This window comes from Lepus europaeus, chromosome Y (assembly GCF_033115175.1).
Source record: "Lepus europaeus isolate LE1 chromosome Y, mLepTim1.pri, whole genome shotgun sequence".
In the NCBI taxonomy this organism is placed as follows: Eukaryota; Metazoa; Chordata; class Mammalia; order Lagomorpha; family Leporidae; genus Lepus; species Lepus europaeus.
In genome coordinates, this window is record NC_084851.1 from 27,537,726 (window position 1) to 27,681,904 (window position 144,179).

At 46.8% G+C, this 144,179-nt stretch overlaps 1 pseudogene; it reads right to left on the reverse strand.

Annotated features, from left to right (window-relative positions):
* Positions 1-41,051: 41,051 nt before the first annotated feature.
* Positions 41,052-117,535, reverse strand: LOC133754181 (DNA-directed DNA/RNA polymerase mu-like; annotated as a pseudogene).
* Positions 117,536-144,179: the final 26,644 nt, after the last annotated feature.

Here is a 144,179-nt window from a genome sequence, read left to right on the forward strand (position 1 = left end):
TGGAAGCCAGGGAGCTGTTGACATAGGAGACTACCGCTTAGAGCGCCATCCGGCGAGACGCCGCGACCTGCAGGCCCCAGAGGGTGAGGAATTTTTCCAGGCCTCTGAGCTGTGGCGCAGGCTGGCTCAGGCCTCCCTTTCCCTCAGCCTGCAGAATCTCTGCCCCATAGCTGTGTAGATTTCCGGAAAGCGGGCGGGCAAACCAGGAATTCTGCAAAGCAGGCCCGGTAGTCTCGGGCAGCAGGAGACAGTGATTGTCAGAAGGTGACACCTGAGGTGGTCTTGCTTTTGGGTGGGCTCTGGGTGGGCATCTGTGCTCCTTGGCCTGTGGAACTGCTCCTGGCTTCCTAGTGGCCCAGGGAGCCCGGCAGGCATCCTGTTTGTAAGGGAGGGAGAGCGAGGCACAATGAGCTCATTGCTGGGATGTACTAGGGTCTTTGAGTCTGACAGTGAGAGGAGTCGGCTTTCTACTTGAGTCACTGCTGGTTAACTTAGAACTCACCAGAACCTTTAATTAGTGAACACAATGTATATAGGGGTGCGGTGGGGGTGGGAGCAACTTACTTGAATGAGGCACTGATTACTCTAGACACTCTCTTTCTTTGCATTAGACCTGTCAGAGGAAGACATGAACCCTGTGTCTGCAAACTGAATCCAGTCAGCATGTTCTCAGGGTGAGCTGCCAGTACTAGGAACTCCAGATCTGACTGGGAGAGCAAAATCTGCCTTGTTACTAGGGAGAACAGTTAGGGGGTAATGAAAATCATTCAGAAAGCAGCAAAAGACTTTAAAAAAGTTTTGTGGGGTTGGCACTGTTGCATAGAAAGTTAGAATTCCATCGGCATCCCATATGGGCACTGGTTTCAGTCCAGGTGGCTCCACTTCTGATCCAGGTCCCAGCTAAGCTAATGCACCTGGGGAATTGGCCTAAGATGGCCCAAGTGCTTTGGCTCCTGCATCCACATGGGAGACCCAGAGGAATCTCCTGACTCCTGGCTCCTGGCTTCGGTTTGCTCCTGAAATGGCTGTTGCATCCATCTGGGGAGTGAACCAGTGGATGGAAGACATCCCTGTCTCTCCCTATCTCTCTGTAACTCTGCCTTTCCAAAAAGAAAAGTTTTTTGTATTTGTTTTCAGTAATTTGAAATGCAGAGAGCTCTTACATTCGTTGTTCATTCTCCAAATGTCTGCAACAACCAGAGCTGGAGCAGACGGAAGCCAAGAACTCAATCTAGGGCTCCCATGTAGGTGGCAGGGACTCCAATACTTGAGCCATCACCTGCTGCCATCCCCCCAGGGTTCTATTAGCAGGAAGCTAGAATCAGAAGCAGAGCTGGGACTTGAACCCAAGCATTCTGAATAGGATGTGGAAGGTTTAATCACTGTGCCAAACAAGTACTCCAGTAACACATTTTAAAACTTGTTTACAGTGGGGAGCCAAGGTGGTGGAAGAGTGAGGGCTCACACAACAGTTTGGGAAAAGAAATTTAAACAAGGGTGGAGTTACTGTACCCTGAAGAAGAGTCTCAGAGGAAAAAACTGCAGAGGAAACACTTCAGGATTTAGTGGATGCAACATGGAGGACCTACTGGGAGAGTAAGGTGGCCCACTGCCACACCGACACTTGCCGAGCCACACCAAGCCCTGCCGAGCCGCACCAAGCCACACTGAGCCACACCTAGCAGCACCCAGCCGCACCATGCTGCACTGACCCGACCTGACCCGACCCGACCCACACGGAGGTGCGCCATGGACATGGTCCACCCACAGAATTTGAGCCCCGGCGCTGGAAGAAAAGGTAACTGGGAGACATTGGTCATGAAGGTTAGACCGTGGTCAGAGCTCATGCGGTGGGGAGGGGGAACTACACCAGGCTGACTGGAAGAAAAAAAAAAGGGGAACCAGCTGGGACACTAGCCTCTCTCTGCACTCTCCTTAAAAACAAAAGAAAGACAAAGAGCAAGGACCACTAACTTTACATAAGTAAAACAAACTCCTTAGCCTAGGCAACACTGAAGAATCAGAGCTCTTTGCCAACACCTCCAAGATGCCAAACAAATGTAGAAACCAAGGCAACAAGAGCAAGGAAGACACTATAATGCCTCCAAATGAACAAGACACCCCAATGCAATATTATGGAGATGATGAGATAGAAGAAATGCAAGAAACGGATCTCAAAAAATTGGTAAGATCATCAAGAAGTTCTCAAAAACAAATTCTTGAACTACAGAAATCCTTAATGGACAAGATAGAAAATCTCTCTCACGAAAATGAAATATTAAGGAGGAATCAAAATGAAATGAAACAACTAGTAGAACAAGAAACAGTGATAGTGACGAGAAACCATAATGAAATGAAGAATTCAATAGATCAAATAACAAACACATTAGAGAGCCTTAAAAACAAAATGGGTGAAGCAGAAGAGAGAATAATGGAATTAGAAGACAGAGAACAGGAAAGGAAATAGACAAACCAAAGCAAAGAAGAGGAAATTAGAAATCTAAAAAATATTGTTGGGAATCTACAGGATACTACTAAAAAACCCAACATTCGGGTTCTAGGAGTTCCTGAAGGCATGGAGAGGGAGAAAGGATTAGAAGGCCTTTTTAGTGAGATACTAGCAGAAAACTTCCCAGATTTGGAGAAGGACAGAGATATCTTAGTATAGGAAGCTCATAGAACCCCTAATAAACATGACCAAAAGAGATCCTCACCACGACATATTGTAATTAAACTTACCACAGTGAAACATAAAGAAAATATCTTAAAATGTGCAAGAGAGAAACATCAGACCACTCTCAGAGGATCCCCAATTAGACTCACAGTTGACTTCTCATCAGAAACCTTACAAGCGAGGAGGAAATGGTGAGATATAGCCTAGGTACTAAGAGAGAAAAACTGCCAGTCCAGAATATTATATCCTGCAAAGCTCTCATTTGTGAATGAAGGTGAAATAAAGACCTTGCACAGCAAACAGAAATTGAAAGAATTCGTTGCCAATCGTCCAGCCCTGCAAAAGATGCTTAAAGATGTGCTACACGCAGAAACACAGAAACGTGGTCACCAATATGAAAGAAGGTAAAGGAAGGAAACCTCACAGCAAAAGATCACAGGAAACCCAAAAATGATAGGGCAAAGTTACTACTTATCGATAGTCATTTTAAACGTTAAAGGCCTGAACAATCCAGTTAAAAGACACCGATTGTCTGATTGGGTTAAAGAAAAAAACCCATCTATCTGCTGCTTACAGGAAACACATCTTTCTAACAAAGATGCACACAGACTGAAAATGAAAGGCTGGAAAAATATATACCATGCCAACAGAAATGAAAAAAGAGTGGATGTAGCCATCTTAATATCAGATAACATAAATTTTACCACAAAAACTATTAGGAGAGGCAAAGATGGGCACTATATAATGATTAAGGGATCCATTCAACAGGAAGATATAATGATTATCAATGTATATGCACCTAATTACAGGGCACCAGTTTATTTAAAAGACTTGTTAAGGGAATTAAATGGAGAGCAAGACCCCAACACTATAGTACAGGGGACTTCAATACTCCACTCTCAGAGATAGACAGATCATCAGGACAGAAGATCAACAAGGAGACGGTAAATTTAAATGACACTATAGCTCAAATGGACCTAACAGATATCTACAGAACTTTTTATGCTACACAGAAAGACTTTACATTCTTCTCAGCAGTACATGGAACCTTCTCTAGGATTGACCACATACTAGGCCATAAAGCGAGTCTCATCAAATGCAAAAGAATTAGAATCATACCATTCAGCTTCTCAGACCATAAAGGAATGAAGTTGGAAATTATCAACTCGGGAATCCCCAGAGCATGTACAAACACATGGAGACTGAACAACATGCTCCTGAATGAACAATGGGTCATAGAAAAAATTAAAAGAGAAATAAAAAATTTCCTGGAAGTAAATGAGGATAACAGCACGACATACCAAAACCTATGGGATACAGCAAAAGCAGTGTTAAGAGGAAAATTTATATCACTAGGTGCCTACATCAAGAAATTGGAAAGGCACCAAATAGATGAGCTTTCAGTTCATCTCAAGGATCTAGAAAATCAGCAGCAAACCAGACCCAAAGCTAGTAGGAGAAGAGAAATAATTAAAATCAAAGAAGAAATCAACAGGATTGAATCCAAAAAAAACATTACAAAAAATCAGCCAAACGAGGAGCCGGTTTTTTGAAAAAATAAACAAAATTGACATCCCACTGACCCAACTAACTAAAAAAAGAAAAGACCCAAATCAATACAATTAGAGATGAAAAAGTAAACATAACAACAGACACCACAGAAATAAGATGAATCATTAGAAATTACTACAAGGACCTATATGCCAGCAAACAGGGAAATCTATCAGAAATGGATAGATTCCTGGACACATACAACCTACCTAAATTGAACCAGGAAGACATAGAAAACCTAAACAGACCCATGTAGTGGAATGAGAAGGCCATGCCAAGGTGGCCACTGGCAAGCGAGTGTCAGTTAGTCAGGAATGGCTTTGAAACCCACCTGGCTTTGGAAACTGCCTGGCGATAGGCTGTGATTGGATGGCTCTGGAAACTGCCTGGTGACAGGCTGTGATTGGATGGATTTGAAACTGCCTTGTGACAGGCTGTGATTGGATGGCTCTGGAAACTGCCTGGCAATAGGCTGTGATTGGTTGGGGTATAGACCGCCCCTTGAGCAGATTGGCTGGTCTTGGCTATATAAACTGTTGTACCAACTGTAATAAACGAGTCTGCCGGCTGCTCACCTCAAGCCTGCTCTCACCCAACTCCTGGGGTCTGTGTGTTGACTCCACGCCTCTTGCCCCCACCATGCTGCTCCTCTCAGAAACGAACCAACTGCAACATTGTTGAGAAATCAACGGCAACAGACCCATAACTGAGACAGAAATTGAAATAGTAATAAAGGCCCTCCCAAAAAAGAAAAGCCCAGGACCAGATGGATTCACGGCTGAATTCTACCAGACATTTAAAGAAGAACTAACCCCAATTCTCCTCAAACTATTCAGGGCAATTGAAAAAGAAGGAATCCTTCCAAACTCTTTCTATGAAGCCAGCATCACCTTAATTCCTAAGCCAGAAAAAGATACAGCATTGAAAGAGAATTACAGACCAATATCTCTGATGAACATATATGCAAAAATACTCAATAAAATTCTGGCCAATAGAATGAAGCAACACATCAGAAAGATCATGCACCCAGACCAAGTGGGATTTATTTCTGGTATTCAGGGATGGTTCAATGTTCGCAAAACAATCAACGTGATACACTACATTAACAGACTGCAGAAGAAAAACCATATGATTCTCTCAATAGATGCAGAGAAAGCATTTGATAAAATGCAACACCCTTTCATGATGAAAACCCTAAGCAAACTGGGTATAAAAGGAACATTCCTCAAAACAATCAAAGCAATTTATGAAAAACCTACGGCCAGTATCCTATTGAACGGGGAAAAGTTGGAAGCATTTCCACTGAGATCTGGTACCAGATAGGGATGCCCACTCTCACCACTGCTATTCAATATAGTTCTGGAAGTCTTAGCCAGAGCTATTAGGCAAGAAAAAGAAATTAAAGGGATACAAATTGGGAAGGAAGAACTCAAACTATCCCTCTTTGCAGACGATATGTTTCTTTATTTAGGGGACCCAAAGAACTCTACTAAGAGACTACTGGAACTCATCGAAGAGTTTGGCAAAGTAGCAGGATATAAAATCAATGCACAAAAATTAACAGCCTTTGTATACACAGACAATGCCATGGCTGAGAAAGAACTTCTAAGATCAATCCCATTCTCAATAGCTACAAAAACAATCAAATACCTTGGAATAAACTTAACCAAGGATGTCAAAGATGTCTACGATGAAAATTACAAAACCTTAAAGAAAGAAATAGAAGAGGATACCAAAAAATGGAGGAATATTCCATGCTCATGGATTGGAAGAATCAATATCATCAAAATGTCTATTCTCCCAAAAGCAATTTATACATTCAATGCAATACCAATCAAGATACCAAAGACATTCTTCTCAGATCTGGAAAAAATGATGCTGAAATTCATATGGAGACACAGGAGACCTCGAATAGCCAAAGCAATCTTATACAAAAAAAAAACAAAGCCAGAGGCATCACAATACCAGATTTCAGGACATACTACAGGGCAGTAGTTATCAAAACAGTATGGTACTGGTACAGAAACAGATGGATCGACCAATGGAACAGAATAGAAATGCCAGAAATAAACCCAAACATCTAGAGCCAACTCATATTTGATCAAGGATCCAAAACCAATCCCTGGAGTAAGGACAGTCTATCCAATAAACGGTGCTGGGAAAATTGGATTTCCACGTGCAGAAGCCCAAAGCAAGATCCCTACCTTTCACCTTACACAAAAATTCACTCAACGTGGATCAAAAACTTAAATCTACAACCAGACACCATCAAATTATTAGAGAGCATTGGAGAAACCTTGCAAGATATAGGCACAGGCAAAGACTTCTTGGAAAAGACCCCAGGAGCACAGGCAGTTAAAGCCAAAATTACCATTTGGGATTGCATCAAACTGAGAATTTCTGTACTGCAAAAGAAATAGTCAGGAAAGTGAATAGGAAACTGACAGAAGGGGAAAAATATTTGCAAACTATGCAACAGATAAAGGGTTGATAACCAGAATCTACAAAGAAATCAAGAAACTCCACAACATCAAAAAAAACAACCCACTTAAGAGATGGGCCAAGACCTCAACAGACATTTTTCAAAAGAGGAAATCCAAATGGCCAACAGACACATAAAAAATGTTCAGGATCACTAGCCATCAGGGAAATGCAAATCAAAACCACAATGAGATTTCACCTCACCCCAGTGAGAATGGCCCACATTCAGAAATCTACCAACAATAGATGCAGGAGAGGATGTGGGGAAAAATGGACATTAACCCACTGTTGGTGGGACTGCAAACTGGTTAAGCCACTGTGGAAGTCTGTCTGGAGATTCCTCAGAAACCTGAATATAACCCTACCATTCAACCCAGCCATCCCACTCCTTGGAATTTACCCAAAGGAAATTAATTTGGCAAATAGAAAGCCATCTGCACATTAATGTTTATTGCAGCTCAATTCATAATAGCTAAGACCTGGAACCAACCCAAATGCCCATCATCAGTATACTGGATAATGAAACTATGGGATATGTACTCTATGGAATACTATACAGCAGTCAAAAACAATGAAACCTAGTCATTTGCAACAAAATGGAGCAATCTGGAAAGCATCATGCTGAGTGAATTAAGCCAGTCCCAAAGAGACAAATATCATTTGTTTTCCCTGATCGGTGACAACTAACTGAGCACCAAAGGGTAACCTGTGGAAGTGTAATGGACACTATGAGAAATAGTGACTTGATCAGGTATGGTGCTGACTGTTGATGTACAATGTAACTCTTTATCTACTTTAGTATTTTTTTTGTAAACTTTGTAATTAATACACAGTTATTCTGAGGTGTCTAAATCTTAACTGAAAAGTGATCCTGGTTAAATATACGAATGAGAAAAGGAGAGGGAGGAGATGTATAATAGGGGACATGCTCAATTGGATTTGCCCCAAATGTTGAAGTTAGAAAAGTTCCAGGGGATTCTGACACCATCCCATCAAGGTGGCATGTACCAATGCCATCTCTCCAGCCCTGGTGATCAATTTCAGTTCACAACTGATCACACTGATAGGCCTAAGAGTCAAAGGAATCACACAAACAAGATTAATGTCTACTAATACTATCTGATAATTAAAAAAAAGGGGGATAGAAGGATCCAACATGGAAAGCAGGATACACAGCAGACTCATAGAATGACAGATGTCCTAAATAGAACTCTGGCCTCAGAATCAGCCCTTAAGGCATTAGGATCTGGCTGAAGAGCCTATGAGAGTATTTTAGGCATGGAAATCCAAGACACACTGGGAAAAAAAAAAGATGAAGAAGAAGAAGACCTAAATGAAGGATCCCATCGAGTATGATCCCAGTGGAAAGAACGGGGCCATCAAAGTAGGGGGTAACTTTCTCTGAAGGGAGGAGAGAACTTCCACTTTGACTATGGCCTTGTGGGAATGGGATCGAAGACGGCGAACCCTAAAGTCTTCCATTGCCTCGGCAACTCATGGGTAGAGCCTAGGGAGATTACTGATGCCATAAACAAGAGTGTTAAATTGTTAAATCAACATCAGGAGTCACTGTGTACTTGTGTCCCATGTGGGACCTGTCCTTAATAGGTTGTCAAAGGTGAAGTAATGATATAGCTAGTACTGAAACAGTATTTTTACACTTTGTGGTTATGTGTGGGTGCAAACTGATGAAAGCTTTGCTTAGTATATACTGAAGCGATCTTCTGTATATAAAGATAATTGAAAATGAAAAAAAAAAAACCTTGGTTTTAAATTGGAAATTACATAGAAAAATAATCAGTCTTTTTTAAAAAAAAATGTCTTGCAGAATCTCTGTCATTAATGTGATGTACACTGTTAATAACTAGTACTCCAACAGTATTTTTTCACTTTGTGTTGCTATGGGAGGACAAACTGTTGAAATCTATATATATACTAAACTGATTTTCTATATATAAAGAGAATTGAAAATGAATCTTGATGGGCATGGAGGGGGAGAGCAAGTGGGAGGGGGGAGGGTTGTGGGTGGGGGGAAAGTTGTCAGGGGGGAAGCCTTTGTAATCCATGAGCTGTACTTTGGAAATTTATATTCACTAAATAAAAAAATAAAATAAAAAACAAAACAAAAAACTTGTTTACAAACTGTAAGACCATAACTGTTTAAACATATGGTCTTCATCTCAAGTCTTTGCATGGTATTCTTATATCTAAGTTTACTTTCATATGATTCAATACTTATTTATTAAATGTGTGTAATATATAGGTACATGCTTCATCTCACCAATACAAACCTCAATAAATTTTTGACTGAGAACCTTGGATAGACTGTGAAAGTCACTCATAGGCTGGAATTCTGACACAGAGACCATAAGGAGAAAATCTAGATGTGTGTCTACCTGAGACCTAATTAGAGTCTATGCCTGATCAATAGAATCTAACTGTTGGAACAGTCTCTTCATACCTCTTTCTCATCTGTAATGAGAAAACCATGTCCTTTTTGGCAGCTTCACATGGCCAAGTAAGTTCAAGTACTAGAAGCTAAGTTTTTACATTTTCTGCAAATCTTATACAAAAGACCTTTTATAAATTCTAAAGTAGCATACAAGAGTTGATTTTGCATTTGCATTTATGTGAAAAAAGCACAATGTGAAAGGCATAGCTATTCAAGAGAGGGAAGTTATGAGGATTAGCTCAGGTTATAAATATGTAAGTACTATTAAATATCAAGACAGTTGATACAGATATTTAATAAATGCAGTCTGGATGATAAGCAAATAAAATGAAAGCACACAGATCAGCATTTAAACTCTTCAGAGAGCTCCGTGCCAGGGAAGCACATTAATCTCCATATGTTAGCAAAAGGCAATCTGCATATTTACATGCAAGCAACTGATTTAAATAAGGAGTATCATAGAGGGTTTTTTTTTCAAGATTTATTTATTTGAAAGTCAGTTATACAGAGATGGAAGGAGAGGAAGAGAGAAAGAGGGGTCTTTCACCCACTGGTTCACTCCTTAATCGGCTGAAATGGCCAGAGCTGCACAGATCCAAAGCCAGGTGCCAGGAGCTTCTTCCATGCAGATTCAGGGACCCAAGGACTTGGGCCTTCTTCTACTACTTTCCTAGGTCATAGCAGAGAGCTGGATTGAGAGTGAAGCAGCCAGGACTTGAATCTGTATCCATATAGGATATGGGCACTGTAGGATGTGGCTTTACCTATGATGTCACAGCACTGGCCCCATATAGAGGTTTTTTAATGAATAATTAAATAAATAGTATTTGCTTTTTATTCCAAGAACATTTTCAGACTGATAGCTGGTGATAAGTGACAACTTTTTTCTTTAAAATTATGTGGTTGATTGAGAAATCTAAGTATCCATCACTTTATAATTTCTGTGTCAATGCATACTGGTAAGAGTTAGGAGTTAACAGTTAATAACTGCTAGAGTCAGAAACCTTGTTCTCAAAAAGTTATCATGTCTTTTTTTTTTTTTTTGACAGGCAGAGTTAGGCAGTGAGATAGAGGGAGACAGAGAGAAAGGTCTTCCTTCCATTGGTTCACCTCCAAATGGCCGCTACAGCTGATGCACCATGCTGATCCGAAGCCAGGAGCCAGGTGCTTCCTCCTGGTCTCCCATGCGGATGCAGGGCCCAAGCACTTGGACCATCCTCCACTGCACTCCCAGGCCACAGCAGAAAGCTAGACTGGAAGAGGGGCAACCGGGACAGAATCCGGTGCCCCAACTGGACTAGAACCTGGAGTACTGGTGCCGCAGGTGGAGGATTAGCCTAGTGAGTCACGGCACTGGCCTAGAAGCTACTTTTCAATATTGTTATTAAGAAATCAATCTGGCCAGATTTGTTTTCATTTGTTTTCAAGGGTTCTTTGTATTTGTCACTTATTTTCTCCTACATTAATTCATTCAAGACTCCTCATATCTTCTGTGAGGTCAGCTGGACTATAATTAAAGAGATAAGGCAGAAAACTATCCTAAATTATTTCATATTTTCCTGGATTAAAGGTGAGTATGTAGGTAAAATCTTCAATGGGAAAATGCAAATAAACATTATAAAAATAACATTTCCAGTACCAAGATTACTTTTGAGGGACTTGAGGTAATATTTAGATTCAATAATTACTTTGTGGAGTAGAGTCTTGAAATACCATATACTTGCACCATTAGGAGAGTGCCTTCTCCCAGATGGCTCAGTATTCAGCAATGTCTGTGCAGAAAGAAGAAAACTTTCCTTCCACTTGCAAGTTTTCACCATCCAATCTCTTACAGTTTGCATAATATGGAAAAGTATGTAACACTCAGGTGACAGCAAGAGTAAGCCTTAGGCTGTGAAATTTGCACCTCAATCACTAATATTCTTGCAGAGCTCTCAGCCTGTATCAATATTTCAATGTTAGGCTGGTGTCGCGGCTCACTAGGCTAATCCTCCGCCTTGCGGCGCCTGCACACCGGGTTCTAGTCCCGGTCAGGGCACCAATTCTGTCCTGGTTGCCCCTCTTCCAGGCCAGCTCTCTGCTGTGGCCAGGGAGTGCAGTGGAGGATGGCCCAAGTGCTTGGGCCCTGCACCCCATGGGAGACCAGGAGAAGCACCTGGCTCCTGCCATTGGATCAGCACAGTGCGCTGGCCATTGGAGGGTGAACCAATGGCAAAAGGAAGACCTTTCTCTCTGTCTCTCTCTCACTGTCCACTCTGCCTGTCAAAAAAATTTTTAAAAAAATATTTCAATGTTATATCCAGTTGTCCACCTGCTACTTATGTCATACCTCAAAAATGTGATGACTCCTTAAATTCTATAATTTCTTTGTATTGAAATATTTTCAATATTTTAAAAATAGGAAATAATGAGTTACATAGATGTGCAGTAATATTTCTCTGGCTTGGAGCAAACTGGTGAATAAATATTCATCAGGGTGAGTTTGAAAAGGAATTACTCCTGTTTAAGTGGCAAGCCCACATTAACTTCCTTAATTTGGACTGAAGTCACTCATAGCTAAATTTTAGCTGCTATTAATAACTGGATTTAATTCACCCTTTCTGTACATGACACTTTGTTGTTTGTTTATTTGGAGTTTTAATGTTTTCAGGATTTTAAAAAAAATGTTTTCAAGGGTTCTTTGGGGAGGGGAATATTATATTTTCAATTTAAAATAATTAATTTTAAAAGACTCAATATCATTTTTAGATAAAATTCTGAGAATAAAATGATAGTCCCTCTTGTCTCCCTGTCCACCTCCCTCCCCCTCTCCACCCCACCATCCTTCTCTCTCCCTTTCTTGCTTGCTTTCTCATTTTACACTTGGAGATAACATATTTTAAATTTGCACAACAATAAAAGGCTGACTGCTTCACCAAATAAGAAGTTTAACAAGTAAATAGCGACCTAGTTTAGCAGGAATATAAACAATATAAACACTAATTGAATGGAAAGAAGTGACCATTTCACTCATGTATAGTGAACATTTTATAAAATCATATTTGCATCAATACTGATTCACACAGATATTTCTTGTTTTGTTTTTATTTTTCGATGGGCTGATTATTTTAGATAGAAACTTCTAGCAAATCCCTCCACCCCACTCCAATCAACCTTTTTGTTTCTGCTTTAAAACATAATGCAAAAAATCCTCAAACCCTGCTCTCTGTACCCAAGCCCTTCCACCAGGAAAGCTAGTCTACCTGTGAAGTCTCACACTGTCTTTGTAGTCAGATAACAGTAACAATGACAACAATAGTAAGCAGAACAAGACAACTGGAAAGTACTATTGGTGGTTTCCAACTGACGTTTTTGTTTTGTGCAAGCCCCATGGAAAGGACAGGAACCTGTGTTTTTCAAGGCAGCACTTGAACCCCAGAACCCACTGTGGTCATGGAACCAGAGACACCTGGCACCCCTCAGAATTCCACTCCAGCCAAGAGCTCCACTGCAGTCTGCTGGCAGCACTGTGTCCCCTGGATGCTGCTGCCACCTCTGTCACACCCAGACTTCCCTGCCTCTCCCACCTCTTCTCCCTCAGTGCTCTGGAGTAGAGTAGGAGAGGCACCCCAGGAAGGATGGCTAAGAGTTGGGATATGGAAACTGTGGCCTCATTCTGGCCCCAGGATCCTTGCTTCCTCATGATCCTGTATAGGGGCAGGGTGAGCTGACATTTGCCCTTCCTCTTTTCTTCATCTTTCTTTTGAAAGATGCGCTGTGGACCAGAATTGTTTGTCAATGCTTTCAATAGGATGGAGAAACTTGGACTAGCCATGGGGGTGAAGAGAGACTAGCAACCAAACAGATGTGGTTTCTGCTCATGGATTTTGTTTTTGAATATTCACAAACCCCATGGTGGAGGCTGATTCTTGCCAGAAAGTGCATGTTGGGGTTCCTCACCTGCCCTCACATTGGAGCCTTTGTGTTTCGGCATCAAGACCCCCAGATTCCTTGTGTATTCATACTCACTTCTCTACCCTGACTCTCTGCTCCTTATTTCATCACCCCTTTCTGATCCATGTTTACCATATTCTGTGAGCTGGCCGCTGCTGAGAAAACACCCTGTGCAGATTACTGAGGGGAAAACACAGGGAAGAAAAGAAAAACATGTGTTGCACTTCACTAAAATTAAAATTTTGTGTATTGAATGATTCTATAAACAACCCAAAAACACAGTTCACAGAACGGAAGAGTGCACAGGGAAACTTAAGTTCATGGAGAGGATGTTTATTATAAGAATACTGTATGTGGATTTCAAAAAAATGTTTTGCACCAAAATAAACCCACCTTTTAATTCCATCTTCCACACATTTTAAAGTGCTGTCTTATCTGGAAATTATATACTGATAAGGAATTAGTACCTAGTATATAAAAAGAACAATCACTACCCAACAACAAAATACCCAACAACAACAAAAACCCTGAATTTAAAATGGAGAAAGGTTCAGAATAAACTTTTCTCCAAAAAGCATTCACAGGTTGCAAACGAGTACTTGAAAAGAGGCTCAGAATCATTCATCACAAGTCTACTTTTGAATTCACATCCATATAAATTACTCTAATAAAAATTAAAAATCACTGGCAAAAATCATGGAGAAATCTGATGTTTGTATATTGTTGGTAGTAATGTAGAATACCACATCCACTGTGGAAAATATTTTTTCACATTGTTCTTCAAAATTCAAGCACAGAATTAGATTGTTCTTCAAAATCCAAACAGAATTATCATGCGATCATGTAATCCAACTCCTTAGTATATACTCAAAAGAATGGCAAACATTTTTATACATATATTCCTAGATGTGTGATTCTCAGCAGCTAAAAGTAGAAAGCAAGCCAAATGTGTATCAGCTGATGAGCTGATGCAGTGGAAATTGGCAACAAAGAGCAAGTTAGTGCTCATTCATCACAACCTGTTGAGTGATCTATCCACTGATGAAAGATCACATATTAGATGATTTAATTTATATACCATATCTAGGATAGACTAATACATTCAAACACATTCATGGTTTCCAAGAGTTACTGGGAGGGAGAAATAGAGAATGATGGATAGTTGGTACAGTTTTTTTCTGTGCTGATGCAAGATTGTAAAATGCAGTAAAATAATAGAATGTTGTTCCCTTATTGTATTAGAGTGGTCCATTTAAGAATTTTTTAAATGAGATTATCAAAATAATGCAAATTTAGGTCATATTTATGAATGGAAAATTTTCTGTCATTTGATTTCCAATTAGAAGTATTAACACTTGGCCAAGACCATAATTTCTTCTTTTGTAAACACACACAGATTCTACTTTCCTCAAGTCTCATTTTTAAAATATTGTTAAATGCTTTGAGAATGATTTATCACCAACAATCTTGGCTTTATTTCTTTGATGATAAGATGATTTCATGAGAAAGATGAGTTTTCTTGCATAAAATACAAAAGGCTTTCTTCATGTATGCTACAAACTTGGAGGTTCTTGGTTTACAGCCAGATGTTCACATTTACACCAGGTCTTCTTTATCTTTAAATACACGTGCAGATACTTCTTTTTTTTATTTTTTTACAGGCAGAGTTAGATAGAGAGACAGAGAAAAAGGTCTTCCTTCCATTGGTTCACCCCTCAAATGGCCACTATGGCCAGTGCGCTGCGCTGATCCAAAACCAGGAGCCAGGTGCTTCCTCCTGGTCTCCCATGCAGGTGCAGGGCCCAAGCACTTGGGCCATCCTCCACTGCCTTCCTGGGCCACAGCAGAGAGCTGGGCTGGAAGAGGAGCAACCGGGACAAACCAGCACCCCAACTGGGACTAGAATCCGGGTTGCTGGAGCCACAGGTGGAGGTTTAGCCTAGTGAGCCACAGCACCGGTCTCAAATACTTCAATAACTCATTCAGATACATATATACTGGAACTAATAATTCTGGACAAGGCATTTTTAAAATTTTATATTTTTTGAGAGACAGAGAGGACACATACACACAGAGATGAGAGGGAGGGAGGGAGGTGATGGGAGAGAGAGAGGGAGAAAGGGAGAGAGAGAAAAGAGGAAGAGGCAAAAGCGTGCAGATAGAGAGCACCCATCAACATGTTTACTACTCCAATGTCAACAGCAGCCAGGTTGGGCCAGGCTGAAGCTGGGAGCCATGAACAACTCCCAAATGAGTGGCAGGATCCACCTATATAAACCATCATCTCCTGAATCCCAAAGTGTGCATTAGCAGGATGTTGGAATTAAAAGTAGTGCTGTATATGGGTTATGCACATCTCAACAAACTTCTAAAAGTCTGCTTCCATGTAAATGGAATGACATTTTTAAAATTTTAAAATGTAAGACATTTTTAAAAACTTAAGACTCACAAAACATTGTTGAATTATTGATATTAATCCAAGAAGTTACTATGCTTTGACCTCATCATGTAACTTGCTTGTGGCCTAGTGATTTTTGCAAAAAAAAGAAAATATTTGTAGAACAATTTAAAAAATATTACTGTTACTCAAAATGTTACTGTTGAGAATGATATTGAAAAATCTTTTTATTTATTTGAAAGGCAGAGAGAGAAAGAGAGAGAGAGAGAGAGAGAGAGAGAGAGAGAGAGAGACTTCCATCTGCTCGTTCACTTACCAAATGGCCACAATGGCCAGGGCTGGGCTAGATCAAAGCCAGGATCCAGGAGCTGCTTCTGGGTCTCCCATGTGGTTGCAGAGGCCCAAGCACTTGGACCATCCTCCACTGTTCTCCTATGCCATTAGAAGGGAGATGGCTCCAAAGCAGAGCATCTAGGACTCAAAAAGGCACCTATTAAGGATGATGGTGCTGTAGGGAGAGACTTAATCTGCTATGCCACAGTACTGACCATGAGAAATGATATTGGAAAATAGAAGTTCTGGGGGCAGGCATTTTGGCATAGCAATTTAAACCACTGTTTGTGGTGTCTTCATCCAATATATGGAATGCCTGCAATTTAGTTTCACCTCTGCTTCCAGTCAAGGTTCCTCTAAATGCACCTTGGGAAGCATCCAGTGATAACTTAAGTACTTGAAACCCTGCCACCCATGTTGAGACCTGAATGGAGGTCCCAACTCCTGGCTTCAACCAGGGCCAGTCCTTGATGTTACAGACTGTTGGGGAGTGGACCAGGCGAACAAAGATCTCTCTGTCTTTCTCTCTACATTTTTTTCTTTTGAAATGCAGTTTTAAATTTATGTAATATTTAAGAGATTCAATATGACTTATACATGCAAATCTAAGAACACAATAATATAACCTTCTTCCCTCTTTGTCACCCTCCTTCCTTCTATCTTTTTTTTTTTAGTTTTTGAGACAACATATTTTAAATTTACCTTACAGTAAAAATGTAAGAAAGTTTAACTGAGTAAGTTTAACAAGTAAAAAGCTAAATGTCCCTAGATTAATGGGAACATAAATAATGGCTATGAGCAATAATTGAATGGAAAAAATGGGCATTTCACTCAAATACAGTAAATGTTTAACTAATCATACATCATTCAAACTACAGTAGCACAACATTCTTAACCACTGGTTTGATAAATGTATAAAACAGTTTTACAAAATTATATTTGCAGTGATACTTACACACAGACACTTCCTTCTTTTTCATTTGTTTTTAAAATTTTCACTCCCACATATAAGGGAGAACCTGCATATTTTTCTTTCTGGGTCCTGCTTATTTCCCTCAACATGATGTCTTCTAGTTGCATCCATTTTGTTGCAAATGGTAGAATTTCATTTTTTTTATAGCTGACTAATATTCTATTGTATATACATACCACATTTTCTTTATCCAACTTGGTTGGTTCCAATTTTTTTTTCCAATTTTTGGTTTCCAATTTTTGGTTACTGTGAACAGTCCTGCAGTTAACATGGTGGTTCAGGTATCTCTTTTATACATTTTGTTCAAGTCTTTTGGGTGGATACCCAGTAGTCGGATTGCTGGATCATTTGGCAAGTTTATTTCTAGTATTTCCACACTGTTTTCCTCAGTGGCTTTACTAATTTACATTCCCACCAACTGTGTATAATTGTTCCCTTTTGTCTGTATCCTAACCGGCATTTATTAGTCTCTGTTTTTAGCCATTCTAAGAAGAGTGAGGTGATATAGCATTGTGGTTTTGATTTGAAATTTCCTGATGGCTAGTGATGTTAAGCCTTTTTTATACATTTGTCAGCCATTGATATTTCTTATTTTGAGAGCTGTCTATTGATGTCCTTTAACTACTTCTCAGCTAAATTGGTTTTATTTTGTTATTAACTTGCTGATATATTTGGGTTATTAATTAATTTGGGTTGTAAGTGAAGGACATTTATACATAGACTATGTTCATTATTTTAGCATGTATTTATATATTTAGATGATAATTCTAATTGATTTATCTACTTAACTGACTTTCTAGCTTGCCCTTACAGACACTATCTTGTCTTTCTGTCTTAAATTATTTTCTCCTAGTGCTTTTTCATTCGTGTGTAACTTTCTATTATCTTTTACTGATTTTTAAAACTTTATTTACTGGTTTTCTTGTTATTTGTGTTCTACCATATTTTTTTCATTTCTTCCAGTTAATATTCCCCATTTTTCTATAGACGGAATAAGATCACACTGAATTTTAAGATTTTAAGCAATCTTGCAGTCTAGTGAAACAGCATTTATTGTTTCCATCTGCATTTAACATACGATTCCAGTGGTTGTTCAAATTAAACACCTGAAATTTAAAGCCCATAATGATTTATATGGATGCAATAAGTGGCAGAAATTAGGTATAATCCCAAGTTTCTTCTTTTTATGTCTGCTACTCCTCTTTGTCATTGTGCAGAAAAGAAATTTGCCTAGTGTTCTCACTAGATGAATAAACATTGAAGAAGCAGTTGAACCCAATGGATGGAAGTTTAAGAAGAAAAGGTCAGATTTGAAGAGGAACATTATTGGCATGGATAGGAAAAATGCTTTAAAATGTTCTTTCTCCTCTTTTATCTATTGTTATTCTTTTTTTTTCTTTTTTGTTGTTTTTCTTTACTTTCTGTGTTCCTTTCCCCTCTTTTCCTTTTATTTTTTTCTATTTTCTCATTCTTTCATATCCTCTAAACTTTGTTTTTTATTTTCTCTTCATCTTTACTTTATAAATATTTTCCTCTTCATTCTTATTTTCTTCCCTCCTTGTTTTCTTTCTCCTTCTCCTTCTCCATCTCTTTCTCTTTCTCTCTCTCTCTCTCTCTCTCTCTCACACACACACACACACACTTTTATTCACCTCTAGGTAATACAGTCTACTTCCTATGTATTGATCCTTAACTATATCAACCTCAGTAGACTTTCTGACTTTGATGCCAGAGGATGTGACAGAATATGAAAAGATCAGCACCGTCAAACCTGATTTTTCTCCTCTGACTTGAATGTGACTCAGGCTTACAATCCAAATGAAAGCTCACTAGGGTGGGAAAATGTGCTTTCCTTCTGGATGTCCCCATGACTAAACAAATGTCCCCAGCACCAAGTGCTGTCTGCCTTCCCTCTTGTACACATTGCAGGCAGGGCCCTGGTACAGGAATGACGCAGAACTACATGAGACTCAGCTACACTGCCTTAGTTCACAGTCATGCTCAAGTTTAAATCCAGACTTCTAGGAGTAGGACTTGAAGGAAAAATAATGTAGGCAGCCATCATGAGATGGTCTCAGGGCTCCCCTCCCCCCTGCCCTTTCAAAAGCTTTCTGGTGTGAATGTTCCCAACTTCAAAGGAAGATCCTGAATAAATACACAATTGCTTAGCCTGTGGTTCCTTTTCCAGCTCTCCCCTTGCAGCCCATGCCAGTAACTACCTTTGCAGGACCTGGATGTGTCTTCATGTTACACAGCACCAGGCAGTGGGATGGGTTTTTTCTTGGTCAGACACCCATGCCATAACATTTGGCTGGTCGATGTACCTGTGTACCATCTCAGTGGAAAATAGTACCTGAGACACAATATTATGATTCTATTTGGTTGCCATGTACACATCTATAAGCTGCAATTCAGGATGAGGAAAGGTAGCAACTCCTTAAGTCTAAGAAATCTGCTCTTCCATTTTTCTTTCCAAATGTGTAACTAACTATAAAGTAAATCATTAATTTATACATGTATTTATAAAAACATTGATACCACAAAGACAGTCATACTTTTTTTAAAAAAATCACTTCTGCTGATTAAAACACTATTAAATCAAACCTTTATTGCTAGTATCCCATATAATTATAATTTCCTATACTTTTCTTCATCCTGAATTATTTCCTATAGATGTATATTTGGGAACCCAAATGGAATCATATTATTATGTCTCAGTTCCAAGCTGTAAAAAATATAATTCAACCTATTTTTCTTTAATCCTCACCAAGACATTTACATATGTATATACATCCATTTATAATATAAAATAATATTTGGCCATAAGATGAATTGAAATAATCTTTGGATTTTTAATTAGATTTTCTTTGAAAGTCAGAGATACAGTGATGGAGGGAGCTTTAGAAAGAAAGATCTTTCACCAGCTGATTCACTCTCAGATGGTCACAATAGCCAGGGCAAGCCAGGCCTGATGCCAGGAGTCAGGAACTTCTTCCAGTTTCAAACATGGGTAGCAGGAGCTCAAACACTTAGGCCATTTTCTGTTGCTTTCCTGGGCCATAGGCAGGGACATGGATTGGAAGTGAAGTAGCTGGGACATGAAACAGTGCCCACATGGGCTGTTGGCTTTGGTGGTCACAGTGCCAGCCCCAATCTTTGGGTTTTAGATACACTTAGTTTTAGAACCCCAAATGATGATTTCACTCTAAGCCTTAGGAAATATTTTATGCTATACTACACTGACTTAAATAAATGAATCATGCATATTAGTAGAATTTTACTATGCAGAAGTAATACAGTTAGCACATAGTTACATTAGTAATCACAGGTTGATAATTATAAATTTTAAAAAAGTCCTATGGACATGTATGGAGATGAATAAGTCAAGTCTAAGAATCATATTTGTGGGCATCTGGCCAATAGTTAAGAAACCAGTTAGTATGGCTTCATCCCAAATCAGAAAACCTGGATTTGACTCCTGCAAGGGGCTCCTGATGGCAAATTCTTGTTATTGTGCTCTTTGGGGGTTAGCAGGTGATTGCTGAAGTGGCTGATTCCTTGCTGCACATATGGCAGACCAAGACTGGTCTCCTGGCTCCTGGCTGTATCCTGGGACAGCATTGGCCAATGAAGTCATTTTGGGAAATAACTGTTAGATGGGACATCTCTCTGCCTCTATCTCACCAATCTAAAATAATCTTTTAAAAAATGAAAGAAGTGTGTTTCATGTTTTAACACCAGTAAAAATTATGTTGAAAGATGTAAGTAGCAATGGACAGTTCTCAGAATTCCCAGGTGATCATCTCCCTCTTCTCCTAATCTCCTAATCCTAATGCAGATATCATGACTATACAATGTAGTTAATCATTCATGAAAAATGTGTACTGTTAATGTTAAATACATACACATTCATGAATTAAATGCATGCTCATGAATATTTAACAATTAAAAGTAATAGCAAGAAAGAGTTACAGATGTTTGAAGCAGTTAAAGAAGGACAAGTTGGGGTAGGCATTATGGTGCAGCAGGTTCATCCACCACTAGAGACAGCTACTTCCCATCTCAGAGTGCCATTTTGAGTCCTAGAAATTCTGTTTCCAAACCAGCTTCTTGATAATGTAACCGGGAATGAAGTAGATAATGATGTAAGTACTTGAGTTCCTGCCATCCATGCAGGAGACCTGGATAGAGTTTGAGGTTTTGACTTCAATGTGACTCAAACTCAGCTGTTGGAGGCATCTGGGGAGTCAACCAGCAGAGAGAAATGAGATCTCTCTCTATCTCTCAATTCAAATAAATAACTTTGAGAAAACAAGAAAAAGAATTATAAAATAAGTCTTTCTAGGAATAGTATCAGAAAGAAATGCATATATTTAGATCTACCCACTACAGTTTTTCTAATAGCATTTAAGCATAAGGAAATGTTTTGTATAAACTTTCATAAAGGCATAAGATACAAAATCAGCATCTGAAAGCAGAAGTATATTTATACACCAGTGATGATCTTAATGAAAGAAAAATCAAGAAAAAAATCGTATTCATAATAGCTACAAGAGTTATATACTCAGGAATAAACTTAACTAAATAATTGAAAGAGTTACACAATGGAAAATATGGAATATTGTTGAAATAAATCATCAAAATCACAAAATGAATTGGAAGAATTAATGTCATTAAAAGTCCATAGTCTCTAAAACAATTTACAGGTTCAATGCAATCCCTATCAAAATAGGGACATTTTTACTAATTAGAGGAAAAAATGCTAAAATTCATATACAACCATAGTCATAGGATAGCCAAAGTGATCCTGAGGAAAAATGTCAATTAGGTGCTGAGGAGCTGTAGAGGGTAAGAAGCCCAGCATCCCAGGTTACAACAGGTCCCTGCAGCTTGCGAGTCCCAGAAAGCAAGCACTCTGCCTGATCAGCCCCAGCCTTCACTGGCCCGCCCCTCACACTCAACGTGTAGTCCCTGTTACCTGTTCTTGTATCCACCAGCTACACCATTTTCGCTGAGCAAACAGGAGCGACTGCCCTCGGTCTGCTTCACCAGCCTCTGCAGCTTTGTGGTAACCATCCTATCTGTCATTTTCACACCTGATGGAGGAGCTGAAGAGAAACTCGCCCTTCTGAAATGGGAAGGTAAAACCTTCACTGCCCAGACTTCTGGCCACTCTCACCGCCTCTCAAGCCTAAAGATAACCCCGTAGATGAACGACTGGTTTCCAGTCAATCTCCCAACAGGGCGTTTCCAACCTCTGAGTGCCCAGTCTCTGTAACCAAGCAACGCTCCAGAACACAAGTGCTCATGCGCCCTCTAGCGGTCAATGGCTGAGCATGCACACAGAAGTAGGTAGGCTCTGGCTTCAGGAAAGCTATTTTGGAGGCGCTGTGGTTCATCAGGGCAGACAGCAGAAGAGCCACCACAGCTCTCCTAGTGAGAAATCCATTCGTCTTGGACCTGGCTCTTGGTACCCGAGGCCACTGGCCAGGAAAGCAGAGCACAGGGCAAGTGGCTCATGGACAGCCTGAGCACATGTTCAGGTGGTGCAGCCTGCTCAGCCTGCCCCAGGAAAGGTGACAGCCCAGATTGTCAGTGCACTTTAACTCACTTACCTCTGAAATATGCAGTATGTTGGTGTGAGTGTTTGGAACATTGGTTAGGATACCACATGGGATGTTCACATCCCACATAGGACTGCCTTGGTGCTTGGATCAAGTCTAGGCTCCTATTTTTCCTGGCCCATTCCCAGTTGTTGCTGCCACTTTGGGAATGGGCCTGTGATGAGGATGATATGTCTCTCTGTCTCTGTCACTCTCTGCCATTAAAATTAAATGAAAGGAAAGAAAATATTAAAATTTTTAAATGGACAGTATTTTAAAATCTGTTACAGTTAGAAAACTCCCACCTCATTTTTTTTTCCCTTTCAGGACTCTCTTGGCGATAATTATTATTATTTGAGGAGAATTTTTAAACCTGTGCAATTTTTAATCTGTATAAATTTAATTAGAATATGCTTTGGGATTCTTACTGTGATTAGGTTAAAAACAGTATTTTAACTGGATATCCAAATGTTGCCTTCCCCCTACTTTTTGTATTATTTGTTTCTTAAAAACTATTTGGGAGACAGAGATTTAGAGGGAGTGGGTGTTCCTGGGTTTTCAGGAAGAAAGCCAGGGAATCTTGTGCCTAAAAACAATTTCTCTAACTCCCTTCTCTGATCTATTTGTTGTCTAAATGTCCATAGTACATGATTTAGCACATTTAGCACATTCCTTTGTTATCTTCTGATGCAACATCCTTGGATAGAAGGGAGAACAATTTGAATTGGGCTTAGAAGAATGGTATTTGCATTATAACTCTCTAAGTGCTAGCAGTGAGCTGCTGAAGACTGTTTATTCATATGAGAAATGGCTGTAGCAACCCTAACTCATGTGATTAACAGTGATTGTGTTTGTCCAAGGGAAATTGGATAATACCATGATTATTCCGTTAGTTGATATGCAGATTTACCTTAATGGGGCCATCATTGTGGCTTAGTGGTTTTGTCACCAGCTATCATATGGGTGCTATTTTGAGTCCTGATTGTTCCACTTCTGATCCAGCTCCCTACTAGTAGCTTGGAACTGAATTCTGATATTTCACTAAAGCCTGTCAGTCTGGGTTTGGTTTTTCTAGGGAGGTATTTCATTGATCTGATCAGATTTGTTTGCTTCTTGGAGAAATGGATTTCTAACACTGTAACACACATTCCTAAGGTCTTTCTGCTCATTTAATGTTTTTATGTTTGTTTATAAGAGGAAAGATCTGTTGGGCTTGAATAGGAATTGGTTCAATAACCTTCTCCTTGAGCTACCTCCAGTGGATAGATAAGTTTATAAGGTCTCTTAAGACTGGTGTCCTGACTTCTGAATACTGTGTTTGTGTCCCTGAGACCTCTTTCTTTCACTTGATCTACCCAGACTCAGAGAGTTTTGGCTTACTCCTGGCCAGATGTTTGCCCTTTGGTCAAACTGTGCAGATAGAAAGTTCACCATCTTTACAGATTTTTGAGTTACCGTGGGGCTTTTTTAGGCTAAAAACACATGTTTTCCGCCCTAAACACCTGCTTCCTTCATGTTTCCCACCACTATGGTAATGTGTGCATTTATCCTCTGGCATAGTTTCACCAGGGACAACTTAAAATTTCAATAGCCATTTTGAGAGACATTTGGACATCTCCAAAAGAGGTACTTTAAATAAAAATCAGAAGGCAGGGCCAGCATTGTGGCCTGGTAGGTAAAGTTGCCACCTGCAGTGCCAACATCCCATATGGGTGCCGGTTCAAATCCCAGCTGCTCCACTTCTGATCCAGCTCTCTGCTTTGGCTGGGAAAGCAGTAGATGACCCAAGTTTTTGAGAGCCTGCAGTCATGTGGGAGAATTGAAAGAAGCCCTTGGCTCCTGGCTTAGGATTGGCACATCTCCATCCATTGTGGCCATCTGGGCAGTGAACCAGCAGATGGGAGACCTCTTTCTCTCTCTGCCTCTGCTTCTCTGTAACTCTTTCAAATAAATAAATACATCTTTTTTTCAAAAATTCAGAGGAAACTTCATGAGCAGACTGTCTTGTTTGTCTGAGAGATCATTTTGTTTAATGTGGAAGACATAACCTCCTCAGTTTACATATTTGGGGTTTAATAAATATTAGCTAGCTATTTAATTATATGACTTGATAATGTAATGTCAAAAGCAGCTATTAGCCACTCCCTTGTGGGTGCATATGTTTCAAAATCTGTATTTCTACATGTTAACATTCTTCTTCAAAAGAAACTTAAGTAGCCTTTTACGGTGATAACTGCAAATTTGATTGTAGATGACTCCCTTTTAATTTTTTTTTTCTGTCCATTTCCTTTTTCCCTCTCATGAATTTTTAAAGATCAATATGTGAAGAATTCATTTGTTGTCATGAATACACTCTGGGAATACAGTCCAGATAAATGTATCTAAAAGCAAAATTTAAGTTAGTACATTGAGGATATGCTATTTCATAGGTATCATTGTAGCCATGAAAGAAACAGAAGTTAAAAAAAGAAAAGAAGTTGGAGGCCCTTGGTAAAGTGGTTAAGATGTCACCTGTGATGTCTAAATCCCTTATCAGAATACCTGTGTTGGAGTATAACTCCTCTCCCAACTCCATCTTCTTGCTAATGCACACCTAGGGAGGGAGCCTGTGATGGCTGGAGCCCCTGAGTCCCTGCCACCTGGATTGAGTGTTAACCTCCTGACTTCAGCTTGGGTCTTGTGGAAATTTGGGAAGTGAACCAGCTGGCGGATGAGCCTTTGTCTCTCCAATAAACTAATTAAATACAAATTATTAAATAAAATTTAAAGGATATCTATACAATTGTATTCAACTAGTGGAATGATAATGATGGAGATCTTTCAAAGGCTATAATTTCATGAAATATAATGCTATAAATCATAATAACTCAGTGATAGCCAAGTTGGAATTTCCAAATTCTCAGCTAATTTTAAGAACTTAGTGCTAAGTTAATCAAAAATAATCTTCAGGTGTTTTTACTGTTCCAAAAGAAAAAGAAAGTAAATACATTGATTTATTCTGACTTTTTAAATGACAGTATGATAAGAAAGCATGCAATTTTTTTTTTTTTGGAAAATGTGATATACATGTATATAAATATATATCTTTTTGTTTTTGTTTTTGATTTTGTTTTTGTTTTTTGACAGGCAGAGTGGACATTGAGAGAGATAGAGACAGAGAGAAAGATCTTCCTTTTGCCATTGGTTCACTCTCTAATGGCTGCCATAGCCAGTGCACTATGGCCGGCGCATCGTGATGATCCAAAGCCAGGAGCCAGGTGCTTCTCCTGGTCTCCCATATGGGTGCAGAGCACAAGCACTCGGGCCATCCTCCACTGCACTCCTGGGCCATAGCAGAGAACTGGACTGGAAGAGGGGCAACTGGGACAGAATCTGGCACCCCGACCGGGACTAGAACATGATGTGCTGGCGCCGCAAGGTGGAGGATTAGCCTATTGAGCCACAGTGCTTACCAGTGTATAATATATTATAGATAGATATGTATACTTATATACATATTTATTTTCATATATACATAATTATTTTAAGTTTTAAGAGGAAATATGTATCTACTTCTTGCTTGTGAGATGACCGGAGCTTTGCTTAAAAACCCTCAGTTTCCTCAATTGTAAATGGAGATACATAGCATCTGACTCCTAAAGCTGTTTTAAAGAATAAATAAATAATTACCTTCAGAGCACCCAGCATACTGACACCAAAAAGGAGCTCAAAGAATATTTGCTATTATCATAAGGAGTAGCACTGTGTTTCTGCATTTTCTTGATGTTTTTCCAGTTATAATAGAAGATTGAATTTCAGTTCATCTGGTGTGGTTCATTTAAGCAGGATAGGAAGCCTCTGGGAATAAACAGGAAGAGATCAGTTCCCCTTGGGAAGTTGGAAAATAATCCTGGAACTTGGTAATTAAAATCTTGCTAATTAACCTGCTCATACATGGTCTATTAAATAATCAATGAAGTTTGCCGCACAAGTAAAGGCCTTGCCAAATGTCTCCTTTTTCCAATTATCCTGGCCCAGCTCTAATTGCTAATGGTCTCACCTAAGGGACACAACCTTCCAAATTCTTCCAAATCTGATACAGCCCCTTCATCTCATCATAGGGTTGAGCACAGAGTACAGCTATGTTCTCATCCTAGAAAAGATCTCTAGGGCAGAAGATGATCACATGTGTTGGTGTGATCAGCCTCTCACCCCCTTTCCTCCAAGCTGAGTAATGCCCAGGTGTTTGTCCCCAGTGTCTTCAACACTCATCTGCACTTCTGTATGAACCACACAAATGATCTGCATAGTCCTCTGTGAGCATGATTCTTGCTACAGGGATCTTCCCTGACAATAAAAGAGTTCTGAGCATGTGACTGCTTCCAGAGCTTGCCCAGACCCAGGCTACACCTTTCCTCCTCCCAGGCAGTCACAGTGTTTTCACATTCTCAGCACCCATGGTCAAGGACTGCATGAGGGTGCACTCTGCCCTGCTAGCCTGTTCTGTCCACACAGTGACTGGGGAGTTCCTGGAGCCACGTCCCATGTATTCTACTCTGGCAGATGGAGCCTCTCAGCCAGACTGAAAGTCAGTGGGGAATGGGAATTTTTCCTTCTAGCAAAATCCTTGGGTGACATGCATGTGCAATACCTGCTGGCCACAGCCCCACTCCTTTCACAGTTGTGCTGGGTGTGTACAAGCATCCCAACGGGCAGCATTTCCCTTTGGTTGCAATAGATTCTCCTCCAAGCCTATTGCATGTTGGGCATGGAGGAGCTGGTGTTTACCTGATGACAAGGTGGAGACAGTAACCACCAATTTACTTAAAGTGCAGTGGTTGTCCCTACCAACAGTTCTTACTAGTTGCTGCAAAACACACAGGAATAGAATTCACTAAACTCGGCCAGCGCTGTGGCTCAACAGGCTAATCCTCCACCTAGTGGTGCAGGCACACCGGGTTCTTGTCCCAGTTGGCGTGCCAGATTCTGTCCTGGCTGCCCCTCTTCCAGGCCAGCTCTTTGCTATGGCCCAGGAGTGTAGCGGAGGATGGCCCAAGTGCAGTGGAGGATGGCCCTGCACCCGCATGGGAGACCAGGAGAAGCACCTGGCTTCTGCCTTTGGATCAGCACAGTGTGCTGGCCGTAGGGCGTGGACCATGGCGGCCATTGGAGGGTGAATCAACAGCAAAAGGAAGACCTTTCTCTCTGTCTCTCTCTCTCACTGTCTACTCTGCCTGTCAAAAAAAAAGAATTCACTAAGCTGTACATTAAATTTCTATGAACCTGCAAATTTTTGAGAAATCCTAATATTGTAAGTTGAAAATGTTATTTAAATCTGAAAATCCTAATATTATTCAATACACTTTTGAAAAAGTTTCAAGATTTGGAAATACTTTGAGAGAAAAATTAAAACTTGAAAGTAACTTAAGTAAGCACTCTTTGTGATATTATTTTTAAAACTTATTTCATGTTTTGTTGAATTACAAAGCAAATATATAAACATCTTCTCATAGTTTACTTCTAAGGACACAAAAGTATCAAATTCCCTAAATGAGAAATTGAAGCAATTGGTTCCTAGTTAATTGTATAATACCTCAGTGTAACCTCAAAATGAACTTTCAGTTTTGCTCTAAGTGCCCCAAAATTTTTCAGTTCCACCTTAAATCATTCAATATAAATATATAGATAATGTAAATAATGTGTTTTCTGTTATTTGATGGCTTTTAATTTAAGTCTTTCAGGCAATGATTCTTTTATTTTTTTTTTTTTCTTGACAGGCTGAGTGGATAGTGAGAGAGAGAGACAGAGAGAAAGGTCTTCTTTTTTACCGTTGGTTCACCCTCCAATGGCTGCTGCGGCCAGCGTGTCTCACTGATCTGAAGCCAGGAGCCAGGTGCTTCTCCTGGTCTCCCATGCGGGTGCAGGGCCCAAGCACTTGGGCCATCTTCCACTGCCTTCCCGGGCCATAGCAGAGAGCTGGCCTGGAAGAGGGGCAACCGGGACAGAATCCGGCGCCACAACCGGGACTGGAACCCGGTGTGCCAGTGCCACAAGGTGGAGGATTAGCCTGTTAAGCCATGGCACCAGCCAGGCAATGATTCTTTTACCAAGTTCATTTCAACAGGGAGAGAAACATGAGAAATTCATAGAAGAATTTTTGTTGGTAAATGTCATGAGACACATATGATGAAAGGCATTTATTTTAAATTCTAATTTCTGATATTTCTAAGGAAGATTATAATAGAATATTACAAAAATTTTAGCTTTATAAAGCCCTATTTAAAGCATATCAGACATAGACAATTGTGATAAAGTAGATGTATTTATAGCAAGCCGGTGTATTTTATGTCATTTGACTTTATGTATATCAGAATATACATGAGAAGGGTGGCATTGTGACATTTTAAAAATACATTTCCAGGAGAAGTCTAATAGATTTATAATTATTTAAAATACAAAGTGTTGAAATGAAGGGCTGGCATTATCGTGTCATGAGTAAGGCTGCTGCCTGAGATGCCAGCATTCCATATGGGCACCAGTTCTTGAACCAGCTTACTCAACATCCAATCTAACTCCCCACTAATGGCCTGGGAAGATCAGCAGAAGGTCGTCCAAGTACTTTGCCCTGCTCTCCATGTGATAGAGCTGGAAGAAGTTCCTGGTCCTAGCTTTGGCCTGGACCATAGCTGGCAATAGCCATCTGGGGAGTGAGTCAATGCTTAGAAGATATCTTTCAATGTCTTGATCTGTCTTTCTGTCTCTCTCCCTCTCTCTCTCTTTAACTCCTTCAAATAAATAATTATTTTAAAAAATAAACACTAAAATGAAATATTCACCAGAACAAGTTCAAGAAATGTAAGAATGGCTTGGTTTCTTATCTCAGAATTCATTAATTCTATGCAGTCTCCAACTAAGCACAAAAATGAAAAACACAATAGAAATACAGAAGAAATCTAATCCATCTATATGACCCTAAATGATGCTTGAAGCACTACATGCACTCTTTAAATATGCAAAAACCCAGTGACAATTATTTTTTGTTCTATTTCCTATATTTGGTTCTGTATTCCACATGATTGCCACCAAAAACTTAGTGTAGACTGAAGGCATTAATAATTATCAATTATTCACCATTATTATTCATATTATTCATATGATGATATGCTTTTCACATACCCTTATATCTGAATAGTGAGCATTCAATGAATATTGATTAAAAATTGAATGGAAAACTGTTAATATTTCTAACTCTTTCAGAAGCTAACTAAAACCTTTCTTAAGGAATTTCTCTTGTCCTAGCAGATTCATATCAAAGATGTCAAAATCCTGCTTTGAATATTATAGGCTTTATTCACCATTGCTAAGTTAAGATGCAGCAAACTATAAATAAAAATTATATAATAAATTCAAAGTAATAATTCCTTTACAAGTTTTTTTTTTGCAAAGAAATAATTTCTTCAGTCTGTTGGGGGATGAGAGTATAGAGGAATCACTGAGCCATATATTTCAAATAATTATTTAATGTTAGTTTTATCATATGTGAGACAAATCCCCAATGCCATTGTGTGTTCTGAACACAATAATAAAATGAACCACATATGTTCTCCAAAACATTCTGGTTGTCATAACTGAGGAATATCATTGCATCATTACAGTGCAAGTACATGCTGCTTCCCTGAGCTTGCAGAGTGCATCTGTGAGTTACTGGCAGGGTGCCTTTCTCCCCATGGAGGCCCTATGCAGTGAGTTTGTGAGAGTCCAACAGGACACTGGAAGTTCAAGCTTGAACTGGTTGAAAAGTATACCTGTACTAGTGATTGAAGTGCATTTTTGCAGTAAACAAGAGAGCAGGGAGAGAGGGATTCACATTATATTTAAAACTAATCCTTAGAGCTTGACACATTACCTCATTTTTTTGACAGGCAGAGTTAGACAATGAGAGAGAGAGAGACAGAGAGAAGGGTCTTCCTTCCATTGGTTCACCCTACAAATGGCCTCTACGGCTGGTGCGCTGCACTGATCCGAAGCTAGGAGTCAGGTGCTTCCTTCTGGTTTCCCATGCTGGTGCAGGGTCCAAGGACTTGGACCATCCTCCACTGCCTCCCCAGGCCACAGTGGAGAGCTGGACTGGAAAAGCAGCAACCTTGACAGAATCCAGCACCCCAACTGGGACTAGAACCTGGAGTGCCGACACCACAGGTGGAAGATTAGCCTAGTGAGCCACGGCACTGGTCGACACATTATATTATAATATCAGCTTTCATTTGCTTAAAAAATCCTGGAAGTAAACCTCATCAATTTTCAGAATGTAAATAGAGAGTAATATAGTATGGTTGGTTGTATTTCAATGGTAGAAGCACTAGGAAATTCAGTAAGGAGGAGGTTCAATGTGTTTGAAGGCTGTTGGGAGGAGTAACGATCAAAGTAGGATGATAAAGGGAAATTTTGTTTATCACTTTCTATTTTTCCCATTGTTTTAATCCCCTAGACAAAGTTCTAGAAAAAAATATAAGTAGTAGCAGAGAGGTGGGAGCAGAGAATATTCAAGTTGTCCAATTCCTTAATTCTGATGGAGTCAGTTGCCAGGGACTTGTTTGGTTTTCAGCCAAGCTGCAAAGCAGCTGTGTTGGAAGACCTGGCATTAAATGCATCATGTCATCAGATTTCTAGGGCCTGCAGCATTAATCAGGCATTTCAGCCAATGGTAAGGGTTAGGGAGCAGCCAATTAGGACGTTCTCCACAAGTTATGGTCACAACTGATAAAAATAAGACAACAAATTTTATTTCAACTGTTGTTTCAAGCATTCAAGAAAATATACAATACAATTATTAAAAAGTATAAAATAGACATGATTGAAACGTGAATTACAAACAATAAACATGGTTGTTTATTTTATGAAATTTTTTCAGTTTATGAGTTTACTCAGTTGGGAGTGCATCACTTCTAGGTTATTATAGAATTCCTGGTGATAGGTTTACTCATGTGTGCCACTGCAAAGAAGGTAATAGTGAATGACTTTCATCTGGAAAATGCTCTCTGGCATTCTGTATCTTGACAGAGGGAACTTGAGTTGGTTGTCTTGCATTTACTGTCTAATACACATACATACAATGAAATGCACATCCTTTGGAAGTTTTCTGTAAGTCTTATATGGGTAAGGACCAATGTATCTGAGATCATGAAAAATTCCACTTCACCTCCATTTCTATTTCCCCAGACTTATCCTCTAGGGGAAAATAACCAAGGAGTAGAGGAGTGAATAGAGATGAAAAATTCAATGTCTACGACTTGAAAAATAAACTACAGATTAATTTTTCTTTAGAAATTCATATGTAATACTTGAAACAGTATTTTAAAAATCAGGTTCTGTTTCTGATAACAATTCCTTCTACAAACCACTTTGCAGACCTTTCATTAATTTATCTAGAAGAAAAAATACATATAAAGCATCCTATTATTATATAAGGCACCATATTTTGAACATCAAAGTTCACACACAGAAACATATGCATATAAAACACATATATGCTATGAAACTGTATAAGCACATGACACCAAATTAAGTAGCTATCTAAAATGCTGTATCATTGTTGCCTTATAATTAAAAAACCTGGAAGACATTTTTATACAGTTAAATGTAATCTGTCTAAATACCATGACTCACAAAGGAACAATATTGTATTTACATGGCTTAGTGTGACACAGACATTAATGACCTATTCATAATTTTATCATAAGCTTTAGTACAATTATGCAAAGAATGTAGAGAAGCAAATCCATTGTTCACACTACTACATAACAAATTCATCACATTAAAAATATATATATATATATATATATATATATATATATATATATATATATATTTTAAAGATTTTATTTGAAAGGCAAAGTTGTAGAGAGGTAGAGGCAGAGAGAGAGAGAGAAGGAGGGAGGGAGAGAGAGAGGGAGGGTGTTCCATCCAATGGTTTACTCCCCAGATGGCCACCATGCCCAAATCTGTGCTGATCCAAATCCAGGAATCAGGATTTTCTCCCAGATCTCTCATTGGTACAGGGGCCCAAGGACTGGGGCCATCTCCCACTGCTTTCCCAGGCCATAGCAGAGAGCTGGTTCAGAAACAGAACAATCAGGACTTGAACTAGTGCCCAATGGGATACCAGCACTGCAGGAGGCGGCTTTACCCTCCATGCCCCAGTGCTCTCCCACAGTACTAGAGTCTTTCAGTGGAGTCTTCCACTGAAAATATAACTGAGCAAATCACTGTTAAAATTGTTAAGCCATAATGGCCATATTAGCATATTTTAGAAATTATGTTTAATTAAGATGTCACAGTGATGTGTTGCCAATAGAACAATGTATTTTTTGCTTTCAGATCATTCAGTAGTTCTATTAGCAAAGGTGATAGCAATGCTGATACTTCTGGAATCTCAAGGAGAAACTTAAATGGGATTATGGAGGAGAGACCTTGCTTGTTAATGTAATATTATCAATATAAAGAGCCTTTCAAATGAAAGAGAAAAAAAGTGCATTGCTGGCAGGCTTTGTGGCTTACCAGATTTATCCCAGCTAAACATAATTTGGAAAATAGATGTTGAAAGGGTAAGAACTGATTCTCACTGTGGTAAGGCTGCCTGGCATGGCCACAGTGGCTGTTGCTCAGAAGAATGGCAGGAGACAGGGCCAGCACCATGGTGTGAGCATCCCTATGAATGGTGGTTTGAGTTTCAGCTGCTCTATGTCTGATCCAGCTTTCTGAGAATGTGCTTAGGAAAACAGCCAAATATGGCCCAATGTTAGGGGCCCTCCATCCATGTTGGAGACATGGATGGATTCTCAGGCTTCTGGCTTCATTTTGGTGCAACTCAGGCCATTGCAGCAACTTGGCCAGTAAACCAGTAGATGGAAGTTTGTGTTTGCTTGATATCTCTCTCTCTTTCTCTCTCTTCTGTCCTTCTCTCCATCTCCCTCTTCTTTCCACTCACTCTGTTTCTCTGATTTTCAAATAAATGAGATATTTGTAAAAACTGAAAAATATTTCTCTGAGTTCTCCAGTTTTGACTAAATTTAGTAAAGAAAATGAGAGTGGAGACAGGTTGTTCATAACAATGTTTGACAGAGAAGAGCCCTGTCATGAAATTGTAGGGAGTTCACCAGTGTGTGGCAGTACATCACAAATACCTCTGGATGATCAACAACAAGCACCACAAAGGGGCACTTTAGGTTTGGGCTATAGGCTCTCTGACCTGTCCCATGATATTCTCATTTGAATGATTAACCAGACATTGGCAGGGGCAGATTGCATTGTGACTTCATCCAAGGCTGCATTGTCCTGAGATGGTTGACGGATATATTCAGACACTGCTATATGGATCAGCATGGTAGGATTCAGGTGTATAATCAGCAGTACCTTCACATGGTCCTCAGAATTGTATAACATCACCCTTCTGTGATTAGCCACATAACTATGCAAGAAACACTGAAATGCCAAATATCTTACCTTTAATGAAACAGAACACAGTACTAGATTTTATATAGTTAATATCTGAGGACTGTTAAATATGTGTATAGTTGATTCATGTTTCTGTAGTTCAGCAGTATTATTATAATGAAAATATTGCAGTTGTGATGGTATCATGATGAACACATTGGGTTTGGTAACTCTTTAATTGTACCATTATACATATTTCATTGTCAAACTGAAAAAATGTGTCAGGAATTATGTTTAGGCAAAGAGATCATGTGATTTTCTAAATATCTCCTGTCCTGAAGTATAAATAAATTTTTCAACAAATAGGGACTTCAAAATAATACAGAACTTGCATGGAAGTATTTTCCTGTGTCTTATTTTAAAAGGGGCATATTCATTGAAAAATACAGCATAAGCAATAAAGCAATATTTACTTGCTGAAAAAAATTATTTCAATTCTTCCTAAGACTTACATGGTCATCTAGAGTCAGGTAGCTAAAAGACCCAATGTAGTCCATCCCACTGCAAAAAAAAAAACAAAAGTCCAGAACACACTTTAGTCAAACTATGAAACATAAAAGAAAAGGAGGGAATCCCAAATATAGTAATGGAAAGTGACATGCTTTTCATATTTAATATAAAGAAAAAGAAGCAAGTTTGTCAATAGAAACCATAGAGACCAGAAGAGATTGGGGTGATATATTCAATATTTGAAAAGAAAAAAAAAATGAACCATGAATATTATATCCAGCAAAGCTATCCTTTAGAAATGGAGGCAAAATAAACTATTTTATAGACATACAATAACAGAATTCTACACCACTAGATGAGGCTTATAAGAAATTCTGAAGGGGGTCCTATATTAGAAGTAAACGATAGAGACACATAACACTACCAAATTCACCAACAGTGCTGATACCATCAGCAACCAATCGACTTAATGGCAATTGGTAGTTCTTATCAAAACATACTAAATTTGAATGTAAATGGGTTCAATTCTCCAGTCAAATACATACTGGTTGGCTTAGTGGATTAAAATTAAAAATACCCAACTCTACACTGACTACATGAAACTAACTTCACAAGTAAAGAAACAGATAGACTAAAAGTGAAAGCCTCGAAGTCAATATACCAGGCAAATGGAAACCAAAAGTGAGTGAAAATAGCAATACCCATATTAAATCAAAATAGCATATTAAATCAAAATAACATATCAAACAAAAAACTTATATCATCACAAATTATAGAAAGAGACTAAGAAGCACATTTTATACTGATAAAAAGGTTTAAGTCCCAAGAGGTGATAGCAATCATTGACATCTATTCACCTAGCACAACACCATGAAGAGACATATAATAACTATCATTAGAACTAAAGGGAACAATGGACTCCAATACAGTAATAGTGGGCAACTTCAATGCCATACTGTTATCAATGGATACATAAACCAAACAGAAATTCAATAAAGATATTGAAAAAGATTAACCATACTGAGCAAATGGATCAGTTACAGATGTAGTTACAGAAGTAACTGGGTATGGTTTTATCTGACAGCTGCAGAATGCACATTCTTTTTATCAGTACAGGGAGGATTTTTTTTTTACTATCAATTCACATTTTAAGACTCAAATCAAGTCTTACTAAAATTTAAAAGAGTGAAATAATTCCATGTAGCTTCTCAGACCACAGAGGAATAAAACTAGAAATCAATAAGAACAATAGAATATTTACAAATTAAGCAGCATGCTACTGAATGTCCAGAGTCCCTGAATGAATTTAAAAAGATATAAAATGCTCTTGAAAAAAATTACAATGAAAACGCATCATATCAAATCCTGTGGGATACTGCCAAGGCAATACTAAGAGGAAAGTTTGTAACAATAAGTACTTATATTAAAGAGTTAGAAAGATTGCAAATAAATGACTGAAGCATGTATCCCTAGAACTTAGTAAAGCAAGAAAAAGCCTACACAGAAATGAGGTGAGATGTAATAAAAGTCAAAATATAAGTAAGATGGAAACTAGAAAAAAAACTATAAAAGAACAACAAAACCAAAAGCTGTTTTTAAAGAAGATAATATATAAGCTTTAGATAGATTAAAAAATAGAGAAAACCATAAAATTACAGGTATAGAAGGAGATATTATAGCTGATACCACAGAATTAGAAAGAATCATAAAATTACTATGAATAATTGCATTGTAACAAATTTTAAAATCTCAAATAAAGGGATAAATTCCTAGTTATATATATTATAGCAATGACAAGTTGGTTTTTTTAAAGCTTTTTTAAAATTTATTTATTTTTTTTTTATTTTTTGACAGGAAGAGTGGACAGTGAGAGAAAGAGAGAGAAAGGTTTTCCTTTTCCATTGGTTCACCCTCCAATGGCCGCTGTGGCCGGCGCACCACACTGATTCAAAGCCAGGAGCCAGGTTCCTCTCCTGGTCTCCCATGCAGGTGCAGGGCCCAAGCACTTGGGCCATCCTCCACTGCACTCCGGGGCCACAGCAGAGAGCTGGCCTGGAAGAGGGGCAACCAGAACAGAATCCGGTGCACCAACTGAGACTTAGAACCCGGTGTGCCGGGGCCGCAGGTGGAGGATTAGCCTAGTGAGCCACAGCACCGGCCTTTTTAAAGCTATTTAATTTTATTTTTTGGAAGGTAGAATGACAAAGTGAGGGAGAGACAACAAAGGGATCATTAATCTATTGGTTCATTCCCCAAAGGACCTCAATTGTCAGAGCTGAGATCAGCAAAAGACATTAGCCTGGGAATCCATCTGAGTCTCCTACATGGATGGCAGGGGCCCAGCTATTCGGTCCATCATTCTCTGCCTTTTCAAGTACATAAGCAGGGGGCTGTGTTGGAAGCAGAACAATGGTGACCTGAACAGGCACTCTAATATGAAGTGTCAGCATCACAAGCAGTAGATTAATCTGCTGTGCCACATGCTGGCCCTCATAGTTGGGTTTTAACCTGGGGGTAACATCATCATGTCTAAACTTTTGTAAATATAGAAGAATATCTGGCCGGCTCCGTGGCCCACTGGGCTAATCCTCCACCTTGCAGCGCCAGCATACCGGGTTCTAGTCCCGGTCGGGGCTCCGGATTCTGTTCCGGTTGCCCCTCTTCCAGTCCAGCTCTCTGCTGTGGCCCTGGAGTGCAATGGAGCATGGCCCAAGTGCTTGGGCCCTGCACCCCCATGGGGGACAAGGAGGAAGCACCTGGCTCCTGCCTTCAGAACAGCATGGTGCACTGGTCACAGCACACTGGCTGCGGTGGCCATTGGAGGGTGAACCAACAGCAAAGGCAGACCTTTCTCTCTGTCTTTCTCTCTCACTTTCCACTCTGCCTGTCAAAAAAAAAGAATATCTGAAAGTCTTAAAAGATTTCAGAAGGTAAGGTTGCAAGGAACATAGTTCAAAGATTACTACAATAATCTTGGGGTACATAGTATTAACCTGAACTTAGGTAAAGACATGGGAGAGAGTGGAATCAACAAAAAAAAAAAAAAAAAAGACTAGGAATGACACTCTCACTGAAGAAAGGTACCCTGGGAATTATATTAACTCCTTGGCTGAGCTTTATCTTATATGCATTTTTTATTCAATTTAAATATAAAGGCTATTTCTGAGAAAGCATTATGGCAGTGCTTGATGTGCACTGCTAAGCAGTATATGCAGATATTCTCAAATTATAGCATATGTAAAAATGTCTTATATTCTTGCACCAGTCTTATGTTTACAATGAATTCCAAGTTGTTCATTTAGCAATATTGAAGTTTTAGAATAAGGCCACTCAAAATCCTCTCAGGTTATTTCAGGTGACTGAGTGATTATTCTAGTTAATTATTATTGTAATTAAAATTATTCTAGTTGTAACTTTAAAAATACTTGTATTTTTTGTATTATATTCTTAAATGTACAGAAGTACTAATTATTTTTATGAGGAAAGCCACAAATACTTGTTAATAGAACCAATTTCTTGTGTTTTAATCACACTTTCACACTAAATCCCTTTGCAAGACAAAGTTTTTTTCATTTTCCTTTTATATTTAAACATGTATTTTTGATGTTTTGAAAAAGACTACCTGTTTATTTCCAACTACTTGAAAAGCAGAGAAAGACAAAGAAAAGAATTAGAGAGACAAATCTTCTTGCTACTGTTATACTCCCTAAATTTCAAGAACTGCCAGGGCTGGAAAAATCACAGCCAGGAGCAAGGACCCATGAGCTAGGGAGTCTATCTGTGACTCATGTGTCATGTGGGTAAGCAGAAACCCAAATGATCCATCATCTACTGCTTTTCAGGGTGTGCTGGCAGAAAGTCGGATTGGATGCCGGGTTGCCAGAACATACGTCAGCACTCAAATACTATTGTGGGTATCTCAAGTGATGGCTTAGTTCACTGTACCACACTCACCCCTACCTTACTCTCTTGTAATGTATCACTTTGACTTTATAATGTGTTTGTTTAGGGAAGTCAGTTGGCCATCCTTTATAAGCTCCATAATATGTTATGCAAGTCATAGAATTCTGTTGTTGGAATTAAAGTGAATTTAACAAAGCCATACTGCTTAATAATAATAATTTCATGGAATGTCCTGCAATGAACTTAAATATTTTACAAATAATAGTTTTCAGTACCAATAAATCTTGTTTTTATTGAAAATATCTTTAGGGGTGGGCATTTGGCTTAGTGACTAAGACTTGGTATAATTGTACCCCATATTAGAACACCTGGGTTCAAACCCTGGGTCCACTTCTGTTTTCTGTTTCCTGAATGACAGATTGTGGTCCAAGTACTGGAATCCCTGCCACTGCTGTGGGGGACTCAGATTGAGCTCTTGGCTTCTGGCTTTGGCCTAGTTCATAACTGGATGTTGCAGGCATTTGGGTAGTGCAACAGAAGGTGGGCGATATATCTTGGTCTCTCTATCTCTGCCTTGCAAATCGAAAATTAATTTAAAAAATATTAAACTTGGTTTATTTCTATAAAACACTATCAGTAACTTAGAAAGCTTATTGTAAATTTGATTATATGTTGAGTTAGTATGAGTGGCATTTTTTTTTGTTCCTTAATATTATTCACTCTCTTTCTAATTTAATCCCCATTGTATAATATCATTGCACTTTAAGTTACATAGAAACTATCACTAGGAAAAAATCACTTCACAAATTGCATTATAAACACATTCTATGTAAAGAGAGTATTTTACCCATTTTAATTTTTGACTTTACCCTACCCATTTTAAATTCTATTTTCACGTTTTTAATGTTTTGTTTTATTTAAACATTTTAATTTTTGTCTGTTCTTCACTGAATCCTTACTCAAAAACAAGTCCTGGATCCTAAGTTCTGGACACTGAAGTGAGAACCTTAAGTTATTTCTCTCCACATGAATTCCCCACAATGTATACAGTATATAAAATGAAACGCAGATATTAAAAATAAACTACGGGAAACAATCACTTTTTTTTTTTAAATATTTTATTTCCTTCCAATGGCTGCTGCGGCTGGCGCACCGCGCTGATCTGAAGCCAGGAGCAGGTGCTTCTCCTGGTCTCCCATGCGGGTGCAGGGCCCAAGCACTTGGGTCATCCTCCACTGCCTTCCCTGGCCATAGCAGAGAGCTGGCCTGGAAGAAGGGCAACCGGGATAGAATCTGGTGCCTCAACAGGGACTAGAACCCAGTGTGCCGGCGCCGCTAGGTGGAGAATTAGCCTGTTAAGTCACGGCACCGGCTCAACAATCAATTTTGTTCAATCACTTACATCTGTCAAAAACGTGTTCCATAGAGGGGATTATGATTAACTTGGACACCAACTGAGGTTTAGGCTTTGCTTCTGCTGCTCTGAAAGGCGGCCTGGGTGCTTCTCCCTCTCAGGGGAGGAGGGCCTGTGGGAGCTGGGCGCCCAGTGTTCCTGGTCACAGGAGGGCTGCCTCGGCCACTGTTCCTGAGCAGCAGGAGCTGCTGCCCTCAGACTTCCTCACTCTCGCTGGCAGCCTTGTGCTTGTCGGGAAGAGGTACCTGGGCTGTGGTTTTATCCCATTCCCCATCTCTCACCCAGGGGAGGAGCTCAAGAGACACTCGCCCCCTTCAATGGGGAGGTAAGACCTCCTTCATGGCTGATCCTTCTAGCAGCTTTTCCCAGCATAGGAAACTTGAGGCAAGCCCAGGAGAGGAGCAAGCCCTGGCCTCAACGTCCCAGCACACAGGCTTCCTGTTCCCACAGTCTTAACTCACAGTGACTGTAGCCAAGCAAGGAGGTTAAACGGAATTGCACGCGCACCTGTAGAGGGCAGTCACTGCGCATGTGCACGGAAGACCAGCAGCCACCAATAATCAGTGCCTCTGCTGGGTCTTCACTTCTGAGCAATGGCCTTCCCTGCTTTCAAAATGGGTGGGACCTGGTGACAGCTGGCAACATTTCAAGAAGCAAAGATTCAGATCTAGAAGTTCAGTAGGCTGAAGACCTTGTCCCCAGTAAGTTTCCCTAAATTCTCTGTGCCTCTCTTTATCCCTGAGGTACACGTCCCTGTGTTCTAGACAGTTTCTTTGGGAATTTAACAGCTGCAGCAAAACTATGCTTTTATGACTTTAGAAACCGGCCATACATGTTGCCAATTGTGATTTTAGAAACAGAAATCAGTGCATGTTTGTGTTATTTCAATTTTGATTATTTTTATAGGAACAACCAAGGAAAAACTACAGTTTTATGTTATAGATCATGTAAAACATAATAAACATAGATATTTAGGAATATAGAATAAATTTTAAAACTCTTCAAGGAACCTTCAAAACAGTATTTTAAATATGACTTATTTGTATTCAGCCACTTTTTCCAAAAATGTTTGTCTCTTTTTTGTATTTTGATGATACTCTGATTTATAAATAATTGTTAATATTTCTGACTAGTTTTTGTGCTCTGCAATTGTACAGACTGCATTTCTGAGAGAAGATCTGTCTTGTACAGTATCCTATGGAATAAAGGGAATGGGTTTTATTTAATTATCATTTTATTGAGCACAACTATTATGATTGCAATATTGATAATATATTATGGAGGAAAATAAAAGCAAAAACCTGCTAGCATATATATGTATTTTATATATGGAAAGGAAAATTTTTGTTTGGCTTTTATAGTACTTTCTGATTTTAAATCTATTTTCTTTTCTTTCTTCTTTTTTTTTTTTTTTTTAGCCCTCTTGGTACCAGCGGTCAGCAGTCCTCACCCCCACCCCAAAGATCTGGGTGAAGAGCTTCATGGTCCGGAACCTCTCTGAGCTCTGCACCAGCTCCACCTACTCACACACCCTGTGCTCCAGCAGCTCCTGGACCACCCTGGAAGAATATTCTTGGAAGTGGGGCAGCCCCTGCAGCTGGCTCGGCGCTGTGAAAGGGCAGGGCAGGGCAAGGCCTGGAGCACCGAGGCCGCTCTGCGGAAAGACAGGAGGCGGCCCTCGCTGCCTTCCAAGCCGGCTGCTTCCACCAGCATCTCCAGAGCCTCTGAGAGAGAGGTGTTGTGGTGAGGGAGGGGCGTGGGCCACTGGCAGGCATAGATGGGCACCCGCCCCAGCCTTGGGGGCTCTTCCTCGGGCTCAGCCACCTCCAGGAAGTGCCTGGGCTCCAAGGGGACGGGCTGCCCTGCGGCCATGCTCTCTGTGAACCAACCGATGTCCATCAGAGCCGGCCGGGGCAGCCTGGGGCCACAGCCGCTGCCCTGCACTCCCGCCAGCCCTTCGCCTCCTCGGCTGAAGCCTGTTCCATCACCATGTGGGTCACCTCCAAGCTGCAGGCATCCAGGACCCGGAAACCTTTCGACAGCTCCAGGCGTGTGAGGAAGGCTCAGCGACTGCGACCCATGCGCGGCTCGACCAGATAAATGAGGACATCGGGGAAACCCATGGAGGCCGGTGTGGAGGCAGCGGCCGTACTTCCGGGTTACGCGCCCCGCGCTTGGCGCCGCTTTGGGGAGCATCAAGGCCACGAGAGAAGCCTGGAGGAAGCCAGAAGGAAGCCGGGCGGAAGAAGGGGCACGCACCTCTATTTTCTTTGTGATCTAGAAAACAAAGTGCATGATCTAATTACTGAATAAAAAAGAAAAGGGATTTTTACCAAAGTCTCAATGCAGAAATGAATAAGCTGGCCAGCGCCGAGGCTCAACAGGCTAATCCTCCACCTAGCGGCGCCAGCACACCAGGTTCTAGTCCCAGTTGGGGAGCCAGATTCTATCCCTGTTGTTCCTCTTCCAGGCCAGCTCTCTGCTGTGGCCAGGGAGTGCAGTGGAGAATGGCCCAAGTCCTTGGGCCGTGCACCCCATGGGAGACCAGGAGAAGCACCTGGTTCATAGCTTCGGATCAGTGCGATGAGCAGGCTGTGGCGGCCATTGGAGGGTGAACCAACAGCAAAGGAAGACCTTTCTTTCTGTCTCTCTCTCTCACTGTCCACTCTGCCTGTCAAAATAAAAAAAAAAAAGAAAAGAAAAGAAAAGAAAGAAATGAATAAGCTTAGTATGGTAACAGAGGGTATAAATTATAGTAAGAATATATTGGCTTCTCAAATGTTGCAATTTCAGTCCGGAAAATAGTTTGATTCAAAATCTGAAGTACATTGAAGTACATTATAAAGCTGGAAACAGAATGTTTTGGCAGCTCCTCCGTTCTACTCTTTCACATGTCAGAAAAATAAGTTAAGTTTTGATCTGGAATACCATTAAATTTCGAGAAAATTTCTAATATGAGACATCAAGATAAGAAAAATCGGTTAGGGAAAATGTTTAAAAAATTGTCCAGCAAGAGAGGTAGGAGGTAGAAAAGAGACATTTCATTGCAAAATGTGATATTGAAGACCTACAAATTAGATAAATGTAGTTTGAAAATGCTTCCTGTCATCATTTAGAAAACAGCAAGCCTATTGAGAATAAACACAAATGACAGGAAATTTCTTGGAAAACATTAAAGATGAAATGAAGCAGATGAATTAAGATTTGTTTAAATATTTTCTCAAGTGCTTTATAGGTTTCCGTGAAGAAATGGAGTTTAAATGTTTTTTAGGGCAATTTTGGATGTTGCCATTCTGGGTAAAAAGATACTACATTTTCTTGCCCAAAATACACCTTTTTGAAAGACCAACCTGCTTTGATAATTCATTAGAAATTCATTAGAGTTCTCTCAAAGAATAGAAAATACACTAGAGTTTCATAATGCAATATTTAATCATAATGGTAGAAATAATTTTATAACTAACTTCTATTCAGATAAATGACTATCAAAATGTATGCTAGAATATCATTTTATATACTAAAATATGTACACATAAGGAGGTATTCACAAAAATTGCAATTCAAGGCCGGCGCCGCGGCTCAACAGGCTAATCCTCCGCCTTGCGGCGCCGGCACACCGGGTTCTAGTCCCGGTCAGGGCACCGATCCTGTCCCGGTTGCCCCTCTAACAGGCCAGCTCTCTGCTGTGGCCAGGGAGTGCAGTGGAGGATGGCCGAAGTCCTTGGGCCCTGCACCCCATGGGAGACCAGGAGAAGCACCTGGCTCCTGCCATCGGATCAGCGCGGTGCGCCGGCCGCAGCGCGCTACCGCGGCGGCCATTGGAGGGTGAACCAACGGCAAAAGGAAGACCTTTCTCTCTGTCTCTCTCTCTCTCACTGTCCACTCTGCCTGTCAAAAAAAAAAAAATTGCAATTCAAATATGAAATTAATAAATTAGTAATTTTTATACATTGTAATATAAATTCTTGTATTTTGAGTTATTCTTAAAGATTGATGTTTTATGACTATAAAGGCACACAGTATTTCTGCTTTATTTTTATTGAGACATTATATAAGACACTGACATTTCTTAAGTTTATTTGGGGAGAACATTAAATTCAGCTAAGATTTTCATTAAAAATTTTAATAATTTTTTTAAAAATGAGGTCACATTTAATAACCACATCAGACCTGCATATGAGCTTAACAAATGAATAATTACAAAGTAACAAAGAAGAGCATATCTTGTTTCCCATTATAATTCCCAGTATTTTCCCCTGTCATAACTATAATTCACTTCTTCAGTCCCCTCTGCTCACTCTGCTGTGGCATGACACGACTCTGTCTTCATGAGACTGAGCTGGCTCATTCTCATTTCTAGCATAGCTCATCCTGTCAGCTATGTCATCCCACTACAAGATGGAAACTGGCATGAGAGGGATGGTGGCCTAAACTAATATCTAAAGACAGATCAGAACCCATGGCCTCCTGAGCCCACAACCTCTGTAAGTACTGCTGAGCATGAGAATATCTTATTGTTAAAACTGTCTCTTGGCCGGCGCCGCGGCTCACTAGGCTAATCCTCCGCCTTGCGGCACTGGCACACCGGGTTCTAGTCCCGGTTGGGGTGCCGGATTCTATCCCAGTTGCCCCTCTTCCAGGCCAACTCTCTGCTATGGCCCGGGAAGGCAGTGGAGGATGGCCCAAGTGCTTGGGCCCTGCACCCGCATGGGAGACCAGGAGAAGCACCTGGCTCCTGGCTTCAGAACAGCGCGATGTGCTGGCCACAGTGGCCATTGGAGGGTGAACCAACGGCAAAAAGGAAGACCTTTCTCTCTCTCTCTCTCTCTCTCTCTCTCTCTCTCTCTCTCTCTCTCTCTCTCTCTCACTCTCCACTCTGCCTGTCAAAAAAAAAAAAAAAAAAAACTGTCTCTGACCAAGTTAGCTGAATGGGGACTTTCACTTGAAATATGGATGCCTGGACACCAGAGTTCTAAGTTATATTATGTTCTATCACTAAGGAAATGATGTCACCTTACTCTCTTACTTAAATCCTCTCCTCTAATAGGAAAACTCCAAATCATCCTCCTTTGATTTCCCAGGCACATTAGCAGGGAGGTGGATTGGAAATGGAGCGGCTAGGACTTGAATTGGTGCCCTTAATGGATGCTGGCACTGAAGATCAGGGCTTTAACCCACTGTGCAACAGCACTGGCCCCTAGTGGTTACTTTTGACTTTTCTATTTTTCATGTTTTCATCAAAATGGTTATGTTACTTTACACAAAAGCAAAATATTAAAAAAATAACATTCTAGCAGTATCTATATTATAGATAAGCATGCAGCTAAAATTTCTTTTTAAATTATGTATAAAATGCAAAGCCTAAACCACATCCACATGAATATTTCATTCATAAATTAATTTAATTTAAGATTGTAAACTATAGTCTGAATACCTCTGTTCTTTCTCATGCTAACAGTCCCTACTTAATAATTGACTCATATGGACTCACTTAATTTACTCTACAGTTGGATTTATTTTAATTGCAGTATTGTGGGGATGTAGCAAGTTAATATGCAGGTAGCAAGTAGGCAATCGCTTTGGAAATCTTCAAAGTGTACTCTGATAAAATGAAGGCCCATTAACCATATGAACAAAATATTATTGGCTAAGAATCTGGTCTTCAATATCAGATATACCTATATTCAAATTCTAGTTTTCTTAATAACATCTTGAGTGCTTCCAAGCAATATAATGACACTTTGTAATCTTTATCATCTTCAGCAGAAATTGCGATAATGGAAACATATAGTGCTAGTGAAAATTCAATGAGATAAGTAATATTTGCCAGTCACAGTGCCTGAAACAAATTCATAACTCATTCATTGAAGATTTTCATGTGCAATCCATTTGAGATTACTTCTGAACTTAATACAGCAGAATGGGAGGTCCAAGATGGCTAAATAGAGATAAGATGTGCTGATTTTGACCACAGCAAGATAACAGGAAGAAGGTGAAGTAACTGCATTTCCAGGAGAGAGTTTAACAGAAGTTTGCAGTGGAAATCCTGTGGAAAGTAGGAAGACTCTGTGGAGCAGGGGCAGTACGAATACATAGCAGTGGGTGGGGATACCATGTGGGACTCCCACAGCTGGATCTGGAGGAGACACCATCTTCTTGGAGCTAGGTGAGCTCTATCTGTGACATCCTGTGTCGCCTGTGATATTACCTGAGGGAGAACCATGTGGACAGCTTTGACTTTGAGTCAAGCCTGGTAGGACAGTAAGGGACAGTTTTCCCACCTTACCCTGTGACAGAAGAACACACTGATTTCTCTCTATTCCCCCACAAAGGTGCCTGGTGACTAGCAGGAAGAAAGTGCCATCTTAATAAGGCAAGTAAAGGCTTCTGCAGCTCACATGTGCATGACTAGGGTTATTTATCTATTTATTTATTTTTGTTTAAGGAATACAACTTCATGAATTTAATATATAAGGAGTTGGGAATATGATGCTTCTTATCCCCATCCCTCCCTCCCATCCAAACTCCTGCCTTTCTTCATACTCCCTTTTTTACCCATAATTATATATATATATATATTTATAATTATACATATATATAATTGTAATTATATATATATGTATATATATATATATATAACTTTTATTTAATGAATATAAATCTCCAAAGTACAGCTTATGGACTACAATGCCCCCCCATAACTTCCCTCCCACCCACAACCCTCCCCTTTCCCACTCCCTCTCCCCTTTCATTCACATCAAGATTCATTTTCAATTCTCTTTATATAAAGAAGATCAGTTTAGTGTATATTAAGTAAAGATTTCAACAGTTTGCACCCACATAGAAACACAACATGAAAAATACTGTTTAAGTACTAGTTATAGCATTAAATCACAATGTACAGCACATTAGGGCAGAGATCCTACATGAGAAGTAAGTGCACAGTGTTTATGGCATCAGTAATCCCCCTAGGCTGTGATCACAAGTTGCCAAGGCTATGGAAGCCTTTTGAGTTCACCAACTCTGATCATATTTAGACAAGGTCATAGTCAAAGTGGAAGTTCTCTCCTCCCTTCAGAGAAAGGTACCTCCTTCTTTGATGACCTGTTCTTCCCACTGGGATCTCACTCATAGAGATCTTTCATGTAGGTCATTTTTTTTGCCAGAGTGTCTTGGCTTTCCATGCCTGAAATACTCTCATGGGCTTTTCATCTGGATCCACATGCCTTAAGGGCTGATTCTGAGGCCAGAGTGCTGTTTAGGACATCTGCTATTCTATGAGCCTTCTGTGTATCTTGCTTCCCATGTTGGATAGTTCTCTCCCTTTTTTATTCTATCCATTAGTATTTGCAGCTACTAGTCTTGTTTATGTTATCCCTTTGTCCTATCAATAGTTCTATCATTATGATCAATTGTGAACAGAAATTGATCACTTGGACTAGTGAGATGGCATTGGTACATGCCACCTTGATGGCATTGAATTGGAATCCCCTGGTATGTTTCTAATTCTACCGTTTGTGGTAAGTCAGCTTGAGCATGTCCCAAATTGCACATCTCTTCCCTCTCTTATTCCCACTCTTATATTTAACAGCAATCACTTTTCAGTTAAGTTTCAACACTTAATAATAACTGTGTATTGATTACAGTATTCAACCAAAAGTATTAAGTAGAACAAACAAAAAAATACTAAGAGAGGATAACATATTAAGTTGTTCATCAACAGTCAGGGCAAGGGCTGATCAAGTCACCGTTTCTCATAGTGTTCATTTCACTTTAACAGGTTTCCTTTTGTGCTCGGTTAGTTGTTACTGATCAGGGAGAACAAATGATATTTGTCCCTTTGAGATGGGCTTATTTCACTCAGCATAATGTTTTCCAAATTCCTAACAGGGATCCATAATTCTTTTAATTATTTATTTATTTATTTGAAAGTCAGAGTTATACAGAGAGAGAAGGAAAGGTAGAGAGAGAGAGAGAGGTCTTCATCCTCAGGTTCACTCTCCAATTGACAACAACCTGAGCTGCACCAGTCATTTCACACTTAGCCCCTGGAAACCTGCAATATATTCTGGGCTTATGATTGACATTCTTAGATTCCACAAATAAGTGGCATTTATTTTTTCTGTGTTATGTTAAACAGCATAAGGTCCACATTCATACTTTGGAATTCATGTTGTGACACAACATCAGAATTTCTTTTTTAACATTGAATTTGATTCCACCTTGTGTACGTGTCTTATTCTCTTTTCATCTGTTGACACATGATGTGGTTATTTCTATATCTTGTACTTGTGAATAATGCTTACATGAACATGCATGTGCAGGTATATCCTAAAGATAGGGATTTTATTTCTTTTCTATACACATCCATTAGTGGGACAGCTTTGTCCTTCATTACATTTTTAGAGGCACCTCCGTCATGTTTTCCATAGTGGATGTATCAATTTACGTTCCTACAATTCATGTGTTCCCTTTTCTCTTGCTCAAAACTTATCTTTTTTTTTTTACTTTTTGATAATATCCATTTTTACATATGTGAGGTGATAACCACTGTAGTCTTGTTGAGCAATGCTGAGTGCTACCTTTTTCAAAGATGTATCTGTTTATTTGAAAACCAGAGTTATACAGAGAGAGAAGGAGAGGCAGAGAGAGAGAGAGAGAGAGAGAGAGAGACAGAGACAGAGACAGAGAGATACTTTCCATTTTTCCATCTGCTGGTTCACTCTCCAGATGGCCACAACAGCCAGAGCTGCGCTGATCTGAAGCAAGGAACAAGGAGCTTTTTCCAGGTCTCCCACATGGGTGCAGGAGACCAAGAACTTGGGCCACCCTTTACTGCTCTCCAAAGCCATAGTTGACAGCTGGATTGGAAAGTAGAGCAGCTAAGATTTGAACCAGCACCCATATGAGATGCTGCCACAAAAGTTGCAACTTTACTTGCTACAACAGATCACTGATCCTTCCATTCTTATTTTTTACAGAAATCAATTTTCAATTAATATTTATACTCATAAGATTCAACATACACCAAGTGGAGTGTTCACTGACTAGTATGAAGAAAGAAAGGAGTAAAGAACAAAAACAAACAAGAAAAGCAGTATTCCCCAATAATCAAGGCATGGGCTGTTCAACATCTCATGCCTCAAAGTGTCAATTTCACTCCTATAGATTACATTTTAAGTACTCTGTTAGTTACCATAGATCAGAAAGACCATATGGTATTTGTCGTTTTGTGACTGGCTTATTTCATTAATATAATGCTTTCCAGTTGAATCCATTGTTGCAAATGACAAGATTTTATTGTTTTTTTTTAACACTGTGTAGTATATGTGTATATACTACACATGTATATCTGTCATTATTTCTTTATCCATCCTTGAGGTGATGGAAATCTGAATTGATTCCATATATTAGATATTTTACATTTAGCTGAAGTGGACATAAGTGTACAGATAATTCTTTCATATGATGATTTCATTTCCTTTGGAGAAATTCCCAGGAGTGGGTTGGCTAGGTGATGTGGTAGGTCTATATTCAGCTTTCTGAGCTATCTCCATACTGTTTTCCAAAGTTGCTGTACAAGTTTGTATTCCCATCAACAATAGATTAAAGAACTCTTCTCCCCCCATTCTTACCAGCATTTGTTGTTCCTTAATTTCTATATGATAGTCATTCTTTTTTATTTTTATTTTTATTTATTTGACGGGTAGAGTTATAGACAGAGAGACAGAGATAAACATCTTCCTTCCATTGGTTCACTCACCAAATGGCTGCTATGCCCAGGAGCCAGGTGCTCCCTCATGGTCTCCCATGTGGGTGCAGAGCCCAAGCACTTGGGCCATCCTCCACTACCTTCCTGGGTACAGCAGAGAGCTGGACTGGAAGAGGAGCTAGTGGGACTAGAACCCGGTGCCCATATGGGATGCTGGCATCACAGGCGGAGGATTAGCCAAGTGAGCCACAGTACCGGCCCCTAAATGATAGTCATTCTAACAAGAGTGAGGTGAAACTATGTTTGGTTTTGATTTGCATTTCCCCAATGGCTAGCAATCCTGAACATTTTTTCATGTGTCTATCTGCCATTTGAATTTCCTCTCTTGAAACAAAAAAATTCTTTAGTTCCTTTACCCATTTCTTAATTGGATTGTTTGTTTCCTTGTTGAGTTTCTTGAGCTCTTTATAGATTCTGGAAGTTAATCCTTTGTCAGTTGTTTTGTTTGCAAATATTTCCTCCCATGCTGTTGGTCACCTCTTCTCTTTGTTGAGGGTTTCATTTGCAGTGCAGAAACTTCTCAGTTTGACGTAACTCAATTGTTAATCTTGGCTCTGATTGCCTGTGCTTCTGTGGGGCTTTTCGAAGAAGCATTTCCCTATGCCAACACCTTGTGGCATTACCCAATATTCCCTAGTTTTTTGATGGTATTACTTTGTAGATTTAGGTCTCTGATCCATTTTGAGTGGATTTTTGTGTAAGGTGTGAGGCAGTGGACTTGTTTCATACTTCTGCATATGGGAATCCAGGTTTCCCAGCACCATTTGTTGAAGAGACTGTCTTGGATCTGGGAGTTGTTTTTTGATTCTTTGTCAAGGATAAATTGGTTGTAGATATGTGGATTTATTTCGGGGGTTTCTGTTCTGCTCTGTTGTTCTACATGTCTGTTTGTGCCATTACCAGGCTGTTTTGATTATACCTGCCCTGTATTATGTCTTGAGGTCTGGTGTTGTGATATCTTCCACTTCATTTTTTGTTGTATAAAATTGATTTAGCTATTTGGGGTCTCTTGTATTACTATATCAATTTATGATCATTTTTTCTAGATCTGAGGAGAATGTTATTGGAAATTTTGTTGGGATCACATTGAATCTATAAACTTCTTTCAGTAGTTTGGACATCTTGAAGATGTTGATGCTTCCAATCTATGAACATGGAAGATATTTCCACTTTTTATGTCTTCTTCTTTTTTTTTTAGTTTTGTAATTTTTATCACAGAGGTCATTGGGATCCTTGGTTAAATTTATTCCAAGGTGCTTGATTGCTTTTTTAGCTATCATGAATGGGACTGATCTTAGAAGTTCTTTCTCATCTATGGCATTGTCTGTGTATACAAAGGCTCTTCATTTTTTTGGTCTGTTGATTTTATATCCTGCTACATTATCAAACTTGCTTATTCATGGGGTCTTTTGGGTTCATTATATATATATATACATATATACATATATATACATATACATATATACATTTATACACATATATATACATATATATACATATGTATATATATGTATATATGTATACATATGTATATATGTGTACACATATATATATACATATATATATACATATATATATACATATATATAATTATGCCATCAGCAAATAGAGATAGTTTTAATTCTTCCTTCCCGATTTGTATCCCTTTGACTTCTTTTACCTCCCTGATGGCTCTGGTTAAAACTTTCAGGACTATATTAAATAGAAAGGATGAGAATGGGCATCTTTGGTTGTGAATGTTAATGGGAATGCTTCCAATTATTTCCCATTCAGTAAAAAGTTGGCTGTTGGTTTGTCTTAGATTGCTTAGATTATATTGAGGAATACTCCTTTTATACCCAATGTGCTTAAAGTTTTCATCACAAAAGGGTGTTAGATTTTGTCACATGCTTTCTATGCATCTACTGAGATAATCATATGGTTTTTGGTCCTCTGCTTGTTAATGTGGTTAATCACATTTATTGATTTTCAGATGTTAATCATCTCTGCATAGAGTAAATCCCACTTGGTCTTGGTGAAGGATATTTCTGATGTGTTGTTGGATTTGATCAGGTAGTATTTTGCTGAGTATTTTTGTGTCTACATTCATCAAGGATATTAGTCTATAGTTCTCTTTCTCTGTCTTATCTTTTTCTGGCTTAGGAATTAAGTTGATGCAGGCTTCATAGAAGGATTTTGGGAGGATTACCTTCCTTTCAATTGCTTTGAATAGCTTGATAAGAATGGGAGTTGGTTCTCCTTTAAATGTTTGGTAGAATTCTGCCTTGAAGCCTTCAGGACCTGGGCTTCTCTTTGTTGGAATGGCCTTTATTACTGATTTGATCTCTGTTTTGATAAATAGTCTGTTCAGATGATTTATGTCTTCATGGCTCAATTTAGGTAGGTTGTATGTGCCAGGAATATATCCATTTCTCCTAGGTTTCCTATTCTATTAGCATACAGCTCTTTGTAGTATTTCCTGATGCATCTTTTTATTTGTATTGTTATTTATTTTTTCATCTCTGATTTTATTGATTTGCATCTTCTTCATTTTTATTTTTTGTTAGCTGTGCCAATGATGTGTCAACTTTATTTTTTCAAAAAAAATCTCTTCATTTCATTTATATTTTGTATGGTATTTTGGTTTCAATTTTATTTCTTCCTTCATTTTAATTATTTCCTTCCTCCTTCTAATTTGAGGTTTGGCTTGTTGTTTTTCTTTTTTCTAGGTCCTTGAGATGCATTGACATCTCGTCTATTTTGTTACTTTCCCATTTCTTGATGTAGGCACATATCACTCTAAAGCTCCCTCTCAACACTATTTCTGTTGTATTTCATACATTTTGACATGAGGTATTGTCATCTTGAATAATTGCAGAAATTTTTCTTAAATTTCTCTTTTTATTTCTTTTATAACCCACTGTTCATTTAGGAGCATTTTAATCATTTTTCATTTGTTTGCATATGTTCTTGACATTCTTGAGTTGTTTTTTTCAAGATCAATCCATTGTGATCAGTGAAGGTTCATGGTATGATTTTGATTTATTTGAATTTGCTGAGACTTGTTTTATGGCCTAGTATATGGTCTATCCTAAAGAAAGTTCTGTGCACTGCTGAGAAGACTGTATATTCTGCAACTCTAGGGTGAAAAGCTCTATAGTTATCAGTTAGGTTCATTTGATCTATGTTGTTAATTAGCTCTGTTGTTTCTTTGTTAATTTTTGTTCTAGTTGATCTACCTGTTGATGAAAGTGGGATGCTGAAGTGCCTGTTACAATTGTATTGCAGTCTATATTTTCCTTTAAATCAATTAGTAGATTTTTTTTTAAATAGCCAGGCACCCTGTAATAGGGTGTATATACATTAATTATAATCACATTTTCCTGTTGTATTGATGCCTTAATCATTGCATAGTACACTTCTTTGTCTCTTTTAATAGTTTTTGTGTTAAAGTCTATTTTGTCTGATATTAGGATGGCTTCACCTGCCTTTTTTTCTGTTCACATGGAATATCTTTTTTCCATCTATTCAATTTCAGTCTATGTGTATCTTTCTGAGTTGTGTTTCTTTTAAGCAGCAAATAGATGGGTCTTGTTTTTAATTTATTTAGTCAGTATCTTTTTTTTTTGGACAGGCAGAGTTGACAGAGAGAGAGAGAGAGAGGGAGAGAGAGAGAGAGAGAGACAGAGAGAAAGGTCTTCCTTTACCATTGGTTCACCCTCCAATGGCTGCTGCTGCCAGCGTGCTACAGCCAGCACATCATGCTGATCCAAAGGCAGGGAGCCAGGTGCTTCTCCCCGTCTCCCATGTGGGTATAGGGCCTAAGGACTTGGGCCATCCTCCACTGCACTCCTGTGCCACAGCAGAGAGCTGGGTCAGTCAGTATCTTTTAACTGAAGAGTTGAGATCATTTACATTCAATGTAACTATTTTTTAAAAGGTTCATTTTATTTATTTGGAAGACAGAGTTACAGAGAGAGGTAGATATATAGAAAAAGACAGAGAGAGGTCTTCCATCTGCTGGTTCACCCACTACATCTCTGAGCAATCTTTGTGTCTGGATTAAGAAACTGAGAACTCCCTGTGTGCTTGGGGTGTGTCATTGAAGATGGATCTCTGCTCACACTGAGGACTGCACACATCCTTTGTGTGGTTCATATACATGCATGGAAGAGGTTTGTAACAACTGTGGTTTCATCTTGGTCATCAATCACATAAGCAGAGTGAAGGTGAGGCTATCATACCAGCTGAGGAGATCATGCCACCTCCTGCTGATGGCAGAAGAATTCTATCAAACCCAACTTGCATTCTCACCCCATGTTCAAGCACTGATCACTGATCACCCAGCTCCCATGCAGCACATGCCTCTGTATATCCACTGAATAAGCAGATACTCTACAGACACAGATGCATATTTCAATTACAGATGCCACCAGAGGGAAAAAAAGTGCTCCCACAAATGCCTAAAAATAAACATAGAAATACAAGATATGTCAGCAAATAAAGCAATATGACCCTAAGATTCATTGCTAGAACCTGAAGATGAAGGAAATGATGAAATACATGAAAAGAAATAAAAAGAATGATTATAAGATTATTCAAAATCATAGAAAAGCAAATATATGACATAAAGACATCCATGCATGATATGGTGAAAATTTTTTCTGGGAGACAGAGATATAAAAGAGAAATCAAATTGAAATTTCAGAAATGAATAATTCAATAGATGCAATAAAAATGCATAGATATCATTAACAGTAGACTTGTTGAGACAGAACACGCAATAAGGAATATCTGAGCTAGAAGACAAATATTTGGAAGTATCTCAGACCAAGAGAAAAACGAAGAAAAAATAGAAAAACTGAAAATAGTGTTCACAATTTAGGTGATACTATCAATTGACCTAACGTATGCGCCTTAGGAGTTTCTGAAGATGTGGAAAGAGAATAGATTTCTAAGGTCTATTTAATTAATAACAGAAATCTTTCTTAATTTGCACAAAGCTAGGGACACAAAAATACGGAAAGCACATAGAAATCTGAATAGACAAAAATCAGAAAAGATTTTAACGATGACAAATCATAGTGAAATGTTTAAAAGTAAAATCTTGGGGCCAGCACTGGGGTCACTTGGTTAATCCTCTGCCTGTGTTGCCGGCATCCCATATGGGTGCTGGGTTCTAGTCCCAGTTGCTCCTCTTCCAGTCCAGCTCTCTGCTGTGGCCCAGGAAGGCAGTGGAGCATGGCCCAAGTGCTTGAGACTCTGTACTCACATGGGAGACCAGGTGGAAGCACCTGGTTCCTGGCTTCGGTTCAGCGCACTGCTGGCCTTGGCAGCCATTTGGGGGGTGAACCAACAGGAGGAAGACCTTTCTCTCTGTCTCTTTCTAACAGTCTTACTCTATCTGTCAAATAAATTAAGAAAAAAGAAAAAGAAAAAAATTAGTAAAACCTAAAGATTCTAAATTATGTGTGAGAAAAATGCCACATTACCTTCAATGTTATCCAATTCCACTGAGGCTAATTTCTCATCAAAAACTCTACAACCTATGACTGAATGGAAAGATATAGCCTAAGTCCTAAAAGAAAAAAAAACTGTCAGCCTAGCATAATATACTCAGAAAACCTCTAATTTATAAATGAAGATGAAATAGATGTCACAAAGTAAAATGAAATTGAAAGAATCTGCCACCACTCCTCCAGGATTACAAATGATATTTACAGGTATGCTACACACAGAAACAGAGAAAGATAATCATCATTATGAAATAACTCAGAATTGTCCTAGAAAAAGTAAAAAGTAATTCCAAAGCAAACAATAAGAAAATTTATGGAAAATGCCAGGTCAAGTCATTATGTATAAACAAAAGCCTAAATTTAAATGGTCTAAATATTCCAATTAAAAGATGCAGACTGGATGAGTGGACAAAAAAGCAAAACTCATCTATTTTCTGCATAAAAAAAAAACTTCATCAACAAAGATACAAACAAATTGAAGAACAAGGACTGAAAATATATTCCATTCTGATGGGAAGCAAAAACAAGCAAGAGTGACCATCCTAATATCAGACAAAATAGACATTCTATTCGAAAAGACAAATGAGAACATTATGTAATGATACCAGCATTCCATATGCACACCAGTTGAAGTCCCTCCGGCTCCACTTCTGATCCAGCTCCCTGCTAATGCACCTGGGAAGGCAGCAGAAGATGGCCCAAGTGCTTGGGCTCCTGCACCCCTATGAGAGATCCAGATGAAGCTTCTGGCTTCAGCTTGGCCCAGCCCCAGTTGTAGTGGCCATCTGGGGGAGTGAATCAGAGAATGAAAACTCTCTCTGTCTCTGTCACTCTGCCTTTAAAATAATGATAAAAAAGGAATTTAATTAACACATGGCCCTCAAGTTTTCCTTGGTCAGGGCCCTGCTGCTCACACTACCACAGTTGGGTCACTGGAGAACACAGACGAGTTTGGTTCAGGGTTCTGGGGTTGAGAGAGCCAAGATCTAGAGACTGCCCAGGTGGGGGTCTTCATGCTGCCCTGCAGTGTCCTGGGGCAGGAGAGCCAGCAAGACAGAGCAAACCCCCAGGCTCAGAGCCTGATGCCCTGCTGTCAGCAGCATCAATCCTGCAGTGATGGCTGCCACGAGTCCCACCTCTTCATTCTGCTGTCCTGGGGTTGGTGGTTCCTGTTGCAGGGGACAGTCCAGCCACAGCAGCCAGGCCTCCCTAAGATGCCCAGCTCCATGAGGACAGAGCTGGGGCTGTCTCCTCCACTGACTCACTTCCAGGCAGAGGAAACACTCCAGGAATCATTATGGGTGGGTGAATGGATGAGGGGATGTGCTGGTGAGTGTGTGGTTGATGGATGGATGAATGGATGAGTGGAAGGTCAGGTGGGTGGGTGGGTAGGTGGCTGGAATGGCAGGTAGGTGGGTGGATGGGGGTAGATGAGGGTAGATGGATGAGTGGAAGGTTGGGTGGATGGGTGGGTGGATGGGAGGAATGGTAGGTAGGTGGGTAGATTAGGGATAGATGAGGGGATGGGTTGGTGGGTGGATGCATTGGTAGTTGGATGGATGAGTGGGTGAGAGCATGGACAGATGGATGAGGGAGTGCATGGGTGGATGTGTAAAGCATGCTGCTGGCCGATGTGCAGGCCAGACCTTGAACCACAGCTCTGCCTGCAGAGCCTGTCTCCTCTCTGCTGCACCCTGTAGGGTTTCCATCTTGCCTCAGCTGGCACCCTCTGGATTCACAAATGAAAGAGGCTCTGGCTCACTGGAGGCTGCCAGAGCCTGGACCCTGGCCTAAGCACTCCTCATGTTATCGTTGGCACATTTCTTGGGGCGGTCAGCAGGGTGGTCTCTGTGGTGTGAGGGAGCTGAGTCATGGGAGAGGGGCAGCAGGGTTCCATCTGCAGGAGCTGCTTCTCACCTGGCATCAGCCTAGGCCTGGGAGATCAGAGCCGATGCCCAGAGAGCCTATGTCACGCTCAGAGCAGGGTACCCAGAGTGCTCACCAGAACAACAGGTGAGCCTCCTCGGATGGGGCAGAGGGAAACCTGTCCAGCTTGTCGCAGCCACTGGATGACAACATCATGAAACACGGCCTTGGAATCCATACCACTTGGGTGGCCCAAACACCTCCCAAGGAAAACTAAATCTTACACAGTCCGTGTTTGGAATCACTCCTTGCAGACTGCGGAAGCAAACTGAAAATTGCTCCAGAAGAACTGGATTTTCACCCAGACTTTGGGATACAGCAAAAATACAACTCTAAGGGAAATGAACATCTTGGAGTTAAAAGTCACAGAGTGTACCAGAGACAGAGCACTGTGAAGGAGAGACAGAAAATGCTACCCCTAATAGAAACAGGCAGGATGTGAGATTCCAGAATTATCAAGTACTCGGAGTACATGTTTAAAGACATAAATGACCATGGTGAGTGCATGCATGAAACAGCCAACCAGCACTTCTAGAAAAGAAAAATGTAACATGGATTTTCCCCCCACTTTTCATTTTAAATAATCATAGACTCATAGGAAGGTGCAAAGGTGATGGAGAGAGGGCCTGTGCACCTGCCACCTGGTTCCATCTAACAGTTAGAGGTACCTAACTAAAAAAAAATCACCCTCCTTGTAGCTGCTGCTACTGCAGCCATAGGAGAATAGGAGGAGAACCCACAGTTTGATTGGTGGAGAACCAGGACACTGCCAGATGCAAAGCACTAATGTGGACATTGATGAATGGAGAAGCAATGGGGTCAATGGCATGGATGAGAAAGACCCCTGGGTCCCCAGGTGCTCAGAATCTGAGTCCACAGTTTGGTGCTGCTGACATCCCTGGGTGGTTCTCCTTTCTTCACTTGTTCACTGACAGCACCAACTTTTCCCTCCCCAAGGCCAGGCCAGCTCACTGCCCTTCACTGCCCCTCCTGCCTCAAGCCCAGTCTGAGCCCAGCCCTCTGGCCTCCGCACCTCCAGGTCCTGGGATCACCTTGGAAGGGGAAGCATGGCCCCACATGCCCCTCAGACTCACTGCCACTGAGCAGGTTTTCCAAGGCAGAAAGCAGTGATTTCCGCCCCCACCCCAATGCTTCTGTAACAGAGCTCTGACAGTGCTTCTTTTGAGAGAGGGAGTTTGTGTTCTCCCCAGTTCCACAGAAATGCCCTAGGTGCCATGACAGCACTGTGCCCAGCTCTATGAGAGCCGGGGGCTGCCGTGTGGTGAGGGCACACAGAGGTGCCCTGAGACCACATGAGGCTGCACAGATGCCCCGCTGAGCCTGTCACTCAGGTCTCCTGGAATTCACTCCCATCTGGTGAAACACCGCGAGGCAGAACCACACAGCTGAGCCTCTCCTGACCCTCAGCAACTATGGCCAAGAAAATGGTAATCACTCATCCAAGCCACTAAACCTTACAGGTGACTGATGATGCACTAATGGACAACTGGGACTCCTGGAAGAGCCGCTGCCCACTCCACACATGTCCTCAGTCTCACTGCCTGCCTGACACCCTCTTCTTTTGATTTATTTTCCCTCGTTAGGTAATTATCTCTTCTTTACTGAACTCAGCCACTTGCCTCTGAAGCCCAGTTGAAGTTGCTCTTGCTCCATGCAGCCCCCCTGAAGTGCTAGCTGTTGACCTCATGCCCAACGTCATCTCTCACGGCACTCACCACCCTCCCTGCCCTGCTCGTCTGGCACACAGCAGCAGAAGTCACTTAAGTGATCATTGTGAAACTCCTCTTGGGGGCTGTGTCTTTTCTCACCATCCCCAGAGCCCAGTAATGAATGGGTTCAGTAACTCAGGGCTGCCACTTGTGCTGAGGAGGCTGGGGCACTGTGCACAGCCCTTCACAAGGGTCCCCAGTGTCCATGGCAGGGCCAGTGCCTGGAGGCCATGGAGAAAGCAGGCAGGATGCAGAGAAGGCCACCCAGGTGACTGGAGGGAAGAAACGAAGGTCGTATATCTCCAGGAAAAAGGCTAGAAAATACTCAGATGCTCCGAGAGAGACAAGGTCTAAAGACAAACTGTGCTATAGCACCAGCTTACCTAAATTTGCCCACATCAAAACAGCAGAGAGCTCCTGTTAAAATACACTTTCCCAGGTCTTACTGCAGGCCTGGGAGGGCGCACACAATTCTGGATTTTGAGGAAACATCCCAGCTGATTTTTATGATAGGGAAAGTTTGGGAACAATTGTCACATGTAAATAAGAAAATATATGGAATGTGGAACATGTGATGTCAAGCCTCCATGCATCCATCTACCCATCTGCCATCCATCCAGCAACCTATCCACCTCTCTACTAATCTATTCATGGATCTGTCAGTCCATCCATCCATCAATCTACCCATCCATCCATCAATCTACCCATCCATTCATCAAACATTTAATGAGCTGCAACTACATGTCAGGCTCTGTGTTTAGTGGAGAAGGAAGAACAAAGAAAATGTTTAGCCTTTCAGAGTCTAAAGTCCAGCAGACAAGTCTGTAATGACTTAGTAACTGATCATTAATTAGTAAGTGCCAGGAAGCAGTAAAGATCAAGGTTACCACAAGCATATACTTGGCCATACAGCACCTGGATCCCTCTCCTCCCTCACATGACCTAAATGCAGCCAGCCGAGCACTTCCACCAGGGTGTTCCACATCTGGAGAAGTGATAAAGGAGCAGGGACTATGAGAGGTAAGCACTCGCTGTCAGTCTAGCGACCAGGGCTCCCCGCAGTGGTCATCATCTGCATCCATTATCAGTTGCTACAGAGCAAATTGCCCCAGACCTTTGTGACCCTCCAGTGTCTGCAGGCACAGATTTGCTGCATCCTCTAGCTCAGGGTTTCTCACAAGGCTGCAACCAGGAGGCAGTAAGGGCTGCAGTCCCAGCTGAAGGCTCCAATGGGAAGAGATCAGCTTCCAAGCTCACTCATGTGCTTCTCAGCAGGATCTGGTCCCAACTGGGGTCTTGGGCACAGAGTTTTAATTTCTTGCTGGATCTTGGCTGGAACCTCTTTCTGTTCTTTGCCATAGGAAGCTGACAACATGGCAGTTGCCTTCCATCAGAATAAACAAGCAGGAGGGTACAAGAGGCAAGGGAGATGGAAGCCAGAGACTCATTGTTATGAAGCACCAGAATTGCTGTTATTCTGTGAAGTACTACAGTCATTATGAGTGGGCCACCAGGCCAAGTATACACTCAGGGAGAGAAGACCCTAGTAGGTGTGAGCACCAGGAACTGGGAAACCGTGGGAGCCATCTCATAATTGGTCCAGTGAGTCCCTGACAGGTCCTGGGCATGGGTTTGGGCTGTTTCTAGCATTTCCCACCATTGATCCCAGTGCACTCTCCGAGATCCTCTCTTTAGCCTTCCAGGGAATTCCATGTGTGGCATGGTGTCTTTCCTTCTGAGTCCTCCCTTGGATTCCATCACTGGGGACCAAGAATGTTGGCTGAGCAGAGGCTCTTCAGGCACAGCTGGGGATTCAGGGTCCCATCAGGCAAAAGGAGTGCAGGAGGTTGCAGTCAATTCAACCCATCATGGGTGCCAAGAGCCATACCCACAGCAGGTGCTCAGTAGATATGCACCTAACTGACAGGTCAATGTTGCTGGCCTAGGGGGCAGAGCTTGCTACAGTTTAGGACAGACATCCAGAATCCATCCATTTGATCAAGCAGTATTTATTGAGCACCTACTAGGTATTCTAGATGTTCTAGAATGGTTTTAGATGTTGGGGACACAGCCCTCATTGTAGTTAATGGTGATAAAGATTTACAAAGAATAAAGAAATATATAATTTCATGGTACATACTAAATATTGGAAAGAAAAATAAAGCAGAAAGGGAGGGGGTGGGTCCCACAATAAGCATGGGAGGGGTTCAGGCAGAGAAAGCCTCCCTGTGGGGCTGACTTTCCCGCCCTCTTGGAGACCAACACATGGGGGAAGATGAGTCCTGAGTCTCTGGGGTCGAGGGCTGTGCCACTGGAACTGTGTTGGGGAGAGGGGGTGATAGGTAGAGCACAGTGTGGCCCAAGAAGAAGGCTAAGCCCACCTCTCAGGAGAGTCCACAGGGTAAAGATATGTGATGGTCAGCTGAGGGGCTGTCCTCTGGCAGTAACAGGAACAAGATGATGATGGTGCTGATGGTGAATATGATGGTAATGAGTGGTGATGGTGATGATGATGGTGATGGCAATGATGGTGGTGGTAGTGATAATGGTGATGATGGTAGTGGTAATGTTGATGGTGGTGGTGATGATGGTGGTGATGGTATTGATGAGGATGATGATAGTGATGATAATGATGGTGATGATGAAGGTGTTGATGATGGTAGTGGTGATGATGGTGTTGATGATGGTAGTGGTGGTGATGATGATAGTGATGATGGTGATAATGATGGTAGTGGTGATGATGGTGCTGAAGGTGTTTATGATGGTAGTGGTTGTGATGATGATGATGGTGGTGATGAAGGTGATGATGGTAGTGGTGGTGATGATGATGGTGATGATGATAGTGGTGATGATGATAATGACAATGAACTCAATCAATTACTGCATGTGTTACACATGTTGCAAAGCCTCATTCAATGCTCACAGTAACCTTGCAGTTTAGGTGCTAAATCTAGAAAGAGGAGCAACTTGCTCAGCATCTTCCAGTAGGAGGCAAGGGGAGATCCTAACCTGGCCTCATCAGCATCCAATCTCAGCCCCAGAAACACATGGGCAGGGGAAGGGTAGGGGAACAGATTCCTGGCCTGAGCACTGGGAAGCTTCTGCAGCAGAGGACTCCAGGCCGGCCGTGCTCGGCAGCACCAGCTTTCAGGCCTGTGAGGAGGAGCAGCTGGCCTCACAGCCATGGAAGATGAATACACAGCTTCACGGGCATGAGAAAGGCAGGGCTGTGACCATGGGCAACAAGAGACCAAGGCTACAGCAAGCATCCCAGGAGCTCTGCCATCAACTGGCAGTGACTGATGTGGCATGGTTGTCTTGGTCTATCTGGCTTTGTCTGTAGCTCTAACAGACCTTTCATATTGGTAGTAATGAAACAAGTTGAAAATTTAAACCAATGAAAAAGGAATATCACCAAGTAAACTGACAATTAATGACAACAAACAAGGCCTTTTACTTCTGACCATAGTAGTGATAGGGACTCAATTTACACACACACACCTGACCTTCTACAACTAAAAAAAAAAAAAAACAGGCAATAATCATAGTAAATCATGGCTTTACTGGGCAGCAGTAGCATGGTGCAGTGATCTCTAAGAGGAAGGAGAGAAGTAAGGGGGCTCTGGGGTGCCAGCTTACTTCCAGATGAGAGTTTCCAGGTCACAGGACAGAGGCAGAAAGCAGGGCTCCCCTCAAGCTGCAGGCAGAGCTGAGAATACACAGACCTGGGAGAATCTAGCAGGAGCAAGACAGAGCAGCATGGTGACAGAGGCTGAAGGTCAGCCAGAGTGGGTGCTGCAGAGCTGTGCTCTCAGGGAGAGGCTGGACTCAGACCAGCCCAGGCATGGGAGGGAGCTCCTAAAGCTTTGGGGAGGAACTACTGGGAAGGGTTTCCAACTCTTAGAGGACCTGCTGTGGTTGACATTCACCCCAGCCAGGCAGGGGACCTCCCATAGCCCACAGTACTGAAGAGGCTACTTGAAGGGGGCTTTGTCAGTGGGCTTGACCAAAGGATGCTCTGTTCCCACTTGACAAAGCAGAATAGCCTCAAAACTACCAAACCGTGGGGCTGGTGTTGTGGTGCAGTGGTTGAAGCTGCTGCCCACAACTCCAGCATCTCATAGGGGCTCCAGGTCCTGTTCCTGCTGCTCCACTTCCATTCAAGATCACTGCTAATGGCCTGGGAAGGCAGGGAAAGATGGCCCAAGTATTTAGGCCACTGCCATCCACATGGAAAACCTGGATGAAGCCACTGGTTCCTGGCTTTGGTCTGGCCCATCCTTGGCCATTGCAGCCATCTAGAGAATGACTGATGGATGGAAGATTTCTGTCTCTAGGTCTGTCTGTACAACTCTTTCAAATAAATACAAATATTTACTTAAAAAATACATCAAAATCTGCCCTGGGAGCATGAATGCCTCTCACACAAAGTTCAAAAACAGCTATGGAACATGAAAGAAATCCATTACCCAACATGAGATGCACAATAATCTTTTTAATTATCAGCCATGCACAGAAACAAGAAAATGTAACCCAGAACGGATGGACTGGAACAGACCCAGACAGGATGCAGGTGCTGAAGTGAGTGGCAGGACACTAGTGCAGCCAGTGAGCAAGCCCTGTGTGTGCTGGGGAAGGCATGGGAAGAACAGGCACTCGGGGGGAGCTCCTCTGTTGCCACGCCCACAGCTGTGATACCCGCGTGGCAAGATGTTGCTGCGTCGGGGGTCTAAAGCTGCAGGGTTTTGGGGTGCGCGCTCTGTTGGAGTTTAGCCTCAGGCGATTCCTGTGCAGTCCGTGGTTGTAATGACCCCCGACTCACATTAAGGAAGCCAAGACTGTCCTTGCTAAATTTTGGGGGACACCGTGTCTCTGCTCTGCTGATGATCTCATTATACATTATCTACCAGCTGTGTTTACACTTTACTGCTTACCTTCATAATTCTCAAAAACTAAAAAATCAAGAAAAACAAAAAAAAAAGTTTCCCGTAAGCCAGGAATGCAAGTCAAAACATATCATTAGGTTCCCATTGTAGTAACAGAAAAATGTTAAGGTTACTCAGAGGTTATCTCCAGGTACCTAGAGGGCAAGCAAAACCTTGGACAGTTATTCCCCTAAACAGTTCAGTAAATAAAACTAAGTCAAAGGTCAATTCTCATCCTCAGTAAGTGAAACTAAGTCAAAGGTTAATTCTCATCCTCAGTAAATGAAACTAAGCCAAAGGTCAATTCTCATCCTCAGTAAACAAAACTAAGCCAAAGGTCAATTCTCATCCTCCGTAAATTGTCTAAAAACAATATCCCCACTATGATCCTCATAAAACCACTCATATGACATCATTGTTTTAACTCATTTTGTCAACCTTTGTGATAAAAGTTTTACATTTGCCTGCAGCATTGTTCTTTACTATATAAACCCAAGCCTTACTACAATAAATCGCAGCAGTAACATACGCATAACGTGTGTGTGTCTGTCTGTCATTTCCCCGCCGATTTCTGACTCTCCTGGCTCTTCGTTCCCTCGTTCTCCCTCGGTCTGTGACTCCGCGAGAGCCGGTCCGTGGCACTCTGTCAGGGATGACAGGGGCCAAATCAGACATCGAGATATGAAAAGTGCAATGCCTCGGATGTGGATGGGTCTAGCAGCCAATCAGGGAAGCAGAGCAGAATACGAACATTACAGAGCTCTGTGAACAGCAGAAAAGGTATAGAAACCCCAAAATGTGATTCAGTGGGGAGAGGGAAGGAGAGAAGGAGGAGGAGGAAGAAAGACAGCTAAAATTCATTCAAAGAAGTATTGTTCAAACATTTCTGAAAATGATAAAAACGAATAATGCACAGGCAAGAAACTTGATCAGTGCAAGTACAGGGAACATTATAAAACTAGGCTATGACCTTCAAGTCTCAGCCCTGTTCCTGGTTCCAGCTTCCTGCTAATGTCCACACAGGGAAGCAGCAGGTGATGGCTCAGAAAGCTGGGTCCCTGCCATGCATGAGAGAGACCTGGATGGAGGTCCTCGCTTCCAGCTTCTCCTTGTCTCAGTCCCAGCTACATGGGCATTTGAGCAGTGAACCAGTGGATGTGTCTCTGTCTCTGCTTTAAAAAAAGTAGCCAGAGAGAAAGCAGAGGTTATGAAAATGAGAGGAAGAACAGAAGACTTTTCACTGGGAACACTGAAAGCCAGAAGGAAGTGGAATCATATTTTTAAGGAACTGAAAGGAAAAAGCTGTCAACCCAGAATTCTGCACAACAGGGAAATGACTTTCAAAGGTGAAAGTGAGTGAACAGCAGGGGTTGGTGAAGACCAGAAGATGGCAGAGCCTCAAACACTGCTGGTAAGGCTGTACCAAGGGGCAGCTGCTTTGCACAGGAGACTGGCAGTCTCTCAGAGCTTCTGCTGGACCTGGCAACTCCACAGCAGGGCAGAAGACAGCCCAAGGTAACTGAGGAAACTTTTCCTTGGGAAACTTGCACATGAATTGTGTCCAGAACAGCTGAAGAATTGAAACCCTAATCCCCAGCAGCTGGGGAATGGACAGCACATCCAGTCATACGGTGGAATATGACTCAGCCCTCAGAAAGACCGAGTCACAGTCAGCTGCAACACGGCGGATGACAACAGCAAGGCAGTAGCTCCACACAGCATGAGTCCAATGACAGGAAGTGCCAAGAACAGGCAGGACCATAGACAGTGGGCAGAGCTGGGGCTGCCCAGGCTTGGGGAGTGAGTCGAGGCGGCCCAAGTGGCTGGAGAGCAGGCATGGCTGTGAGGTTTTCTTATGCAGGTCACAAAATAAAATCTCTTTAAGGCTATCTCTTTAAGGCTATCATCAGCTATTTATAGTAAAAATAACTGAATGTGAGGTTTATAATGTAAGTAGAAATATAGTGCATGGCAGTGTACTGGACAAAAGAGCACAGAGAGAAGCTGGAGTTCTTGTTTAGACTTCTTACACCCCCAGAGTAGCTGTAGTGTCCCACGTGAGACCCCAATGGCAGAGTGGTCACCTGCAGGTGTAGGATGCAAACCCTAAAGCAAAAGCTAAAAATTGTGATATGTAATGGGGCAGCAAAGGATAGGAAAGACAGTCATAGAAAACAATCAACAGCCCCCCCCCCAAAAAAAAACAGGAAGAAGAGATAAAATGAACAAAGACCAGCATGGACAAGGAGAAAGCACCAGGAAGTTGCTGGATTTAAATCAAATTGTATTAACAATCATGTTGCATTTGCACAGTGTTAATTCCCCAGTGAAAAGGCACACAGGAGAGAAAAGCAAGACCCAGATGTGTGCTATGTGCAATAAATCCACTTTGTGGTTTTTGTTATTGTTGCCTTTAAAGATTTAATTTATTTATTTGAAAGGCAGGAGAGAGAGAGAGACAGAGACAGAGAGACAGAGACAGAGATATAGAGACAAAGACAGAGAGAATTGATCTTCCATTCACTGGTTCACTTCCAATATGGCTGAAACAGGCCAGGAGCCAGGAACTCCATCAAGGTCTCCCACATTGATGCAGGGGTCCCAAGCACCTGGGCCATTCTTGACTGCTTTCCGAGGATGCTGGATCAGAGGTACAGCAGGGGCTGGCACTGTGGCGCAGTGGGTTAAAGCCCTGGCCTGAAGCGCTGACATCCCATATGTGTGCCGGGTTCTAGTCCCGGCTGCTCTTCTTCTGATCCAGCTCTCTGCTATGGCCTGGGAAAGCAGTAGAAGATGGTCCAAGTCCTTGGTCCCTTGCACCCATGTGGGAGATCTGGAAGAAGCTCCTGGCTCTTGGCTTCAGACCGGTGCAGTTCCGGCCATTGCAGCCATCTGGGGCATGAACCAGTGGATGGAAGACTTCTCTCTGTCTCTACCTCTCTCTGTAATTCTGTCTTTCAAATCAATAAAATAAATCTTAAAAAAAAGAGGTACAGCAGCTGGAACTCGAACCTGGGCTCTGATATGAATGTAGGCATCAGAGGTGGCAGCTTAATAAGCTGTACCACAGTGCTGACCCCTTAACCCACTTGGAATCTAGACACAAATTGGTTTTAAGGGAAGGGATGGGATTCTTCATCGTGTGATACCTGAACAAAGCTGGGGTGCCGCAACACTTCTGGGGGACAGGTCCTTGGGGCATTCACAGACTGTTGGTCTGTGGGCCCCAGCACGAGGCTGAGGAGCTGGCAGGGGGTGGGTCCCAGGAGGGTTTGGGGTACAGCCCGTGCATGCCCGGGGATGGTGCTGTGGGCTGGAGATGAGATTCTGGAGGAGGGCCACTGGGCATGGGTGGTCCCTGGGGGACTGGACAGCAAAGGGGAAACATGAGCCAGAGGCCCTGCTAAAGACAGAGCCATGCATGAAGCTGGGGGATGAGGATGGCATGAGGAGAGTCAGGTTGGGGAGGGGGGTGGCGCACTGACTCTAGGAACCTGTGCTATGCACCTGCTGGGTGAAGCCCTGAGTGGCTGACTCTGGGGCAATTCAGAGAAGAGGGCTCACAGCACGGCCTCCAGGACACTGGACCAGGTCTGTGCAGTCCCCACCTGCCGCGGGAGCCTCTTGAAAGCAGCGCTTCCCACACCCCCACCCCTGCCGCCTTGAGAGGCTTGCAGGGAGTATCTCAGTCTCTGCACACACCCCTCCCTGGATGCTGAGAAGCTGTGGGGATCCAGGGGAGATATGACCCATGGGCAGGTGTGGGGAGGAGACTCAGACAGGCAGAGCTGCAGCACCTGTGGGCCTGCCAGTGAGTCCCTGACTCAGCCTCTCCTTCTGTGGCTGATGTGGGGGTGCCCCTTGCCAGTTGCCAGTGCTCCGGGTGTTCAGTGCCACAGGGAGAACATTAAAATCAGCAGGGGCTGGTGCTGTGGCACAGTGGGTTAAAGCCCTGTCCTGAAGTGCTGGCATCCCATATAGGTGCCGGTTCTAGTCCTGGCTGCTCCTCTTCCAGTCCAGCTCTCTGCTATGGCCTGGGAAAGCAGTGAAAGATGGCCCAAGTGCCTGGGCCCCTGCACCCATGTGGGAGACCCAGAGGAAGTTCCTGGCTCCTGGCTTTGGATCGGTGCAGCTCTGGCCATTGCAGCTAGCTGTGGAGTGAACCAGCAGATGGAACACATCTCTCTCGCACCTCTCTCTCTCTCTCTCTCTCTCTCTCTCTAATAAATAAATATATCTTAAAAAAAAAAACATGGCAGCAGAAGAAGCTCCAGGAGAGCCTGCCTAGGAAATGCCTCCTCCTTCCCCAGTGAGGCAGCAGGGCTATTATGCCCAATGCACACATTAGGAAAATGGAGGCTGTTATCTGGCAGCGGGATCTGAACCCCTGCCCAGCCTGCACCTTCAGAACATCTGGTACCAGGAGGCGCTCTAAGCATCACTGGGACAATCAAGGTGACCAGTCAAACCTGAGGTAACTGCAGCATGTGGAATTTCAACATAAATTCTCACAGCACTGGGTCATAACCAACAGAAGCAAACTGGAACCCAGGAGTCCATGGAAGGAACGGATGCAGGGAAGGGGAGGGTCTCCTTGCGGGGTGGGGGGGTGGGATCTGCCCCTTGGTGACTTTCGAAGGGCAGGTGGGACCAGAACAGCATGGCTCGGCACAGCAGCCCCTGGTTTCTGCTGCTTCCTGCCTGGATATTTCCTAAAACGATGATGCGACAGCACACCCATGTAACCACCCTTCAGGAGCCGGCCCACACGTCGTCCTAAAGCAGGCGCTGTGCTGTGGGCAACCCCTCAGCCTGACTGCAGGCCCCCGGTGGGCGGGTCCGAACCCTCAGCAGGCAGCCGGGGGCGGGGCCAAGCCAGGAGAGGTAGGGGCGGTGGGCGGGGCCGGACCTCGGCTCCCCAGTGCCCGGCGCCCTGGAGGCACCTGCAACTTGCCGGTGCTCTGAGCTCACAGTGGGTTCGCTGGGACGGGCGCCCATCAAGGAGCGCCTGCACTTCATTCAGGCAAACGTCATCAAAACTCAAACTTCACGGGTGGGAGTCTGGCGTGGAAAGACGGGCCGGTAATCCCAGAGACTTCGCCCACGAGGGTGACCCAGTGGGGAAGCCACCGCCCCAAGTGAGCCAAGTGAACGCGAGCAGGGACCGGACAACCAGCAATCGCGTGAATCCGTTCCGTTTTGTCCCCACCCCAAGCAGCCAGCCTGGACCCCCGAATGCAGGGACAGCGTAGAGGGGTCGGGTGCCTGTGACCGCCATGCTGGGGGCGTGCAGCTCTGCGGAAGACTCAGTGGCTGTTCCAGAACACAGAGGGGCTCTGTGCAGCCGGGACAGGAGCCCAGGCTCTCAGAGGTGATGCTGCGGGTGCTGGGTGGAGCACGCGTGTGCTCTGAGGACCAGGGAGCTACAAGGAACTGGTGCGAACTGCAATGTGGGTGCCTGTGGCGGTGTGGCCTGTCCTTGTTCCTGGAAACACACAGAGACCTGGATCCCCTTCCTCAGGCAGGTGTGGGTGCAGCCCTGGCACAGCCCCCGCACCCCCCCCCCCACTCCCGGAGACAGCCCCAAAGTCAGCGGCCGTAGATACCTTGGGGAAGCCCTGGATGGGCTCCACAGACCGCGGCTGGAGCCGCTTCTGCTGGGCCACCAGCAAGGCCGAGCTCACCGCCCATGTTGGGTGGGGACGCCACTGCTGTGACCCACACTTGGTCCCAAGACAGGGCTGACCTGTGCCCTGACCCCAGGTTCTCAGGCTTCTGAGTCCTTGTCTCCCCAGGCCAGGCCTTGCAGTGACGGCGCCCCCTTGTGTCCAGAGAGAGAAGTGCAGCTCATCACCCCACCCCCACCCCAGAATTCCTCCTCGTTCCACCAGCCAGCCTATCACCCCTGTTCATTTCATCTTCATTTTATTCTCGCATTTTCTCACTTGTTCTTTCAGGCACTCACTGCATACCGGGTACCGACCTGACCCTTGGAAGCCCAAGGACGGGTTGCTCCCAAGCTTTAGCCTCCAGGACTGCTCAGTCCAGTGGAGGAACAAGGTAGGTCCTGTGCTTCCTGGAGGAAAGGCACCACAGATTATCAAGGAAGGCTTCCAGGAGGAGGCGACCCCTTTGGTCTCCTTTCGGCTTTCTGATGCTGCCAGCCTACAGTTCCCCAAAGCTCTTCCTGTCTGCCCTGTGGCTGGGGCACTGCCATCCTCTCCTTCATAACCAAGCCATGACTGTGGTGATGGCATTGGCCCATCAGTGGGGGCAGAGTCCTGACAGCCCAGTCACCTCTGAGGGTCTACCCCAAGCACAATCATGGCAAACTACAGTCTTGGAGGGATGTTCTATCTCCCCTCTGTGGGATGCTGCAGCACTCGAGGGCTGGGATGTCCCCTAACTGTGAAGTCCCATTGCTCTGCCCTTGGGGATGCTTTGTGGACATGTGCTGCCTGCAGGACACAGCCTCCCATGTCAGCTCCTCTGTGGGTCCAAAGGCACCATGACTCTCATCCCCCACACTCATCGACCTTTGGCTGGAATCTGCCCGTGCTACTTCCAGGGACACAGAGCTGGCCACTAGGGGCAGTGGTGAACCTCTTCCTGGAGCCATGATGGGCCAGATGTGGCTCCTCCCATGGCTCCTCAGGGGGGTCCACCTGGTGGCCAGTGCAGCTTCAGAAGGCTGAGCCCCTGAAGTGCCCCAGGTGCCCCAGACCCAATGCCCAGGCCCTGGCCTCCCTCCTGCTCCCCCACACCTCCAAGCTTACCCCTCCTCCTCTTCGTTCTTCCCCTGGAACTTCCTGGCTGGTTCCACTCCACCAGGAATCTTCAGCTGATCACCACTTCCTGGGTAGCCTTGCTCTGCCCCATCCCCCCCCCCCCCAGGGTTCTGAGTAGACCCTGCACCCTGGACCACTGCTGTGTTTGCTGCTGGAGACTGGATGTCCTGCAGAGACAGTAGGTCCCCACGTCCAGACACTGCCTGGTCCACGCAAGTGTCCCACGAATTCTGGGGCCTGAACACCCTAAGCACAGGAGCTCAGCAAACACTCGACCTTCACCACCTACCCCTCACCCTTCTCCCTGCTGCCACTCTCATGGCCAGGGACTCTTCTGGGGCTGGAATCCTGCAATGCAGTCATCTTTCCACCCACACTTCTGCTCAGGCCCCATCTCAGTTGTGTGGGCACCACCATTACCATGATGACCACTGTGTGATGGACATGATGAGCCTGTCCATCAGCAGTGTAATGCTATGAGTCCCCCAGTATCCCGAGGTCTTGCTCATGTCCAGGTTAGAGGTGGGGGATAGAAGCAGGGCCAGAGCAGTGCCTTGTCCAGGCTCCCTTGGCTCCAAAGCCCAGCCTTGGGGTGCACAGGCAGCATCAGCTGGTGAGCACACAGCTGGGACTCGGTGGGTCTGGTCGGGGCCTGGGAATCTGCATTTCTGACACGTTCCTGGGTGAGGCAGTTGCTGGCCCTGTACCACAAGAACCACAAATTGTGCCACATGCCTGTGAGCAGCCCAGACATCTGTCTGTGGTTCCTGGTGACCCCTGCTCTGCCACAGCCTCTGGGTCTGCAGTCCAGAACCTCACAGGGAGATTTTCCTGGCCCAGCAGTGTTGTGGTTCAGGCGGGGCTGGGCAGTCCACTCAGCAAACTCCCTTGAAGCCAGTTCCCAGTGCCCTGTGTGAATCTGACTCCACCCTCACCAAGTTAATTATCTGACCTTGAAGGCCCCACATGAGGTCTCAGCTCATGCAGCCAATGCAAGTGATAAATATAGGGCCTGGGCTGGTTCCCATGTGGTCTCCTGTCACTGTTGAATGAATACAAGAAGGTTAATCGATATCTTTAATAGGTAAACACAAATCAAAACCACAGCAAGATATAACTCCATACTGATTTGAATAGATATAATCAAGACTACAGATTGGTTTGAGTGAGAATTTAGGGAAAAATAGTAGCTTTATACAGTGATTCTGAGATTGTTAAATTATATATTTGCTTCAATAAACATTTTGTTGATTTCTGAAAAGACTAGCGTAGTGTTACTGTAGGGTCCATCAATTCCACTATTAAATATATATCCTACAGAAATGGAAAAACATACAAGACACAAATGCAAATGTTTAGAGAAGCATTAGTTGCAGCAAACAAAACTGGAAAGGGATCAAAATGTCCATTAATGGATGAGTAGACAAATTAATAAGTGCTTGTATCATCCATCAAAAGGAATGGAGTGGTATTTGCTAGAATATGAATAGATATTGAAAAAAATTATGCTTCAGAGGGAAATAGGAAGAGACGGCTCAAAGGTTGCAACATCACAGATAGGAGAGTTGATTTTGGTGTTTATTTGTACAGTAGGGTGACCATAGTTATCAATAGAGTCATTATATATTTCAAGGCTACTAGAATAGGGAACTTTTAATGTTATCACCACAAAGAAATGACAAATATTTAAGATGGCATGTATATGAATTGCCTAATTTCATAATTACACAACTCATACTTGAATCAAAATATCATATTTTGTTCTATAACTGTGTAAAATTATGTCAAAAATAAAAAGGAAATGCAAAAATAAAAATATACTTTTCAAAAATATAAAGATATGACAGTTGTAGGCCATAAGAACACATGGTTTTATGAATGACTCATCGAATATTACAGTCATAACAACAAAGAATCCAAAGAACACCTATAGAAATATTATTCAGGAATATTTAAATACATATATAAGTAGAGAAAAAGCTAATTTCACTACCATATGAAATACAAATTATCTAATAAATAAAACTCAAAGATTGCCCAGGCGAAAATCACATTACCTGGAAAGGTGTCATCTTTGTGAGAAAAGACTTTCCATCTAATCATTCAGGTTTTTTTTTTTTTCACATCTGTTAATCGATGAGTTCTATTTTTTCATCTAGAAAAATATTTAAAATATAAAAACACCATTCATTTCAAATTTAGAAACAGTAATTCTTACTATCCCCTAAACAGATCCACAAGCTAGATGGAGAGCGAATCAATAAAAACCCTCCCAAACAAAGAAATTCTAGGATTGGAAAGCTTCACTTCTGAATTGTAGCCAACATTTAAAGAACGAATTCCAATTCTTTTAAATACATCTTTTTATTTTATTTATTTATTTGAAAGTCAGAGTTACACACAAAGAGAAAGAGATACAGAGAGGAGAGGTGTCTTCCAACTGCTTGTTAACTCCCCAATTGGCCACAAAGGCTGGAGCTGAGCAGATCTGAAGCCAGGAGCCAGGAGATTCTTCTAGGTCTCCCATGTGGGTGCAGAATCCCAAGGCATTGGGCCATCTTCTACTGCTTTCCCATGCCATAGCAGGGAGCTGGATCAGAAGTGGAGCAGCTGGAATATGGATGAGTTCCCATATGGGATGCCACAACACTGGCCCCCCAATTCTTCTCAAGCTATTCAAAACAATTGAAAGGGAGGGAATTCTCCCGAATTCCTTCTATGAAGCCAGCATCACCTTAGTGTCTAAACCAGGAAAAAAATGCAATAGAGAAAGAGAATTATAGACCAATATCCCTGATTAATATTGATGAAAATATCCTCAATAAAATACTAACCAATTGAATCCAACAACACATTAGAAAGATCATTCATCCAGACTAAGTGGTTTCCATCCCTGATATGCAAGGATGGTTCAACATTCCTAAGTCAATAAATGTGATACATTACATTAACAAATTGAACCACAAAAACCATGTGATTATCAATAGATGCAGAGAAAGCATTTGACAACCCTAAACAAATTAGATATAGAAGGAATTACATTGTTTTACCTTGGTATGTGTGGAAAAAGTAACGTTTCTGAAAAATAGGGTTCATAGAGGTGAACCAGAAATTTTCTTGAGCATGTCTAGGCATAGGCATGGTCAGCAACAAGTGGACAACAATAACAAGTTAACCTATGTTATCAGAAAGTTTGCTTAAAACAGTGAAGGTCTAACTACAGAGACACAGTGTGCATCTGAGAAAGCTGTTATCTCCAGGGTTTCAGACCAGCTCATGAATCAAGTAAAGCTCACCAAGTCCAAGTAGAACAATGAGGCACTAATGTTCTTATAGGAAACATATTTGCTTTCTCACTTGGGCAGAATTTCTCTTCACTAAGAGCCACATGCCCCATGCCAACCAATCAGCACAGACCCTGGAGCTCCAGGCCTTCCTGGAGGACTGCACACTTTCGGCCGGTCCTGCCAAGGCAGCCACAGGTGGAACTCGAGATTCAACAAGTCTGCAACAGGCTGATTTTCAAATGCAACCTGCTAATGGCATTAGGAATGCCCACATGGCCCTCAGCAGGACAAGCTCCCCACCGCTGCTATACATGCTCTCGGATTTTAAGAGAAGAAAAATGGGGGAGAGGGGCAGAAAAACCCACCAGGAGCAGAGCAAGGCAACCTCTGCTCCCACCCCCACTGCCTCCCTCTCCCTCTCTCTGAAGCAGTTTCACTGTCACCACCATTCTCTCCTTCCCAGGGTCCTCATCCCTTCCTATCAACTGTTAAAACTCTCTGGGCTGTGGCTCAGCAGGTCAAGCCCACCCCTGCATCACAGATACAGTTCCAGTCCTGGCTGCTCTGCTTCAACCCAGCTCCCCCCTAATGCCCTGGGAAAGCAGTGGAAGTTAGTCCAGGTCCTTGAGCCCCTGCACCCACATGGGAGACCCAGATGAAGCCCTGGCTGTTGGCTTTGACCTGGCCCAGGCCTAGCTGTTGTGGCCATTTGGGTAATGAACCATCGGATGGAAAATCTCTGTCTCTGTCTCTGTCTCTGTCTCTGTCTCTGTCTCTCTCTCTCTCTCTGTAACTCTGACTTTCAAATAAATATAATAACTCTTAAACAAAAACATCCTAATCAATGGATTAAAAAAGCATTATGGAAGGATGGGAGAAGCCGCTGGACAGAGGCAGGGCCAGGTTCCCCAGGCTCCAAAAGGGACAGACAAGACTCCTTCTTGAGCCCCACTGCTATCCCTTGGAAAAGGTCTAATTTCCCCTGTGTGGAGGACCCTGTGTCTTAGAGGGACCTGTTCCCAAGGCCTCCAGCTTGGAGCAGAAGAAGCATGGCCTGTACTCCATCCCCACAACTCCCTGTGCAGAGTTCACCTGGTGCTTTCTGACCTCTGGGGGAGGCCTGCATGTGGGCAGCAGCAAGAGGGCAGGGGAGAGTGACCCAGCTCCAGGGGGCCACAGCTCAGGCCACACTGGACCATCCTGTCCAGACTCCTAGCTCAGGCAGGGCCAGTCCTGGCTGGGGGACTGCTGCACCATCACACTTCCTCCAGAAGGATCAGGAAAAGGGGGGACATGGGGTCTTCAGGGACACCACCCCCAAGCGACTGTGTGACTTCAAGCGACCCTGAGTGAAGTCCATCTCTCTGGATCTCCTTCCTCACCTGTAAAATGGGTCCATGCCTTGGCCCAGTTTATCCCAGGTGTGCACGCAACCTGTGAGCTGCAGAGGTGCTGTGTGTGGGGGATGCTGTGAGGGTCCCTCTCTGAATGGTTCCTGTAGGGCAAGCTGCTGGCCAAGGGCTCAGTCCCCAAAATGTGAGACTTTGCAAGCAGAGACAAGAAGGGGGGAGGGGGTGGGTTTATTCTCCCAACAGGAGACCCCAGTCCCTCACCAGTAAAATGGAGAATGCACCAGTATGCTCCCCCACATGGGAAGCAACGCCCCCACTTAACCAGGGGTGGGGAGGTGAAGTAAGGTCAGCTCACCTAGCACTCCACAGCTCCGGAGCCACAGAGCCTGGCTGCAGCAGGCCCTCAGCCTTCAGGGTCGGAGACAGGACTGGAAGCTCCAGGTAAGTTCAGTGCAGTGGCCCCAGGGCCCAGGCACTCAGGACCAGAGACCTCATTTGCAAAACTGAAGAGCTTCCTGAGGGGAGTGAACTGAAGAGAAGTCCTGGCTCAATTTGAGGACTGTTTTTGGCTGAACCCAGATGAAAAGACAAAAAGACAAGCACTGGGAACAGGAGAGAGAGACAAAACGGGGAGGCAGCTGCCCCGAGCGCCCAGCGCCCAGGAGACACAATTGTTCACTGAATAATTAGATGCTGTCCTGCGGGTAGTCGGGGCTAAAAGTGAAGGAGGCAGAAAGTGAAAGCCACCAAAGGTCGAAGGCTGCTCTCAATAATTTTTTCCTTGGCAGATTTGAAGATGCAGGGAATTAATTTGCAAAAGAACAATGAAGCAGCCAGCACCAGGGCTCACTAGGCTAATCCTCTGCCTGTGGTGCCGGCAACCTGGATTCTAGTCCCAACTGGGGCACAGGTTTTGTCCTGGTTGCTACTCTTCCAGTCCAGCTCTCTGCTGTGGCCTGGGAAGGCAGTGGAAGATGGCCCAAGTGCTTGGGCCCTGCACTGGCATGGGAGACCAGGAAGAAGCACCTGGCTCCTGGCTTCAGATCTGCACAGCGCGCTGGCCTTAGCAGCCATTTGGGGAGTGAACCAATGGAAGGAAGACTTTTCTCTCTGTCTCTTTCTCTCACTGGCTAACTCTGCCTGTAAAAAAAAAGAAGAAGAAAAAAAAAAGAACAATGAAGCAACAGGAGAGGATCCACACAACCTGAGCAGGAACACCCAAAATGAACACCAGCATAGCTCTCCTGCTAGGGGTCATGAGTTCTCTGGGGGTGGGGCCAGCTAGGAAACTTTCTCAGCTGTGAGGGCCACAGGGTTCCTGGGGCCTTTCTCCTGCTGCAGCCCCATGTGTCAGCAGATGAGTGTGGCCCTGTTCCAATAAAACTTTATTGACTCCAACAGGCACTGGGCTGGATTTGGCTTGAGAGCCACAGGTGATCACATCCACGTGGGTGATCACGGAAGTCCCCATCTGATCTGCCCATTTGTTCCCAGCCCTGCTGCTGGACAACACTGTCCAAAGCTGACCGGGCAGCAGCCACAATGCAAAGGTCGACAATCATCATCGTTGGCCTGTGGAGCAGCCGTGCATGTGGTTCCCACTCAGCATCAGCTGTCTTTGTGACCACCCCTGTGAGGGAGGGGCAGATTTACAGCCAGAGAGCCCATATCTAGAGCCCCAACATCCATGCTCCAATTGCACTGCCTCAAGTGAGTGGCTTCAAGCTCCCTTGGGCTCTGCTGCAGCCTCACAGGACCCAGTCTGCACTCCCCAGGCATCTCCCACCCCTCGGGCCTCATCCGGGATGGGTGAGAGTTGCTGCTGTCCCCCTGCCTTTCATCACTGGTTCAGACCCATGCTCCCTTCCAGACTTGGCCCAAGGGTCATCCTCTCTGCACAGCCCTCCATGACTGCTCCCCCAACACCAGGTGGGCAATCCTCTTCCCCTCTCTGGGCCTCTATTTCACAGGGTGCAGGGCATTGGGTGCAAGGAGGTGGGCTGGCAGGCTCCCAACCATAACACTTGAGTAGGAATCTGCCTCTTAGATTAGCCTTGTTGCCGAGGAATAGCCAAAAGGAGTGAGAGACACAGGAAACCAAGCTGGAGGCCAGTGTCTGGCACAGGGGGTGTCTTACACACATCTGCATTTCATCCCTGGCTCTGCCCCTACTACCCGCCTCCTACTAGTATACATCCGGGGGACTGCAGGGACCAGCTCAACCACTTAGTCCCCACCATCCACTTAGGATACCCAGATTGAGCTCTTTGGCTCCTAGCTTTGGCCTACCTCAAGCCTGGCTGATGCAGCCATCTGGGGAGTGGAGCAGTGGATGGGAGATCAATCTCTCTCTGTCTCTCTCTCTGTCTCTGTCTGTCTCTGTCTCTGGGGCCTGACAACCTGTGCCTCCAGCCCATGGGCCCCAGGACTGAGCCTGTCCTTGGTCCCTGAGCGAGGGGAACAAATCACTTGAACCCAGATTCCTCAGCTTTTGGAGCAGTGCCATTTGCCAGCACCACGGTGGGTGCAGTGCTGTAGCAGCCAGGCTGGGCAGAGTGACACCAATGGTGCTCCCCCTAAACCAGCTCCCCCTGACCTCACCCCTGACCCCGACACAGCTCCCCCTGACCTCACCCCTGACCCCAGAACCAGCTCCCCCTGACATCACCCCTGACCCCAGAGCCAGCTCCTCCTGACCTCACCCCTGATCCCAGAACCAGCTCCTCCTGACATCACCCCTGACCACAGAGCCAGCTCCTCCTGACCTCACCCCTGACCCCAGAACCAGCTCCTCCTGACATCACCCCTGACCACAGAGCCAGCTCCTCCTGACCTCACCCCTGACCCCAGAACCAGCTCCTCCTGACATCACCCCTGACCCCAGAACCAGCTCCTCCTGACATCACCCCTGACCACAGAGCCAGCTCCTCCTGACCTCACCCCTGACCGCAGAGCCAGCTCCTCCTGACCTCACCCCTGACCCCAGAACCAGCTCCTCCTGACATCACCCCTGACCACAGAGCCAGCTCCTCCTGACCTCACCCCTCACCCCAGAGCCAACTCCTCCTGACATCACCCCTGATCCCAGAGCCAGCTCCCCCTGACATCACCCCTGACCCCAGAGCCAGCTCCTCCTGACCTCACCCCTCACCCCAGAACCAGCTCCCCCTGACATCACCCCTGACCCCAGAACCAGCTCTCCCTGACCTCACCCCTGAGGCCTACAAACCTCTGTCCTACAAACCTGCCATTCATGGCTAAGGCTGATCTGCTGCCCCTGGGGCACCCTTCAAACCTTCTGTTGCTCTTCTATCCTGTCCCTCACTGAAACCTAGACTTGGCTCAGCTCCCTTGGCATGACAGGAAGCTTCACCCCTTGTCCTGATGCAGGGGCTGGGCAGCGGCTGCCCATTTCCCATGTCCCCCATTTCACAGCCTCACACCCACTCCTCCTTCAATCCAATACTTTTCTTTAAAACAACTCAGCTTGTTCATTCACATAAAGCAGCTCTTCAAGGAAACCTTATGGAAGCATCAGGAATGGGAATCCATGGGACCCCACTCCCCCCCCCCCCAGGTCAGAATGCAGCAGCATAAGTAAAATAAAAATGTAATTATAATGTAAGTAAAACAAAAAACAAGGCTGCCTGCTGGAGGCTCTGGGCCCCCACTGCCCCAGCCCCTGTCTCTCTGTGAAAAGCCAGCAGCAAGTGTCAGGGCCTCACTGTAGATCCAGGAGCTCCAAGCCACCCAGGCCTTCTCAGTGGGGGTCTTGGGTGCTGAAAGACCCCCAAAGCAGATGGCCACTCAGGGTTGCCTGGTGTCCTGCCTGCATCCCCAGAACTCAGACTGAGTGATGTGCGGGCTGCCATGGGAGATCCCGACTGAGAGAGAGGGGGCTGGAACTGAGGGCAGCTTGAGATCTGGGTCCACACAGCTCCTTTGTGCTATGGTGTCAGGAAGTCCTTTCTACTCCAGAAAGGCAGTTTCCTCATTTTGGTGAGCAGCGGGTGACTTGTGCCATGTTGGAGACATGGCACCCAGGCCCTGTGCTTGTCACCAGTGGTAAATCTAGTCTCCCACAAAACTGACCCCCCTGGCTTGTCTACAACACTCCCGGCCCCTCTGCCCTAAGATCCTGAAGCTGTCTCCCAGCATGAATGGCCGCAGCTGGCTCCTCGCAGGAAGCATGTACACTTCCCGTCTTCATGGGCCCAGGGTCGACCCCAAGGCTTTGCTATGTTTCCCAGCTGCATGCACAGAGCTGGGGAGGACACTCTGAGGATGGGCCATGGCCATCAGTGCCCACCTGGAATATCCAGGACCCTGTCAGACACAGGCCACAGTCTGGATCTCGGGGTGCAGGTGCGAATGGAAGGAGACAAGCCGGGTTCCCCAGACACAGTGATGACCTCAAACCCTCTCTCCCTTGGCCCAAATTTGTGTCCTTCTCTGTCTCATCTCTCGGACACCTGGAGCAGGCAAAGGACTTCAGAGAAAGATGCTTGGCCCCATGGGGCTTTATCAGCTTAGCTCTGCCGGGCACCCCACCCCCACCAGGAGGAGAACCTGAATCAGCACCCAGGGCTGGCATCCCATGAGACGGGTGTGGGCACATGGGACACCTTCCTCTCAAAGAGTGCGCAGCATGCAGCCATCAAACCAGCAGACTCAGAAGCAGGGCCCCCCAGGAGTGGTGTAGGAAACGGGGTCAGGGCCATTCTGGGTTGAGTCGAGGCTTCCCCAACAGCACAGCAGCTTATGGAGCAATCAGGGTTCCAGGCCAAAGTCTCAGGAGCATTCAAGTTCAAGTTCAAGTTCAAAATGTGTGAAGAATGAAGTCAACAAGAACCATTCATTCTGACAACCCAAGGGTGTTCCTTTTCCTCCTCGAGGAAGACGACATTTGGTCTCATGAGAGAGGAAAAGGAGGAGAGAGGGAACAGAGGCCAGACCTGGTGTGGGGAGGGGCAGAGCAAGGCAGAGGACAGAAGAGAACAAAGAAGTTCTGTCCAGGACTACATTCAGATGCATGAGGAGGTGTGTGTCTGGGGCAGGGATGTGTCTGTTTCTAGAGCCACCCACATGGATGCAGGTCTCTGAGTGCTGACCAGGGTGATGGGCCAAGCTCCCCCTGAGCCTGCAGACCCCACAGATAAGGCATCATCCTCAAGGACAGAAATCCTGAACCAGGGTCAGGCCAGCAGCCTGGACAGCTCCGAGCCAGCACCTCAGGGCCCCAGGAATCTCCTTCCTGCAACCTCCTTATTCTTTTTTTTCTCCCAAAGGTTCATTCATTTATTTTAAAGGCAGAATTACAGAGAGGCAGAGGAAGAGAGAAAGGTCTTCCATCTGCTGGTTCATTGCCCAGATGGTCACAACAGGTGCAGCTGGGCAAGGCTAGGAGCATCTTCCAGGTCTCCCACATGGGTGCAGGGCCCAAGGACTTGGGCCATGCTCTGCAGCTCTGCTAGGTGCATCAGCAGGGAGTTTGATAGGAAGTGGTGCAGCCAGGGCTCATACCGGGGCCCACATGGAATGCAGTGCTGCAGAGGGTTAACCCGCTGCACCACAGCGCCGGCCCCTCCAGCTCCCATCTGACCTTAAAGGGCTGGAGACTTCCACTCCTCGTGCTGACCAACGGTGCAGAGGATAATGAGCAGGGAAGCTCGTGGGGGCTGGAAGTGGCCGTCGCTGATCTCCCTCTGAGAGTCCAACCTTAGACCTGCCTCTCACCCGTCAGCAACCTCGTGGCCAACTTCTGTGTCCAGTGTGTGCAGTCTTCTAGAACACAGCATGCTGCCTCATGTTCCGAGGGGCAGCATTTGTGCAGGGGCCTTGGAGACCTCCTAGACTACAACTCCGCCTCAGAGGGCAGCACTGGGCCACAGAGATGTCAGGTTTTGCAGTATTTTTAGCTTTTCCACTTTCCCCAGCAGAAAACCTACAATGGAAGAATGACTTCTAAACCAGCAATGACTTACTTTCTAGAAGCTGTGCCTGTCATGTCTCCCTGGACAGAGGCTGGATCTTCCCCTGCCCCCTGCCTCAAAGAAGGTAAAACCCAGTGTGTGCTGTCCAGAACTCGCTTGGGTCCTGGTCTGGCTCAGATCTCTCTGGGCTGCCCCACCATGTGCTTTCTGTACCCCATGCTACTGTGAAGCAGAAATCATGACCCCTCTCCAAGGGAAGAAGCTCCTCAACCCAGGTCAATAGCAAACACATGGGACCCAGAGCTGTGATGGGGACGAGAGCCTCCAGTGTTCTGGATCCTGGTGCAGGCATCACTCAGCCTCATGACCCACCGTCCAGGGTCTGCAGGCCACTCCTATGGCAGAGTGCTTAAAAAAGTTTGTGAAAAATGCGTATTCTGCAAAAACCATGCACAAATTCTAGATTTTTTGTTCCAAAAAAACTCATCTTTTAATTCCATTTTTTCTTTAATTTATTTGAAAGGCTGGATTACAGAGAGAGAGAGACAGAGACAGATACAGAGACAGAAACAGAGATCTTCCATCCACTGATTCACTCCCTAAATGGCTGCAACAGCCAGTGCTGAACCAGGCTGAAACCAGGAGCCAGGAGCTTCTTCCCGGTCTCCACATGGGTACAGGGGCCCAAGGACTCGGACCATCTTCCACTGCTTTCCCAGGCCAACAGCAGGGAGCTGCATGGGAAGTGGAACAGCCATGACTTGAATTGGCACCCATATAGGATCCTGCTGTTGTAGGCAGTAGCTTAACCCATTACACCACAACGGCGGTCCCAGTTCCATTTTCCCATTAACCTTTGCAGGTATACCCTTGAGGGTACAGGTTACAAGGGGCATAAAAAGTTTCCTGTCCTCAGGTGGGACAAGGTCAGAAATCCCACCCTTGGAGATGACAGGTTTAGCTCTGGATGACAAGCCAGTCAGCACCCAAAAGACTGGCAGCTCCCATCCTGGCCCCACCCCCACCCCCACCAACCCCTCACTGTCATTAGTGCCCTGTGGGCAGCCACACCTTGGTTTAGGCTTAGGAGAATTCCCTGGAGATTTAAGAACCCCAGAACAGGCCTGCCCCAAACGCCAGCATTGGGGTCTCTGGGGACTGACCCAGGCCTCAGTAGCTTCCAGGGCTTCAACTGATGTCAGCACAGCAAAGGGCAGGAATCACAGCCTTCCTGGGACAGGAACTTGAAGTCCCCACACCTCTGCCCTGCTGACCATGAAGAGACAACAGGAAGACTAGAGAAAGGAACAGGGTTGCAGGCGGCTCTTCCCAGCCCGGCCCCATCAGAGAACCAGGAATCTCTGGAGTCCACCTGTGAGGCATCAGGACCAGGTGGCTGGTGCCCCGCAGGTGCTGCAGGCACTGCTTCCTGTGTACCCGCACCTTGGCCGGGGGCTCAGTGAGACAGGTGCTGTTCCTCGGCTTCTGTGCTGGCAAGGGGCAAACAGGTGCAAGCCAGAGGTACGGGCCTCATGCCACAGTCACCAGGGCAGGTCCAGCTTCTCCCTCGGCAAAGCAGCCTGGGCCAGATCCATCTCCCTGGTGAGGAGCCTCAAGGGACACCTGCTCAGGGAGTCCAACAGGCTTCCCTCCCTGATGTGCAGGGTGGCCAGGGGCTCCAGGGATGCAGAGCCTCGGCCTCAGCCCAGCACCAGAGGGTGGGGTTGGGGCTCTCACCTGCCATTTGCCTTGAAAGCCCCGTGGATCCCACCATGTGCAGCAGCCTCCACCTCCCACCCTGCAGGCTGCCACGTTTGGAAGAGGATGGCTCCCCAAGCTGAGGTCCAGCCACAGGTCCCCAACAGCGCTGGCAGCCCACGGTCCTTGGGCAGGGCCAGGGCAAGTCCACAGCCCCATCTCTTCCCTGTGCCCAGCACTGCTGGGGGCCATGTGACCTTGTGCTGCTGACCCAGGAGCCCAGGAGGACGCTCCCAACATGGGCATTCAGATGAAGCCTGCAAAGCAGACATGAGCAGGGACTCACTTCCTGGAACACAGCTGCCGGCTATGGCAGATGCAGCCTCTGAACCCTTCCTGTTCCCACCATGTGCTGGGCACTTTCTTTACACTGGCCCACACATCTGCTTGACCCCCAGAGCATGTGGTATCATGCCCATTGCATGGAGGAAGAGCCTGAGGTCTCATCCAACGTCACTCCGAAGGAGCTGGCAGCGCCAGGACTCGGATGACCCGGGCATCTGATTCCAGAGACACTGCCCTGACCCCACATGGTGCTGGTCTCTGAGAACTGAGCCACACAAACAGGCCAGGGCTACAGGAATGGACACAACACACACCGGTCCTCTCCCGGGCAGAGGCTGATGCCTTCACGTATACTCATGTGCATGGACAGGCCGAGGCAGGGCTCAGGGCTACACGGTGACCATGCACAGGGCCACACAGCTGGGTGGGGAGGGGGTTGAAGGAGTGGGTGCCACCCCCACACACAGGGCCTCTGTGCTGTCTGCAGGGCTTGGCTGGGTGATGCTCAGAACCCTGGAGTCCTCCTGCACCCAGGGATGCACATGTCCTCCAACCCCTGATTTGCCATGTGGCTCTGTCTCCAGGGCTCGGCTCCCTTGTTTGTGAAGGAGACCTTGTGTCTGCCTGTCCCAGCCACTGCCATTACCAAGTGACACCGCAGGGGGCAGGGGCAGCAGCAGAGGGCGCCTGACTGCAACCCCTCCCTCTCATCTCAGGACAGCCGTGACCACAGCCCCCTGGGAGGACACTGATGAACACGTGTGTGCACAGGAAGCTGAGGACCTCTGACACAGAGCAGACCAGCGCCTACAGCCCCATTTGAGCTGCAGGGGACCTGGAAAACTGTACCAAGGGGAGCTCCAGGGCAGAGGCCCCCTCCTATACCAGTGCAATATTCGTTGTGTCCACATGAGGGCACAAAGCTCAGCTTTGATTGCAGAGTCCCGAGGATGGGGCAGGTAGCTGAACCTGCATGTGGACCCTGCCCACCTGACCCACCTGCACACCTGCCCACATGACCCACCTGACAACCTGTCGCACCTGTCCACCTGATCCCCCATGCCCACTGATCCGCCATGCCCACCTGTCACACCTGCCCACCTGTCATACCTGCCCACACAACCCACCTGCCAACCTGTCACACCTGTGCACCTGACCCACCTGCCCACCTGTCATACCTGCCCACACAACCCACCTGCCAACCCGTTGCACCTGTGCACCTGACCCACCTGCCCACCTGTCATACCTGCCCACATGACCCACCTGCCAACCCGTCGCACCTGTGCACCTGACCCACCTGCCCACCTGTCATACCTGCCCACACAACCCACCTGCCAACCCGTTGCACCTGTGCACCTGACCCACCTGCCCACCTGTCATACCTGCCCACATGACCCACCTGCCGACCCATCACACCTGTGCACCTGACCCACCTGCCCACCTGTTGGCCTGATCCCCTGTGCCCATTGATCGACCATGCCCACCTGTCCCACATGACCCACCTGCCACACTACCCACCTGCCCACCTATCCCACCTGATCTCCTGCCTCCCTGTGACACCTGACCCACCTGCCCACCTGCCCATGTCTGTGTTACTCCTCCCGCTCCCTGCCCACAGCCCCTGTCAGAGGCTCTGTAACACAGATACTGAGTCCAGGGTCAAAGCCACAGGCTGGGTGCCTCCCCTCACTCTGAATTCAGCAGGTGTTTGCTGCCCTCCTGCCCCCACCTCAGCAGTCACACAACAGGCAAAGGTTGCTATACACATGGAGCCCATGGTCCAACATGTGACATGCAACATACATCATGTCATGAAGCCACATGCCAGAGCCTTCAGAGGGGCTGAGGGAAGGCCCGGTGCACCCCCCAGAGCCCACATCCATCTCGGGGCTGCCCCTTGACCCTCTGCCCAGCCTTCCTCATGGTCTAGGCATCCCCAGGTATTTCCAAATAACTGCAGACCTCACTGCACCTCTGCTCTAAATGACTACCCAAACCAGTGTTCATTTGTGCTCCTGCATTTTCAAAATTAATTTATTCAGAAGCAGTGAGATAAAGACACACACAGAGAGAGAGAGAGAGAGAGAGAGAGAGAGAGAGACAGGGTTCCCATACTCTGGTTCATTCCTCAGTTGTACCCAACAGCCAGGGCTGAGCCAGGATGAAGCTGGGCACCAGGTCTCCCATGTGAGTGGCTGAGACCCAGCTCCTGACCACTGCTGCCTCCCGGGGTGCACAGGAGCAGGGAGCTGGGATTGGGAGCAGATCTGGGGCCTGCACTCAGGTTCCCTGATGTGGGCCATGGGCGGCCCAGGCATCACCATAACTGTGGCCGGATGCCTGCGCAGTACCTGGTCTCTCAGAGCCAGCTGCTAAGGAGACCAGTGGATGGGCTTTGACAGATGCACCCAGGCCCATTCATGACAGCAGCCACTTGAGGCCGCCTTTGGAGAGCTCCACGACTCTGCTGGGTGCTTTTCCTCGGAGGTTTACACAGTATGGCCCCCAGCAGGTCTGGGGGCTCCACAGTCAGCCTGTGTACACCCCAGGTTGCCCCATTGTTTTCTGACCATGAGTTTTTGGGCAAAGCCACATGACCTCACCTGAGCCCCAGTCTGCTCCCCTGAAATAGGCCATGGAGCTCACTTCCCAGCAATGCTCCCAACCCAGGCCAGCCAGAGCTGCCTTGGAACTCAGAAACATGACACCGTCCCATGTACCCATGACCTGTGGGACGGGGGTGCCCGGGGCCAGGAGAGCAGGGCTCAGGGAAGACCTGGCACCATGTGTTCTCAGCCTTCTCCTGGGCTCACTGGGAGGCCCAAGCATTGCCAGGTGTGAGAGGAGATGGGGCATGGCCAACTCTGCCCTCACATTTGGGAAGGCTGTGGCCAGAGAGAATCTTCCAGATTTCAGTTTGTCAGAACGAACCCCTTTAAAGAAGAGGAACTAAGGCACAGGGCGGAATGAAACCGCCGAAAACCAAGCTTGGTTCCATGATGCCTCAGACCCCACACTGCCCCCCCCCATGCCTCCTTCCACACAGGCTCTTGTTACCACACCTGCAGTTGTCTCTGCTCTCTGGTCTGATTTTGAGGAGCTCAGCTGTGATGCACATGTCTTCCACCATGCAGAAATAAAACAATGAAGTTTAGGACCCATGGGCTTCCACCACCCACCCCTGTGCCATGAGCAGGCATTAGTAATGGATGGCTGAACGTTTTCCCCCTGACAAAGCTCACGGCTGCCCAATGCAATCCACAGAGAAGTTGGTCAAGCTGGTGCCACTCAACCATCAGTGCTGGCAGGAGAAATGGAACCTGCTTTGCCATTTTTCCCCAGACCACAAATTTGGACAGACCCCAGTGGGTGGCATGAGCTTCTCTGTTTCTCTCCTATGGTGTCATCTTTTTGAGGGCAGGGTCATGTTGCATGGTGGTCAGAGCATGGGCTGGGACTTCCATCATGCTCTACCACTCAGGGCTGGGTGACCCTGGGTGAAGGCCCTGCATCTCCTGAGCTCATGTGTCCCACCTGTAATGTAGGGAGCCCCGTGCCCCTGCCCAGGAATGCTGCCAAGGCCATGAGCCCACACAGGTGATCCCTGCATGGGGCCCAGCTTGGAGCATGTGCTCAGAATGAGGCAACCCACACTGGCACTGTGAGCACCACTGCCCTGAAGGTGGAGGATGGGTGTGAGCTGAGCCCATGGAACCTGACACAGAATTAAAGAAGCCAGCAGCCAGCACCTGAGACAGGTGCGGGCCCAAGGGTGTGTCACCTCACACAGCAGCTAATCCAGGTGTTGACCACTGCAAAGGTGCTGCTTTCTCAGACAGGGCTTTGAGCCTGGGAGAAGAGGGTGAGGGTCTGGCCATTCCAACCTGCTGGAGCAGGCCAGGTGTGTCTGAGAAGCCATGCCTGTGTGCAGGTGTTGGGGGACAGGGAGCCAGGCAGATGGGCCTGGGTGTTGGGACAAGGGGTCCAGTCGGCAAGTGGGAGAGCATAGCATCCTAGGAGCAAGCAATGGCAGGCCTTGGGCAAGCAGGTGGCAGGCAGTCAGCAACCCCACCCAACACACACACACACACACACACCTGGGCAGGTGCATAGGAGGCACTGGGCTGGGGCCAGGGACAGCACAGAACAAAGGAAAATTGAGGGCACAGCACAGGTCTGGGTCTTCAGAATGGGGCTCGGGTAAATTTAGCAGCCAAGGGCAAATGCAAGTTCAGAGAGCCAGGCCATCCATGCCCCAGAACTAGAGTCAGTGGAGGAGGGGGCAGGGGGCAATGAGCCCACTCTGGGTGAGCCTCGTGGCACTGGAGCTGCACTATCCACACATCACTGGCTACCCCTGGTCAGCAGCTGTCACAGCATGTTTGTGTCAGTGGTGTCCATCCGTGCCCTGGAAGTCAGCGAGGCCAGGCGCTGTGGGGGCAGCCGATCTAGTGATGCACAGTGTCCCTGGCTGACACCGGGCCCTTGCTGCCTGGCCAAGGGAGTGGAAAGTGGACCTGGAAGAAAAGAACAAGGAGGAGGAAGAGGAGGAGGAGGAGGAGGGCAGAGGAATTCAGGAATCTGTTCACTCTGACAGCTCTGGGACTCTGGACCTGGCCATGAGCAGCTCTGTCACTCAGCCGCTCTGGACCTCAGCAGGCTCACCTGTTAGTTACACCTGCCCTGATGCGTGGGTACAAAACAAGGTTCCGTAGTGAGCAGGCTCCATGCAGAGCCCAGGGAACAAGCCGGGGGTTACACATTGAGTTCCCTTGGACCTCAGCTCTGCTTGGTAGCAAACTGCCTGCCCACTGTTTTGAGAAGGATTCTGAAGCAGAGGCTATGCTGAGCCAGAAAGAGTTCTGTGATGGCCTGCCATCAGTGCAAGGTGGAGGCAGCCACACTTATGCTGTGCATGTTTGACATTTCTCTCTGAAATGGCTCTCTATTAAAATTCTTTTATTTGAAAGTCAGAGAGACAGAGCTGAGAAGGGAGAGACAGAAAGATTTTTGATGTGCTGGTTCACTCCCCAAATGGCTGCAACTCCCAGGGCTAGGCCAGGCCAAAGCCAGGAGCCAGGAACTTCTCCCATCACAAGCACCTGGGCCATATTCTGCTGTTTTCCTAGGAACATTAGCAGGGAGCTGGATCGGAAGTGGAGCAGTTGGGACTTGAACTGGTGCCCATATGGGAGGCTGGCACTGCAGACTGCCACAGCACCAGCCTCTGTATGGCTCCTGGACAGAATCACTGTCTTCTTTTCTTCTTGAGCTGAAGCCAAAACCACTCTCAGAAGAGTGATGGGCACAGAGCCAGGCTGTGGAGGAGGGGTAGCCCCTTCCTCTTGGTGAAAGTCTGGCCGATCCAGTACTGGGTCTGGGGCCAGAGACGGGGGCCCCAGGGCTTACACTCATGGCTTTCAGGGTGCCCCCTGCTGCGTGGCTCTGAGTCTTGGCTTCTCCACCTGGTGGCACCCATCTCCCTCCAGCTCCGGGGTCCCCAGGTCACCTGCACTCATTGTCTGACCATTGGCCACTGTGGGCCTCTCTTGTGCCCACTCCCATCCCCTCCCAGCACCCACACAGCTCTGCAGGGGCTGGGAAGGAGGAAACATGGTGCCTTCATCCCCGTAATTGTTCCAGAACTTCATGGGCACATTTGTCCCTCAGGGCACCAGTCCATGTCCAGCATCTCAGAGCCCATCTGAAGTGCACCAATGTCTCTGGGCTGCAGACACTGTGGGGGTGTGTGTGTGAGGGAACATGGCTGGGATATGGGTGGCTGACCCAGGCCCTGCCGGGCCTCAGTTTCCCCCTATGCAGGCCCTGGAAGCTGTGGGACTAAGGTAGTGTAAAATGCATGAGTGTGTTCTGCAAACATCGGAGCATGAAATGTCCCCTTGCCCACATCCTCCCAGACTCACGATGCACAACCAGAGCAGGGTTGGGGAGCAGGGGGCCAACCCACCCCCATCCCTGCCTCAGTGCAGCTGTGCTGCAGTGACCCGCCAATCACACCACATTCCTTCAGGCCCCAGGGCCTTTGCACAAGCAGCACCTTCTGCCTGGTAAACTCCCACACGTGCATCAGAGACCCTTCCTCTGGGAAGCCTGCCCGTCCAATCCTGTCACTGGGCTTCCATGGGCCTCTGTGTTAGAAAAACTCAACCAGAATGGGTGCAGAGTCATGAAAGTGACTTTGTGTGTGCGTTCGCCTGCCCAGCGCACAGTAGTTGCTTTGCTGGCACTGAGCTTGGGCCTCTGCCTTCCTCTCATTGCCCTGGCACTAGCTATGTCTCAGACATTCCCAGAGTGAGCCAGGCTGCCCCCAGCTGCCCTCATGATGCTGTGTGTCAGGGGTGTAGCCGCAGAGGGGCAGTGGTCAGGCACCAACGCAGAGCCCTGAGGGCTGCCTGTCACCATGGAGATAGGGCCCCTGGGCCAGCCAGGCCTGTCCAGTCAGTGAATGAATAAATGTGACCCATTTTCCTGCCTTTGTTCCGAGCCTCCCTGTGGCTTCCTGCTGTCGGCCCCAGCTGTGGGGAAGGCAGAATTTGCCTGATACCATGGAGCCACCACCTGGCAGCACCGAGCCTGTGGCCGAACAAGCTGTACTTTGTTCCTGTGAGAAAGCCCAGCTTCTCAATGAGAGCCATCTCCCTGGCTGCATGGCCTGCAGCTCAGCCAGGCAGACAAAGCCTCTGTCTGCTGGCGATGGCTCATGGCCCCCATATCTACCCCTGTGTCTGCTAGGAGACCCCACAATCTGGGGGCCACATCCTGGCCATCCCTTGGTCCTCTGCCCTGGAGGACCAGGTGGGCACCACCTGGCAAGAGGTCTCCCCCACCTAGGGAGTGGTGTGCACAGAGCCTAGCAGGTGAGCCCTGGAGGTCTGAAAGCAGCCTCACCCACCCCTGCACGGTGGCCTGGGGCTCCCCAGACCCTGGCCCTGCCAGGCCCTGCTTGGCCCAGCACTGTCCCAGTGCAGGGTGGGCTCCTGATGGCACAAAGATCAAACGGGCAACCTTGGCCTCATCAGACTGCAGGCCAGGGCTGAGCCCAGCTGCCTCTCATCTCCTGAGGAGCCTCAGTTTATCCAGCACTGCTCATGAGCTGCCCCTTGTCAAGCACATCCTGAGCCCCCCCTGCTGAGGGGGTCCTCTTGCCAAATGTGCACACCAGGGGTCCTTGGTGGAATGTGTGACACAGATTCCAGATAACTACTTTAAAACCAGCTGGGGTCCAGGTAAAACCTCCTCTGGGCCACATCTGACCCATCTCCTGTGCTGTCAGAGGTAACAACACTGCCATTCCTCAGAGGATGCTGGCTATTTGGGGTCAAGTCTTTAAGGTGCATGGCTCACCCTGCCAGCTGCCTGCAGCAGAGCCTGCAACCAGGATGTGAGGGTGCAGGATCCCAGAGAAATCTGCCAGGGTGGGAGGGGACCAGGGAAGGGGTGGCCGATGACAGGTGTGATGTCCAGCCAGTGGCCTCTGTGGGCAACTGGAGCTCCACCCTGCCAGCCACATCCCATGGTTCAGCAGGGGTCAGAGAAAAGGTCATTCATCCCAGGGAGGCACAGCCAACAAATGTCTCCCTGTTCCTGGGATGGGGGAGACCCCAGGGAAGTGATGGAGAGGCAGAGAGTATCCCATAGGGGATGCTGACTCTCACGCATGATGGGCGACACGTGGCCCACTGGGTGAGGTGCCTGCAGAGCTGCAGCCCTGCACAGGTGTCTGCTGAATCCCTGGTGAGTTCTGTGGACACACACACTGTGCCCACCCCCACCCCAGGGTGCAGCTCGGCAACACACAGTTCCTCCAGGTCCCCAGGGGTGTCTGGCATGGAGCTGCAACTTGAGACGCTGACCAGGAAGGCCCTGGTAGTGACCCTGCTGACCATGTCCTCCCTCAAGGCTGATGCTGATGCTGCAGGTTCAGAGGGGCCCCTGGAGAAGACACCTGTTTATTCGAGTGCTTCCCAAACCCTCCTCACCAGGGCACCCCATCATCTGCAGGCCTCTGGACCTTGAGGAAAATGGATGCCTGTGGGGCACCCACCAGGCCAGGCACCTCCAGAATCTACAGGGGGAAGGGCTCCCAGGCAGTGGGATTGGCCCTTTCCAGGCAGGATGGCCACAGAAGAGGACAGCGCCGACCAAGACATTCACTTCCCATGCTGGCCTCTGGCTTGCCCACGTGACTTGCTCTGGCCAATGAGATGTGAGAGGAAATGGCCATGTGACTAGCTCTGGCCAATGACATGTGAGAAGAAAGAGCCTATGACCCTCTGGGTAAAAGCTTCGAGAGCCACCACGTGGCCACCAAGTCCTCTGTTTTCCTTTCATCATGGGGCAGCAGCGCCTCAGACAGGAGCTGCTCCACTGAGCTGGGCCCAGAGTGAAGGGGCCGTGGGCCCAGGAACAGCCAAAACCCAGTGGCCAAGGGATGTGAACCTGCAGGTCGTGCCCACCTGGGACCACTTGGGGCATGACGCAACCTCTGCCAAGGGACACAGCCTCAGATGCAGCCGGCCTGAATGTGCAGGCCGCTGGTGATCTCTGCCCATCCCCTCCAGAGCACGCGTCTCATTGAAACACACAAACGCGTTCAAGGAGCCTTTGAGTTTCACCCTCATGGTGACCTTCCAAGATGGGGTCTCCCTGCTCAGGCTGCCATGGCCCATTAGAAGCTCAGACGGACAACAGGACACCTTTCCCGGAGGATTCACCTAACCTTTAAAAGCTGCCTCTCAGAACTCGGATGTGTGGAAACAAATGCTCAGGGGACAAGACATAGAAATCAGTGAGTGCTATTTTCTGTCCCCGCCCACTCACACAAGGCCACGGGTGACCGACCTGCAGGGCACAGCTCAGTGGAAATGTCTGGGCAGTCACTTGCACAGGACCGCTTAGGGCCTGTTCTGGGCATGATGGGGCAGCAGAGAGGAAGGCGTGTCCTGCTCCCAGAAGCCCCCTGAACCACCCTGCCCCCATGGCTGCACCTCCACCATTAAAGCTGTGTCCCCGCGCCTCTGTGCCTCCCCCAGGCATGAGGGTGAGGCCTCACTAAGTGGCCAGCATGGCTGGTATCAAGTTGGAGGATTGAAAGGGGGTTCTCAAAGGCTAGAAGTGGACTGGATGTCCACTCCAGGCCCAAGCCAGAGAGCGGCAGTGACAAGAATAAACCAAGCACTGCAGACCTGCTTAGGGCTCCGGAGGAACACAGCGGGGATTTCACTGGCAAAGGCTGTAGGTCAAATACTGAAACCACTTCCTCCTTGAACAAAGAGCTTCTGTGGTTGAGGGCTGAAGCTTTAACCAGGCAGCAGTGGTCAGTGAGCCAGCCTGAGCCACCTTCTGAGACGCAGCCACCATCCCACCCTCACAGGAATCCCCTCCACATGGCGGCCAAAGGCATAGTGCCATCTGGTCAATAGACGCTTGAAAAGTGATTTTTCCAAGCCAGCTCTCTGCTGTGGCCTGGGCAAGCAGTAGAAGATGGTCCAAGTACTTGGGCCCCAGCACCTGCGTGGGAGACCTGTAGGAAGCTCTTGGCTCCTGGCTTGGGATTGGCTGAGCTCCAGGCATTGCAGCCATTTGGGGAGTGAGCCAGCAGATGGAAGACCTCTGTCTCTCCCTCTCTCTATCTCTAACTCTGCCTCTTAAATAAATAAATAAATCTTTAAAAAGAAAGACACGTGATTTGTTTTCTTGCCAGCAGGGAGCAAGACCTGTGGGGTCATGAGCAAATAAAAAAGAGGCAACAGGGGAAGTGGATTGGGGTGTGGGTGGCAAAGACAAAGCCCTCCAGCTTCTCTGTGCGCTGAGGAGGAAGAAGAGGCATTAAGGTGCTGCTGACAGCCAGGCAGAGCAAGTGTCTCCACAGCCCACACTCAGTGGACTCCCAGAGGGGCACAGCTTCCAAAGGACTCAGGGTGAGATGTCCAAACCAGAGGGAGGGAGCCTTCAAACAGGCCCTGGATTGATGGAGTGTCCATTATCTACAAAGAGCTCCCACAAATCAATAAGAAGACAGGAAGTCCAATAGATACCTGGGCAAGACTTTTTTTTTTTTTTAAGATTTACTTATTTATTTGAAAGTCAGAGTTACACAGAGAGAAGAGAGGCAGAGAGAGGGAGAGAGGTCTTCCATCCAATGGTTCACTTGCCAGATGGCTGCAATGGCTGGAGCTATGCCAATCCGAAGCCAGGAGCCAGGAGCTTCCCCAGGGTCTCCCATGTGGGCACAGGGGCCCAATGTCTAGGGCCCCCTTCCACTGCTTTCCAAGGCCATAGCAGAGAGCTGGATCAAAAGAGGAGCAGCTGGGATTAGAACTGGTGCTCATATGGGATGCTGGCACTGCAGGCCAGGGCGTTAACCTGCTGTGCCACAGCACCAGCCCCTGGGCAATACTCTTTGAACAGATTCTTCACAAAGAGAACTCTGAATGAGAGGAGGCTCAACCTCACGACTGGTCAGGCTAGGGCCGATTAAGACAATGAACACCACACCAATGGACAGAGGCCAGGACTCAGACACCAGACACTGCTGTGCTCGTTCACAGCAAGCTAAAAAGCAGCTGGGTAGAACCAAGGTTCTGCTGATGCTCGCTGGGGGAGTGGGGCTGGACCATGAATGGGGGGGAGGGCTCTGGGATGTTGGTGCCAGAAGCTTCATGATCTGGGTGCAGGCATTAAGGGTGGCAGATAATGGGGCAGTGAGACCTGCTGAGCACCAGGGCTGTGCGTTCCCTTTTCAGTGAATACCAGGGGAAACGCCCAAGAAGCTCCCTCTGTGTCCATCCGCTCCACTTTCACACATCTGAGGGCAGACAACGCTCTGCAAGAAACCTCTTTCCCCAGAAACAAGTGCCTGACCACCTTCCCACCCCTTCTCGCCACCTGCAGACTCACACTCACACCCTGAGAAAGTCATACAGCGGGCAGAGTTGCAGGAAGGGGGCTGGCCCCAGGCAGCACCTGTGCCTCCCCCTCAGGCTCAGCACAAGGGCTGCCTGCTTTGGGCCCCACCTGCAGTCTCTCCCATCCGTGTCCATGGCAATGGGGAGAGGATGCCCCCCGGCCCCTACACAGAGGAGGAAGTCCAGGCTCCAAGAGCAGGCAGAATGTCCACGAATCCCATGGCAGGGATGGCTGGATGTGATGCCTCACTGCCCACTCTGAGCCCAGGTGCCTCTGTCAGGTCAGAGCCCATGTCCCAGTCTCCGCAGCACATCACAGCCCTGAAACTAGGGAGGAATGACGACCGAAGCCCAGTGCCCTCTCTCATTGACCGCACGTTCTCACCCTTCCATCTGTCACTGCTCTGCTCACCCAAACCCGCATCCTACCTCTGCTGAAGCTGCCTGCAGCCTGCCACAGGTGCCTGGGAGACTCCTGGCCTCCTGACCATGGGCCTGGAGCAGCCCTTCAGACATGCATGGACCCAAGTCCTGGCACGCAACTCAGCAGGGACGCCACACACACATCACAGCGAGACTGTGTGCACTGAGGATGCCCTTGGGAAGGGTTCCTGGCTCTGAGTGTGGGGACAGAAGCAGGCATCAGCCTTGGCCTCCCTGAGACTGGGGACAGTCATGTGGGGCTCCTCCTTGGCCCTTTCCCCTCCTCCAGGGGCCCAGGAGCCCTGCCCCATTTCCTTTCGGCCTCAGGGAACAGCTCGACACCCTAAGGCGGGACAGTGGCCAGGAATCCACCTCCCTCCCAGCCTCAATCTTCACACAGAGATCACAGCCCATCTGGGACCCATGGATCTCATGGCCACCCTCAGTGACCACATTTGCGAGGCTCTCAAACCTGGCAGAGTAAACCTCCCAGGCCCCACCCTGCAGACTGAGGATGGTGTTCAGGCTTGGGTCGTGGCTGGGGCTTCCGTGTGTCTCCATGCAATCCGGGTGCCATCCCTCCTGGCCCTCTCCATGGCCTCTTGGGTTCTCAGGTGGGAAGGTAGCAGGTTTTTTCCATTTGAGGTTTTCCTAACCTGATACAGCATAACATTTTGCTACATGAGGGTACTTCAAAATGTTAGAGGACATGGAACTAACAGGTTTATTATGGTGCAAAAAAATTACATCTAAGCATGCGAGGTGTCTTTCAAAACTTCATGCAAAAGTCACGCTATAAAAAAAGTATTCATGGATGGAAGAATTCTCTCTCTCTGCCTCTCCTCTGTGTAACTCTGACTTTCAAATAAAATAAATGAATCTGCACTTAAACAAACATCATTTTTATTATGTGAGACAGAGATAGTGAGCTCCTAGCTACTAGTCCATCCCACAGACGCTCAAAAGGGCTGGGGCTGGACCAGGCTGAAACTGGGAGCCAGGAACTCAACCCAGGTCTCCCACGTGGGTGGTAGGAATGCGGTTTTATTTATTTATTTATTTATTTATTTTTATTTTTTTATTATTTTTTATTTTTTTATTTTTGACAGGCAGAGTGGACAGTGAGAGAGAGAGAGACAGAGAGAAAGGTCTTCCTTTGCCATTGGTTCACCCTCTAATGGCCGCTGCGGTAGCGCGCTGCGGCCGGCGCACCGCGCTGTTCCGATGGCAAGAGCCAGGTGCTTCTCCTGGTCTCCCATGGGGTAGAGCCCAAACACTTGGGCCATCCTCCACTGCACTCCCAGGCCACAGCAGAGAGCTGGCCTGGAAGAGGGGCAACCGGGACAGGATCGGTGCCCCGACCGGGACTAGAACCTGGTGTGCCGGCGCCGCAAGGTGGAGGATTAGCCTGTTGAGCCATGGCGCCGGCCAGGAATGCGGTTTTATGAGTTATTCCCATGGCCTGCCAGGGAGGCAGGAAGTTGGAGTCAGGAGCTAAAGCTAGGAATCAAACCCTGGATGCTTGACATGGATGCAGGCACACAGCCCAGTGCCCACCCTCAACCTCACTTTCCACTCCAGTTCTCCATGGCCTTTTGTATGTGCACTACCAAAGCGTGCACTGTGCAGCCATCAGCCAAGGGAACCCTTGTGTCCATCAGTCAAGGGAGCCCTCACATCCATCAGTCCACTTGTTCCTCACTTTCTCGCGGGTGTAGTTAACAGCATTGCACTATGTATTTCAGAGTCACTGGAAGAGAGGATTCTGGGTGGAAATCAGCATTGTGCACTCCTCCCAGGGGAGTGGGATAGGGAGGGAGAAACCCCGCCCCACAAGTTCCCCGGCCAAACCCCAAAACCAGTTCCCAACTCTGCCTGAAGCAGAAACACTGGTGTTGCTGCATCTGTGACAGGTGGGCAGACCCACGGAGGCCTGGATTTTGTGGCGGGGCTCCCAACTGCTGACTCCCAATTGGTGAGAGGGCTAGGCCCTGGAGAGAAGCATGCTCAGCCCCAGCCTGCAAATCATAGGTCGGGAAATGCCAGGCAGGGGCTGTGCCCTGTATGTGTCCAGGCCCCAAACACATGCTGCACTGCCCCCCACCCCATGCAGCTCGGTGAAGGGGGCTCAGGGAAGATGGTGGACAACTGCCGTCAAGCCCAGCTCAATATCAGCTGGTCCAGGGGTCTGGCAGCTCCCTGCTGCACAGCCCATTCTCCTCTGCAGAGGAGCGGCTCTTGGCTCTGGGTTGGGGGGCATACAAAGGCCCTCCCACAGGGACAGTAATCTATTACCTCCAGGCCAGCAATGGCCCTGGGGAGGCGGGGCTTTAGCCCAGGGCTGAGCAATCCCAGGGGGCACTGGGGAGGCCCCTGGAGCTGCTGGTTGTAGGGAAGACTGCCAAGGGGCCTTTCAGCTCCAGGAAACCTTGGGACAGCGAGCTTCATCCCAGGCTCCCTGTGTCCAGCAAGGGCTCAGCCAGGGGTGTCTGGGAGGCAGGGATCAGTCACCCACAGGTGCCCAGGCCACGTCCCAAATAACAGCAACAAGTAGAAGGTTCAGGTGAGGCTGCACCCACAAGAGTGGGTGCCCTGGTCTCATTTGCCTGTGCAGTCCTGGGGTGGGGCAGGGGCTGAACTCTGGAATGTGCAGGGCTGTGCCTCGTGGCTGAGATGGGGCCTGGAGACCTGTCAGAAGAATCTATCAGAAGACAGAGGGATTGGGTGGCGGTCAGAGGCACCTGCCCGCTGGGTCTTCTTGTGGGGCTCAGCTTGCAGGGAGAGATTGGATGGTGGTACCTAGGCTGCCTGTATGTTTCCTGCAGGGGTCCAGAGATTGGTGAGAACCTGGGGCTTTATGGCCAACACCATGAGACAGGAGGGGTTGCAAGGTGAGAGTATTCTACAGAGATGGAGATGAAGGCACAGGAGGGCCCTGTGCTGCTTCTGGGGCCTCCCCAGGGGTGGAGCCCATCTGTCCTCTCTTTTCTTTTTTTTTTTTTTTTGACAGGCAGAGTGGATAGTGAGAGAGAGAGACAGAGAGAAAGGTCTTCCTTTTGCCGTTGGTTCACCCTCCAATGGCCGCCGCGGTAGGCGCGCTGCGACCTGCGCATCGCGCTGATCCGATGGCAGGAGCCAGGTGCATATCCTGGTCTCCCATGGGGTGCAGGGCCCGAGGACTTGGGCCATCCTCCACTGCACTCCCTGGCCACGCAGAGAGCTGGCCTGGAAGAGGGGCAACCGGGACAGGATCGGTGCCCTGACCGGGAATAGAACCCGGTGTGCCGGCGCCGCAAGGCGGAGGATTAGCCTAGTGAGCCGCGGCGCCGGCCTGTCCTCTCTTTTCACCCCTTCTTCAGTCCTTTCTAAGTTTGTGTGCAGACTGCCTTGCTCCGACCCAGCAAAGAAGGCCAAGAACTCACAGTAGGTCACTGCTGCCCATCAGGATGTGAGAGCAGGTACCTGTGCGAGCTCAGTGGCTGGGGGCCAGGGCACTTCTTACAGGGAATGGGGTCTCCTTTGAGGCTGGCCTTGCCAGGGAGGAAAGGCCTTTCTCCCCTTGTACAGTTCCTGGAAGACCCAGCTAGGATGGACACTCCACCAAGTGTGGGCAAATGTCACTAAGTGTCTTCTCCATGCAGGGGAAGCAAAGGTGGCTGCAGACTGCCTGGAACAGCAGCACCTTCCAGCTGCTGCTTGGGATCCCTCTCTCATGGCCAGAGAGGGGAGTATGGAGTGGGAAGGGTGCTGGGCAGGGCCAGTGGCCGATGGACCAGAGCAGCATAGTGATGCCGCACAGTGGAGTGTGGGGTACGGGGCATGCTCTGGGGACAGAAAGTGCAGCTGACGCCAGGAGGGCAGTGGAAAAGCCCTCACCTGGCTACAGAGGGCTGGGGGAGGACGCTCGGCTCAGGGACTGTGGGCTCGGGGGACAGTGGGGAGAGCCTGTAGCACCAGAGCTGAAAAGACGCTGAGCTTTGCACCAGGCATGACCATGTTCAAAGTCCTGGTTCATGCTTCATAAGCTGTCTGACTTAGACCAGCAGATTTCACGTGGGCAGCCACGGTTTTCTCACCTGTGAAATGGGGACAGTGCTGGTGGCACAGGCTGACTATCCCTCTGTGAAAGGCTTGGGCTAGACGTGCTTCTGACTGCAGAGATGTTTGGGTGTGGAGAGATGTGTGTGGACTTTTCTGGCTGGGCCTCCCTAGACCAAGAAGCCCATGTCAGAAATGCTATGAAACCTGGAGATTTTGGAACCTCTTGTTGGTACTCAAAAAACGTTTCAGATTTGGAGCATTTGGGATTTCAGAGTTTTGGATTAGGGAGGCTGCACCTGTGCCTACTATTGAGGGTGGTCAGGAGGACTGAAAAGGAGAAGCTGTCCTGCTGGTACAGGGGCCGGTGCTGTGGTGCAGTGGGTAAAGCTTCCACCTGTGATGCTGGCGTTGAGTCCCGGCTGCTCCACTTCTGATCCAGCTCCCCGCTAGTGCTCCTGGAAGAGCAGCAACAGATGGCCCAAGTCCACCCACGTGGGACACCTGGAGGGAGCTCCAGACCTCCTGGTTTGGGGGTGCAGTCTTTGACCAAGGACAGCCCCACCTGCCAGCCGGGTTCCCATACCCTCACCCCCTAAACAACATACACACTTGTGGGAGCAAAGGAAAACATGGGGGCTGGAGCACGCTCCCCTTTAGTCTCTGCTCTCCTGCAGCCACGCCAGCCATCTCTGCGGCAGGGAGGACTCCAGAGACTGTACCCATGGCCAGGAGTGCAGACTTGAGCCTGGCCCAGATTGGAGCCAAGAACAGCAGGAGCTCAGCTCCCAGAGCCTCCTATGGGCTCCATCCTCCTCCAGGTGTGAACAGCTCACCTCCTGTTTTCCCTGATCCAGTCATGCATTCAGCCAGGCTGTGTGCTGCCTCCTCCAGACCACTTACATGTGCTTTGGTTTTGGGTGTGTTTCAACTGATGATGGCGTATACTGATGCCTTCTCCCAGATGGACCAGCATATAGGACCGAGGGTGTGCACAGACCGTGACACAGGCTGAAAGCGTGGTGCAGGACAAATGCTGCAGTCATGGCTGAGACTTCCACGTGGGGAGTCTTTTCACTTGATGATTAGTAAAGGCTGCATTTTTAGCCTCTGGCTTTTGCTTGGTTCCCCAAGGAGGCTCCTTACCCTTGCACTTGACCTTCAGATGCCCAGAATGACCTGTGTCTCTTCCCACTACCTGGTAGCACATCCAGGAACCTATGAGCAAGCTGGGCTGTGGTTAGAGGCAGCAGAGCCAGCCAGGGTGAGGGCAGGAGCCTGCAGGTTGCAACCGGGACACACAGGGAGCCTGGAGGCCAGGGCCAAGGGATGCAGGGGGCAGCACCGGTCAGTCAGGTACTAGCGCAAAACCCAGCTGGGTACCAAGAACAAAGAAAACTACATCACCTCGGGCTGATTTCCAAAAGCAAGGACCACAGAGCCAGAAGCTTCACCGTGAACCTCTCCATGCAGTCCAGGTTCACCAGGTGCTTCTGAAAGCAAAACCCACTCCCTCCAACAAGGAGCTGTGCACCTTGCCTCCCTCAGCACTTTTCCACACACGAACATCTCAACCTGTGATGTCAGCCGTCACACTGAGGGTGGGGACACAGGATCCCTGTCCCCTATCAGTGCCCTGGGGGCTGGCTACAGAGCTGTGTGACATAAGCAGGAGGACAGGGTAGGTTGGCCATGGTCAGAACCAGCTCCAGTGCTTAGGGCTGTGATTCAGGACAAGTGAGTAAACTCCTCAGGGACCCACGTAGCTGCAGGCTCGGCACCTGGTACCTGCTCGTGTTCCTCTCCCTGGGTGCCTTATCCCTTTTTCCAGTTCCCTGCTGGCCACAGCCCTGCTCCCTGCTCCTGCAGTGTGATGACTGGGGCTCTGGGCTCAGACTCAGTCCCAACCCCAGGGCCGTCACTGAGCTTGGTGGTCTCAGCCACATTATCAAAACCTACTTAGGTCAGACTGCAGTGAACTTGCTCCTGCACCAGCAGAAGAAAGAACCTGGGATCAGGCACTCCTGGACCATCAAAGACAGTCTTAGGGACACTGCCCAGGCTCAGGGGTGGTGGGAAGCCCAAGCCACAGTCCTAGGTGGGCTGGAATGAGGCTACAGTATTGAGTGGGAGCTGTGGCCCTCGGGTTGTTACTGCTGCTCCAGGCAGATGGCACTTACGGGGCCCTCTCCCAGGCACTCTGCCATGCTCAGCCAACCATGCACCTCTGCTCGCTTCTCTCAGCCACTTCCTTAGCCCCACACCCACCTAGAGCCCAGTGATACCTGGATACATTTCTTGCACTGAATTTTCCTGCAAACTCAGGCCCACACATCCAGGAGCCTCCTGGACACAGCCCCTGGCAACCCCACAGGTGACACACACGTGATGTGTTCAGCGCCAAAGCCGCCATTCCCTCTCCTCACCATCAGCCCTTTCTCCTGGGGCCGAGTGCAGGAAGGGAGCACCCTCCCCTAACAGGACCCAACTTCCAACCAGGCCATTGTTCTGCATTTGTTTTGTGTGGCCACACGGGCAGCGACGTGCACCTGCTTCCCAGACAACAGCAATGGCCCCTTCCTCATTACCTGGCCCCTCCACCGAAATCTTGCACTTCACTTCCACCAAAGGTGGTGTTTTCAGAACAGAGCGCCGCTTGCCATGAACCCAGATGTGCCCCTGAGAGATGGGGTCTCATTAGCCCCTTGGATGAGGTATGGTCTCAGGAGGAGATGGGTGCTCCACACTTGAGGCTGCATCACAAGACCCCTCATGAAGGAGTGGGCAGAGCTGAAAGCAGGCAGCAGTGTGGCAAGGCAGCACGGAGCACTTGGGAGCCAGTGGCAGCCCTGGCTCACAGGGTCAGCAGAGGGTGACCTCCTGTACCCAGAGACAGCAGACTGCTGTGGCCTAGGGAGTGGAGATTCAGGCACTGCTGGGTAATCAATACCCAACTCTCTGCCTTCACGTGCAGGTCTATGTCACCTCTCTCTAACCAGTAGCAGCAGAGGCACAGACACCAGCTGGTGCAGCCATCTGCACAGTCAGCTTCTCAGGACACAGAGCAGCAGGGGGAAGGGAATCCAGTGGACCTGAAGGTCTGTGGGAGATGCCCAGATACCACCACATCCCTGGCACCAGGGCCCAGACAGCCAGACACTGGAAAGAGAACAATGGATCCACGGCAGTTTCCCAATGATGTGCAGAGGATGGAGGCCAGATGCCTTGGCCTGGCATTGAAGATCCTCATGAACCTAACCCCACCCCTCTTCCACCTGCCCTTATTCAACTTGCTGTTAGGATAGTGCCACTTACTAAATGCAAGGCTCAGATGTCACCACCCCTGAGAAGCCTACCCTGGCTGCTGGCTGCCAGAGACCTAACCCACACCTTGCCTTTACTTGTTTGTTTTTAAAAACTGTATGTAGGTATATATGTGCATATTTGTAGGGCAGAGAAACAGAGACAGGCAGACCTAGCATCTCCTGCCTCCCTCCCTAGACGCTTGCAATAGCCAGGGATGAACCAGGCTGATGCCAAGAGCTGGGGACTAAGCCTGGGTCTCTCACATAGATGGCAGGGGCCCAGTGATTTGAGCCATCACCTACTGCCTACAGGGTACACAGTAGCAGAAAGCTGGGATCATAAGGGTAGTCAGGACTCGAGCGCAGACACTGGTATGGGATGTAGGTGTCCCCAGTGGCATCTTAACCGGCATGCTGGGCACCCAGCTCCTTGCCTTTATCATCCATGCACTGCTTCCCACGCAGCTCCCTTTATCTGCCTCACCCTCTGCACCTCCAAGAGCATCACCGCATTTCATCTCTACCCCCAGCATCTGGTACATGTGAGGCCCTCAGTAAGGCATCAGATAGCAAATTAACTTCAATAGAACCAACCCTGAGAAGGGAGCACTCCAGACACTTACACCAGAGGCAGTGATGGAGAAGGCTTCTTTACCTTCTGCATATTTTAAGAGATTTATTTATTTATTTTAAAGTCAGCATTACAAAGAGAGAGGGAGAAAGGGAGAGGGAGACGGAGGATGGGGAGAGAGAGAAATCCTATATCCACTGCTTCACTTTGCAAATGGTGTCAATGGCCAGGGTCTCCCATTATTGGTTCTGAGTCCTCGCCCAGAGGAGCTGAAATATTCCTGTCAAAGGGATAGCTGAGCTCGCACGACTCCTGCAGTGCTATCCACGACAACCAAGACAAGGTGCCTGGGGACTGCCGGATGGACAGAGAGGCCATGGGGTCCACTGCACAACAATCAATACTTCCTCTGCAGCCTCCATAGAGGAGGACACCCATCACTCACAGCCCACGTGCGAACCCAGACAGGCCAGCACCACATGCTCCTGGGGAGTCAGTGGGGCAACGGGGATCCAGGCCAGATGGGAGAGGGCATGGTGGCTCATGTGGATGGGAGATCTGAGGCAAAGCGGCGTGACTACGGTGCATGGTCTATGTCAAGGTCACTGACAACAGCAGATTTCAGATGTCTCACCACAAAAAATGACAGGAACCTGGGGTGATGGATGCAGTTTTTGGGAAAGTTTTTTTTTTTTTTAACTTATTTGAAAGGCAGAATGACAAAGAGAGAAAAACAGACACACACACACATACACACACACAGAGAGACCCTCCCTTCACTGGCTCACTCCTCCAATGGCTGCAACAGCCAGGGCTGGTCCAAGCCAAAGCCAGGAGCCTGGGATTCCATCCCGGTCTCTGTGTGGATGGCCAGATCCCATGTAGTTGGTCATCACCTGCTGCTTTCTCAGGAGCATTAGCAGGGAGCTTGATGGGAAGCAGTGCAACAGGGACTCAGACATGTGCTTGGGTTTAGGGTGCGGGCACCATAGGCAGCACCCAGCAACAGATGTCCATGTCAGTTTGACTTAATCACTCTACATGATAAACTTTGAAACATCACATCATGCTCCATGCCTGAATAATGTTATAATTTGTCAGTTAGAAATATCATTTAAAAAATACCACCCTACATCACCTGTCCATAAACAAAGAGGGAATATTTACTGCTTTGTATGTTGAGGCCAACAGAACTAAGAGACCGAAAACTAGCAAGCATATCATGAGCAAAGAACAAAAAGAACAAATTCTCAGCAGATTGTGCACAGTGGTATACACACATCACAGCTGAGCAGGGCTTCAATTTAAAAATGCAAAGCTCATTTAATGTCCAAATGTCAGTGAACATGTTTCACCTTCTGAACAGCAAAAATCATGTCTCAATGGCATTTCTGAAAAGCTGTTAATAGGCCAGCGCCATGGCTTAACAGGCTAATCCTCCACCTTGCAGCACTGGCCTACTGGGTTCTAGTCCTGGTTGGGGCGCCAGATTCTATCCCGGTTGCCCCTCTTCCAGGCCAGCTCTCTGCTATGGCCTGGGAAGGCAGTGGAGGATGGCCCAAGTCCTTGGGCCCTGCACCCGCATGGGAGACCAGGAGAAGCACCTGGCTCCTGGCTTCAGATCAGTACGATGTGCTGGCTGCAGCAGCCATTGATGGGTGAACCAACGGCAAAAGGAAGACCTTTCTCTCTGTCTCTCTCTCTCTCTCACTATCCACTCTGCCTATCAAAAAAAAAGAAAGAAAGAAAGAAAAGCTGTTAATAAAATCAACCCTTACACATAACAAAGATCTCTCAGCACTAGGGACAGAAGAGAACTTCTTCAAGGAGATAGTATGAGCGTGCCAGACAGTATGGCTGATGTCAGCAATGAAGCCCTCCCTCTGCCCGTGATTAACCCATGGGCCCAGGTTGAGCTGACTGGGAGATTGGAAAACAGTCTGTACAGGATGCTCTTAGCACACAGCACAGAAGACTCCATGCAGTGCAGCTAAGAAGTCCTTAAGGGGAACTCAGTGCCAACAGGAACCTGGCCTTCAAACAGAAGAAAGGTTCCACAAACTAGAGCTCCACCTTAAGAACCAAGGCAACAGAAACAGAAAAAAAAAAAAAACAGGTAAAATTTTCTGAAAAAATAAGTCAATGAAATAGAAAACAGAAAAAGATTTCAAAAAACCAAAACTAGTTCTTTAAGAACATCAGTACAATGGGTAAATCTAAAGTCAGATAAATAAATTACAGTGCAGGAATGAGAGTGGGGCATTGCCATAGATGACATGGACAGAAGGGTTTAATAAGGGATTCACACACACAGCTTTCCACCAACAGATTCAGCAATTTAGACTGAAATAGATTACTTACCATACACAAACAACCAAGGCTTACCCTGGAATAAACAGCCCACATAGCCACGTGTCAAGCACTCACTAGCATTCATGGTTAAAATTCTCCCTGCAAGGAAGACCTCAGCCCTAGAGGGCTTTGCTGGTCACTTCTGTGAAACATTTAAGAAAGGTGATTCCAATTCTGCACCGATTCCTAGGAGGAATCACTTCCCAATCACTGCTGAAACATCAGCATTGACCTAACAGGCAATTACAAGGAAACAAAACCCACAGGCTAATGTCTTTCATGAACACAGATGAGAAAATGTAATATTTTAATAATGATTTCAATATATAAAAATATCACACCAAGTGGAATTTTCCCCAGGAATATAAAGATGATTTTACATTTGAAAAATCAATTAGTATACTAAATTTATGGACTAAAAAAAAAGTGAAAACACAGAACCATCTAACAGATGCAAAACATTAAAAAAAAAAACCTGAAGAAGCACTCAATAGAATCCAATGACCATTTATGATAGAAACTTTGCAAACTAGGAATAGAAGGGAATTTTCTCAACTTAATGAAGATGCTCTACAGAAACCCACAGCTAATTTCATCATAATCAGTGGAGAAAGGCTCTATACTTTCTCCCTGAGAGCAGAGAAAGGCAAGCTGTCCTCCCTCCCCATCTCCATCCACATCATTAAACTGAAGAATCCATCACAGTGAGCAGAGAAACATAAAGAAGTAGACAGTGTGGCAACAAAGCACACAGTCTGGACACAACTGTATTTACTTAGAGGTAACATTGATGTCTTTGTAGAAAATCCTTGGGCACTGACAAAAGAAAAATACTGGAATTAATAAGTGAGTTTAGAAAGGTTATAGGATATGATTAGCATATTATAATTACTTATATTTTTATATTCCAGTAAGAAACAATCAGATATTGTAATTTTAAGATACCTGTGATAGCATAAAAATTAAAAAAAATCCTTAGTGATAGATATTTTTAAAATTTATTTATTTATTTGAAAGGCAGAGGCAGAGAGAGAGAGAGAGAGAGAGAGGTCTTCCATCTGCTGGTTCACTCCCCATATGGCCACATGGCCAGAGCTATGCTGATCTGAAGCCAGGAGCCAGGAGCTTCCTCTGCTTCAAGCATTTGAGCTGTCTTCTACTGCTTTCCCAGGCCATAGCAGAGAGCTGGGTGTGAAGTGGAGCAGCTGGGACTCGAACCAGTGCCCATATGGGATGCTGGCACTGCAGGCAGCAGCTTTACCTGCTAAGCTACAGTGCTGGCCCCTTTAGTGATAGATTTTTTTAAAAAGATTTATTTATCTATTTGAAAGTCATAGTTACACACACACACACATACAGAGAGAGAGAGAGGTCTTACATCTGCTCATTCACTCCCCAGATGACCACAACATCTGGAGCTGAGTCAATCTGAAGCCAGGAGCCAGGGACTTCTTCCAGGTCTCCCACATGGGTGCAGGGGCCCAAGGACTTGGGCCATCTTCTACTGCTTTCCTACGCCACAGCAGAGAGCTGGATTGGAAGTGCAGCAGCTGGAACTCAAATTGGTGCCCATAGGGGAAGCTAGCACTGCAGGTGGTGGTTTTACCTGTTACGCCACAGAGCTGGTCCCAGTGATAGATTTTTAAAAAGAGGTAGCCAAGATTCATACATCATAACTTCAAAAACACCACCTACAGAAACAGAAGAAACCCTAAACGTATGAAGAAACACACTATGTCCATAAATCAGCAAGCTGAGTATTAAGATGCCAATTCTCCCCGAACCATACTGCCCATCAATCCCAATCAAAATCCCCAGAAGAGCTTTTCAGCAGATACTGACAAAATGATTCTAGAATGCATATAGAATGCAAAAGGCGTAGAAAACTAGAAAGTTGTGAAAAAGGACAGAGTTGGAGGACTGAGGCAACCTGGTTTCAAGACTTCTTAGAGACCAACTGTGGTATCAGCAAAACAATGCAGCAAAGTCTAGAAATAGACCAGCAGAGACACAGGCTCAGCTGGCTTCCAGGGAAGGCATCAAGGGATTTCAGCGGGGGAAAGATGTCTTTCCGACAGATGTTCCTGCAGGAAATGAATGTTCAAAAGCAAAAATGAACCCAGCATCTTACCAATCACTCTGTGTAAAGACACACACCCAGAGGTAAAAGTGGAACTATGAAACCACAATAAGCATGAGAGGAATGCTTCTGGACCATAAGCTTGGCCAACGTTTCTTTAAAAAGGACACATAAGTTCCAAACTGCAAAGGAAAGCAACAGATGACCTGGACTCCACTGAAGCTGAACCTGTTGCTCTCCAATACCTGATATCAGAAGAAAAAGGCAGGGTGCCTGGCCAGGGGGAAACATGTGGAACACCGACATGCAACCAGGGACCTGTGACTGCAGCTGAATGGGGAAAACAGGGGAAAGATGCTAATGAAACACTCATGGCAAACAGGTGCACAAAAAGACACTCGATGCCATCAGTCATGGGAAACACAGTAAATCAGAGATACCTACTGACTGCCAGGATGTCTAAAATTAAGTCAGATCATGCCAAGCATTAATGAGAATATGAAGCACCCAGAAATTTCATTCTCTGCTGCTAGGATCTACAACACTTTGGAAAACATACTGCAGCTTCTTAAAGCGTTAGCCCACCCCCAGCCTGGGAACCAGTCCTCTCACTTCTGGTCACTTACCCAAGCAAGAAACTGAGAGCCCAGACAAGCCTGTGCATACATGTTCACAGTTGTTTGATTTGTAACAGCCTGTAACTGGAGGTTGGTCACCTACCCAGCAGCAGATGAATGGGTGAGGGAGCTGCTGCCTCTGTGCCATGGATACTCAGCAACAGAAAAGGAACACTTTGGAAATCTGGGGCAACCCATGGGGTAGGTAGGCAGGGGTTGTGCACAGCAAGTGGTAATGCCTGGGGTTGGCAGCTTCTTCCTTGCCTTCACTGCAGAGACAGGTCCATGCAACCACTTATATTCAACAGCACCATTACATGCTAAGCCACAAGCAATGGAAAATAATGATTTTCAACTATCGTGATGAAAGCATGAAAAGATTTCACAAACTGAGAATAAACCTAACAAAAGATAGGCAATCTCCCTACATTGAAAATTATGACACATGATTGAGTGAAATCAAAGAAGACCTACATACACGGAGGAAAGTTCCACATGACAGGAAGACACAATATTGTCAAACTGTCGCTTCTGCAAGTGATTCGCAATCACATCCCCAAGGCGGCAGCGTATGTTCAGCTGTGAAGATGCCAGTTGGGAAGCCAGCATCCCACAGCAGAGTGCCTGGGCTGGAGCACCAGCCTTACCCCACTTAAGTTTCCTGAAGATGTGCACCACAGGGGGCAATGGTGATGGCTCAGGTTCAAGTACTTGGGTCCCTGACACCATGTGGGACACTGGGGTGGAGCTCCTGACTCCTGACTTTGACCTAGCCCAGTTTTAACCCTTGTGGGCTTTGGGGGAGGGAACCACTGGATCTCTCTTTCTCTCTCTGTCTCTCAAATAAATGAAATAAATAAATGATTTTTTTTTCAAAGACACAAACAAAACCCCAATGGCTTTTTGATGGGAATTGAGAAAGAACTGTTAACATTTATATGGAAATGCAAAAGATGTAGTGTAGCCAGAACAATCTTAAAGATTAAGACAAACTTGGTGGAATGATGTCACCAGGCTTCAAGACTTAGTAAAAAGAAAATACAGTGGGCAAGATGGTGTGGAACTGGTACCGGGATAAACAAAGACACCCACAGAGCAAAGCAGAGGAGCCAGAGGAAGAATACGCACATGTGTCTGAACAGCAGTGTCACAGCAGTGCAACTGAGAAAGGGTGCTTTGCTCCAGAAAGTGCTAACACAGCAACCACACGTTCACATTTTGAAAAGGAGGAAGGTGATAACCCTCTGGCCCACAGTGTATGCGAGAGTAAATTCTAGATGGCTAGCAAAACTAAACGTAAAAGGGAAAATGGTGTAACTTTTATAAGAAGACAAAGGAGAAACTGTGTCTGCCTTTGAATAAGTAAATATTTCTTATTCATTTATGTACTTATTTGAAAGGTAGAGTTACAGAGAAACGGAAAGAGAGAGAGAGAGAGAGAGAGAGAGAGAGAGAGAGAGAGAGAGAGAGAGAGAGAGAAAGAGAGAAAGAGAGAAAGAGAGGAGAGGTCTTCCATCTGCTGGTTCACTCCCCAAATGGTCACAATGACCAGGGCTGGGCCAAGCTAAAGGCAGGAGCCAGGAGCTTCTTCCAGATCTCCTATGTGGGTACAGGGGCCCAAGCACTTGGGCCATCTTTTGCTGCTTTTCCAGATACATTAGCAGGAAGCTAGATTGAAAATGAAGCAGCCAGGACTCCAGCAGGCACTGATATGAGATTCTGGGGTTGCAGGAAGCAGCTTAATCTGCTGTGCCACAACACCAGCCCCACAAGGTTTCTTTAACTGAAAACAAAGACACAAAACTTAAAGGAAAAAAATTAACAAAGTCTATTGCATTAAATTAATTAAAACACTGAAAAAGAAAGCCATATAGCAGGAAAAGATATTTACACCTCTTTTATCTTACAAGAGTCACATCCAGAATTCAGTAAGCATTCCTACAGTAACTAGATTGAAAAACAAACCATGTGATGAGGAAATGGGGCAAAAACCTGACACAGCAGTTCACAAAGCAGGACCTCTGACTGTCAGAAGACACACGGAATGAGCTGGAAATCACTGCTTGTGGAGAAACACAAAATGCACACAAAAAACCAACATAATTCTAAGACAGAGCCTGCAGAAGGACTGAAGGCACACAACACCAAGAACAACACCTGGCGAGGATAAGGGGCAAAGGGAACTCCAATGCCCAGTGGGCAGAGATGCGGGGTGCAGAGCCACTGGGAAGCTCTAGTAGGATCCATGGCACAAGTAGACCCATGCTGCAGGATCTGGCACAGCTGTGTCTCAGCTTGTCCAATGGGACTGCGTGCACAAATGCAGAATGGCCATTGCAGCACCATTCCTGAGGGCTGCAGCGAGTCATCCGCCTGCCAGCTGCAGCATCTTCACACTGCATGCATGACACTCCACCCGGACAACGCGGAGTCAGAGTGCTGGATGCATTCCTAGCCTAGGACCCTGACCACACAAACCTCACACACAGGGAAGAGTGAGGCGCAGCCTCGGGATTCAAAGTAGCAGCTATAGATGGGTAAGGAAGCGGCTGCCAAGAGCTATTCCTGCTCCATTCCAGGGTCTGGGTGCTGGTGATGGCAGATCATTCACCCCCTGAAAATTTGCTCATGATGGAGGTCCTACATCCAAAGCCAAGGTCGACTTATGGCAGAAGGTGCTGTGATAAAAACTGTCAAGGTGCTGGAGAGATAATTTGGTTAGGGTGGTCGGTCAGGGAGGCCTCCTTAGAGGAAGTGCTCTGCAGCTGAGAGCTGGAGGGAGAAGAGCTTCCCAGGCAGAAGGAACAGCACAGACAATGCTGTGGGCCTGGACGTGCCTGGAACAGTGATGTGAGAGGAGTTGATGCCGAGTATCCTGCTCCTGTGTCCAGTGAGTTGGAATGTGCAATTGATATGGAAAATTGGCAAATAATCTAAAACCAGAAGCCCCAACTCCCCAGAAATAATACCACTGGCTGGCGGGCAGTGGTTGTGTCCAGCAAAACTGTCTTGCTTGGTCTTTAGCCATCTTCAGGATTCGCCCCTACACTCCATGGGCTCTGGCTCTCAGCCTCCTCCCCTCTCCCTCTAGAAAGCTGAGAGCTGCACCTGCTGCTTTTCAGCACCAATTATTTCAGTACAGAGCAGGGGCTGGCACACTGGGGCCCACAGGCTATTTGGCCTGTTTCTATCCACAAAGTTTTATTTGTTTACAGATCACTCCTTGTGATTCTGCTACAAAGATGGGAGTTGAGTTGTTGCCAAGGAAACCATTAGGGCTGCAGCACCTAAAATCCAGGGATCTGGCCCTTTCAGGAAAAGGTTTGCAGACTGGGTCACCCCAACGCCCTTTACCTCTGTGGCCACTGTTTTCTGTATCCACATCAAAGCCTGATACACCACACCTGTGATGCCTTCCCTCCCACACGCACACAAAACAAAAGGTCTAGAGAAGACCCACACACGCACAGCTACATAAAGCTGTCACTCAGCTGAGCAAATCCTGCACTGCAGAACACTGTACACCGGGGCTGTCTCGTCCAATCAGCTACCAGGGACGGGGACCTTACTTCCAGCCAAGTAGTGTGTGACCAGCTGCAAGCCCCATCTTATCACTCAGGAGGCTGAGTCCCCCAGTGGTAGACACTGACGTGGACTTGGGCCACCTTCCACTGCTTTCCCAGGACACAGCAGAGAGCTGGATCCTAAGAGGAGCAGCCGGGACTAGAACTGGTGCCCACATGGGATGCTGGTTCCTCAGGTGGAGGATTAACCTACTGCACCACAGGGCTGACCACCAAGACTTATTTATCGTATACAAAAGGCAGACTTACAGAAAAGGGAGAGGGGAGAGAGGGAGAGGGAGAAAGAGAGAGAGAGAGAGAGAGAGAGAGAGAGAGAGAGAGAGAGAGAGAGAATCTTCCATCCCCTAGTTCACTCCACAAAGGGTGGCAACAGCTGGGGCTAGGGCAGGCAAAAGCCAGGAGCATCTTCTGAGTCTCCTGCCAGAAGGGTACTCAAGGTCTTGGGCCATCATCTGCTGCCTCCAAGGTGTGTTAGGAGGGACCTGGGTCAGAAGTGGGCATCCAGGACTTGAACCAGTGCTCATATGGGATGCCAGCCACTGGCTTTCAATTCTGTGTTCTTCCCACTACGTCTTATGAAGCTATTAGTGTGTGTTATGACACTGTGTCAAAGGCAAACCACGGGCCATCAGCTTTGCTGACCTGTGTGAGTGGGCCAGGGTCACCCTCACAGACAAGGGGACACACACTGCTGGGTGCTCACTGGGTTTCAGATGCTGTCCCAAGCATCCAGCATGGATAATATGCAAGGCACTCTGAAGAAGGTGCTACTACCATCCCTATTTCAGAGGTTTGAAGGCAGACTCCCACACGGATCTGTGTGACCACTGCACACGACTTGCTCCCACCCCAGGGAGGAGAGAGTTGGACTCCAAGCAAGCAATTACTGTGTCTGTCTGTCTGTCTTCCTGGCAGCAGTGACCTGCATAGTGCAGTCCAAGGAGTCCTGTCACTGCCTCCCCAGGCCCATATGGATTAGGGCACACAGATGTCTTTAGCCAAGGCAGGAACAGGCCTGGCAAGCAGGCTCTGCAACAGGGTCCCAGTGTGAGGAGGGGTGAGGGGACCATCACTAACCAACTGTGGGACCCTTTTGTCTGCCCACTGGCTCTGTCTGTGGATTCCTTCCATGGTGCCAGAGGGCTCAGCGGCCTGAAGAAGTCAGCCCCCCAACACTGCAAGAGTAGATTCCCCAACTCCTCTGCTGGCCTGTTTCCTGCCCTCTGTGGAACTCACTACTCAGCTAAAAAGACCCCGTGGGGGAGGGACAACCTCTTCAAGCCGAGGTCTCGGACAAACAGAACACCCATGGGCAAAAGGTGAAGCCGGGACCTCATCAGATGCCATCCACAAAAACTAACTCAAAGTGCATCGCAGACCAAACCCAATAGCAGGTACAGAAAGGTCTTTGGGTAGAAAACATGACAGAAGATTCCAGTCGGCCGGCGCCGTGGCTCAACAGGCTAATCCTCCACCTTGCGGCGCCGGCACACCGGGTTCTAGTCCCGGTCGGGGCACTGATCCTGTCCCGGTTGCCCCTCTTCCAGGCCAGCTCTCTGCTGTGGCCAGGAGTGCAGTGGAGGATGGCCCAAGTGCTTGGGCCCTGCACCCCATGGGAGACCAGGAGAAGCACCTGGCTCCTGCCATTGGAACAGTGCGGTGCGCCGGCCGCAGCGCGCTACCACGGCGGCCATTAGAGGGTGAACCAACGGCAAAGGAAGACCTTTCTCTCTGTCTCTCTCTCTCTCTCACTGTCCACTCTGCCTGTCAAAAAAAAAAAAAAGAAGATTCCAGTCCTTCTAATAGTTCCCCAGATCCGACACCCAAAGCACCGGCAGCCAAGCAAAAGCAGAGTGAGACCACGTCAAATACCAGAATTCCTGCACTGCAAAGCAACAGTCAACAAAATGAAAAGGCAATCTGTGGAGTGGGCAGGCCCATTTGCAAACTCTCTGCTGAGGGGTTGCTGCCCAATAAATACAGGAAACCCCTACAGCAGAATAGCAAACAAATGCACCCCATCCTAGGACGAGCAAAGGAGCTGAATGGGCAGCTCTCCAGAGGAGACCAATGAACAGCCAACAGGTGCAGGTAGATGTGCACAGCATCACCAACCCTCAGGTAGAAGCCCACCAGAACCACACAGAGACTTCGCCTCACACCAGTTAAGACAGCTGTCATCACAAGATGCATAAAACACACATGTGGTGCATGGCCATCATAGAAGCCAGCAGGGAAGTCCCTCCAAAAATTAAACCTAGAACCACCATATGATCCAGCAACCCCACTCTGGGGTATATTCTGCAAAGGAATTGAAACTGGGATCTCAAAAAAGATATTGCACTCCCGTGTTTGTAGCAGCATTGCCCAAATGTCCCCCGACCTCAGCTGCCTGCATAGTGGAGTACTACGCAGTCTGAAAAAGGAAGGGAACCCTGGCATTGGTGACTACATGGACAGCTCCCGGGGATGCTGTGCTAATGGGAACAGCCAGGTGCACCTGCTGCATGAAGAGACTGCACAGATGAGGACTCTAACCACATCAGGGAAGCAGACAGGAAGAGCAGTGCTAGGGCAAGCAGGGGTGGCCCACAGGCATGTTTCAGTCATGCAAAGTGCCTAAGTCCTGGAGCTCCATGCCTGTGGTTACAACCCGGGTTGTATGCTGGGAATTCACTAGGAGGGGAGAGCTCTGATTAGGTTTTCATGTTGACAATAAAGAAGGTGGGAGGAAACTAGCAGACCATGGCAGCTATAGGCTCAGACTTTGCAGCTGATGCTCCTGGGGACTTGTAACTTGGGATTAGGGCAGTCTAAAGCCCTCATCCACAGCGCTGGCCTGGGCATAGGCATCATTAGGATTTAGCCAGGGTCGGATTTCACCAGCCTTGCCCTGAGTTCCAAGACCCAGTCCAGAGCCCACATCCCTGCCCAATTCCCAGTGGCTGCACTCTTCCTCCTGCTGTCAGTTCACGAGTGGGGAAGGGCTGGTGAAGGCAGACCCTCATGCCCTAGGCTGACACTACAGCAAGTGGCACCTGGGTGTCACAGTCACCAGCCCTGAGGGTATGGGGGTGCACACCAGGTGCACAGGAGGCCAGCGCACCACGGGGCAGAGCTCTACTGGACACTGGGCTACATCTAGAAGCTGTATCTATGAGCACGGCCCGGGGGTGGCACCTCAGGGCCTTACCTGGAGCTGGATCTCACCTGAGCTTCACCAAGGCAGGGTTCTGTGCAGTCGGCCTGAGTGCCTGGAGGGGGGTGGAGTGTCCTGGGAGCCAGCAGCAGGGACCCGTGTGGCACCAGCTTTGACTATGGTGGGTCCAGTCATGGGTTTAAGTCCAGGGTCATGGCTTCATGCCTGGGGTCTCTTGCAGGCCAGAGGCACCTCAGCACTGGAAGCTGGGTGGGGAGCAGACAGGTTGGGGACCCATCCCTTCTGGCCTTCTTTCTACACAAACACCTGGCGCTGAGGCCTGTCAGCTGGCTCCCTGGGATCTCTGCCGAGGCCTGTCTGCTCCTGGGCTCTCGGGAAGCTGGCCTGGCGTGTGCACAGCTGTGCAGACCACAGCCTGTGAGGTGAGCCCCTCAGTGCATGCATGCCACAGCCTCTTCCCCCAATGCCATCTTTCTTCAGTGTCTGTGTCGTGCACCTGAAGCAGCTGGATGTATGATAATTCCATATAACCTAAAACATATAAAGGACATATTAGGAAATACTCCAGAGGTGTAAGGGTATGGTAAAGAAACAATCAAACAATCAAACAAAAACCCTAAGTGATACATTTGGCAATGTTTGGGAAATGCTTGTTTAGATCTGCAGTTCTCAGAATCCTGGGAAGTGAAGGCTGTTTTCCCCCCTCTTACACAGGATACTGCCTGCAAGAGGTAGACGATCCATCCGAGAGCAAAGTCTGCTTTCAATGTATTTTTACTTTCAACTGACACACGACAGCTATGCGACCCTTCAACACCTGCACACAGGTGTCATGATTACGGTAACTGGCATATTTGTCCCCTGAGATCTTGGCATATTTGTCCCCTGGGACCCTGGTCAGGTCTCCATGTCGGAAACATTCAAAATCCTCTCCATCAGCTCTTCTGCAAAACCCAATCACTGCCAACACAGCTGAGTGCTGTGAAAACATCAGAGGCCATTCCACCTGCCCAAACCACCCTCTCTGCATCAGCCCACACTCAGGCCCCACCCAGAGCCTGTCCAGGGTCTGCCCACACCCTACCCAGGCTCTGCCAAGGCTCTGCCCAGGCCCTGCCCAGGCTCTTAACAACTGCTTCTTTTGAGGCCATCTTTTCAGCTTTCCCAGGTAAGTTAGGACGTGTGGTATTTGTCTTCCTATGCCAGAGAAGTAGGTCTTAAGAATGAGTCAAATTCTCTTTTTTAATTAAAAAAATTTTGAAAAGCAGAGCCAGAGAGAGAGAAACAGAGAGAAAGATCTTCCACCTACAGGGTCACTCCTCAAATGCCCACAACAGCCAGGACTGAAACCAGTAGCTGGGAACTCCATCCAGGACTCCCATGGGAGCAGCACCCAAGTGCTTGAGCCATAACCTGCTGTCTTCCAAGGTGTGCATGTGCAGGAAGCTGGAAACAGAAGTGGGGTCAGGACCTGAGCCCAGATATTTCAACAGGGGATGTGGGAGCCCTCATGGCATCTTAACCACTGCCTCACTGTCCCCTCTGTGCCAGCCGAGCTCTGAGCCAGAACTCAGCTAAGCTGCTCCTTCACCCCTGACCCACAGACACCAGAAGCTAATGCACATTTGTTGGTTTAGCTATTAAGTTTTGGGGTGATTTGGCACACAGCAGGCTAGTTCCTGCCAATGCAGTGTGACTGGAGTCTGAACCACTTCCAGGGCCCAGAGGCTAAGCTCCAGTCTCTCCCCCTTTCCAGGGTATGGAAGAGGTACTTGCACACTCATGGTCACAGCAGCACTATTTACAGGAGCAGGAAGATGGGTGCCACACAAGAGTGCATCGATGGACAAATGGAGAAACACAGCGTGGTCCATCCACACAAGGGATGGAGCTTACAGAGGGCAGAGATGCTGACAGCCTAGGGGACCTGGAGAAAGAACACTGTGCAGGGGAGGCAAGATGGTCACAGAGCAACCAATGCCAGATGGCTCCACTTGTATGAGATGCAAAGAGCAGACAGATGTGTGGACAGCCAAGAGAACTGTGGCTGCCAGGGCCCACAGGGGCAGGGAGGACAGAGGGTTGGTGTTTCACTGGAGTGCAGCTTCTACTCAGGAGGACAGGTAAGTGCTGGAGGAGGATGGCGGTGCTGGGTTCACAACCATGTGAACTTAATGCCTCCAAATCGTATACCTGGGTGAGGTTAAAGCTATGTTGTGTGTATTTTAGCACACACAAATACACACACACAAAGCTCACTCCTCTCCACCCAGCCAAGCTGCCGCTGAGAGCTGAGTCAAATCAGTTGCCTCCTTGTGGGTGACCAAAGGAGCAAAATACCTGTTTGGCATTGAGGCCCAGCAGTAAGGAACCAGTGCCCAAAGAAATGGGTAGTGCAGTTTGTTTCTCTTGCACGCCGTCTGCTGTCCCAGTGACTCTGGTCTGCACAGTCATCCAGGCAGCCAGGCTCCTCTCTCACACTCTGCCATCCTTGGGGTGATTCCCTCATCCTTGTGCCCCAAGATGCCTTGGAACCACATTCAGGCTAAGCAGCAGAGCAGAGAGATGAGGGAAGAAGAGGGAAGCAGAAGCACCCTTTCTCCCTCTAGGACTTCATGTTGGGTCTCTGTCCTGGAAGTGCCTAGTGGGCATATCATCAGTCCCCTGCAACCTCAGCAGGACACCAGCTGTCTTCTGTCATTCCAAGCAACCCCAGGGATTCCCAACTGAGCTCTTGGCAGCCCCACATGTGACAGACCACAGCACGGGGAGCCCCTAGGTTCCTTCCCTTCAAGAAAGTCCATCTGTCAAACATATGCACAAAGTTTGACACAGATGAGAATAAGCCTCAGCTGTGTTAAGGCATTGAGCCTGCAGGTACTGTCTGTTACAGCTGCCAGCAGTGCCTTAACACAGTCTTATACCTGGAACTTGGGAAGCCAGATGACACAAGAAGGGTGAGTGACCGGGCATGGGAAAGATGGCTTTGGTGCCAACAGACTCCAGTTCAAAGTCTCTAAACCCATCCACAACCACGTGGATTCTTCCAATTCTTGCAGGCTTGGTTTCTTTAAATATAAACTGGAGATCACGGGATTACAAGGCACTCTGTTTGCAGGGTGGACTCAGCAAGGGAGTCCACAAGAGAAAGATCTGCTTGGGACAGTGACAGACCTGTACATTTGCCGTTCTCCAAGGAGGAGAACAGATGGGCAGTTAGAAGTGGGCACAGCATATCAGAACATACAGCTTGAGAGGAAGCAAATGGCCCACACCAGAGGTGTCCAGTCTCTGAGTCATGGCTAAATGTCAAGTCCATCAGATCTGGACTTGGCGCTGTCACAGATGAATGCCCAGTTGTCATCAGAGTTTGACTTGGTGCTGCCACGGATGAATGCCCAGTGGCCATGAGACCTGGATTCTGCAGTGGCATGGCTGAATGCCCAGAATCCATCAGACCTGGACTTGGCACTGTCTTCCATCTCACACCTGATCCAGCCAGAGCCTTAGTTGATTGGCATCTGGGTTCTCAAGTGGTGTTTGCAGCATGAACTCACCTTGCTTCCAATTCAGCTGTCCACTGACGCATCCGGGAGGGTAGTAGATAATGGTCTGAGTGTTTGGGCCCTGCCACCAATGTGGGAGACCTAGATGGAGTTCTGGGCTCCTAGCTTGGCCTGGCCCAGACTTGGCTTCTGCAGTCATTTGGGGAGTGAACCAGCAGATGGAAGCCCTCTCTCTGTGCCTCTCCCTCTCTCACTCTGCTTTTCAAATAAATAAATAAATCTTAAAAAAGAAATAAAGAGAAAGAAGAAGAGACCAGCATGCATAAGAAAAGACCAAGACACAGCAAGAAGATGGCCTTTTGGAAAGCAAGGAGAGGCCTCGGTAGAAACCAGCCCTGCCAGTGCTCTGATCCTGGACCTGCAGTCTCCGGAAATGTGAGAAAATAAATCTGCAGCTTGAGGTCATCCGTGGCAGGCTCAGTGCATCCTCCTGTGACTCAGGTGACATTTTCCATCAGTGGACACAGACCTGGCACCACTGCAGGACAGGGCAGTGCATTGAGATCTGAGCCGGTCACTCAGGAGTGAGGTGACACACACACGCCTGCCATTTGCTGCACAACTCACAGAAGTGCTGCTGCTGCTCCACATGCTGTCCTCTTCTCTGCCTGGCCTCTTGGGCACGAGCACCTTTGACCCTACTGTGGGCACCAATGTCATCACCAGACCCTCCTGCATGGCTGTCCCCACACTTCTCTATACCTACACTGGCAGTCAGGATTCAATGAGGGGGCTGGTGCTGTGGTGCAGGCAATTAAAGCCCCAGCATCCCATATGGGCACCAGTTTGAGTCCCGGCTGCTCCTCTTCTGATCCAGCTCTCTGCTATGGCCTGAGAAAGCAGAAGATGGCCCATGTCCTTGGGCCCCTTCTCCCACATGGAAGAATCAGAAGAAGCTTCTGGCTCCTGGCTTCGGATTGGCATAGATCTGGCAGTAGCAGTCATTTGGGGAGTGAGTCAGCAGATGGAAGACCTCTCTTTCTCTGGCTCTACCTCACTCTGTAACTCTGTCTTTCAAATAAATAAAATACATCTTTTTTTAAAAAAGATAAAATGAGAGGAGGCCAGTGTTGTGGTGCAGCTGGTAAAGCCACCGCCTGTGATGCCAGCATCCCATATGAGCATCATCAAGTCTTTGCTGCTCCACTTCCTATCCAGCTCCCTGCTAGTGCCTGGGAAAGTAGCAGAGGATGGGCCAGGTGCTTGGGCCCCTGCACTCACAGTTCTGATCCAGCCATAACAGAGAGCTGGATCAGAACTGGAGCAGCCAGGACTGGAACTGGTGCCCATATGGGATGCTGGCGGTGCAGGCGGTGGCTTTACCCAATATGCCACAGCACTGGCCCCCTCTCATTGTGTCTTAACTGACTGTGCCACAGCACTGGCCCTTCAGCTCAGGAATTTTAAGGAGGCACAATTGTGACAGTAATTTAAAGTGTTCTAGGAGCCACATTTAAAAAAAATTAAAAGATTAATTTTACCAAATTTTACATGACCTAATATAGCTAAAAGGTTATCATTTGCAACATGTACTTGGAATTAAAAATACTGATGTGATTTTTTTTTAACTACGAAGTCCTCAGAATTCAGGATGTGCCTTAGGCATCTCAGGCTCAGCCACACTGAGGAAATGCATGGGGCTGGGGCTGCCCAGTCAGGTAGCAGACCTAGGGTCCCCCCATCCCACCAGGCACTGCCACCCCTTCCGTTCCCCACCTGAATGTCTGCTCAGACATCAGGGGCTTTGCACAGATGTCACCTCCTCCCTGAAGTCTCTGGATGCCCCCAGGAGGGCTCCCCATTCCTCTGTGTTTCCCAGGGCCTTGTACCAACCTCTCCTTGGGCACCTGCCACCCTGACAAGCCAAGGCCACTTTTGAGCTCCCAGCAGCACCCAAGGAACACTGCACAGCCCAGGGTTGAGCTCACTGACAGCTGCTGGGCTAATGGGCAATTGGGCTGTGTCCAGAATGAGGATGTCAGATCACCAGGAAAATGTCCCCATTCAACACTGTGTGTGTGTGCACATGCGTGCATGTGGAAATGTGTGTGTGGGGGGGGGGGTCAGGGGAAAGCCCATGGCTCAACTGTCACCGTTCCCAGAGTCTGAACCCAATGGCCATGATGTGAAGCTGTGGGTGTCATTGTCATTCAGGTTCTGGTTCAGGGTCCTTTCTAGGAAATGCTTCCGACAGCCACCCTGGAACACGGGGACTCTCACTCCACTTACAATTTCCCTGATTTCCATCACCCCTGGGATCAAGTGTGATTCAAAATTATGGGAAATTTCAGACATAAATAATTCTTAAGCTTTAAATAGAATTTATTGCAGGATATCGCCATCTTTTTTCTTTTCTTTTCTTTTTTTTGACAGGCAGAGTGGACAGTGAGAGAGAGACAGAGAGAAAGGTCTTCCTTTTGCCATTGGTTCACCCTCCAATGGCCGCCACGGTAGGCGCGCTGCGGCCAGCGCACCGCGCTGATCCGATGGCAGGAGCCAGGTGCATATCCTGGTCTCCCATGGGGTGCAGGGCCCAACGATTTGGGCAATCCTCCACTGCACTCCCTGGCTACAGCAGAGAGCTGGCCTGGAAGAGGGGCAACAGGGACAGGATCGGTGCCCCGACCAGGACTAGAACCCGGTGTGCCGGCGCTGCAAGGTGGAGTATTAGCCTAGTGAGCGGCGGCACCGGCCGCCATCTTTTTTCTACTGTTGGTCCCTGCTGTTAATTTCCTACCTCACCTAATTCATACATTAGATTTTATCGTAGGTAACAGATGACAGGAACTAGAGGGCTGGGCACCTGCAGTTTCATTTGCCTGCTGGGGGTCTCAGTGCAGAGCCCTCTTGGATAAGGAGGACTACGCACAGCTCCAGGACACTGCACACCAGGGCCATGGGATGACACAGTCACCACAAAACCCACGACTCCTCTGGGGTGGGGGAGTGTGAGGACTCCCTGCACACAAGCCCAGGGACCCCTGGAGTCCAGCAGCACAAGTCACCTGGCAGAGCCTTTCCCACAGGCCAGTGCACATGTCTGTGACACACCACTGGCTCTGGGCATCAGGCCAGGACATGGGGAAGACCAGACTTAACACGGGGAGATGCAGAATGTAAGGTACCATGTCGTCCCACACACTGGGCTGCCCACTTGGAGAGGATGGCAGCTCGGAGGCCCATGTCTGGGAGTCAGAGGAAGCAGTGGCAGGCCCCAGGTGAGGCCTCTGCTTCCAGGTGGGCAGCCTGGACAGCGGCATCAAGTTCTGCACACGTGTCCCTCAGACAGGAAGAAGACGTCAACTTCCTCCTCTGTCCACTCCTTTTCTACCCACAGCAAGCAGACAAAGACAAGGCCTTACGGGTAAATCTATGGAAAGGACCTGAAGCCAGAGCCTGCAGCAGGGATGCAGAGCCTAAGTCAGGAACTCGGGCCGAATTCTAGCTCTGCTGTATGATATTTGACAGGCTGCTCAGCCTCTCTGAGTTTATAGACAGCAGTTTGCCTCCCCCATGGTGTGCGCAGTGCTCTGAGCACAGCCTGCCATCCGTGCATCAGTCAGCCCTGGCTGTGGAACAACCATGAGTACGTGGCTCGCTCCTGAAACTGTGGCTTGGCCAGTGCAGCCCTGCTCCGGGCCATGGGCCTGAGGCTCTGCCACAGTGGCTCTGCTCCACATTTGAGTCTGAGGTTCAGATGGGGCTGCCCTTTCTTCTCTCCTTCAGGGGCCCAGGCTGGGAGGGCAGCAGCATGATGAGATAACATCAGCAGACAAGATGACAAGCTCTATGCATGCACATTTCAAACCTGCACTCAGCCAGAGTGAGTCACATGGGAAAACCTGGAGTCCATGGCTGGGTAGGTGCACTCTGCCTGCTGTGAGGCCACAGCAAACATGAGGCTGTGGAACAGGATTATGAAGGACCACAGAGTCAGTACCAGGAATTCAGACTCCTATCATGCAGAAGAATCACTGACCCCTTGTGCTCATTCATGCAAACATCTCAGTGGAAAACCAGGGAATTCTTGCAGTATTCTCTCTCTCTCTCTTGTTCTCTCTCTCTTCCTCATGCTCTCTCTCACTTTCCTTTGAAAAGAGATGACTGAGCAGACTGGCATTGTGGCACAGTGGCAAAAGCTGTCACCTGTGATGCTGGTATCCCCTGTGGCCACTGGTTTCAGCCCTGGCAGCTCCTCTGCCAACCCAGCTTCCTGCTCAGGGCCTGGGAAAGCAGCCAAAGATGGCCCAAATGCTTGAGGCCCTGCAACCCACGTGGGAGACGTGGATGGAGTTCCTGGCTCCTGATTTTGGCCTGGGTAGCCATTTAGGAGAGAACCAATGGGTGGAAGATGTCTCTCTTAAACTATGCCTTTCAAATAAATAAACAAAGCTTACATCTTCTCTGACTAACAGAGGAAGAACATCTATGAGAGAGAGAGAGAGAGAGAGAGAGAGAGAGAGAGAGAGAGAGAGAGAGAGAGAGAAAGGGAAGGGGAATGCCTGAGGTGGAAGTCAGCAGCTGGAGGGCTCGGGAGCCTGACTCACTGCGAGGACAGGCTGCCCCCCCCTTCCACTGCCACCTGGCCCTCCCAGTAAGGTTGGAGCCTGGCACCAGCAGCAAGGGCACTAAGGGAAGCATTGCTTCTGCAGATGACAGGCCAGGCAGCTCTGAATCTACTGCGTGCAGGTTGCAAGGTGAGTCCTTCCTCCTGTACCCATCAGCAAGCAGCCCAGGAGTTGAGAGGGTGGGAAATTGCTGCAGAGTTCGGCAAGATCCTGGGCATCCAACAAGGCTTCAGAGATAGCCATGGCTGAGAAGCAAAGGGGAGCCTTAGAAGAGGGAAGGTGACCAGCACAAGATACGCTGGTGACTCCCAAAACAGACTTTATGACACTAGATCCAGGGCAGGAATGTTGGCCTCTGTGCTGTACATGCTCTGCCAAGGCAATAAATTAATGCAGGGTAATTTTTTTTTTTTGGTGGTGGTGGTGGTAGGCAGTCTTTTTCTTTTTCAGATATATTTATTTATTTGAAAGGCAGAGTTACAGAGAGAGGAGAGACAGAGAGATCTTCCATCTGCTAGTTCACTCTCCAGGTGGCCTCAATAGCCAGGGATGGGCTAGGCTGAAGACAGGAGCCAGGAGCTTCTTCTGGGCCTCCCAAGTGGGTACAGGGGCCCAAGCAGCTGGGTCACCTTGTGTTGCTTTTCCCAGGTGCATTAGCAGGGACCTGGATCAGAAGTGGAGCTACGGGGACATGAACTGGTGCTCAAGTGTGATGCTGGCATCACAGGCAGTGGCTTTACCTGCTATGCCACATTGCTGGTCCCCAGGCTAATTTTTAAATTGATAATTCTGTATGGCTTGTGAATTATGTTCTAAATATCTGAATGGCCCTTGAAACAAAAAAGGTTCCCACGCCTGCTCTAGAGTTAAGTAATGAGGCTGAGGCTTGGTGAAGGTGGGCAAGGCTTGCTCATCCATGTGCAGGTGCAGGGGGCCTCTGCCTCTGTCTGAGCTGTCCATTGGGAGCCTCAGCAGGGCCATGTCTGCTCTGTGCATATCTTGTTTTCCTCCTGGTCCAGCAGACTGACCTGGGAGCATCCTTCTCAGGCCAAGGGTTGCAACGAGCACACCATCAGGCCTGCCTCATTGGAGTGGCCAGGACAAGTCACCTGGCTGAACCTGGTTGTGCGGAGGTCCCTGCTGAGTCATCTGGGAAGGCCAAAGTCTTGGGACTGGGGCCAGTGTTGTGGCGCAGCTTGCATCCCATAGGAGGCCTATTGGAGTCCTGGCTATTTCCCTTCCAATGTAGCTCCCTGCCTTGGAAAGTTCCAGAGGATAGCCCAAGGATTTGGGCCCCTGAACCCACATTGGTGGTCCCTCACCAACACCAGCTCCTAGGTCAAGGGGGGCATGGCTTGTCAGTGTCACTCAAGTGTCACTTAGCCCCATCCTTCTCTGCCTCCCACATCTAAGTCACCAGCACATCTTGCCAGTACTGTGGCTGCTGTCTCCTCACCACTCCCACCCTCACCCCCATTTGTAACCCTGTTCCTGCTCATGTCACCTTCTGCTAAAATCCCCTCCCTGTCAGGCATCCTGTCAGCTCCTTGCTTGGGCAGCCCTCCCATCCAGACCTCCCCAATGAGGTCAGAATCCTCGAGAAGCTCCCCCAGCACAGGGGCTTTGCCAGGCTGCATCTCCCGCCATCTCTAACTCATCATCGCATGACCACTCGCTCCATGCCCACCTTCTGCACTGCCCTGCAGTGGTGGCCTGCACACCAGCTGGGTAGTATGGTGTTCACCAGTGGCGTTGGTAGATCCCCGGGCTGTAAATGCAACTTCCAGAACAGAGTTCATAGTACCAGCACACACGGCTCACAGAAGTCACTGAAGAGGTAATAATTCCCTCTCGGGAGCTAGTGTGAGCTGGTTCTGGCACTGCCCCAGGCAAGCTGGGCACCAGGAACTGCTCCCTAGTGACCAATATGTATGCTGGAAAATAATTCAAGAGCCAGAAGTATCTGGTGAGTGAAGGAGCAAAGCTGACGTTTAAATGGGCAACTGCTCTTTCCAGAAGGTGAAAGACCCCAAGAAAGTAAGGCGGGACTCAAGACATGGCCATTCACTGGACACTTCATCTGTAGTGTTGACCAACACATCTGTATCATGCACAGATCCAGCGCTTTACAAATGCTAATCCACTTCACCCTCCCAAGAAGTAGGCAGATGCTATTAGCGTCAGCAAATACTTAGACCTGAGCGATTGGGGAGGGGCCAACCTCTGACCCCCACCCAGCAGTGGATTGGTGAAGCTGAGGCCCCTGCTTTCTGCCAGGACCCACCCAGGACCACCTGCTCTGCAGTTTAGCAGATAAAATGGGAGCTCGGCAGCTGAGAAGTCTAGTTTCCAGTTACGTGTGCCGAGAGCGTGAAGGCATGCAACTCCTAGGTGTCAAATCATAAACGTCAGTCATGAGCATCATGTCCCCTCGTCCCTTAGGGCTAAGAGCCCTGCACCAGGAAAACAGGGAGCCTTGTGCTTTACTCTCCCTGCCTTTGTCTCCCCAAACCATAAATCATTACTTTATCAGAACAAAGGAACCATGGCAGGCCCGGCAGGTGCTGGTGATGCTGGCATGCCCCTTTTTCAGATAAGGAAACTGAGACTCAGAGATATGAGGTGATTTGTGAAGCTGGCTGAGTCTGCTAGTGTGACTGTATGTGACTTGGAGTGAGTCACATGTACCACCTGTGTCCCAGCCCCAGCACAAGCACCCACAGACACTGGCGTGGGCTCTTGAGGCTACTGCGCCTCCCACAAAGAAAGGATGACATGGGAAGGCCCAGAGACAAGGTGCAGCATTAGTGGAGGGGACACAGGCTCTTCCAGGTCAGGACAGAGTGAGAAGATGCAGGTTTTTATTATTATTATTATTATTTGAGAGGTAGAGTTGTAGACAGTGAGAGAGACAGAGAGAAAGATCTTCCTTCCGTTGGTTCATCCCCCAAATGGCTGCTACCGCTGACGCACTGTGCCGATCCAAAGCCAGGAGCCAGGTGCTTCTTCCTGGTCTCCCATGCAGGTGCAGGGGCCCAGGCATTTGGGCTATCCTCCATTGCCTTCCCAGGCCACAGCAGAGAGCTGGACTGGAATAGGAGCAACCAGCACTAGAACCTGGCACCCATATGGGATGCTGGCACTGCACGTGGATGATTAACCAAGTGAGCCACGGTGCTGGCCCCCAATGTAGGCTTTTCAACAGCCCTGAAATAAGCCAGAGGAAAGGCTCTAAATACAGGTTTACTGAATTCAGATCAGAGCAGGGTGACCTGTCTGACTTCATACAGAAGAGGAAGAGACCATGGCATCGGTCTCCCTACAACACTTTCCCTGGCATGGAGTCTCACACCACCTCCATGATGACCCCAAAATGCTCACTTGAAGTCAATGGCTCACTTAGAGAAGTCAGGAGCTGCACCCAAGGCCACAGTGCCACCCAGCGGCAGGACAAAGCCTGCTCCCATGCCAGCTGGGGCCGGCCAGGTGCCCTCACACTGCCTCAGTCACCCTTCTCATGCAGTCTCATAGAATTCCTGCTGCTCAGAGCAGTCAGTGCCTGGAGGTCAGCATGCTGAGCCCCAGTGGGAAGTGAAGTTGTGATCAGATCGCACGCAGCCTTACACGGGTTTGGGCATGATGGCCATTACAGCAACAGCAAAGTTCAGAAACCTCACTGTAACTTTGGATGGGGCTATCACCGAATGGCTGGCTTCTAGCTGCTGCAGACCTACTGTGTGCCTACTGCAGGCCTACTGTGTGCAGGGACCACCAAGAATGAAGGTGAATTCCCTTTACCACCACTCTCTATGCAGCACTGAGGATCACTGGGAAGATGATAATACCAGTGTTTTAGCATAGGAGAAAATCATCAACTTAGAAGGAATGGCTGGGACAGATGGGTTGTTGGTGGGGGAGGGTTACTGTTGAGGTCAGCAGTTTGGTTCTCCTCTTCACAGAAAGGTGAACCAAGGAAAGCTTTGATACCACTCTACAATGTCCCACCCCCTTCCATGTGAGCATCATGACAAAGTGACAGGTGTTCACAGAGCACCTGCTGAGGCTTGGAAGATAGGCACCCCAGTGCACAGGTGAGTGGATTGAGGCCACGGATGTGAAGCCATGTCTGAATGAATTCCAGTTACCCCCACCCTCCACAAGCTGCAGGATCAGCCTGGGCAGCAAGTGGGGACAGAGGCTTAGGGGCCACCGCCTTTATCTGGCTTATTCAAGGCAAGAGGATGGCCAAGCTTACATGCTAAATGGAGAGGCAGAGGAGCAGGGGGCAGACAGCCACTGAGGCTCCAGGACAGGGGAGTTCCAAGCAGGAAAGGAGGCACTAGGCGTGCAGAGTTACCTGGAGGTCAGACAGGGTGGGGGTGGAAAGAGACAGCAGGGTTTGACAAATTAAGAGGGTTCCCAGCCCTCACCAACAGCATTTCCAGAGAAGTGGAGGGGGTGGGCGCAAGATTGCTGTGGGCTGAGGATTGAGTGGGAGGTGGAGACAGGGCCAGCAGCGAGTCAATTTACTCTTTCAAGAAACATGCCCACAAGGGGGAATGGTGGTGGTGGGGGAAACTTGAACACTTATGAGCTAGTGTGCAAGGGGGCCTGAAGGCAGGCAGGGGTCTCTCTCTGAAGGTGCCCAGCGAGGGTCCCGGGGACATGGGGAGGACTCCCCCGGCTCCTGTGCTCGCGGGCTGTCACAACAGAGGCAGCTGGCGGCAGCTCTGACAGTGCCACCTCTTTCTTCTCTACTGCCCTCTCTACGTGCGCAGATTTACCGAGCACGTCCTAAGTGCCGCGGCTGAAGCATGAGTACAGTATCCTTACAGCTCAGCGGCAGGAGAAACATAAATACAGGTCACACACTGCACGGTGACACCCATGCAGTACTGGACAGGTACTTGAGTAACGTTTCCCGTCCTCAAGCCCCTCCTGCAAAGACCAAAACGCATGGGAAAGACACCATTGGTGTTCCCTTTGGCAGGCCGGGAAACCGGGGCTCAGAGAGTTCAGACGCGCCTGTCTGATTGCAGGTAGGTGCACCTGTCCCCAGAAGCTGTTCCAACTCGCTGTTTAGGAACCCAGCTGCCCCAGCCGGCAATGTTTCACAGTCAGAGCCATAGTATCACCTGGGAACCCACCCCCCCACCGACCAGCCCCGCAAGTGTTTGCGATGTAGGGTCTGGCCTATGCCCTATGCCTGAACTGGCGCTTCCAATCTCGTCCTAAGAGGCCGGTGGGTAACAGCCCAGGAGGGGTGGGCGCGCGCCCAAGGTGCGCGGCTCTCCAGGCAGAGCTGGGCTGAGGCGGCGTGGGCGCCCCACGGGCCTGGCTGCCGCGGCGCGTCCCCAGTCCCGTCTCGGTGCTGGTCCGGCCCGGTCCGGTCCCCAGCTCCACCCCTGCCTCCTCCTCCCGCCCACTCGCGCCTCCTGAAAAGCCAGCCAGCCAGGGTCGGCGGCGCAGAGCCGGGCCGGCGCCAGAGGCAGCCAGCGCGGCCATGACTGCGGAGAAGATGCTGCCCCTGGGCAATGAATGGCAAGGCTGCCAAGGAGGCCAGGGAGTCGGTGACGCTGGCCAGCGGCGACGCGGCATCTGAGCTCCGCCACTGGAACAACAAGGTGGAGTTCGTGCTGAACGTGGCCGAGGAGATCATCGGGCCTGGCAATGTGTGGCGCTTCCCTTACCTGTGCTACAAGAACGGAGGCGGTGAGGCGACACGTGACGCGCGGTGCGTGGGGCCCTTGAGGGCGGGGAGCAAGGGGGACACGCACAAGCCCCCTGCCGCGTGTGCGTGATGCGGGATGGTGGCCCAGGAGCTCGAGCTCGGGCCACCTGTATCTGGGCGTGCCCCTGGGCCTGACCCACCTATTCCAGCACGCATGCGAATCGGCCTCTTGGCGTCCAAGCTTGCCAGGTGCACGACAGGTTCTGTGTGGAGCTCGTGCTGCAGACGGAGACTGGGACGAGGAGCCCCAGTGCTTTAGGGTCTGGCTCTCAGGGGACGACCCCCGGGCAAGGGACGCTGTCCCCTGTGTGTTGGTGCAGACTTCCGGTGCTTCCCGAGTGCCAAGTGTTGCGAGGAGCAGCTAGCTCGCAGGGCCTGCTCGCGGCCAGCCTTGTGCGCAGCAGCCGGCCCCTTCTGTGGGTCAGGAAAAACGAGGGTCGGAGAAGTCGAAGGGGACACCGAGGCCCGGGGCGCCTTCCTGCCCTCCCCGGGGTTGGCCCTGCTGCAAAGACACTTCCCAGGCCTTGGCGCTTAAGGTCTCCCCTGTGGAGGAATTGGCGCCTAGCAGTTACTTATCTTGGCCCCGGATGACCCACCCAGTAGAAGCGGCACCCATTTGATGTGAATGCGATGCGTGGAGGCTGCAGGACTGGGGGGTGAGGAGGAGGGAGCAGGACTGCGAGGGGAGCCCTGTGGTGGCTGCACCTCAGTTGGCGCCAGTCGCTTCCGGGTATATGCAGGGCCCCGGCTCAAGGCACGGGGCTTCCGACCCAAGGACACCCCACCCCCCGCCAGGGGCCGTGCACAAGGTCAGCAGGGCACTCCGGTGGGTCCAAGGGTCAGCCATCTGGTGCTAACCTTGGAATATTCAGAAATGAGAGAAACTGAAACACAAAGAGAAAGGGCAGATTTCTCCTGGCCTAATGTCTAGGGCTCCAGATTTTGCTTTGACTTGTCCATCACTCATTTCCCTCAAGTATTCATGCATTGGAAGCCTGATCCCCAGTATGCTTGTGTTTAGAATTGGTGAAACAGAAAGTGGTAGGGTCTAGTACAAGATTGTCTGGGACCCCTGACCCTTGGAAGGGATTAGTGGGACCCTCATTAGTTCCCTCTGCAGTGGGTTACTCTAGACAAGTGAGCTGTCCCTCCCTGCTCCATGGCTTCCTGTCTTGCCATGTCTCCCCCTGGGATGCACTCTCTCTTCACCAGAGGCTGAACAGATGGAGCCACCTTACCTTGTACTTCTGACCCCCAAAATTGTGAGCTAAGTAAACCTTTCTTTATAAGCCCCTGCTTGAGGTATGTTGCTACTAGTGGTGGAGATAGGCTAGTACATTATGCCAGCCACATCCACACAACCCTTTCCAGGAAAGGCCCTGCCAGCCTGCATGTGTTCCCTCAGAACTCCCCAGGCTCTTCCATGCTGTTTCAGTTCTCCTGAAAAGTGTTTGCTGTAATCACGTGTGCTGCCACCAGAGGGCACCTGACTCACTGGTGGCAAGAGAATCTGGCAAACAACCAGGGCTCTCAGGGCAAAATATGCCATCGTCCCATGCCTCCCTCTCCTTACAGTTCACCAAATGAAAACTTCCCACCTGAGGTGAGAAATCCTCTTAGGAGGCTAATAGAAAGTAGATAGAGCGACAAGCATAATGATTTAATTCTTCATGGGTGGTCAAACAGACAATTACTAACAGACAATTTAAAAGAGCTGCCAGATTGCAGTTGCCCCATAAATGGTCATGGCCCCCATCCACTTTGATAAGTTAAGTAAATGGGTTGTGCTCACAGAGAAATTCCACAGAAGTCAACTTTTGGAAAAGACATGAAGCAAGAATTTGCACATCTCGCTGCTTGCTCCTCCCTTTTCTGAAATCTGTTTCTGCCATCACAAGCATGCTCTCCTAGATCATAACCTGTCTCCTGGAGGTTCTGTCTTCACAATCAGCTAAACCCAGGCTCAGGAACCTACTGGCCTTCTTTATTTCTGGTTAGCAGGTAGGGGTCATCAGGACACTGACCCTGAGGGGTAGTTCTGTGACAGGCTTCAGGGAGCAGTTCAGGGGCATTCCTGTGGTTTGAGCTCTCCCTTAAATGTCTGGGAAGAAGGAGTGTATCCTTAGTTTGTCAAGGCAGCCCTTGGAGGGTACAGGGCCCCTGGTCAGAGAGGTGGTCCCAAAGCCCAAGAAAGGAAATGAGCATGATGTATAAGCAGTGTAATCTGTAAACCTCATAGGGCCTCTCCCACCCTCACTTTGAAACATCTCCTACTCAGGGCATTCCCACTCCAACAGTCTCTACTTCCCCAAAGACACCTTTCCCTAGAGAAGTCCAACTACAAAGGCACAGTCAAGAAATTATACTAGAATTTTCACAGGGGGTGGAAGATTATTCTGCTTGTCTCTGCAAAACTTCTGTAGGACACTCTATTTTTAAAGATTTATTTTATTTACTTGAAGAGTTACAGAGACAGACACAGAGAATGAGAGAGTTCTTCCATCCATTGTTTCACTCCCCAAGTGGCCACAATAGCCAGGGCTGGTCCAGGCTGAAGCCAGGAGCCAGGAACTACTACCAGGTCTCCCACTTGGTGCAATTCCCAAAGTACCAGGAGCATCACCAGAAATCTGGATTGGAAGTGGAGCAGCCAGGGCTTGAACCAGCATCCATATGGGGTGCCAGTTTAACAGGCAGTGGCTTAACCCACTATGCCACATTGCCAGTACCTGTAAAACAATTTTTAAGGTGTGGACATTGTGGGGCTATAGGTTAAGCTGTCACTTGGCAGGGCAGATTCCAGTTCTGGCACCAATACTTCCCATCTACCTTTATGCTAATGTGCTCTGGAAGGCAATGGATAATAAACCGAGTACTTTGGTTCCTACCACTCATGTGGGAGACCACCCAGATGGAGCTCTTGCCTCCTGGCTTTGACCTGGCCCAGCCTAGGCTATTTTGAGGTATGAATCAACAAATGGCTGATCTCCTTCTCTCCCTCTGATTGTCCCCTTTTTACTTTGCCTTTCAAATAAATAGATCTTTTAAAAATATATTTTAGGCTGGCACCACCACTCAATAGGCTAAACCTCCACCTGTGGCACCAGCACACCAGGTTCTAGTCCTGGTCAGGGTGCTGGATTCTGTCCCGGTTGCCCCTCTTCCAGGCCAGCTCTCTGCTGTGGCTCAGGAGTGCAGTGGAGTATGGCCCAAGAGCTTGGGCCCTGCACCCACATGGGACACCAGGAGGAAGCACGTGGCTCCTGGCTTCAGATCAGCATGGTGTGCTGGCTTCAGTGCACTGGCTGCAACATCCACTGAGGGGTGAACAATGGAAAAGAAAGACCTTTCGCTCTGTCTCTCTCTCTCACTGTCCACTCTGCCTGTCAAAAAAAATAAAATAAAATAAAATAAAATAAAATAAAATAAAATAAAATAAAAAAATATTTTATTATCTCTACTTATTCTCACAATTCGTTTCCTTTTCCTGGAGATTTCTCTGTCTCCTCCTTGTCCTGTGCAGCCCCTTTGGCTCCCTCTGGTCAGAGGCCTCACATACCTCCTCCATGGGTTGGAGGGATCCATCTAATTCTGAAAGCAGCAGCCCATGTTCACTACCATAGCTTGTGCTATCCCTGTCCCAGCACTGGGTCCCACCTACAGATGGAGATGTTCTTCATAATCATGAATTGGAGATGTCCCTGCCCTGGGATAGAGTCCTCCCTGAGGGAAAAAATATTTTTATGATTATGCAGTGCATACCATTACTGTATACTCACATGCTATGAAGCACCTTGAAGTGGTCTAGCTCCTGTAGAAGCAAGCTACTTCCTTTGCCCAATGCCACCATACTGTGGCAGTAAATTACATGGAAAATTTCACTTACACTGAGACATAAATGGACTCTTGACCTTAGAACTCACTAACTCCCTTGGAGAGCCCAGAACACAAGCTCTTCTTTTCCTCTTACTTGTTTCAAACTCCAAATGTCTCTATATGTCCTCCACCAACTTTGCTTCCCTCTGGGCTGAAAGTGGGAACTATTGGTCTTTCCTCAGTGTCCAGGTACCCTCCATGTCACTTTCCCCTGAGCAGACATCCTTTTGATCTGCCTTTCTTTATTGTGATGCCAGTTGGGCTGTTGAAGTCCAATATCATCCCACCAGACTTAGGGCAGCAATATTGCTGCCAATCACCCTAAGAACGCCTTGTACCCAGACTTCCTTCTGAAGGCTCCTTTCTACCATGAGCATGAAAGAACAGGTTCTCCAAGAATCATTCGATTGGCAGTAACTGATGTTCATTCAATAAAGCTCACAAATGTGAATTTAGTCAGAGGTATAGGAACCATATTGAGGAACTGAAGTGCTGTGGTCAGGAAGTGTAGGTATAGGCCAAGGGAACAGAGTTGGTTGGATGAGCACTTGACCTTCTCCATCCCCATGACCCTCAGGACTGTGTAGTTTCCACCTCTGTACCTCTGGCCTTCACATACTTGAGTTTTACCCCCCTCATTCCCATTGACTTCAAATGTTCAAATATGGATACACCAGCCCAGTGCATAAGTCAGCTGACCCATGGCTCAGGTCCCAAATTGTCCTTCCAGAAGAGACCAGTGGAAAGAAGATGCAGTGCAAAGATCAAGGAATTTAAACACATGAGTGCCAAGGAAGAGGTGGGGGTAACATGAAGCCCACACAGGAGGGAAGATAGTGGCCAGGGTCTCTGAACCCAGAATACCTTGCAGGGTCTACCAAGAAATTCTTTCCTCCCATAAGGACTTGGTTTTCCCAGTGACAGAATAAGATGCTTGGGCAACACCTCCACAGGCCATCCTGGCTCCAAAAATTCTTACTCTGACCATGACTCCAGAATACCAGGCCTGGGAGCCAGAGACTGATACTTCATGGATATGGTGTCCATTAGTCCCCAATATCCTCAGGAAGCCTTGCACATAGGAGTCTTGTTGGAGACTGAAATAGCTTCTCTACAGACCCTGTGGAAGTCTGCAGTACCTGTATTTGAGTTACCCTAACATATGAAACCACAATAACACTTTTATACAAGGATACTCATTATTTACAAACACATGTTGGGAATTGATTATTGTGCCTGCCCAACTTGGTTGATCTTCATCAGTGGTCCTCTGAGGACATTGTCTCCTGGGTGTGCAGTCAGAAAAATCATCTGAAGTAACAAAGGTCCAGGCACAGGAAAACAAATGTTTCCAGGGGTTGTTCTCAGAATAGAGCAATGAGGAACAAAGGAGGGAAACATCTGAAACTGTGAGAGGCTCCTTATTTCCACTTGTGTTTTGTCTGCACATAGTCTGAGGTTGGAAGAATAGGCATCTCCAGCTGGCCAGGGCTTAATGACAAGTCACTTATTCTCCTGGCCTGTTTGCCCAATGATGAATTCAGGAAGACCCCAGGACCACCCAAGCTCTGCAGAGTGTTCCATAAGCCACAACCTCAGGAGGCTAAAGATTGACATGTAGGGTGATGTATTTAAGGTCTTGAAAGAAAAATCTTCCAACCAAGAATGATTTGTCCAGAAAAGCTTTCTTTTCAAAGTGAGGGAACAATATAGTATTTCCAGACAAGCAAAATCTGAGAGAACACCTCACCACCAATCCAACCTTACAGGTTATACTGTAATCCTGAAGGGAGTCCTACATTAGAAGTAACAATATTGAAAGCACACAGTGGTACAAACTTCACTAACAGAGGTGATAGAATCAGTAACCAATGAAGAAAATGATGGGGTTAGTATTTATCTATCAACATTAATCTTGAGTGTAAGTAAAATGATTTCAGTAGTCAAAAGATACAGGTTGAATGGATTGTTTTTTAAAAAAGACACAACTATATGCTGCCTACGAGAAACTCCCTTCACAGATTAAAGATACACATAAACTGAAAGTGAATGGATGGAAAAACATACTATACAATTGGAAGCCAAAAACAAGCTGTAATAAAATAGATTTTGAGTCAAAAGCTTGTACAAGATACAAGGCAAATACATATTGTGAGAAGGAACAATGTACAAAAATGCAAGAAAATATAATAATCATAAATATACAGGTACTCAACACAAGATAATCCAAATATATACCACATATATTATCAGAAAGATATACTCCAATACAACCTTATTAGACTTGGGTACTTCAACATCTGACATTCATTGGTAGACAGCTCATTCAGACAAAAAAATCAATAAATGTACATCAGATTTCAACCACACAATTTAACAAAACACATATGGCATACCAAAATATTAAGAAGAATGTTTATAGCATTAACTGTAAAAAATAAAAAAGAAATATTTCAAATAAATGCTCTCAAAGACTTACAAAAGCAATAAAAAACTAGATCCAAAATCATTAGGGCAGTATAAACAATGAAGATCAGAGAAGGAACAAATTAATTGAAACTAAGAAAACAATATAAAGATCAACAAAAGAAAAGCTTATTTTTGAAAAGTTGGTTAAAAGAAGCAAACATGTCAGAGAAACAATGAAAAACCTGAAATGAACAAAATTTGATATGAAAAAGGAGACATTATAACTGACACAGTGCCATGGACCATAAGAAGTTATATGCTTCTTATGAAAAAGCTTGAAGAAGTGGATACATGACTGGATACAACCAAACTAATAACATTAATTCAAGAAGATATAGAAAATCTATACAAACCCATAACTAGCAATAAGATCAAAACAGTAACAAAATTTTTTCCTAACAAAGTCCAGGACTTGGTGGTTTTACAGCTGAATTCTACAAAACATTTAAAAAGGAATTAAATCTGGGAGCAGTGTTGCAGTGTAGTGGGTAAAACCACTGTCTGTGATGCCAGCATCCCATACGGTATTGGTTCTGTGTTCCACTTCCAATCCATCTCCTTGGTAATGACCTGAAAAAAGCAGGGGAAGATGGCCCAAGTACTTGGGCTTCTACCCCCCACCTGGGAGACCCAGATGAAACTCCTGGACCCTGGTTTCAGCATGGCCTATCCTCAGCCACTGTGGACATCTAGGGAGTGAACCAGTGGAATGAAGTTTCTCTCTTTCTTTTTTTTCTTACAATAAATATTTTTTAAAAAAGAGGAAATAACTCCAATACTCTTCAAACAATTCCAAAATATTGAAAAAGATAGAACTCTGCCAAACTCTTTTTATAACACCAGTATTGCTATGCTACCAAAAACAAAAGAAGGATAGAACAGAAAAAGAAAAGTACAGACTGATATCCCTGATGAACATAGGTGCAAAAATTCTCAGAAAATATTAGCAAACCAAAGCCAACAGTACTTCAAAAGATAATACAATATGTAAGGATGATATTCATTCCATGGATGCAAGGATAACTCAACATTCACAAATCAACAAATGTAATAGATCACACCAACATAATAAAGAAAAAAAGCCATGTGATTATCACAATGGATGTATAAAAAGTATTTGTTAAGAGTCAAAAACGTTTGTGTTAAAAGCTTTCAATAAATTAGATATAGAACAAAATGGACTTTATAAAACAAAGATGGTCCGTTTCACTTCTCTTATTCAAATACTATTGGAAATGCTAGCAAGAGCACTTAGAGAAGAGACAGAAAAAAAAGGTCATCAAAAATGGAAATCAGAAGCTCAAAATATGCATGTTTTCAGATTATATGACTTTTACATGTAAAACTAAGCACTCCATCCAAAGAGCTCCTAAAATTCTACCCTAAAAAGGAAATCTTGTTATTTGCAGCAAATGAATGGAACTGAAGGATATTATGTTAAGTGAAATAAGCCAGACACAGAAAGACAAATACTGCATAATCTCCCTCATATGTGGGAGCTAAAAAAAAGCAGAACAAGAGTCTATCTGAATGGTTATTATTAGAGGATGAGAGGAGACATAGGGAGTTTACATAATGGGCAGTCAGATCAAAGAATTAGTTCCTAATGTTACACAGAATATATAGAAGACTATAGGTCACAATAACCTGGTAGTCACATGCTTGGGGTAACTTGGAGAAAAGATGCTCCTCTCCTGGAATGGACTGGCCCATTCCAGGTTGCATGGCTTGCCCAGTTATGCACATTACTGGAGTTCAGCCCTGCATATGCCCTATCTTTACCTACCTCAGAGAGTTCCCACAAAGAGCAGCCTCCCACCTGAATGTGAGAGGAGAATGGGCAAAAATTGAGCTTCTTGGAGTATAAACTCACAAAATCCCATGCAACTCACTGTTTCCCACTCCTGGTCCCAGGCAGCAATAAGAAATATAAGCACAACAGAGTTGGACATGCTGTGACTAAACCTAAACTGAAGGGCCAGGGAAGAACAGAGCTAGAGGTTGTGAGGGTCCTCCTAAGTGCTGCTCCTGGGCATTCAGCCTCCAACCTAAACCTGGCCCTAGATGACCATCTTGTCTTCCAACATCACCCATGACATGCCAGCTTAGGCCTTCTACACATCTCTATACACAGGGCTCATTGACTCTATGTCTGACTTCAGAGTCTTCTCACCTTTTGCTCCTCCATCCAGAGGATGCCTCTGCCTCCAATGGATGGACTGATCATTGTATAGAGGGTAGCTCTCATTTCATGAGGGTTTAGTCTGTACACAGTACATCTTGGGCTTCTAACCTTGTGTTCCCAGGCTCATCCTCATTGGCCCTGATTTGCCAATGAAAAACCTGAGGACCAGGAAAAACAATGATGTTCTTAAAGTCACACAACCAGGAAGAATGCAACAGGGTGTGCACTCAAGCATCAGGTGGACCCCTACCCTTACTGCTTCATTTGTTTAGCAGTGTGAAGAGGTAAAGTTGACATACAGCTCAGTCAGATGGGTTAGATAACCACATGGGGTGACTGCCTGCAAAACCAGCATCCCATATGGGCACTAGTTTGAGTCTCAGTTGCTCCAATTCCCATCCATGTCCCTGCTAATGTGCTTGATAAAGGAACAGATGTCTCAAGTGGTTGGGCCCCTGGATCAATATAGGAGACACAAAAGAAGTTCCTGGCTCCTGGCTTTGATCTGGCCCAGCCCTGGACATTGCAGCCCCTTGGGGAGTGAAACAGTAAATGGAGGAATTCTCTCTCTTTGTCTCTCCCTTTTTCTCTCAGTCTTTGCCATTCAAATAAATAAATCAGAGCTATAGATTGTTTCAATAAATCCACAAAAATAAATAAATAATAATAATAAATAATAAATAAATCCACAAAACCCTAAGAAGCAGGTGCTGCTCTATGTCCATTTTACAGATGTGAAAACTTAGATGGATGAAGCATGTTGCCCAAGGACCTCAGCTAACCAGGACTGTGCTTCTAGACAGCTTGTAAGCATAACTCCTAGGCTATGGATTATTCTTGTGCACATTGAACTAGGCCAGCTGAGGCTGAGGAAACTCCTGATTGTTGGATAACCCTCTGTTAGGCAGTGGTCATGCTGGACTTAAGAGATGTGTTCCCTGTGGTATGTATTGGAAGAGTGAGGAGTACATGAGCAACAACAACCCAGACCTGGCCAAGAACACACACCTCATTTGTAAGCTCTCAGCATGTCACTGTCTAGGAAGCCAGCACTACCAAGAGCCCAGGGTCAACTCTTTATGAACACACTTTAACTTAGCATAAGTGGAGGAAATTTGTAGGAGCAAGGTCCAGTCACCAAAGAGCCTTACTGCAGGGAAGTAGAAGATGCTGCTTGGATCCTTCCTGGTCCCACCTCATCAGTGTAAGAGCAGAAACGAGTACACAGTATGTCACACTGCTAGCTAGGACACAGTGTGCTCATGCCCTAGAGGAAGATGGCTGGGCTAGCTGCTGGGGTGCATGAACTTGTTTGAATGGCTGAGGTGCCTGGTCACTGATCAACATGGGAACAACCATGGGGCATTTCTCTTGGGTTAAAGTGGACATTTCTGCAGCTTTCAGTCTCAGCAAGTTCCTTTCCCTTTAAGTCTAAAAGGTTGTTGGCTGTGGACCAAATTGATATAAATCAATTTCAGGGACCCCACTCCCAGATCTGTCCTCCTCACCCAGCTCTCACTTCCCTGACATCATGCAGAGAAAATATTTATGAATTTCCAGAAAGATGACACTGGATTAAGAGTGGCATCTTTGGCACTCTTAATGGCAAAGTGGCAAAAAACAATGGTGAAATGGCCAAAACCAATCTAAACAAAATGTACTTAACTTCCACATAAAATTCCATCCCCTTCCCACTGGAGGATTTGATCATTTTTCATTCAAGCCCTAGTGCAAAAATATGAAATGTTTAGGACAAATGAAACATCATTTTAAGAGATTCATATTTCAAAATAAACTATGGATTAATGAAGTTTCACTTGGAGAAAATTACAAAAAAATAAAGAAAATGTTAAGATCAACTGGGCCAAATGAGAGTAGGTGGCTTGCAGGAACAAATTTTATTGTCTTAGGCAATGTTCTCTGATTTCTCCTCCTAAGAATGCCATCAATGATACACAGGGCAACAGTCACTAAACATCATGAAAACACAATGTTTTTGTAAATTCCCGTGGAAAATGGCTAGAATCCTTCCCATGCCATCCCATGGGTGGATGTGGAACTGAGGGCTAAGGCAATTTACATAGACTTGTGGAGGGTTTACTCAGGACAAAGCCTTCAACCTTTTAAAGTTTCAGATAGGAAGCTTTCTTTCACAAAACAGTTCCCAACAGTCAGCAGGAAACCTCCCACATTTGAAAATGAAACAATGCAACAGAGGTGAGAGCCCTGCAAATCATCCCTGATCATTCTTAGCGACTGGGATTCCATGCGCATGCGCAGCGCCTGGCTCCTAGAGGCTGCCATTGGGCATGTGTTTACTGGTGTTGCTAGGCCACAATCTTTGTGAGCCCAGATTGAGGAAGCGCTGAGCTTTTCTGTTGGGAAGTGGAGGCTAGACAAGTGGCTCATCTTCAGGGCTAACCTTAGGTTTCTGTGGCTGTGAAGATCGGCAGTAGTCTAGGACGTAAAAGTCTTACCTTTCCATGTAAGAAGGGCGACTGTCTATGGATGTTGATGTCCTCCGTCGGCTGTTGAAAACGGCAGAGATTAAATCAGGTTCTCGGTACTGCTTCCCACCAAAGGCCCTTGGGAAGCTGCACAAAGCTGCCAACGAGGGTGAAGACGCTTGCGAGCAGCCGCTCCTGGTGCTCAGAAGTGGCGGGGACTATAGAGACCAGAACCCCTTACAAACCTTGGTGGATGGAGAGAAGTGTGAGCTCAGCACCAACTGTGGCCAGCCCCTCCTGTAATCCGGAACCCTGGGCTCCCAACCCCGCAGGCTTCTCAGCACCTGAGATGGAGAAACAACACCTAGGCTGCCTCTCTGAGCAGCTGAAACAAAAACAAAACCTCAGCTGGTTTCCGAGCTACCTGTGATCCCCTTATAGAACACCTTCCTGACGAGGGTAAATGGTTTAACACAATTACATTTGTGGAGTGGCTAACTTTAATGTACACATTTTACTGCATATCCTGTACACACTATAGAAAAATGCATCCCGAGATAAATAATTTCCATCATATATCAACTTCTCAGCCAATAATTCTTTTGGTAAAATCCAGTATCTGTTTCATATCAGTGACCATTTATGTATACACATGCTTTAATGAGAGGCCTTAGATGGGAGCATGGATAGTGAAGGTGGTTCAGTGTCAATAAGCAATTATCTATTCTCACAATGTGAGCTCCTTATATGTTTATTCATTTTACATAAGCAAAATAATGATATCAGGGCTTTAAAATTTTTGAGTTACCATGCTTTCATTCACTCTTGTGACAATACTTGTTGGGAATGCTTTAAAGACTTGCTATTGAAGACATGAAAGTGTGATGCTAATTTTCACAAAATAGTCATTACTGACAGTTTAAAAGACAAATGAATGGGATTTTATAGGAAATCCAGAAATACCAAAGAATATGTAAGAATTTAGAGCTGATACTGGTTATATTTCACAATATAAACTTGATGAATGATTACAAAATAATAATAATGAGCATAATTAGTTTTAGTTTGTTTTCCATTATAGTCCCCAGTATTTTCCCATTTCGGTTATGTAAATTCATTATAAAGAGACAAGCTATTTCCCTGGTGCTCTAAGAAGGTGTGGTTTAGCAGTCAGTTTGCCTCCCAAGGATCCTTTAAACTGGTACCTTACACTGTAAGCAGCAGAAAGAGGCTGAGGATGCACACCAGCAGCAGCAGCATCATTGCACACCTATGAGTAAACTTTACCACCCTGTATCATGCTGTCTTGTAGTTATGGCAGATGAAGCAGATCGTCATTTCCAATATGAAGATGTACAGGACCCAGAGAATCATGGTGTAGGTGCTTGGCAGTGTACACCTCAGAACCCACCCACACAGTCACATAGTGCAGCACCAGTGGGAAGCCCGTGTCACCCACCAGCAGGAGTAGCACTCTCCAATCCTGAAGATCCCTGGTTCTGTTCTACTAACTGCACCTCCACAATGGCCACACTGCCCATCATCACCAATGAGTTCAGACACCCAGTGTGCACATCAGAGATCAGCAGCACTGTAATTGGCACCAGGATCCTGACCTGGACATGCACGGCCCCCACATTAGGAGGGAGAAGGCTCTGGGTGGGAGGGAGAGCAATGGCATGTGAAGCACTAAGCCCATGGGGATAGCATGGGAAGGATAGGTGCTGAGCATGTCCAGTTGCCTGGAGGGTGCCATTCTGGGTTGGTGAGCTTGGAACTTTTAGGGAAGACCAGAAGAGAACTGGTCAGCCTGTGGGTCGGGCAGCCCAACTCCCATCCCCAGGTTTCTCCTGCATATTTCCATGTCTGGTACCTGAGGATCATCGCACACTCGAATCAGTACAAGAGCAGAGCAAGTTCCACTGGAGCAAAACCCTCAGGGGGTGACATAGGACCACCTGAGGCACATAGACCTCCTTACCACCACCAGCAAGAAGGAAATGTAAAGGAGTTGGTTCCAGTAAGCTGCACAAATCCCTAAGCCTGAGTTTGACCCTGCTGCATTCTCACTGATACTCCTCTCTGGGCTGCAAGTGAAGGTCAAATCCACTGGTCTGAGGGTGCCATCTTTCTGTGGGGAGACAGATCTGCCCGTCCATTGATCTGGGAAGCCCAGAAGACCCCATCCACCATCTCAGACTGGAATCAGGCTCTAGGATTGAGTCCTCCTTTGCTCCCCCAACTCTGTCTTTCCAGCCCTGCTACCCCAACATTCTGTCCAATTGGCAGAGGTCTTTCCAAGTCCTGCTGCTTACACGCAATGCTCCCATCTCCATTCCTGCACAAGCCCTCCTTGTTCTAACCCTCACTAACCCATTTCCAGGGCCTGCTCACACTTCCCAGTCAAGTCCCTTCCCACCCTGCAAAGAGCCCCAGCCCTGGGGGCTCAGTTGACTGACCTGTCTAGACAAAGTCATAACTCTTAATGTTAGCCATAACAGTTGAGTGCTCAATCATGGAACCTCCACTCAGCTCTGCCTCCTAGGGGTACCCGTGGCCAGAGGTTTCCCTACCACTCAGAGCCCCAGAGTATGGAGTCCCTTGAGGGTCCCTGGGCTCCTGCTTGCAGAAACAGGCCATTTTAGTGCCCACTGGATCTACAGTCTGGCCTGGAAACCCTCAAGGGCCCCTTCTTGCCCATCTGGGCCTCCTTTGGCTTTAATCATAGCTGGAAATTTCTTCTTTCCATCTGTTGTCCACACCACCACTGCAGCCTCCCTTTTTCCCTGATTCACTCAGAAAATCCAGGGTTAAGGTGTACTGCTGATGGGAAAGACCCCATCCTCAGAAATTAAGGGACTGCTGACACCCTCATCCTCAACCCAGGCTTCTTACTAGGCTTCTTCTGGGCCCGGATCCTGGCTACCAGGAGCTCACTGAGGATCCTGGCTTCTGGTGGCTGTTCCACCCCACACCTCCAGTGGCTTCCATAGAAACCTTCCAGTGATCTCAAAGGAATGGACAACTTGATGTTCAGTTGGTGGGTAGGGGTCCTGGTGTCCTCAGCTGTTCTGGGTGGCACTGGGACAGCACTGAGCAGTGGGAAGCAGATGGTGCAGGGACTGAACACAGCAGGGCTCACTTGCAGCTCTGATACTGTGCAGCAGCCCTCTGGATCTGGCACTTCACCCACCTAGGGAATCCTGCTTAGCTGCACAAGCAGCTAGCTGGGTCTGGTATCTGCCTGTCAGACTACAAGGTACAGGGCTAGCTGTTCTGCTCAATGCTGTTGGTCCCATGGATACATAAAAGGTGGGTCCTGAGTCACAGTCCAAACTGGAACAAGGGTCCTCTGAGCCTATAGGAAGCAGTTCAGCATTCCTGGATTTCCTGGAAGGCACAACAAAGGGAAGATGAATGGCTTTCCATGGGAGTCATGGGTTGAGGTTTCAGGTGCCACTCTCCATGCTGTCCTCACTGAGTTCCCACCTCCTGGATCCCATTCACTCCTGGGGCAAGGGTTGTCCTTTGTGAGCCAGAAGAGGAGACTGAGAATCAGAGAGGTGACATGCATGAGTGCAATGCCATGATGCATTGAGCCAGCACTCTCCTATGCCTACCTATGCAGAGGTCCTTCACAGGACACTGGGACACTGCTGATGGTGGAGTCTGTACAGGTTGCCCCAGCTGCATCCCTGCTAGGTTCCTGATAGCCAGGCAAGCATGACCATGAAGGACAAGGTGAGCTGGCTGCCATGGTGTTGCCTCACACACTGAAAGGCCGCTCACACTTGCTCTTCCTGAGGAAGAGCCCACAGGATCCTAAAGTTGCCTTTGCCCAGGAAGGAAGCTCATGTATTGTGGGGTGGGAGTGGAGGAGAAAGACCACCACTCCCTCCATTCTGAGAGAGCTCACAGGCAGACCCCTCTACCCTCAGTCAAGTATGTGCTCAATGCCCACAGAGCACTATGAACCACAGCCTGTGAACTGATTGCCTCATACAAAGGGGCTCTTCAGCCAGAGCAGGGCAGAGTCTTGTGATGGGGTGTTTCCAGGATAATTGTAAGACCACCAGTCAGTAATGGGAAGACACTGGAGCAGGCAACACACACACACACATACACACACACACATGGATCTTCCATTTGCTGTTTCATTCCTCTGTTGGCCCCAATGGCCTGATCCAAACCCAGAATCCAAGAACTGCATTTGGTCTCCCACATGGATGGCAGAGGCCCAAGCACTTGGACCATCTTCTGCTCCTTTCCTAGATGGATTAGCAGAGAGATGGGTCAAAAGTGGAGCAGCCAGGATTCGAACCAGAGCTCATGGGGAATGTCAGCATCTCAGTCAGCAGTTTAATCTGCTGCAACTGCAATTTTAGGGAATTGAATTTTTATTTTGAGAAATGAAACTTCAGAATACTTTAGAGCTCTTTGTTGACATAAAAATGTCATTTATGACTTGGTTTTCTTTTGAGACTTTTGGGTTTTATGTATTTAAAATTAAGAATTTTTATTCCATCACAAATTTACTTTTGTTTTTTCTTTATTTTTTACTCTTTATTTCATTATGTTTTTGAGGTAACATTGTAATTTATATCATTGTCAAAGGATTAATGATGTTAATAATTAAAGAGATCAATATATAACATTTTAAAAGACTACAGTCCAGTATGGTATAAACAATAGTCAAATGAGATGATGTTTAACTTCTTTCAAATAATGCAAATTTAAAAATAGTCACAAAATCACAAAAGTTATAGGGTCATAAAGCCTAAAGCTAATTTCTCTAAGATGACAAGGCAACAATATGGAACTATTAGAAACTAATGGAAACTATATAAAACTAATAGTAAAATTAAATTTTTAAAGATTAATTTATTTATTTGAAGGTCAGAGTTATACAGAGATGGAGAGGAGAGGAGAGGAGAGGAGAGGAGAGAGAGAGAGAGAGAGAGAGAGAGAGAGAGAGAGAGAGAGAGAGAGAGAGGGCTTCCATCTGCTAGTTCACTTCCCAATTGGCCACAACAGTCGAGCTGCGCCAATCTGAACACAGGAGCCAGGCACTTCTATTGGGTCTCCCACAAAGGTGCAAGGGCCCAAGGATCTGGGCCATCTTCTGCTTTCTCAGCCCATAGCAGAGAGCTGGATGGGAAGTGGAACAGCCAGGATCCAAACCGGCATCCACATAGGATGCCAGCACTGCAGGTGACAGGCTTACCCACTCTGCCACAGTGCCAGCCCCTGGAAAATTAAATTCTAAATGCTTACCTATATTTGAGTGTTTCTGGATTTTCTGTTCTTTCATTCATTTTTTTCCAATTTTGAATAAATGATTAATTTGTGGAAATCAATACCTTCTCATATCTAGAAAGACAAGACTTTTTA